General features: G+C 49.4%; 1 protein-coding gene across 1 annotated transcript; it reads right to left on the minus strand.

The window, feature by feature from the left end:
- Positions 1-43372: 43372 nt before the first annotated feature.
- Positions 43373-102299, minus strand: XDH (xanthine dehydrogenase). The gene is made up of 36 exons (XM_036262826.1): positions 102258-102299; positions 96203-96260; positions 93383-93479; positions 92319-92427; positions 88820-88946; positions 87899-87960; positions 82463-82531; positions 82059-82145; positions 80823-80964; positions 78778-78870; positions 78019-78170; positions 76666-76759; positions 75304-75413; positions 73122-73306; positions 71695-71869; positions 69958-70041; positions 68311-68480; positions 66508-66631; positions 64447-64566; positions 63877-63973; positions 62924-63048; positions 61967-62100; positions 61478-61565; positions 60221-60307; positions 56944-57135; positions 56610-56755; positions 55728-55809; positions 54938-55033; positions 53742-53870; positions 53018-53092; positions 51059-51111; positions 48726-48840; positions 47952-48017; positions 46405-46593; positions 45085-45261; positions 43373-43475 (listed from the first exon to the last, which is right to left on the minus strand). The coding sequence occupies exons 1-36, from the start codon at positions 102297-102299 to the stop codon at positions 43425-43427; spliced, it is 4002 nt and encodes a 1333-aa protein (XP_036118719.1). The 3' UTR covers positions 43373-43424.
- Positions 102300-129259: the final 26960 nt, after the last annotated feature.

Below are 129259 nucleotides of genomic sequence, written 5' to 3' on the forward strand. Positions count from 1 at the left end.
TGCAACCCCTGACCCGCCTACACTGAGCAGGTGGCATGCATAAGACGGAACCCCTATGTATAAAACATATATATGTTTTTATTGATTTTTTAGGAAGAGAGAGAGAGAAACATTGATTGAGAGAGAAACATCGATTGGCTGCCTCCTGCACGCCCCCTATTTGGGATCCAGCCCGCAACCCGGGCATGTGCCCTGACCAGGAATCAAACCGGGACCTCTCAGTCCGTAGGACGACACTCGATCTTCTGAGCCACACCTGCCGGGCCCCTCGTCATTTTAAGCCACTAAAGGCCATGGGCTCTGTGTCACCCCTATAACCTAGATATAATCGTGACCAAAAGATCTGGTAAAGTCTTTTCCAATCACAAGTGTGAAGGAGAGAAAGTCTACGAGACTGAGGTCCTGCCTTCTTAAAAATCAGCACCGCCCTGGCCTGTTTGGCTCAGCAGTTAGAGCATCGGCCATGGACCAGAGAGACCCGGGTTCGGTTCCCGCTAAGGGCATGTACCTCAGTTGCCGGCCCCAGTTGGGGTTGTGTGGGTGGCAGCCAGTCCATGTGTCTCTCTCACGTTGATGTTTCTCTCTCTTCCTCCCTCTCTCCTAAATGCAAAAATGTCCTTGGGTGAGGATTAAAATAAAATAAAATAAAAATAAAAATAAAAACCAGCACCACCTGAAGCTGAAGTCATGGTGATTTGCACAAACTCCTTTTGCATCTGAGCTACATTCTGGGATGCCCCAGACTCGGCCCTTCGACATCACTTTTTAAACTGAATAACTGCATTAATGGAATCAAACACTGCTGGGCCCTGTCTTCCTCCTGCAATAATATAGACACTGGGGATTGACTGAGCATGTATCTGCCTAGACCTGAAACAGAGGGCATTCGGGTCAAAAAGAGAAAAACTACAATTCCCGAACCCCCTTGCAGCCAGGTTCAGGGGGTGGTTTCAGTCCTGCCAATCAGACATGCACATGGGAGAGTTTGCTGAAGCAGAGCATGCCAGAGGTGGACCCCGCAGGAAACACAAAGCTTCCTGACTTCGCAGCTTTCTTTCTGTGCTCAAGAACCTGGAAGTCTTGTCTGTGAGGTGGACTGAAGCAGTGGCCCGCTCAGTGACGGCCCTGCAAGTGACCACACGCCACCTCGTGTTTGCCTGCCTGACGTGGTGCCCGAGCACTGCTGAGATGTGCAGAGGGAGCCCGCTGCAGCAGGGAGGGTTCGTGAAAGGGTGTGTGTGTGTGTGTGTGTGTGTGCGCGCGCAGGTGTATGTGTGTGCATGTGTGTGTGTGTGTGTGTGCACATCTGTGTGTATATGTGAGTGGGGGTGTGTGCGCATATGTGGGGGGGTGTGAATCTGTGTGCAGGTGTATGTGTGTGTGTGTGTGTGTGCATGTGTATGTGTGTGTGTGCACATCTGTGTGTATATGTGAGTGGGGGTGTGTGCGCATATGTGGGTGTGTGTGAGTCTGTATGTGTGTGTGTGTGCAGGTGTATGTGTGTGCATGTGTATGTGTGTGTGTGTTGGGCAGGATCCACTGAAGTGGCTCTTGCTGGATAAGTGAGGAGGAGAGGGCAGGGCAGGGCTTTCCAGGGGAAGGATGGCTGGGGGTTTCTAAGTACTGATCTCTCTCTGAGACTCCAGGGAGTATAAATGTGTGCACTTAGAACATAGGGACATGTTAAAATAGCAGTTTTATCTCCTCCCTTAGAGTTTCATGAGGGCAGTCCCACCCCACCCCAGGGAACGTCACTGGAGCATGACGGTGGCAACCACGGCCTGAGGGCGGCCCACGCGGAAACCCACTCACACACACCCCTACACAGAGGAGACTGGAAGGTCCTGCATCCCAGCATCCGGACAAGCCATGTGGCCCCTCTGTGCCCCCGTTCACTGTCCCCCTAAATAAAGATCATTTCAAGCTTTTGGAGACATTGTAAGGATACGGAGACAATAGATGGGAAACTTCACTGGTAACATAAACAGTCTGCCCAGGTAAGTTTTGTGGAAGGTGCTAGAAGAGTCACGTTTCAGGGAAGAGGTGAGAATCATACCTACAGGAAGGAAGGAAAGCGGAAGAGGGAGGTGGAGGGTCTGGGCAGAGCAGTGCTTACACTGCTTGAATACCCGAAAGGTGCTGAGGGCTGGGGACAACCTGCGGGTACCTGCAGGCTCGGCCACCGCGGCCCTGCCACCGGCGTACACGCAGCCCTGGGTCCCTGCCTGGCCTCCGGGCCAGCTGGTCTGGGGCTGACAGTGGGTGAGTACTCCAGGTGCGTCCATCGGGGTGCGTTTGGGGTGGGGAGTGGTGAATGATCACCTGGCTCCGATGCAGACCACCTACGAGTGTCGTAGATAATAGCAGCCCCTCCGATGTCCTGAACGCACACACAGACGGTAAATGTTTATCTTCATTTGCCAGGTTTCAGAATGACGCTATTGTGTACCGTGAAGCCCTTTTTCTGCCAGCCAGCGTCTTTGCCTACCACTTCTGTCCGGACCGCAGGCCGATGCTCTAACCGCTGAGCCAAACCAGCCAGGGCGCCTACCACTTCTGAATCCCTGTTTTTGTTCGTTTGTTTTTTCCATTTATCTTTAGATAGAGTGGAGGGGAGGGAGGGAGAGAGAAACATCGACAGGAGAGAGGCACATCGACTGGTCGCCTCCTGCATAACCCCAACCAGGGCCAGGGAAGAACTGCAACCGAGGTGCTTATGGTTGACTGGAATCGAACCCATAACTCTTTGGTTCACAGGCTGGTGCTCTAACCATCGAGCAAAACCAGCCAGAGCTCAATCCCTATTTTAAGACAGGAGCGAAGGAAGTAGCAAATACCTGACCAGTGTACAGAGGAAATAGCCCTCGACACATCTCAATCTTATCTGGGGTTGGAACTGGGGTTTGGTTCACTTCTGAGAGACCTCGGACTCAGCATAATGACGCTGGCGAAATCTGACCTCAGTCCAGGTTCACTGTTCGCAGGCCACTTCCTCTCCCTTCCCTCATTCTCCGGTCTTCTGTCCACCCCCACCCCCACTGCGGGGGTCACCCCTCCCCTGACTGGACATTCTGTCCCCTCCAGGCCACGATGTTCACACACACACACACACACACACACACACACACTCCAATTCCATCATCCACGTCTGTTCCACCCCACAGAGCTGAGTCTGCTATGGGGCTGCTGCCTGGTCTGAGGGACCGAGCCTGCATGTGTGCCCGTGGGGTCAGATGCTGTGGCCATGTCTCCGGTCACAGGCATGAGCCCAGCAGGAGGCCAGTGGGAGAGGTTCCTGTCATCCTGATAGCGAAGAAGGTGAGCGACTCAGGGGCAGGCAGGCGTCGGGTCATGCCCCCATGCAGCACCTGTTCTTCTCTGCTTCCACACCTCTCTCGGCCATGCAGGGCTATTTGCCTCGTTCCAGAAAATTCTACTCCTCGGGAGCAGCCATGGAATGAAAAGCGATAACTCCCTGCAGGGAAGTCAGATGGTGCTTCTCACCCGGAGCAGATGCAGCCTGTCCCCTTGATACCCTGGCACATCCAGCGGCCACAGGAAGTGAGGCCTGAGATAATGGTAGCCCTGAACTCTTCAGTGACATTTCCCGGAACGCCTTGAGATGAAGCGCAAACAAGCAAACCGACTCTGAGCAGCAGCACTTGGCCAGATGTCACTCCTCGGCCCCAGGGAGTGACTGAATAGACGTCTAGCTTAGAATCCGGGTCTAGTGATCCGTGTAAAACTAGCCCATGGTGTGCCCATCGATTTGTCGGGCTGCCTTGACTGGTAATGACAGAAATCCGCATGCCGGGATTTTCTAAGACCTAATTCAAATGCTCCCCCAAACACATGTGACACCTCTACCTCCACCCTCATCCCCTCCGTCTGCAAATGCCAAGTCTCCGATCTCCATCTGCCTGCTCCACTGCCATTCACATGCTTGTTTCATTTCACCGTCCAGAGGAAAAGCTCCTTAAAGACACAGAATGTGCTTAGCACACATGGCGAAGGCTGTGGCACGTAGATTGTCCTTGCATGCGAATGTCCCCAGCTCCAGGTCGTGCTGCCAGCTGTCCCCAGAAACTGCCCTCAGCCGCAAAGATCTGCCTCCCTAATGCCACACCCTGTCCCCAGGGCCGTTGCATCCAGTGAGCGGTCAGTGAGGGAATAGAAGGCCTGGCCCCACTGCCGGCCTGGAACAGCTCCGAAGGGCCGTCCCCGCCTCAGAGCTCCCCCTGGCGTCAGCAGAGCCCTCGTGACTGCGTCCAGCCTGCTGCTCCGTCCGCCCATGCCTCCTTCCCGTCCCCTCTCCAAGTGGTCAACACAACAGCACTGGCTCCTAAACTTCCCGTGTGCCAAACTCCACCTCGGAGCCTGTTCCCAGGGGCCCCACCTGCAACAGCGGTCTGGCAGAGAGGGGCCGCTCCATAAATGCTGATCGAACAGCCAAATGCTCAGCGATAAACCCAACCGTAGCACGGCTGCGTGGGGACTAGTTAGTTGACTGTGCAAACAGGAGCAGTGGACTTGCCAGAAAATAAGTGCCATGTGGCACCGGCCCCACCCTGCAGGCCAGTGTGAATGGCTGGGAGAAGCTGGAGCCACGGAACACACAGGAAAAGCCAAAAGATAGTTCCGTGGTTACACCTCAGGCAGCTCCAGCTATTTATTAGTGAGTAATGATAAGGACCATAGGATTCTTAGTCTGTGCAAAATGAGACCATTATTCAAATCACTCTCAATCTGTAATTTCTTCTTTTTCTTACCAAAAGCAAATTCTTTGCATTCTGGGACTTGCCACCCCTCCGAGAGAGACACAGAGAGCAATAGAGGAGGGAGAAAGCATCCTTTCCCGAGTTGCAGCTCCAGCCACAGTTTTTCAAAAGGTAAATACTAGAGGGAAGGACACTTCCTTAGGAACGAAACTGGTGACGCAAGTGCTGTCCTTACAGCAGCAGTCCAGAACCCCCGCCGTGGGGACCGAGGCTATCCTACGTCCGACAGAAAGCCCTGGTGATCAGAACGCGATCTGGGTGTAACTGCAGACTTGTAGGGGATGAAAGATCGGTGGATGACAAACAAATGGGCCACCAAAAGAATGTCTCACGGGGACTGGGATACTCACCGAGGACCCACTGTGCCTTCCGTGACCGGTCAGCAATGACTCTGCTAGCCCAGGAATGAGGAACTGCGACACATTCATCCAGCGTCACCAGTTCCTCAGTAAAGAGGAATCAAATTTAACACCACAGTCATATTATAGATTATAGGTGGTTCATTATATAAATAATGATATGTTATACATAGTCAATAGTTTAATAAACCATGTAGATCGTATACCGTATTTTCTATTGTTTTATCATCTTTGAAAAGTCTGGAGCTAGACAATCCTCTTCAGATACTATTCAGCAAACAGAAGCGTGGACACAGTGAATCCCAGCTGATCATTGGCAAGGACCCGTTGGCCCGAGTGAGCAGAATGGGTCAGCAGTCGGCCTTACAGAGATGCCTTCGCGAGGCCTGTTCCCGATGGTGTCTGGCTTGGTTACAGAACCACAAGTCTTAGAGGCGAATGGGACCTTGGAAAGCATCATGTCCACCTAGCCTCAGACACCCACCGATAGAGTTCTGTCTCTTTATGACTGTCCCTGGCCACCCACATGTCTGGGCCAGTTTTTTCTAGAGACAGTAGCTTCTGGCTGTCACTATCCAGCTACAACAATACTTCACTCCATAAACATGCACACGGAACTGCATCTGAAAAGCAAGTAGGATCAATATACATCTGTCAGAACCCGTGGAACATACACCCCCAAGAGTGAACCCCAATGTGAACCACGGGCTATGGGTGTTAACGCCGTGTCAGTGTAGGCTCACGGACTGTAACGAATGTACCCCTCTGGGGCAAGATGTCGATAGTGGGGAGTCTGTGCATGTGTGGGAGCAGGAAGTGTATGGGGACTCTCTGTACTTTCCACCCAGTTTTGCTATGAACCTAGAACTGCTCTAAAAATAAAGTTTATTCATTATAAACAAACAGATAAATAGACAGACAAGCCAGGGCCCTCTCTGTGTCTGGAGCTCAGTAGCTGTGCAGCAGGAAAGGAGCTGCATGAGCTCCGGGCTCAACAGGGTTGGGTCCTCTGACTCCTTCCCGCAGACAAATTAAATCAATGGCTGCTGTGTTTGTGAGGAAGTGTTTCAGCTTTAGGTTGGGGGGATTAGGGTCTAGAAAAAGATTTTAAAAGATGAGCATCTAATTAATTACCGGCAATGTCCTCATCGCTACAACCGCACCTCATCTTGAGCACACTGGGTTTCTGTCGTTCCCCCTAGCTGGCACCCCAACTCAGTTCTCTTCGTGGGGACCTGCCTTCCGCCATGGCCAACCTTTGAGATCATCTTGTCCCATTATTTCCCTTTGTTATTGGTCTCATTTGATTCATGCATGGAAAAAAATAGCCCAAGATGACTTATTGTTGAAAGAAAAGGAGATAAGTCATGAGAAGGGAAAGAATTTTTTTTTCTTTGCAGCTCAGGAAATGCAACTCTAGATAAGTTGAAAAAAAAAATGGACTCTTTAGTTTTCTTCCAATGCAATAAGAAAATTTCCCTTAAAAACCTAATGTATCCTTTATGTGTCCCAAACCACAGTCGTCAGCGTTATTGTTTTTAAAATAAAACACGCAGATTCGACATGGGGGGCGGGGGCGGGGATGATAACTTTCAGTCCACCCCCTTTCTCTGTGAGTGTTAATTAAACAAGGATGAAAAGTAAGACAGTCCAGTGCCCTTCCCCTGCCTCTTCCCACGGCCCACAGAGGTTTCACACACAGTTATTCCAGCTATTGTAGTTTCTGGCCCTCACCCAACATTTTTGGGGAAGCACGTATTAGGAGCACTGCAGAGTCTACAGGCTTCAGTATGTGTATGTACACGCATGTATTAGTTATTTGTACGTGTGTGCTTGTGTTTGTGCTGACCATGGTTTTTGTCCTGTTTCTCTAGTCGTACAATGGTTTTAGAGAGTCCCTGAGAACCACTTTGCACACCTTACCAGAACCTTGCCAACCTGTTTCTGTTAAGTAGCCCCAGCTCCAGAGGGAACGGAAAAGTTCTCCCAGCTGAGCAATTTGAAGAGTCAGGATAATGTTTACGTAGCATTAAACAGTCAGCTCTCAAGGCCTCCAAGTCCATTACTAGCGCCTTACAGCAGAGCACCTGGGCAGGTCACTGAACCCTTCTTTGGAGCACAGCTGTGTGATACACATGGTTAAGCCCGCTGTCCCAGGGTCCTTACGAAACGAAGGGTGTCAGTGTCTGCATGGACCTAGCCAGGAGAGGTGCACAGTCAGTAACGAGCGCCTTCCCCTCCCGCCCTTTCCCCGTGCCACCTGTCACCCTGCCCCTGCGGCAGGCCGCTAAGAAGGGAGCCCACTCTGATTTTCACCACTCCCCTCCTTTCAGTCCCGGTCGTAAGTCCACCGTGGCCTCTCCCTTCCCTGAACTGGATGGCACCCGCAGAGTCAGCACCTGCTAACACGGCGCTGAAGCTGCTTGCGAAGGGCTTCACACGTCGTCCGTCTGTCTGCTAACCGGACTGACAGCTACTGGGGACAGGCTTGGGCTTCCTCTCGCTCTGCTTCCTCTCGAGCTGCCGAGACGAGCCGGCGATCAGTGGGCATGTGGGGGGGACACACTGGCACAGTGCATGGAGCCTCCATCCAGCCTTTCGGGGATGGGCAAGTCACACTCCAGCACCTGGGGCCTGAGGTCCAGTCTGCTGTTAGAGGAGCGATCTCGAGGCCTCCCCTACCCAAAGCCTCTGCCCCTTCTGTCCTCTGAAATCAAGGCAGGCAAGTGGTGACAAGGAAACCTTGAAAGGCAAGTGTGTGCCTGCTGTTAACAGTCCACCTTCAAGCTTCTTTCCCCATCCGGGGTGCCCCGTCCCCAGCAGACAGCCAGAGACCTCACGTAACCTCGACTTCCATAACCGTCGCTTACCATCAGACCAGTTGCGAATTCCCAGCCCTGAATGCTGAAGCCTTCCAGTTTGCTCTTGCTACCAGTGGGACAACGTGACCCTGTGCAGGGGCGCTGGGGTCAGCCAGCAGGACCTGCTCTTCGAGGGCGTCAGCAGGCCCAAATTGGAAGCCAAAATCTACCACGTATTAACCTTTGGGTGGTAAAATATCGGTGTTCTCCACCTGTAAAATAAAGCTAAAAACGCCTCGATCAAAAGAACTTTTGTAAAAATTAAAGTTACTTATAATTGCTAACTTGTTAAGTACTTCCTATGTACCAGGTTAGGCTCCTCATATGCATTTTATTTGGACCCCAGAAGAGTCCTGTCAGGCAAGCACTATTATTACGACCCTTATTTGGCAAATGAGAAGTTACAGAGTGTGACCTAGATGAGACTAGGGAGATAGAATGACTTGCCCAGGATGGACATTCATGGTGAGGCAGCGGGATTGGCAACAGGAAGCCTTCGTGAGGGCTGTTGTCCTTATGCACATCTCGTCTTCCCATCTTCACCTGGAGACTTCGGTGCTAGAGATACACCTGCTCTTTGTTTATATCCAACCACAGCGCCTTAAAAACACCAACAAGGGAATGAAGGATTGTTTGTTTTTTTTAAGAGCAGAGGGTATAAACTCTTTAGGAAAATAAAAAGAATTTGGATGTAAGAAATTTAAGATTATTAATTACAGTCCCACTAGAGACCAGAAGAATAGACATTATTTTTCAAAGTCCTTTCTAGACTTGTAACACCAGATACTAAAAATAGCTTATATAGTCGAGCTGTTGACCTTGTTCATGTCTGAATTTCTTGTGACCTGTCTGCTTATTAGTTGCTGACGATCTTGCTCTCCCTGTGTGGCCACACTCTGCCCACAGATTTCACTGGAAAGACGAATGAGCCCGTGATGAGTGAAAAGACTTTATCAGCTGGGAGAATCTTTCCATATTAATAATGCTTCCAGGACTTGACTAGCTGATTCTCACTTGTCCCCATCAAGGTCCTGACTGTACTGTGAGAGCCTTGTGATCAGAACTTGTTGGTTACCTGCTTGTGAAGAGACAGGGCACAGAGTCAGGTGAGGAGAGAGCCTTATCATCCCAACACAAGGCTAAGAACTCTTCTCCCAAGTCAAGGATGAGATATTTCCAATAACCCTGGGAAGCGAATTCTTGCCTATGGTACCTCCAGATGAACTCTATGCTTTTAGGTGAAAATATTCCATTTACATGTTAAATCATGTAGCCTATTGTAAATTTACTGCGTGTAACAGCTGGATTCCAAAAGAGCATGTAGGCCAAGCTGCCCCACTCCTTTGAAAACATGCTGAAGCGAGAAACCTCTCTAGATGGAGCACTTACACTCTGGCTCTCTCCGTGCTTCCTAAGTCTGCCTGTTGGATCGTATCACCTGCCTGACTCTGGTAGCCATTTGTGCAGATGAGCGAGCGCACAGGACCAAGGCCTGAGCTTTGACGGGCGTCCCCAAGTTGGCACAGAGAGCAGGGGGAGCATGTCCTCCCTCCACCTCAGACAGAGAAGCAGCAACTCAGAGCTGGAAGGGACAACTCAGAGCTGCGAGCCCAGAACCCAGTGGCTATCAAGACGCAGGGCTGGGGAAGCTTAATAGAGGAAGGTTCAGGAGTCACCTGGAAGGTGGGGGACGTAGTGTGACGATGGACTACATGAGGAAGAAGCTGAGCAATCCACAGATGCAAAAGGATGGGACAGGAGCTCAAAGGGAAGCTGAACTGCTTAACAAGGAAGAGTCACGGGCATGTTCTCAGGTTAGGGAGGACTCGGTGGAGAGAAGGATCTTCAGGGTGACCTACCGTCCTGTTTGCCCATGAGCGAGAGGTTTCCTGGCATGTGGAACTTTTGGAACTAAAACTGATAAAGTCCCAGGCAAACCAGAGGAGTTAGTCATCCTACAAAAAGCAGAGAGGACCCTGTGGGGCTGGAGTGAGGTGATGATGGGGTCCTAGATGCATTCTAGACACCAGTTTTTATTCCTCTGAGAAGTATCTTGGTGCACAAAGAACATTTCAGTTTATGAATTACAGAAACACACTCTCAGTTGCTCCGTTGGCTTGGCACAGGGCTACGATCTTGGGGTCTCCTCATTCCATGCCCTTAGTTCGCTCACTCCAGGTATCTAGAGCCTTCTGGTCACTGACCTCCAGCTCTCGGCTCTCCAGTTCAAGGTCCAGCTTTCCCTTTCTTAGTCCTCAGCCCCTGACATATAAAGTCCCTAAAGCCAAGGCCCCAGACTGGGTCTCTGTTCTGGATCAACACGTTCTCCCAAATGCAGCCTGGGGAGGAAGTGCTCAGGCCTGCAGCACGTGTGCTCGCTAGCATGTCTCCAACCTTCTCGCTCCGTCTGGCCGCATCCCCGCCAAGCCCACGTCCTCAGATCCCTAACACTTCACCATCCCCAGCCTCCCTCATTCGGGGTCCACGTCATTTAACGGCGGTTTCACAGAATCAGTTAGACACAATTCCTTTTTAGTGCATCTCAGAGTTTAGGAAAGTCCCCAAAGCTGACAAATCTCTCCCATTTGTATCTGTCAGGAGTTAGTGTCTTGAAAAGATAGGACCAGAAGATCAGGGAATGGCTGTTGGCTCCGCTGCTATTCGCCACGTGACCCTGGGTAACGTAAGTTTTCCAAGCCTCCACCCCCTCATCTGTGAAATGGGTATATGATGCCTACCCCCCCATGTCAGCCTAGTTAAATTAGAAGGGTAAAGAAAAACAGTTTGGAAATCCTTAGACACGCTGTACATAAGCTAGCAGCGCCAGAGGTAACGAGTTAAAATGACATACTGGAAAGCCAGCAATAAATATTTGTAGATGAATGAATAAATGAATGGGTGACTATGGACTTGCTGAGGTGAGTGGGACCAGTGGAGGACCTAAAGCACCAACGCCATCCTAGGCATGAAAACAAGGGAGAGCAGGTACACGTTCGTGGAGGTGGAAGTTTGGAGTAAGTTGGAGGTGTGACTGCGAGCTGGCAGGACACCAGGTGCAAACCACCAGCCACAAGGGGGGCCCCACAGCGGAGGACACCGCCCTTGCTGGAGAAGCCTCATAAATCCAAGGCCAAGCACAGGGCAAGCCGCAGGCGGGAACCGTGCTAAAACCACACGCACGGAGGCTGTTGGAGCCCGAACAGGTTCAAACTTGAACGTAAACAGTGAAGCAGGCAGGTGTAAGACAATGGGCATGCTGGCTACTGCTGAACTAGAGAACACATGTTCTTGTAAATGGAGGCATTTAAAAATCAGTTAAAAACAAAACCTTTGCCAACCACAGAGACGCAGATGAAGAAACCCGCTCAGAGAGCAGAAGCGCCTGCAGCTTGTAACGGCCTGTCACTGGAGTCCACGTCCCCCGCCTGTGATCAGGACCCATCAAGACGGTAAGGGAGAGGAGAGGGTCTGTTCGAACCCAGATTTTCTGCTTAGGGTCCTCAGCTCAAGGTGAGCTCCTCCCCTGTGCACCCCGGCCTGTCACCATGCAAATCTAAAGACAAAAGTGCAGTAAAGAGTGTTCGAGGAGCCCGCATAAGGACGCCATTCTCAGTAGGTCACGCGGCACGGAGAGGGACTAGCTGTCTTAATTGGCTAGGGTTGCCATAATAAAGTGCCACAGAAATGTATGTCCTCACGGAGGTCAGAAGTCCAAGACCAAGGGGTCAGCAGGGTTAGTTTCTCCTGCGGCAACTCTCTTTGGCTTGTCTTCTCCATGTATCGTCACATGGTCTTCCCTTGGGGTGTGTCTGTGTCCTGATTGCATCTTCTGATAAGGATGCCAGTCACATTGAACAAGGCTCACCCTAATGACCTCCGTTAACCTTAATTACCTCTTTAAAACCACATCTCCAAATACAGTCACATTCTGAGAAACCAGTGGCTAAGACTTCAACATGTCAATCTTGGGGGTAGGAGACACAATTCGGCCCATAACACTAGGTCTTGTTAAAAGTCAACAATCCTTCAACATTTTTATGAGATTTATCCTCTTGGCCCTGTGTATACTAAAAATAACCAAAAAGCCTTGTTGGATCAGAACAAGGGGGGCTAGCCGTGTGAGACGGCAATAAACCTCAGATAATCAGCCTCCCATTTCCCCACACACCTTAATTCTTTCATTCAAGAATTATTTTTCAGATGGAACCAATTGTATGTTAGGCACTCTGTCCGATGCCGGGGGCACAGAGGGTGAGCAAAGCTGACCTGGCCTGGGCTCGCAGGTAACTCAGAGGCTATTGAAAACATTATTTCTTGTGGTTCCACCATTTATTACTTATGAGGTTACTTCACCTCAGTGAGCTGCAATTTTCAGCTCTGTGAGATGGAGAAAACGATGCCCACAATTAGAGAAGATGCCACAACACGTCCGGGTCTGTCAAAATATGTGGGGCTCGTGCATCCTCAATAAACATAAATCTTCTCCCCTAAGTCCTACTACCCAAGAGTCCACATAAAATAATACACAGTAGTCCTGGCCAGTTTGGCTCACTGGTTAGAGTGTCGGCCCATGGAGCAAAGGGTCATGGGTTCAATTCCCGGCCAAGGGCAAGTACCTGGGTTCATGCAGTAGGCAACCAATGGATGTGTCTCTCACACTGATGTTTCTCTCTCCCTCCTTCCCTTCCAATCTCTAAAAGACAATGAAAAAATACCCTCAGGTGAGGACTGACAAAATATAAGTAATAAATAATACATAATAAAAGAATTAAACTACTCAAACTCAAAATGGAACATCTTTATTTTGCCTAAATACGCTACTTCCCATTCCAGGGCAAGATAAAAACAGGACCATAACTTAGCGGAGACAATGAGCGCGTTATCAACAGAAATGCACATTCCAAGATAGTGCAGGTCCTGCTTCCCGGGCGGCGGCGGGCGGCCTCCTCTGAGCCAGCCGAGGGCCCACTGGCGCCATCTTGGACCATCAATCATTTCCAGACAGTTCCTGGAGGGCACAGACCCCAGGGCAGCACCTTCCACGCAGCTAAAGAATTTCCTGACCAAACGGATAAGAATTTCCTGTTTTGCTTTTCATTATTACTTTAAATAATCATATTCAGAGTCTTGGAGGATCATAAGCGGCAGGGGCTGGGAGGGTGTGTCAACATCTTTTCTAGATTAGCACGACTGCACAGGCTTTAAAAACGCCAGCTCAGATCTGGACAAAGCACACGTGGCCAGTCGGAAGTGGAGAGGGCACCATGACTTTGGACCAGGCAGGAGCATCCTCCCTGTCCCGGGGCCTGACACTCACCCTAGAGCTCGGGAGGGAGTCCCACAAGCCCTCGGTCAGCAGCTTTCTCTCCCAGGGAGGGCCCAGGTGACTTAGAAGCACCAGCCCCAGGGGCAGCTCCAACAACTCCCAAACAAATCCCCCAGGCCCTTTGGGGCATCCACGCCTGCTCCGAACACAGGCTCAACTGCCAGTGATCCTCTGGGAGTCCTGGGGACGCGGACGTGGAATCTCACCCCCGGGGGACCGCGTCGCTCACTGTGCACTCCACAGCCGCTCTCCCTCCACACGCGCCCTGTCCCAGAGACGGGAGCAGAGACGCCCCCTATCCCGGGAACTGAGCGCACCTCACTCCAGAAACTCCCCATCCTGATGCCACCCCTTCGTTCCAGTCACCTGAACTCCAAACGTCCTGCTTATCTTTGTTTCTCCTTCTTCCTCCTCATACCCATCGACGTCACCAAGGGTAAGCCAGCTGAGTAGGTGCCAAGGCCTGAGCTGGGTCCCTTCACTGGTCGTCTCACTTGCATGCGCCCTGTGCCTTCTGCTGTTCCACCCAGAATAAAGCCTCGGGGCCCTAAGGCCGCTTCACCTCCAGCCCCAAGGGTAGCAGAGGCTCCACTTTGTCTCCCCCTCCCCCAGGCTACTCTTCTCACTCCTCCCTAGAGCCGCACCCATACACTGCTTCACAAGTGTGCAAACCAGCGCAGAAAGGTCAGGGCCTGGCAGATAAGGTGCACGCCCCTCTCCTGGCACTCCAAGCCCTGCATGACTTGCTCTCAGATTCTCTTATTATTCCTCCCCTCCTGCACCCACACTTCAGCCAAACCAAGTCGCTCCCCACTGTTAGTATTATTTGTCCTTCGCCACACCCCTGGTTCTGCTCCTGCCACCCCTTCTAGATCCAGTGCTTTCTACCCTCTGCCTCTCGGACTACAGCCTTCTCCATGAAGCCTTCCCATCAAGTCCACTCGGGCAGGTGCTCCCAACCCCACTGCCCCACAGAGCCCTGTGCTGTTTGGTCGCCGTGTGAACGCCATAGGGGTGGAAGACCATTGTCAAATATTTTGGGTCGTCTCTCCTTGTGGCCATAGGATGGACTACATTGTAACTTGCTTTGGCCAGAAAAAAGTAAGTCAAAGTGACATGTCATTTGGTGCCAGAAGCTTTAAAAGCCGGTATATACTTTGCCACATTTTCTTCCCCACAAAACATGTGTTGAGCCTCCATCGCCGGAATCCTCGCTGACCTGCTCTGATCATACAGTGTGAGTGAGAAATGAGTCTTTGCTCCTTCAGCCATTGATTTGTAGGGGCTGTTTGTTATCGCAGCCAAGTCTAGCTTATCCTGACTACTCGAACATGAGACCTAACCGACCACCTAGTCCCAGCCCCTGCTTTACAGTGAGGAAATGAAGGCTTAGGGAAGGAAATGACTTGCCCAAGGCCACATCATTAGTAGTGACTCAAATAGAACCAAAACCCCCTAACATCAGGTCCAGACATCTTCCATGACACTCTCCCATAGGATCCTTGAGACAAGGGACTAACAATAGGAGTCTGAGCTCTTGGCCCCTGCCCTTCACTACCTACCTATGTAATCCTGGGTAGTCACTCCTGCCCCTAGATCTGTTTCCTCTCTTCCAGAATGAGACTATGGAACAAAAATCCCGTCTAGCCTGTCTTTCTACGCACCCCTCTGTGTGTGTTATCTTCCCCCACAGTGCTCATTACGGTGCTGGCAGGGAGGGTGCTCACGTACTGATGATCAACTAGCAGTCCCGTAGCTCGTCCCGTCTTCCCCGTGGGCATCATCCACACCGCCTTCTCCAGGTGGCAAAGGCCGGGCAGAGTGCACTGATCGGCTCTTGATTCACCCTTCGCATCTCCCAGTTCCTCATACGATTGCCCAACAGGTATGTGTTTATGCATGACGCGCATCTGCCAGGCTCTGCCTTTAACTGTTACTCATTGAATTGACATTCACGGTCCTTAACTGCCCCCACAAAAGCACCTGGCTTTCAGTGGTCTCCTGAACCCTTACAACAAGAGGTGTGTGCTTGCTTTTTGGTGTGTGTTTGTTTCTGTGGTCTTATCACACCCCGATTCTTGAGTATTCTAAAAGCTGTCAGCCTTTCCACCAGGTGGCTGGGTTTTTGTCCAGGACACGCCCCAATTCTTTTCCTTTGTCTATTCATTTCCTTTCCTTAGGCTACCTCTGCATGAAAAAACTACAGTTCTTTGGACGTTAGGATACTTACCAAGGTTGTGCAATGTGCCACACTATCTCTTACTCCAGGGCATAGTGTCAAAAGTTGAGGCTGCCCCCAGGCATTAGCCACATGCTTGGCATTCGTAAGGGGGTGATCAGCTGCAGAGCGAGAAGGACCTCAGAGTCTGGGTGACCTCGTCCTCGTACTGGTGGCAGAGAGGGCAGGCCATGGACTGCTGTCACACCTTTCAGAGGAAACACTTTGCCACACACACCGGTTCACAAGGTCGCTGTGGACTTCCCTCCCCCTGAGGCCGGCTCTGCCAGGGAGGTTCGGGGTGAAGGAGTTCCTGTGCTCCAGTCAAAGCCAAGCAAAGGCAGCCACCCTGCTAAACGGACAGATGGTCCCTCCCAGAGAAAGGCTGCCACTCATGCACTCGGCAGCGCCCACACTCATGGCCACGGGGGCCATTCGCGTGGCTCCTGACCTGCAGCGAGATGTGGAACGAAACAGTGGCGGTGAAGAGAAAAGAGCGTGAGTTCTGGAGTCAGGTCGCCTCAGACTCCACTCCCCACACGGCTGCCGGGAAGAGCCCGGTCCCGCTGGTCAGTACGTGGCGCGCAGGCAGGAGTCAGTAAGCCCAGGCGTTCCTTCCCTGCTGCTCCCGAGCCTGGTTTCTCCCAGCAAACCAGTGCCATTCTCCTCCTTCGGGAAAAGAGGTCCTCTGGCGGGAGGGTCACTCTCAGCCAGGGCCACTTAGTTAACCTGAGAGAACTGTGAACTGGCTCTCTCTGCGTTTTAATGAACGTCTCTGACACTGCTGTCGAGGCCCTGTGGCTTGCACGGAAGAGCGTCCTCCTACAGTCATGTGTGATCCTCAAGGCAACGCTGCTGCCTGGAGCTAGAGAACCGAGGGGGATGGCACAGGGCTTCGTCACAGTGAGCCCCCGGGGCCAGTCTCCGAGGGAGCCAACCTGAGACGGCCGTTTTGGAGGCGAATGCCTCAGAGGGGGATAAATTTAGTGCCCCGCTTGGATATGGGAGTTCCTCTCTGGTATTTTTAATTCTAACATCAAGTAAAAATAGAATTTCCTGTTGATCTGATAAGAAATTCCTGTTTTCCAGGGCGCGTGGCAGCTTCTGTTGGGGGCATGGACAGCGGGGTTGCCAACCACTTCCGAGATGAATGATTAGAGAAAGGAGGGCCCTGTGCTCCTTGGTCCACATGTATTTATTTTTAGAGTGTAAAGACAGCTCATACCCAGAAGCGTGTAATTAACCATTTCCCACCAACACTGACGACCTGGCTGGCTTCGGAAAGGCTCCTTCTGCTGGTGCCCTGGAGCCTGGATAGTTTTAGTTGTCAGCTGGGTCCAGACTCCTCAGGCTGGGCTGCTGCACCTCACACATGCAACATGACATTTCAGGGTGGCACCTTGCGGGGGGTGTGCAGGTGACAGGCCCAACCCTTGCCCCAAATTCCTAGTCATTCAATTTGTGAGTTTGTCTCTAGTCGACATTTGAGGCTTTGGGGCCTCCCAGCCTCCGCTTCCTCTTCCCTCTGTTAACAGCGCCCTCATTTCTATTTGAGGATCCCCTCTTCCCCTCAGTGTGCAGGCCTGATGGAACTGCCAATCATGCATTCTGGCCCTCTCCTCGGGGCACATCAATCAGACCCTCTCCTGGGATTTGGAACGCAGGGACCCCCTGCCCTTTTGAGCCTGATTATTTATTTCTCTGATTCTGTGGGCCACCCAGTAGCCTTCTGAAGATCTCCATTTCCTAATACGTGCGAATAGTGCAGTGACGAACACAAACCCATTCTGATGGTGAGTCAGCAACGTCACCTTGCATGTCTTCTAGCTGGGAAATGATGATCACAGCACAAATGTGTGGCGGTGATTACTTGAGAAGTCCTCCCACGTAAGCCATTGCCATGGTTCTTTTCACAGCTGTGAGAGAGGCAAGCAGTATCATAGCACCTTCTGAGAAACGAGGAGGCTGAGGTTCTGAGAACTGCCAGCTGCTACACAGCCCAGAGCAGCAGAGCCATCACTTCAACATGGGTCTGTCTTCTGACTCCAACCTAGGATGGGCTCCACCAGCCTCCAGCAACGGGAGCTGTTTCTCCAAGATGGGGGTCACCCAATTTTAGCCTCTTCTGCCATATCCTGGCTCTCCAGTAACTGAAATTGGGAACCTAACCTCTGAAATCCATTTCATGAAGTCTGTCTGACTTGCCACGGCATCAAAGCACAGGACACATACAGACACATCTTCAAAGTCATCTTTAAAATGTCATCAGGACAGCATATGCGTGTTTCTATTGACTATTTGTAAGAGCCCAATGTCCATTAACAAATGGATGAATAAAAAATGTTGGTTAGATCCACACAATGGAATATTCTTCAGCCATTGGAATAAATGAAGAATGGATGCTACGTGAAATACGATAATGTGGATGAATCTAGAAAACATGCCAAGTGAAAGAAGCCAGACAAAAAAGGTCACATATTGTGTAACTTTTGTGCAGTGTCCATAAGAGATAAATCCATAGAATCAGAGACAGATCAGTGATCATCAGGGGCTGGAGGGAGGGGGAGGGGGAGAAACTGCTTAATGGGTACAGGGTTTTACTTTGGAGTGATGGAAACGTTTCTAGTAACTAGATAAAGGTGGTGGTTGCGCAACATTATGAATGCACTAAATGTCACTGGATCATTTACTTTAAAACAGTTAATTTGATGCTAGGTGAATTTCACCTCAATAAAGTATATAAAAAATTTAAGTTGATAAATAATAATAAAACTAATTTATTTTTAAAGTATTTTTCCTTTATTGATTTTAGCGAGAGAGAGGAAGAGAGAGAGAGAGAGAAACATCAATGAGAGAGAACATCTATTGGCCGCCTCCTGCATGACCCCCACTGGGGATCGGGCCCACAACCTGGGCATGTGCCCTGACTGGGAATGGAACTGGTGACCTCTTGTGCATGGGTCATGCTCAACCAGTGAGCCACACCAGCTGGGCTTTTAAAAATATGTTTTTATTGATTTTTTAGAGAGTGAGGAGGGGAATTGAACCTGTGACCCTTTGGTCCTGGGACGATGTTCTAACCGCTGAGGGCTTAATAAAACTAATTTAAACAAAATAAAATAAAAATGCCATTGGGACCAATCCCTTTTTTTATTCCTATTAGTCTCCCTGACTCATTTTCCCTCCTTCATTTAAGATTCAGACTCACCTATCACTACTGGGCTCCCTCCACAGCATTTTTAATCACAGTGCCTGCTCTCCAACAATGGTCAGTGACTCCCCAGTGACGACAGATGAAGGCTCAACGGAGTGTCCAAAACCTGCCGGTCTCTACATCTAAACTGACAAGCATCCCCTCGGCTTTTGCTGTGCTCTTCCTGACCCCATCTCTCCTGACCTCACCGGAGAGATGATCTTCACGAGCCTTTATCTTCTGTAAAGGTGGGTGATGACGGTGATGACGACGGTGATGCTGGTGATGATAATGACAGTGGTGGTGACGGCGGCAGTGGCAGCAATGATGCTACCAAACCACTGCCACTAAAACGAGTTTCCACTTGTTCAAAACCTCATATGCCCCAGCTATCCTCGGCGTCTTAGCTTGGGGAGGGGATGCTCCCCATAAGAACTGAGACGGTTTTCTGAGCTCCCAGCGTGCGTGCAGGCTCTGGTATCAACTCTGTCCTGGTGACTCTTCCACCCCCTCCCCTCTGCACAGGACGTGGTACAGCCTTCTCCGACCCTGCACTTCTACCCTGATAACCTCTACTCCCTTTTGTTTCACATTTCCCCTCCCCCTCTCCCCTAGTTGATACATAGGATTTATGTGGTTTGGGTATTTGTGTGACCGGCTGAGGCTAGACAATGGCGTTGCAGCCAAGATATCAGGACGATTGCCCCTATCAGGAACCTTCCCGGGAGGAGGTGCCGCGTGCTAACAGGCCACGAGGTCTTGAGAAGAAGATACAGTGCGAGCTCCTGAGAAAAAACATCTGGCTGGAGGACAGAGGACCGCGGGCAGGCTGCCTTCCCTGTCCACTGCTGCGCGGAGGGTGTGCCTTAATTAGGGAGTTGCTTCGTAAATGTTTGGATGCGTGAAAAGGACGAGAGCCTTTTGGACATTTTGGACATTGCAGTGTCCGGCTCAGCTTCCCCTGTGGGGGTGTCGCTGCCTCCTCCCATCCCTGTCGCTGCAGGCTCCTGCTGGCCAGCACTGAGCTTGTCTGAGCACAATGCCCAGGCCTGAGGCAACACAGACAAGGGAGCCGGGCTGGAGGAGTCGCCCTGACTGCTGGCCTGACATAACTGTCAGCGGTGGCCCGTCAACCCCTATTTAAAGCTCACATGTCAGCTCTTGTTCTACAGACAGACCTGCCATTAGGAGCTTTCCAGACCCAAACCCGCCTGCTCTGTAAAGCAATAATTAAATCAGCAGACCGCAATGTATGCCCTCTGTTCTGTTCTGTTCACACCTGTCTGCCAACAGCAGAATGACCGGGTAGGAGAGGATCTTGGCTGTGCCTGGACTGGGGAGCAGCCTGCGGAAACATCCAGGAGGCCTGAGGCCAGCGTGGAGAGAGGTGGGGTCTGTCTTGTGCAGGCCAGAGTCTAAGACCCGCACTGCAACTCACTAGCATGTCTTTGGGGGCTGCCCTGAGGTCGGGGGAGCTGGAGGTGGGGCTGGAGTGAAAGGCACTCACATTCAGGGTCGGCAGTAGGCCGTTGTCATCAGCCAGGAATATCTGTTCATTTCCTGGGCGATCACTGGGGCTCCCGTGCGTCAGGACAGTGCCGGCACCTCTCTTGCTCCGTTCCCTCTGGAAGCTGGCCAGAGTTGAGCAATTTCTCCAGGCTGAAGGCAGCACAGCTCTGGAGATCCTTGCAGATTGGGCCGGGGCAGAGGTGGGTGAGGCCGAGGCAGGAAGCCTGGGCTGCGACAGGCTCGCTGCTGAGTTCCCCCCTCATCCTTGCACAGCTCAGTGACCACCCGGGACCGCGTCCTGGTTGGGGCAACGGGCTCAGAGGAGGGAAAAGGAGATGCCTCGGGCTCCCAGGGGCTCCTCAGAATGCAGGTCATCATGTCACTTTCCTCTCCCAAGACCCCCTGTGGTCTTCCGTAAACACACATAACCTGGAATTCCTGACAATCCCAGCTGACTGTACAGGAAAAAGAAGGACATAGCCACAGAGTCCCCAGTGAACCCTGTTCCATTCCAGATTCCATAAACACTCGACACTTAAAAATACCTAAAGCTCTTAAAGGGACACCTTACTCACCAGAGCCCGAAGATGGGGATACAAGCCCTGAACAGCAAGAGCAGCCCCTCCAGAGAAAGCCGAGCCTGGGTGCCTCTGCTCTGGGGGTTTGCTAACGAAAGCGGGGCGCGGAAGTGTCCTGGAGCCTGGAAGGCCCTAGAACAGCGGTTTTCAACTTGTGGGTCGCGACCCTTTTGGGGGTCGAACGACCCTTTCACAGGGGTCGCCTAAGACCATCAGAAAACACATATTTCCCATGGTCTTAGGAACCGAGACACCGTGCCTCTGGTCTCCAGGCGGGTCCGCCCACGTGCAGAGACGCCCACGTGCAACGTGAGGGGCTGTGTTAAAGGGTTGCAGCATTAGGAAGGTTGAGAACCACTGGTCTAGAAGAACAGTCTGCAAGAGGCCTGTTGATTCTTACTTAGAGAACCAGCTAAGGCTGTGTGTTTTCCTTGCAGCTGAAAAGACTAATGCAATGAAAAGCAGGAGATTCTGTTGCTATCACCACGTGGGAAAAGCTGTTGTGCTTTCTCCTCCAGTGGCCCCTCCAGGACTCCAAATGCCAGGGTCCTTGTCCTTTCAGCCCCAGAGGGAAGGTCTGGGTGTGTGCAAGGGGGCGACGCCCTCCACAGGGGCTGAGGCAAGGGAGGGTTTCCACCCTAGGGAGGGCCGAGCTCCAAGTCCACCCCACTGCGGCTGTGTGAGCGTGTGTGTGCTGTGAGTGTGTGTGTGTGCTGTGAGTGTGTGTGCTGTGAGTGTGTGTGTGTGCTGTGAGTGTGTGTGCTGTGAGTGTGTGTGCTGTGTGTCTGTGTGTGCTGTGTGTGTGCTGTGAGTGTGTGTGTGCTGTGTGTGTGCTGTGTATATGTGTGTGCTGTGTATATGTGTGTGCTGTGTGTCTGTGTGTCTGTGTGCTGTGTGTGTGTCTGTGTGTGCTGTGAGTGTGTGTGCTGTGAGTGTGTGTGTGCTGTGAGTGTGTGTGCTGTGAGTGTGTGTGTGCTGTGTGTATGTGTGCGCTGTGTGTCTGTGTGTCTGTGTGCTGTGTGTGTGTCTGTGTGTGTGCTGTGAGTATGTGTGCTGTGTGTGTGTGCTGTGAGTGTGTGTGTGCTGTGAGTGTGTGTGCTGTGAGTGTGTGTGTGCTGTGTGTGTGTGCTGTATGTGTGTATGTGTGCACTGTGTGTCTGTGTGCTGTGTGTGTGTCTGTGTGTGTGCTGTGAGTGTGTGTGCTGTGAGTGTGTGTGTGCTGTGTGTGCTGTGAGTGTGTGTGTGCTGTGTGTGTGTGCTGTATGTGTGTCTGTGTGCTGTGTGTGTGTCTGTGTGCTGTGTGTGTGTCTGTGTGTGTGCTGTGAGTGTGTGTGCTGTGCGTGTGTGTGTGCTGTGTGTGTGCTGTGAGTGTGTGTGTCTGTGAGTGTGTGTGTGCTGTGCGTGCTGTGAGTGTGTGTGCGTGCTGTGAGTGTGTGTGTGCTGTAAGTGTGTATGTGTATGTGTGCGCTGTGTGTCTATGTGTGTGTCTGTGTGTGTGCGGTGTGTCTGTGTGTGTCTGTGTGCTGTGTGTGTGTCTGTGTATGTGCTGTGTGTATGTGTGTGTGCTGTGAGTGTGTGTGTGTGTGCTGTGTGTGTGTCTGTGTATGTGCTGTGTGTATGTGTGTGTGCTGTGAGTGTGTGTGTGTGTGCTGTGTGTGTGTCTGTGTATGTGCTGTGTGTATGTGTGTGTGCTGTGAGTGTGTGTGTGTGTGCTGTGTGTGTGTCTGTATATGTGCTGTGTGTGCTGTGTGTGCTGTGAGTGGGTGTGGATGCGCGTGTCTGTAAGAGAGAAAACGAATGAGACTGTGGAGGTGGGTCACAGACACACAGAAGGCAGCCATGGAAGCAGGAAAGAGGTCCTAAGCCCTGGGCAGAGAGGACCCTGCGCCTTCGCCAGCGCGGGGTGCCGTGGGACCCCAATCAGAGACAGGCCGTCGTGCCGCGGAGGAGCTGCCCGAACAGCAGGCAGCACGCGGCGGCCTGGTGAGAGCACCGCTGCCCCGGCTCCGTGCGTGCAGAGCTGCCTGCACGCCCACCACCTGCTCGTCCCGGACCCGGGAAGGAGCCGCGCCCCGTGATAGCATACCTGGGCCTGGGGCGCAAGGGGCAGAGGCCATGCTCACCACCCTCTCAGAGGCTTCCTGGGAACTCTTCCTGCCCATCCTGCACCCTGGGCTCTGCGGGCTTGCGCCCTAGTTCTCCAAAGAGGAACTTCCGCCAGAGGTCAGGGAAAGTCCCTGCGAGCCATAAGCCATGGCTGCCAGCGGGGCACTCTGGCCTTCTCCTGCCCGGAGGCCAGAAGCCACGTGGACTGGCCCTCTGGCCGGGGTACCTGACCCTCGGAGCAGCAGGGGAGGCTTGGTCTCCAGGTACTGTTTGCCCCATGTTGGCAGTGAATGGAGAGGGAATCGTCATGGGCTCAGGAGAGCCTTGGAGAGCCTTCAAGGTCTCAGGGATGAGGGCCTGGGAGCCACGGAGACCAGCAGCCCTCTGGCTGAGGCGAGGGCAACAGGATGGAGGTGGAGGAGGGAGGCCTGGGTGTTGGATGGGGCCCTGAGCCCACAGTTCCTCCTGCAGGCCTTGCCCAGGGAGAGCCCACCGGAGTTCTGGAGGTGCTGCTTCCCGAACGTGTGACAGAGCGGGTCTGAGCGGCACAAAGGGTGGGCACTGTGGGCGCTTGAGGACCAGCCAGATGCCCGGCCAGCTAACAGCCCGTGTCAGGAGTGCCTGGTAGAAGGGTCGCCTCACCGAAAGTCACCCTCTTGCCAGGGTTACCTGCATCCAGCCACTGGTCAGCCTTGTCACAACTCAGGACAGCTCTAAAGGTCCTCCCCAACTTCCGGGCCCCCCACAGGTTTGGCCGAGGCCTTCCTTGCCACTGCACCCCACCCCAACTTTCGTCTCACTCCAACCCTGCGTCCTCCTGTCCTTCCTCCCACACACGTGGATCCCAAGAGCACCGCCCAGCACACCTGCACTGAGCCCACCCGAGCCTGGCCTACTGCGTGGAGCAAGCCTTTGGTCAAATAAGTATACCTTTGAAGTCTGTTCGCTGTGCCTGTATTCCAAACAAAATTAAATAATATTATTAGGGCAGATTAAAATAATCTCCCCTGCACCGCCCACCTCCCACATGCAGACTTTATGGAGAAGCCCTGGAGTCACCTCCGGGAAGCCCTCAGGGCCGACAGCCGTGAGGTTAGAGCATCACTGAAGGCAGACGGGGTCCGGGAAGGGCGCTGGTTCCCATTAGAACGCCCGAGTTTGAGCTGTGCTGCTCCCTTCAGCTGGGTGAGCTTCGACAAGTCAGCCCACTTGTGTGCACGACCCGCTCTCTGTAAAACAGCCAAACTGCCTACCTCCCCTGAGCTGTGGAGATCGAACGAGATCTTCAAACATTATATCTGGAAGTGCATTTTAAACTGTAAAGGGCTATGCAAAAATAAGTCAATATTATTTAGCGAATGGCCAATGAATTGTGTTCACTAACCATGTTCATGGCTGATTCTGCACACTCATCCCCCCGGTGTTCGATGAATAAGATATCGTGTGACCCACCCTAAAGACACCCACGGTCTTCCTCATCGGGTTCATTTTGAGACTCAAAGAAGACGAGTACGAGTGCGTGAAAACCATACCTGTGCGTGTAGGTATGACGAGCTGTGTGTGCGCATGGGGCTGGGGACGTGTGGCCTAGACCCCAAAGAAAAGACCAGGTTCCTTTCTTTCTCCCTCACTTCCCAGCTTGGTGGCCATGGTCAAATTGCTGAACTTTTCCCTTGTTAAATGGGAATGGAAACCCATGCTTTGCTTTTCTCACAGAGTTGGATGTTTTTGTTTTGTTTTGTGAAGGTCAATGAGAATTTGTGTTTGGTAGCATAGGGGGGGGGGGGGGTGTGAATAAATAGAGACCAAGAGACACTGACCTCTTGTAAATGGAGAAATTAGACTGAATCCAGGGCCTTGACCCCAAAGCTGCAGGTTTGATCCCTGTCCTGGTTGGGGTCATGCAGGAGGCAACCAATTGATGTGTCTCTCTCACAGTGGTGTTTCTCTCTCTCTCCCTCCCTTCCACTCTATCTGAGAACAATCAATGGAAAAATATCCTCAACAGAGAATTAACAAACAAACAAAAAAAACATAGCATGGTCTCTATTTCAGACCCCACCCACCTCCCGTGCCCCCTGCCTGGCACCCTCGGGCAGTGCACAACCTGCCCAACTCCGCGTTGGCAGCCCCCGTGGTTATCACTTTAAGTCTGGTTGTTTTTCTGCAGCAGGGTTGCTGTGTGCTCACCGTTTACTGACTCCCAGGTTGGTCCCTCATAGAACAGTAAAATCAATGAGCCAGAGGGTAGACTTTGGCCAAGAAAGAGAAGTGCCAACCTGGCAGACAGACGGGGCAGCACGCTCCGTCTCCTCCTTTCCTGGGAGACTGGGGTAGAGAGTGTGGCCTAAAAGCACAGGGAAGAAAAGGGGTCAGAAGGAGAGGGGGACACGCATGTGCCCAGGATCTCAGTCAGGCAAGTTGGCGTTGTCAAACTTGCCTTAGGGAGGGACCCAGAGAGAGGGAGGGACACACAGAGAGGGAGGGACACAGAGAGGGAGGGACACAGAGAGGGAGTTTTGACTCTTCCCAGCATCCCCAGAGGGTTTCTCCATCGCTGTTGCAAGCTTTCCCTGCACGGCCGGAGGTCTGGCCACCCATGCAGCAGCCCAGACTCCCGCAGTGGGAAGAAGAGCTGAGCCTTCCTGGGGGAGAGGTGAGGGGCTGGGCTTGCATCTCAGCGTCCCGGCCCACTAGCCCAGTTTCTTCCCTGGCCCGCCTCTCTCCGTGATCTCTCACACCCATTTATTCTGGGTATAAACTGATGGCAAAGCTGGTTTTCGTGCATCTTGCCTTGGTGGAGACATGACCCAAGTCCTGGGGTACACACAGGCCCCCCCCCCCCCCACTGCAAGCAGCTGAAGGAATAACTCAACATCTTGTGAAAGTCACATGGTCGCTGGTAGGTGAAGGCAGTGGGCCAGACAATGCTCTATGTGTGTTTGTAGGTCAGGTGACTTTCTGGGTCAGCGAAGTCAGTGGGTTACCTGATAAGAGCACAGTTCCAAGTCAACTGACCTGGTTCTGACTCAGTCGCTCACTCACCAGTTCACGACCTGAGTTAGCTAACCTCTCTGAGCCTGTTTCCTTAACAGAAAAATGGAATGAATGCCCACGTCATGTTATCACTGAATTAAAGCTGTAAGTTAAAAACAAAGGTATTGTGAATTATGCAAGACTGCGGTGAGAGAGGGTCGTGGAGAAGTGAAGAACGTGGTATTTGGAATTAAGAGCCCTGCATGTGGGTGGCAGTTCCGCTGTTCACTAGGGCCGGGACCTTGGACAGTTACTGAAACTTTTTTTAAAAAACATGGACTTTGTTTTTTAGATCAGTCTTAGGTTCACAACAATGTTGAGCAGAAATTACAGAAATTTCCATATACCCCATCCCACACACCCCCCCCCCCCGGCCTTCCCTATCATCTACACCCTGCGCAAAAGGGGCACATTTGTTATAACCGGTGGACATACATTGTCACCCAAAATCCTTATCACCCACAGTCTATAGCTGACATTAGGGTTCACTCTTGGTGCTGTACATTCTGCAGATTCGGACACATATATGGGGCACGTGTCCATCGTTACAGATTCCTGCGGAGTGGTTCCACTGCCCCAGGGTCCTCTGTGCTCCCCTTATTCATCCATCCCCCCAACCCCTGGCAACCACTGAACTTTTTACTGTCTTCACAGTTCTGTCTTCTTCAGAATGTCATGCACTTGGAATCATACAGTATGTATCCTTTTCAGATTGGCTTCTTTCACTCAAATAATAAGCATTTAAGTTTCCTCCTGTCTCCTAATGGCTTGATTAACTCATATCCTTTTAGCACTGAGTCATATTTTGTTGCATGGACGTACTAGAGATTATTATCTATGGACTTACTAAAGGACATCTTGGTTGCTTCCGGGTTTGGACAATCATAAATAAACCTGCTATAAACATCCACGTGCAGGTTTCTGTGCAGATATGTTTTCAGTTCATTTGAGTAAATACCAAACAGCAGGATTCTGGGTCCCATGGTGACCGAGTTTTCCGAGCCTCGTCGTCTTCACTGGTGAAATGGAGACGACGTAGCCCCCAGGGACTGTGTCTGACCGAGCTAAAGCCCACGATGCCGCAGCGCAGCGTCCGGCGCACAGGCAGTGGTAGCGTGCTTGTCACCCACTCAAACGCCGGTGACAGCACAAACGTGAAGGATGCGAGTCCAAGCACTGACGAGGGAGAGGACACATGGGCATGTCGTGGTCACGGGTCATCTGTCCACAGCCCACGAAGGCACAGGGCGGCAAGGCGCTCCGGAAGGCTGTCAGACCACCACTGCCTCCATGGAAGGGGACGCGGTGGTCTGCCGAGCCGCCTGAGCTGAGAGAGGGCAGCTGGGGATGAACCTGCCGTCCCATAGTCCAGTTTGCCCAGGTTGGCAAGCCAGGGTCCTGGGGACCGCGTGCCCGTAGACATTCGGGTCCACCGTGCCTCCCTCTCCTTCCCGAGCCCGCTCCTCCGCCAGCTCCCAGCCCTTTCCTCCACGTGACTCATCGAAGCTCAGCCCTGCCCATGACCAGAAGCTCGGAGGTGACAAAAACAAGACTTTTTCTGTTTTCACCTACTTCCTGTGAACTCACTTCATTGTTCCCAGAATTACCAGGTCACCAGGAAGTGTGGCTAGCTCAGGGTTTTTCTTGTTTGTTTTCTTTCTGTTTCTCTGGAATTCAAGACCTACTTGGGATCTAGACCTGTGTGCAAAGCGTGAGCTTGTGGTGTTGCTTCGGACGCACTTGTTTGGTGTGTCTGTGGAGAGGCCGATGAGGGCGCGGGGCCGAATGACGAGACGAGGCTCCCTGCGTGGCGCGTGGTTTTCAGAAGACACCGCATCCTTTCTTGCAGAAGCGCCTGAAGACACATCCTCTGAGCTTGCAGCGCTGGGCCATGTCGCTGGAAACGGTGACGAGGCTGTTTCATTGATATCCCACCCTTCCTTCTCCAGGCTGCGATGGGATTGTGAAGTGGTCTGAGTCAGAATCCGGCCGAGCCGGGTGTCAGATCAGATCATCACGCCATCCTGTGCCCTTCACCTCTGCCCCCACACCCTTCCTCACGGACAAACGCGTGGGGAGAAGCGAGAACAGCTCTGCCCTTTCCTTCTGCGAGCGAAGCCCTTGGAAAGCTGGTGTCTCTGCTAATGACTCTCACAAAGCATGTCCGTGAAGGAGGCTGCACACTGAGAGCCTGGCTTAGGTGCCCCTCCAGTGACCTCACCTGAGTGTCCTCCCGCACGCCACCTCTGAAGTGAGGGTGTGGGACTCATGACCTCTTTGATCTCTTCCATCCCCATTTTTCACTACTTTCCCCAGTGACTTAGCACCAGCCAGCGGACGTGTCTGTGGTGATGGAGATGTTCACTAAGCTGGGTTGTCAAAAACGGCAGCCAGGAGCCCCCGTGCCCATCGAGCCCTTGCCGTGTGCCCAGTGCGGGCAACATTTTCTAATCCATTTAAGTGTAAGTGGCCACAAGAGGCCAGTGGCTCCCGTAGTAGACAACTCCAGTCTGAGGAGCAGAATTCCGTCTTTAAAAACCTGTGTTCTCGCGATTCTACCTGAAAATGCTGTCACAAGTCCATCCACTTCTCATTTCCACAGCGTCCACCCTTGGGCAGAACCACCACCTCCTGGCTTCTCGTCTCACACTCGCACCCACGTCCTTTTCCCGCAGCGCAGGCAGTGAACCGCGATGTCCCTCTGAAAACCCTTCAGCACCGCCCCGTGGCAGTAACACGGAAAGCCGCCCACGAGGCCAGCACGTGCCAGCACCCGCTGAGCCCGGCCCGGGCCCTGCCCTGCTCCCGTGCCCCCCACCCCCAACACGGTAGGCTCCTGAAAGCCGCCAAAACCTTTTTCAGCTCAGGTCCTTGGCATAAACATGCCCTTTGTCCTAGAGCTGCACCATCCCATACAACGGCCGCACGTGGCTTTTTAAATGCATACACTTAAATTAAATTAAATCTAAAACATTCAGTTCCTCAGTCACACCAGACGCATTTCAGGTGCTCGGTCCCGAAGTCACAGGTGCCGTGCGGCTCCCATCACGGACAGCGCAGAAGTGGGGTATTTCCATCATCACAGACAGCTCCTTCCGACATCGCAATTCCGGCACCTTCGTCTCCATCCTCAACGTGGCTAATTCCAGCCCATCCTGCATGTCTCCGGTTACATATCACACTCCCACCGGGGCCTTTTCTGTTGCCCCAGTCTAAAGTACAGCCCCTACTTTCTCTCTTTAGAGCCTGAAGGGTTCGTACAGCCGTTTGTTAACATAGCTATGTGCGTGGTTGTCGAATGCCTGTGTCTTCTATTACAGTCTAGTGTCTTTTTTGTTTACCAGTCATCAATCAACCCCTGGCCCCCATCTCAGTGCCTGACACCTGGTGGGAGCTCATTCATGTCGGGTGAATGAATGAAAGAACGAAACATTGTTTACTCACTAGGCCAAGAGCAAGAGCTCAGGAACCGTTTGGTGCTGGAATACAATCCTGACGTCCATACTTATTTCAGCCAGCAGAACCTTTCTGAGCCGCCACCTCCCACCGGAAGAAGAAATGCCACAGAGTAGCTGGGAGCACTGTGGAGAGCGTAAACGGGAGGGGCCAAGCCACCCACACACAGTCGGGGCCTCGTGAGTGTGCGCTGCTTTTCCTCTGTCGCTTCCCCTGTGACGTCCTCCCAGCCTTCCCCGCGGCCCTCTCGTCCGCACACTGCGTCTCGGGCTTTGGCCTCTGAGTCTCTCGTCCCTCCACATGGCCTTGAGTGCCCTTTAAGCTGTCAGGACTCAAGGATCAAACTAAAAATATTCTCCAACACAGACAGACCACCTTGCGCAGGTCCCTCCTCACTGCCCTCCCTGCCTGCCGGTCAAACTGGCGTGACCCACGTCCCCACCCATTTTCGCGAAGACACACTCTGATCCTGGGAAGGCACTCAGAACAGCAGGCGTGCACCGCACCTGGCTGGAGTGGGCCCTCTCCTCTTCCAGGGCATTCCTGATCAACTGTCTCTGGACCACCTGCACCAGCACCCCCTCCCGGCTTATTTAAAAGGCATATTCCTGAGCCACAGTCCTGACTCAATCTCTGTAACGGGGGCCCTGGAAGCTACATTTTCAATAACCAGCCCAGGTGGTTCTGTTGTCCTAGCTCCAGGCTTCTCAGTGTATAATATTTAGTCCACGGAGCACTGCGGGGGTTCTGATGCCACTCACTGATCCCACCATTCATTTGTATAAAAATTTATTTTTACATTAAAAGATTACCTACCAAATACCTATGCTAGAAAGTTAAGTGAACTATTACTTGGGACTCATACTCACATTCAAAATGTCCTGAGGTTTACGGTAGACACCAACTCACAGTTCTCCCCAGGAGGAAGGTATTCGTATTCATATGTGTCAAGCCATCCTGCGGACTTCCAGGGGCGCACGCCCCAATCATCGTGGGAGTGCCCACAGACACTCAGAAGGTCTCGCTGTAATCAGAGGACCATCATTGTTATCTTGAGTCGGTCGTGATTTTAAAGTGCTGCCCTTTTTGGCCTTTAATGAAAAGCTATGGTTGGTTCATTATTGTCAATTTAGTTTATTATAGGCTGCACCGCTATGGTACATGACCTTGCAGGCTGGTATTAATTAATACCAGTGGAACCCATATGTTCTCAATAACTAGACTTTATGACGTGCACCTTGCTATTTAAATAACTGAAAGATGAGGAGATATATGTATAGATAATAGCTCCAAAGTTTGCTTTAGAGTGACATTTTACTGCAATCAAGCCAGCTTTGTACCTGCAGGCAGTCACGTGACCAGCCCGTGGTTGTTACTCTTCTGTGTTATTGCCGAGGGAAGAAGCCACCAATCTCCCCTTTGTACCCAGGCTCGCCTCCCTCTGTCAGAACCGCCACATCCTCGGGCACCTGCCTTGCCCCCGTGCCCACCCTGGAAAGGCACAGCCCAGCAGCCCAGGGTTGGGGTTTCTCTGGCCCTCAGAAGGAGTAGTTAGAAGCATCCCCAGCCCCTGTCTTCTTTCCTCTCTTTCCAGGAGCCCCTGGGCTCTTCAGCGCCTCACAGGGAATTCGCAGAGTGGAGCCGCAGTCCGGAGCTGGCTGCAGGGTGCCCTGGAAAAGGTCCTCTCGGTTCAGGAAGGTGTCGGGCACGGTGCTGGACTGTTTGTCATACACGGGGTCTTAAACCCTTTCCATGGCACCAGTCCGCAAGGTCAGGCTAACGTCTGTCTCTTCTGAGCAGAGGAGAGAACTGGGGACCTGAGCTGAGCCTCCCACCAGGGACCCCACCCTTACGATCCCTCACGGGAGATCAGCACCTGGACAGCCCCTCTGGGCCTTTCTCCCTGTTTTTACCCCGCCTTATCCCGCGTATGTTAACGTGCTCAAAAACAGCAAGAGTCTGCGGGTCTGCAAATGTAGAACACGGTACATTGTTTTAGAACCGTGAGCACTGTTTATCTATAGTGAACACGTAGTTCTCAAGTGCACGTCGTTCCCTGAGTGAGTTGGCATAGATGCTGAACCCACACCCCGTTTGACAGACAGAATGCTTCCATCGCCCCAGAGAGATCCTCCTGTTCTTTGCCAGTCACCCCACCCTCCAGAGGAAGCCGTGGCGGGGCTGTTTGGTTCTGGGTCTGCCAGTTTGCTCAAGCAGCTGGAAGCAGCGGAGGGAGCACTAGGGATGAAGCAGAGAAGCAGGAGTCGGATAAAAGAGAAAGATGCATAAGCAGTGTCACTGTCCCAGCTGCAGCCTGTAGCAACGGACTGTGCATTCCCCCTTCATCCCCTTGAAGAGTGTGTCTTTTGCTGTTTTCTTCCCTTTTCTTCCAAAGGAAACAACTTCCCAGAGCAGATCCCAGGAAGCTCAGGCATGTCTGCCTGGTGGCTGCCCTCTCCAGGACCCGGAGCCCGCCCAGCCCCTCCCTGAGACGGAGACCCCCTGAGCTCCCACTGTCCTCCGCCGCCCCCTCCGCACGCTGCGCCTTCAGGGTCCCAAAGATCAAGTTAACAACAAAGTAACACACCCGGCTGCAGCCCGGAGGCCCAGATGAAGAAACTGGGCAAGGGGCCGTTCACGCTAACAGCTGGGACTGCACCCAGGCCCCCCCTGCATTCCTTCTGAGAGTCTGATGACATCCTGTTCGACATGTCTGTAAAAACAACCCTTGTTATGTTCATCTCAGCGTTGTTTATGATAGTAAAACAGCTTGGGAACGAGCCAGATGTCAACATTGGCAGATTCGTTAAATAAAGCCTGGTGCCATCCATACAATAGAAAACTACGTATCCATTAAAAATAACATCGAGGAAGAATATTAATAGACACGGAAAGCTGGGTGGATATATTGGTGAGTTTTAAAGGCATCTCACAAAACAGTAAAGGCTTAACCGTTGTTCTGAGTGTCAGGTCAATGGGTGATTATTACGTTCCTCTGATTGGCCAGTACTTTGTGCAACAAATATGCGCTATTAAAGAACAGTTATTTATTAAAGGTTCTCGGAATGACACTGTTCAATTCTGAGGAACAAAGCATACACAGGAAGCGTAGTAATGTTACCACAACAATTTCACTTGCAAAACCAAGGCAGGTGGCGCCATGCTTCCCACACCCTTCGCGACCAGAGCCTGTGGCTGCCTTGCTCTCATCAGAAGGACGCACTCTGCCCGAGAGCTTGCACATGTATCTCGTCGCATCTCGTCTGGAAGAAACTCGTCCATTTACACCCTGAGAAGGGCTGGCTCTTCTCACTCTCCTTGCATGGGGTCTCCTGCTTTCTGGTTTGCGCTTCCCATTCTTTCTCCCTAAAGAGCTCCGGCCTGGCTCCGCATATGTAAATTCTACCCTAGGTGGTCGGCAGGATAATGGCTCTCCAAAGAAACCCAATGCCCTGACCCCTGGATCCTGTCCATTTTCATTAGCTTGCGTGGCAAACAGAACTTTGCGGATGTCATTTAGGTGACAGACATGAAAAGAAGGAGATGCGCCTGGATTATCCAAGGGAGCCCATCTAAACACATGAGCCCTTAAAAACAGAACTTTCTCCAGCTGGGGTCAGACGCGATGTGGCAGAAAGAGAAGTCAGAGATTCAGAGCGAGAGAGACTGCACTCCCAATGCTGCAGGGCAACATGGGAAACAGGAGGAGGAAGGGGGGTAAGACAGGCCCCCAGCTGACAGTCACAAGGAACAGGACCTCAGTCCCACCACCGCAAGGAACCGAGTCCAGCTGACAACCCGAATAAGCGCAGAAGCCTGCAGGAAGGAACACAGCTCTGCTGACACCTTGATTTTGACCTTGTGAAACTAAGCAGAGGACCCAGCAGGGCCACACGGACCTACAGAACTGTGGGATAGTATCTCTCTTAACAATTTTCAAATATGCAAAACAGGATTACTAACTGTAGGCACCATGGTGTACATTACAAGGTGTTGTTTTCATGCGCTGACCTGCGGTGACTTGTTACGGCAGCAGGAGGGGACCAGCACACCATCCTCCAGCATCAGCACAAATGCCACTTCCATGAAGCCTTCCTCGCTTCTTCCACCTGCAGGGGAGTGTCCCCTCTGAATCCCCACTGCGTCTGCCCCTGAGTCTCAGGCTTTCCCATAGGCCCATGGTGTTGGGATATTTCTATATCCAGCCCACCACTGCCACTAGACTGTGCTGCTCAGGCCAATGTCTGAGGCTTATTCATCCTTATTTTTCGTCCAGGGCATACACAACACACACCTCATACGTAGTCAGTGCTCAACTTGTGTTGGAAAAATGCCTCGTGGCCTGTATGGATGGCTATTATTGAATGAAATGAATTACTGTGGCCCTAGAAATATTTGCAAGTAGAGAATGGAGTAGCCGATCGCTGATGGATGCGGACAGCGTGAGGAAGACTAGACCGTGCAGACGCAGGATACACTAACTTGGGGATGTTGGACCTGGGTGCCCCGGCAGCTGAGACGTGAATTCATACACAGAATAAATAGGATTGAAATGTGGGACCAAAATGTTTTAGAATATAACCTCTTAAAAGGTTCAACTTCTGGCAACATGAACTTTTAATTCAATGAATGTTCTCCTGCTTCATATGAAAATAAACGTCGTGGGAAATGTAACACAATTTTTTAACACTCAGTTGAGCTGGAAAAAGAAAAAGGAAATCCCCAATTTTCAGAGAAAAGGAGAGAACGCGACGTTAGAAGGTTGAGAGTGAGCCCTGGCCGGTTTGGCTCAGTGGTTAGAGTGTCGACCTGTGGTCCAGAGAGACCCGGGTTCAGTTCCCGCTGAGAGCATGTACCTCGATTGCAGTTTGTCCCTGGCCGTGGTTGGGTCATGCAGGAGGCAGCCACTCGATATGTCCCTTTCACATCGATGTTTCTCTCTCCTCTCTCCCTCCCACTCAATCTGAACAAAAAATGGAAAAAAGTCCTCGGGTGAGGATTAAAAAGAAGGTTGAGAGCGAGAGCTCCAGACAACTTCACATTGCAGTGGGTACACCTGCCAATGACGGAGCCTCTGTTGTCCTGATCTCTGAGGGACTGCGCAGAGGGACCCCCAGCCTCCTTCGATGTTGACATAGCAACAAAGAATCAGAGTGAATCCCCAGCACAATGAAGAAAAAGTTCATCTATACCTGGATAATGGAATCACCTTTGCAGAAAAAAAAAAGCAGCCAGTGAGAGAGGATGGATATATTACCTGCAAAAGAGCGACACTTAGGCTACCATCAGAAAAATATAGTCTGAGAGCTGGGAGAAATAGCAGCTACCCAGAATTCAACACTCAACTCAATCATCATTTGAGGAAGAGACTTTACAAAAAGATGGGGTTTACCACTCACGAACTCTTGACTGAAACACTAGTAAAGGGTGTGTTTCTAAAAGAAAGAAATTGAACCCAGAAGGAAGGAGAGGAATGTAAAGCAATGATGAGAACACAAAGGTAAGCAAATGAGCAGGACGGGGGTGCGATTGTAGCAGAACAGCCGCGGTGACTGACGGGAGCGCTGGACCACAGCCGGAGCACGTGGAGCAAGACAGACGATGAGCAGAGCCAACACCTTCTGAGGCTCCTACACTGTGTGGTAGCAGCAAAGAAATATTAATTCATCATAGCCTTTGCTAAATCCAGTGGGCATGTGAAAATTTAAAGATTACCTCTAAATAAGTAAAATAGAATCTAGAACTTCCAAGTAAGTGGAGAGAACAGGGTGGGGAAGGAAAGAAAAGGCTTGATTGAACCAATGGAAGACAACGAGAATAATAGAAATAAAGAATATAGTTCGTAGGAAAACACCAAATGAGATGATAGAAATAAATCAAAATATATTATCAGTCACGATGGCTGCAAATACATTATTTTGCCAGTTAAAAGAGAAGTATTCCCAAATTGTATTGAACACACGTGCATGTATACGCACGCATGTGCGCACACAAACATACTATTAATGAGAGACCCAAATGAAACGTGACACGAACAGTTGGAAATAAAGGAGCAGAGAAGACATGCCCAGATGTGCCAGTTTAGAGGTGTGGCCCCTACACAAAGTCCTCAGACATTACGGAAGCAGCGGTGTTCAAGGATATGATTACAATAATGAAAGATTGGAAACAGCATAAACATTCATTAGTATGGGGATGGAAAAAATAAATTTTGGCATATACATATAATAAAATGATATAACAGATAAATGAACCACATCGTACGGGCCAAGGTGGATACATAGGAAAAGCATCATGTTGAATAGAAAAGCAAGTTACAGAGGGATATCACTATATGATATCATGGATGTAGGCTTTTTCCAAAGGAAACTTTCTATTGCAGAATAATGTACATACATAAACATGTACAAATCATTAAGGACCTTTCAATACATTTTCACAGAGTGACACGTCCTTGGAACTTGCCCCTGATTAGGAAATCAGCCCTTACCAAGCACCCCTTGCTCTCTTCCAGGAGCTGCCTCCCTCCAGAGGTACCTATTCCTGTACCCTCTAGCCCTGTAGATTGGTTTTGCCTATTTCTTGAAATGTATGCACATGGGATAAAATGTGTGCTCACTTTGCGTCTGTCTTCCTTGATTCCACGTTATGTTTTTGAGATACATCCCACTGAAGCATGTGGCTGCGTTTATTCATCCCCTTTGCTCTGCGAGGGTCCCATTGTACAAATACACCACGACTCATCGATGCACTCTATTGGTCGTCTACACCTGGGATTTTTTTCAGTTTGGGGCTATCCCAAGTAGCGCTGCAATGATCTACCTTGAACTTTTCTTTTGGAGTGTGTGTGCATGCATTTCTCTTGGATATACACTCAGCAATTGCTGGGCGGGGGTATGCACACTTTCAGTAGAGTCTCCCAAATAGTTGTGCAAATTGGTTTTACCAATTTACTTCCCTAGCAGCATAGGAGAGTTCCAGTTACTTTGTATCTTATTAACAACTTGTTTTGTTTTCAGTCTTTCTGATTTCACTCATTCTGGTGGTTGATGGGTGTGAATTTTAAAACACACTCACACGTCAATAGTGTACATTACTTGTGGATATATACACAGTAAAAATATAAAATCACGTATAGAGAGGAGAGACACCAGCCTCGGATTGTTGATTACCTCAAGGCCAAGAGGCAAGGCTGAGGGTGGGGATTAAATGGAAGGCAGCGACCGTATTTTAACATTAATTTTTAAACATGGGAAATAAATATGGGCACGTAAATGTTTTCAGAACTGGGTGGGACGCATATACTGCTCTTTTGTTGTTCTCCAAATTACTATGTTTGATACCTAGTGTAATTAATACGTTTTATTTAAGAAAAAGTTCTTAAAAGATAAAATATACCCTCCACAGAGAAGCAGACAAATTCATGCTACATCTGGTTATAAACACAATAGTCAAAACATAACTAAGAGACCAACATTCCACTTCTCAACACATAGAAATGTTTTAAGAAACTACTCTACAAAATAAATAATTATGTGTGACTGATAAAGGATTCAAAGCAAGTATCAAGGTTGAATACTACCACTTATGAATTGTGTGCAGAGGGCTAAGTCACTGCGCCGGGGCGGCTACCTCAGCAGGTCCATTTGGAGATAGACCGTGAGGTATACTCCTACACTGGGAGATTTCTGTGCTAGAGTCTCACACACTCGCTGCACAGGCCTGGCCCTGGGTTGACACCGTGAGGCAGCAAGGCCAGGCCAGTGGAATGAGCCAGACGGGTTTTATTCGGCCACCGCCACCTGCAGAGTCTTCAGCCACCGCCCTGATGTCCAGATGGTAGGCTCGACCAGGGTTTCTCAGCCTCGGCACTAGTGACGCTTGGGCTAATTCTTTGCCTCATAGCTTCTTTCATTTGACATTACAACACTGACTTTCCTCTTTTTCTAAATGAGGAAACCGAGGCTCGGAGGGCCAGTGGTTTGCCCAGAGGAAGAGAGCTCAGGACTGCGGAGAGGGTGCAGCCGGGCAGCAAGGAGACCACCTGACGGTGGCATGGCAGGAACTGAGGACTGACAACTGCAGAGCCAGTGTCCTCAGCTGAGGCGCACAAAGTGGCAGCCACAGCTCCCAGAGAGGTGGCACTTCTGGCCCCAGGGACAGGATAGAGGTCAGGTGTGGGGGAGGGGCTGTTGCCAGATTAGAGTAGCTCATGGGAAAGCCTAGACCCACTCCAGAGCGCCCAGCTGCCGTGGGACCGATGCCACCAACCCCCACGAGCCTGTGAACTACACCGGGTTCTTGCAAGAAGCCCTTAGCCCACCTCCAGGAGGATAGAACACACTTCCATTCTACTTTTCCTGGGACCCCTAGCTGTCCAGGAGGAGGAAGAAATGGGGCAAGACCCCACACATACGTCCTGTCGTACATACCACCTCATAGGGCCTCTCCCCTAAGATTCAGTGACAATCAGAGCCCCCAGCAGGGTGGGGAAGTGGCCCTGGGGCGGTTTTCAGGGACACTTTCCTCTCCCTCCTGACCACTCTGACATGCCTCTCACCCTGACAAGACTGTTGTGGGTTTGGTAAGAGAGGAAGAGTCTTCCTTCTGCGACAGGTACTTTCCTTCGGGGATGAGCCAGGTCCCCCTCTTTGCCTTGGATTCAGAGACTGGTATAGAGGGCAGTAGAAGAGGGGTGTGTGCGTGTGCGTGTGTGTGCGTGTGTGTGCGCGTGTGTGTGTGCGCATTTTCTGATGCCTGTCATCCTCCCCACGACCCTACGGAAGAACCATCGTTATCCCCATCTCACAGTTGAGAAACTACAAATATTTAAGCAATTTGCCCGAGATCACCCAACAGGTAAGCAAGAGACCCAAGACTGGAACACACGAGTTGGTTTCACGGTTAGTGCTCTTGACTGCACCACCATCTTCTCCCCTGGAGCCTCTGTTTGCTCCTCCGTAAGAGGGGTGTGATTGCAAAGCGCACCTCAGGGTTGTTGTAAGAGTTACATGCAAGAAGGGGAACTTGCATGAGTATGTCCCTGGTCATTCCCAGACAAGATTAAACGTCATGGGTAACAAAAGGGAGGGACCATCTCCCTCCAGCCTTTTGATAAAGGGCTGGGGAGACAGCGGGGTGAGCCTGTTGGCTCGGCCCCCCAACCTCATCTGTGCCACTCAGCGTGGGGAGCTGAGACCAGCCCTCCTCCCCAGCCAGTGTGCTGAGAAAATCACATGTGTGAGAAGCTGAGACATGCTCATCAATCATCTTCGTCATGTGTGCTCAAATAGAACAACATGAGCTGGTCTTACCTGGTTTAAGACCCGGCTCTGTGCTGCCAGCTCCCCATCACCCCACATCTCATTACAGCCCGTGGGGAGCTGGCCGCGTCCTGGCGTCCTCCCTCCCGCCTGTGGTGATCGAGCCCTGAAAATAATGGCTGTGGGCGCCTTCGAGCCCGGCTCTCACCCCTCCCGCGGCCCCGCAGGTAGGCATGCTTCTCCGGGCCTGTTTTACAGATGAAAAGACTGAGGTTCAGAGGAGCTGTGTGGTTTGCCCAAGGGAGCAGAGGGGGAAAGAGGAGCAGAGGGCTTGGCCAGCCCCTCGCTGTGACGCTCAGCTCCTAGTAGCAGGCGGGTGCCTGCGGCCACCCCGAGCAGCACAGCCCGCCTCAGGGGCAAGGCAAGGCAGCAAGGAGCACCCCGAGAAACACCCCGCCGCGTGGGAAGAGGAACACAGGGCAAATGCATGGGCCAGCTCAGTGTTTGTCAAAGCGCAAAGGTTAGGACTAGTAGCACAAAGGGGTGCGGCCTGGTCTGCACCCCCGCTGGCGCATGTTGAAGATGGGGACGTGAGGCGGGAGAGGGCGACCACCTTCTGCCTACTCTCAGATGTGCTCCGTGCTCCCGGGCTGGTGCGGGGCACTATGGAACAATGGGGAGAGCCTGGGCACCCCGTCCTCAGACCCTCAACAGTCGGGGCTCAGTCTCGGGACAGGGGTCCTGGGCTCAGTGCCAGGCTGTGACAGGGGCACAGCAGAGAGCGCTGCTGCCTACTTCCTGCTAAAGGGGGGGGGGGGTGCTTCCAGGCTGGGCCAGAGGAAGGGGCAGGGATGTGCGTGTATTTCTCCTGGGCCGCGCCGAGAAAGCTGACCTACAGCCATTCTGATCCCTGGGCACAAGATGGAACCTCCCTCTGTTGGGTTCATGCTCCACCTCCAGGCAGTCCTCCTGGGCAGCTCCTCTCCTGTGGCCACACTGGGGTCCTGGCCTCGACACCGGGACAGTGCTGCTCCCTCTGGCTGCCCTGGCTCCCTCCTGTCCGGCTGCCTCAGGGTGATCCAGCCACAGCTTCTCAAGCAGCTTTCATGGCTGGGGCTTCTGAGTGGTCCACTCGACCCTCCCCCTCCAACGGCCTGGTTCGGGGCAACCAGTCTCCCCGCCCCCCCCCCTTGGTAGGGGGGATGCACAGCCTGCTCTCTTCAAAGACACCCTCTCTCTCCAATCTCGCAAACTCTGTGTTTTAATCCCTCTTTCCCTTAAGGTAGGTGATGAGCTAAAGGTGGCACAAGCCGCCCCCCGCCCAAGCCCTGCATAGATGACTTGGAGCTCCCTTCGGAATGGCTGAGTCTGTTTTGCACTTGCTGTTTTGTGCCCACCTGCGGGGCTTAAGAGAGAATCCCACTTTCTCGTCCTGTTCTAGGAGCTTAGGCAGCAGTAAGGCCTGTCCCCCTCCGTGACATCGTGTTCATCTTGGGCCCCAAGCTCTCCATATCTTCTTCCCAGCCAGTGTAACCAGATTTCTATCATGTCCCCCAGAAATCTGACCTAAATGCATAACAAAAGTCTCCTCTGATGAGTAGATGTATGATTTAGCTTAAAGAATCTGGACCAGGAGTCAGGCAGCCTTGTTATAAGTCTGTCTCTCTCACTAAAGGGCTGTGCAACTCTGAACCAGTCACTTACCCTCTCTGGGCTTTCGTCTCTCAGCTCTAAAACAAAGAGCTTGAACTTGATTGTCCCTCTCGGATGCCGAGTTGGTCTGGGGGATTGTGCAAGGCCAGGGCCAGGCCAGTTCAAGGGCAGAGATGACGCCAACAACCCTTTGGGTGGTGCCTGATACTCCCACTCTCATCAGTGGGCTTTGTTTCAGGTGACAAGATTGTCACAGGATTTGTCTCCTGCCTGAGGGAACAAGTACTCCCCCACTTCAGGATAGAGACAAAACAAAGGGCAGGCCCCTGAGCCTGGGGGCCGCAGGATGATGTCAAACCTCAGCAGGTCCAGGAAGCTGCAGGCTCCAAATAGCCTTATCCTGGGATCTAAAATAGACAGCAGAAGGAGTAGTTCCAGGCTCCCCCTCACCAAAGATAAAAATGTCATAGGCTTGGGGATGTCCTCGGTCATAAATCAATCAGCTAGGGCTATTTCTGTCCTCATCCCTTGCCTAGGGTCCCTCCTACGACCTCCATCCATTTTGTCCTCTCCATCCTGGTCTCCCAGCCACCTTAGCTCTGAAGTAGGAGGAGGTTTATCCTCTGCCAGGAGTTCAGCAGCTTGGCCACACCCGTGTGAGAATCTTACCCCTGCCTACAGGTGATCAGACAGGCATCCTGGTGCCTCCACCAGCCTGTGAGCCTGCTGCAGGAGTCCCCCCTGACAGGCTGACCCAGTCCTGGTGCACACCGGGTTTCCTGGCCTGCATGGCCAAGTGGCAGACCACGGGCTGTGGTGCTATTTCAGAAGTAAACGTCTCTGAGTGAGCCCGCTGCCTGAGTCTCTGAGTGAGAAGCCGTAGACAGGGTTTCTTCTCCTTCGTGTCATTACAGAGATTAAAGTCCCACCTCTTAAAGGCACTGGGAGGATTTAATGAGACCCTGTAAGTAAAACACTAAACTTAGCACCTGGCAAGTTGCACATCCAGGAAATAAGACTTGCACATCTGGTCTGCTAGCCATTGTGAGGAGCTCAGACTTCCCTGGCTGACCCATGTCTTCAGAAAGCTCCTTTGAGATTTGTCCACCTGAAACCCTAAGTCGGCTTCAAATCCAGCTCTTGGGGAGACCTTTCAAGACGTTTGGTGTACTTGGAGAACCTAAATCAGTTCCCCGCACCTAATCATTCTTGTGATGTGCTGGGCCCGCAGAGACTATGGTCTCATAGCCTGTCTTCCTCCGCCCCCTGCAGGTTGCAGGGTGGTACTGCAGGCAGTGTTGGCTGCATTCTTGTGACCAACGATCCTTACCTTGTGGACTTGAGGTAGTTTACAGATCAAGACAGCAGGCAAGGCCAGGTGTCTCAGCAAGACAGCACCTCAGTTCACAGATCACTCGTCCATTTGATTGTCATGGCCACTTTGCCTTGCGTCTGTTCCTAAGCTCCAAGGGGAGTTCACAGTCCTTGTTTAGCCCTTACAGGCTCCCTAGTAACAGCTGACACGTCTGTCTCAGGATATGCCTTAAATCATTCCAGAAAATCATCTGAAACAGACACGTGTGGACATCCTTGTAAATACTAGTTCCATCTCTCAAGCTCTTTAGTTTTAATTGTACTATCTAAAATACTGTGAGGAATGGAATTTTGACAGAAAAGTGTGTGTGTGTGTGTGTGTGTGTGTGTGTGTGTGTGCATTCTCCAGTACTGAAGTCTGGCTAATATATGGCAGATACTAGCATTTGCGTGGTTATTATGGTTAATAAGCATTTCTCACGTGCCAGCCAGCTAACAGGTTCACTTATTAGTGACATCAAGCTCCAGGCTCACTGCATGGCTTTCACTACCCTTACAAGGCCAGAACCATGCACCCTGTCTGGCAGAAGGTGGGTATGTACACAGCAAAGGCACGTGACAATGTCACGTCATCTACCTAGCACCACGTAGTGATGAAATCACCTGTCAGAGCAGCTACAGAGGATGTCTGTCTTTCTCTTGTTCTCTTTACCAACCCCAGGGACCTGGGGGAATCTTAAAAATTTAATTAGGCCCAGGTATTACATCATAGCAAGAGGGCCAAACTGTTGATAACTGCGGATTCCTTATATAAATGGAGTTTTCAGGTCATATATTTATAGACTTTTAGAGCCAGAGACCTTAGAGATTCTTCCGGTCCAATCCTTTCATTTCACAGTAAAATGAAGTAGAGAAAAGGAAAGTGACAGTCCAAGGTCACCCAGAGAGAGACACAGCTGGGGTGAGGACCCAGGCTCCTTGACTGTTTTCCTTCTAGATGATCTTTATTTTTGGTAGCATCATTTCTAAATGGAATTTACTCTGGCTTCAGGGAAGATTTCAAACCTGATGTTTTAAATACACCACACACGAAGAGGAAGAGCAGAAACTTAACTCATTGAAGGCGCTCAGTAACTGGGTTTGTTGGGTTGGTGTTATAGAGTTATCTTGCTTTATGCAGCTGAACAAAATTAGATCCAATTAACTTTGAATTTGTTTCGTTCTTTATTCTGTCCAATGACACAAAGGTGGTTAGAGGTTTGAATCTGACCCCTAGTCCCATTGCAAATCTGAGGCCGGATCTGAGGTTATAATACGACATTGATTGCTTTGAAGGAAAGGCTTTCTGAGGAAGGCACGTGGATTTAAAGTAACTGTGGTTTAAGCTTCTGGAGGTTTGGGGGATTCCTCTCTGAAGGACAGACACTGTTAGACCTTGAGGTTATACAGTCTGTCCAGTGAGCCGGGACACAGCACAAATACTTCCTAAATCGATTTAATCATGTACATGGTTAAAACAGATATGAAATGACCCTTAATTGCACATTAGCCACTGGGTCTGGGCCTAATAGTTCTGAATTTGCTTATCATTATGTTTGAAAATCACACTTTTGATCAAAATCTTCCAATGCATTCAGTGCCCTTCCAAACAACGTTCTGATGATCACAGCGTTGTCATTCGGGCACTTTCATAAATTCCTGTTCTTCAGGGCACGTCCCATGCTCCACAGAAGCCCTCGTGTAGCGAGAGGAGAGTCTGCTGGGGGCTTTCTCTTCAGACCCTCAGAGACCAGGGTTTGCAGTTTTCTGGTACACCAGTGATACACTAGAAAGGAACACAGAGGACTCACTGCCAGGGCCTTCCAATAGCACATGTCCCCTCCCACTCTCCCGCACAGGTGGCACCTCCCACCACTGCCCACCACCATTCCGAGTCCAAACGCCACTCTGCAATCCCAGCTGTTGGGAATGCCCCCAGGGCAGGACCTCTTGATTTCCTAGTCATTCATTTATTTTTATTGAGCACTTTTCATGTGGCAGACACTCTAAGGCTCTGGAAATTCAGGGATGACCAAATTCAGAAGAGGTCCCTTCTGCGGGGCACTCACAGTTCTTCAAAAGCATAGAACCAGCTGCTCGGTCAAATCCACTGCAGGGATTTGAAATCACTGGTGTGTTTTAACATAGCAAAGGGGCTTAGATTAGAATCTGCTTTCGGTCCGAGGCCTTGGAGGGGCTCATTAAATCACGGAGCTGTGTATTCAATGGTTTGCAAGGAGCTAACTTTGCAACCTGAGCAAGCTCATAGGGCCATTCGGCACCTCTCCTCTCGAGGAATGGGTTTGGGGAACTGCCAGCACCGGGGCCAGGTGCTGGTCTGGGCTGAGGGGGGGCTGCTGCACAGCTGTGGGTTGCCTGGTAGCCCCACGCGTTGTCCGTGTGGCTCCCGCCCCATCGCTAACGCTATGGGCTGACCTGAAGGATGACCTGACCAGGAACCATCTGCCCCCCTCACTCTCAGTGCTGAGGTCTGGGATGGCAGATTTGCCTGCCCTGGGGGCTCGCCTCTACCCTCCCCATCCCCGGAACACTTTGGGTCCACAAGTACTCACTTCACCTCTAAACCCAAAGGGCCTATCAAATTTCCCACCAAATAACCCAGGAATCCAACTTGGGGATCAGGAAGGGCCTAACTCTGCTGCCCAGCAGAGGCTGCCGTCGCAAAGGCAGCTGGCGGGCCCTGTGTGTGCAGGGACCACGTCAGCACAGCTCAGGGCCTGCCTAGTTCTGCGGGTCCAACACCGGGAGAACGGCCCTCGCCTGGTCTCCTTTGCCAAGCATTGTCCGCTACCAGTATCACGTAGGGCCTTCCCAAAATGATCCCCGTGCCCATGGAGTTCCTGTTATGTTCTGCTACAAACATCATAACCAGTCACCGTATGATGAGATCATCTGGTTTCCTAACAGGCTGCAGTCTTCAAGGGCACCTGCGTGTCCCCGCATCAGTATGGCACATGCTAATCGCAGGACAAATGGGGTCAACTAATTGATTCACTTGTTCTTCTTTCCCTCCCATCTCCACAGTACCACACATAGTGTCTTTCACAAAGAAGGGTCTCAGAAAGCATGCTAGTTCGTGGTGGACACTAACCACCGGGCTCCTCTGGAGAATTACCCATCGCCCTCCTCTTCATGGACAATAATAAAATCTGTGGATGAGCGCTGTGCACAAACAGCACTCCTTCCTCCACGGACACCCAGCTACCAGCCCAGCTCTAAGGGTGCTTCCTGTCATTGTCCTGCAGTTCAGAGTGGATGTGGCGTTGACCGGAGGCCGCCCCGACGAGAGAGCCTGACCCTCTGTCCCCTCTGCAGTTCGCAGACCTGTGCCCCGGCCTCCCCCAGACTGAGTGGGAGCTCGAGAGGCGTCATACCAGGGTGGTGAACTTGTCCACGCAGGCATTGCGGATCTTCTCCGGGGTGGCCGGGCTGTCTAGCCGGAAGAGCTCCTTCGCGCTATTGTCTGCGTGCTCGGCTCGAGCCGCACGGATAGCATCCTTGATGGCAAAGAAGATGGAAGCGGCCAGGAAGAGGGGCGGCTCCCCGACAGCCTGAGGGGACAGAGTGGAGGACAGGAAATCAAGGGGAGAGGCCCCAGCCTCCACAGCAGCAGGTCCCGAGATGCCGGAACCCCAGCCGCTGACACTGACCCCCCTCAATCAATCAGGGGCCGAGAACAATCAATCTAGTAAATGACTTGACTTTATTGGTATTTTTCTTTAAACTCTGAATCCTGATGACATCATGCATCTATAATGTACCATCAAAAGTAATAGTGAGTAGTTATCATTTGTAAACAAAAAACTAAACCCTTTCTTCCCAGGTATAAGCCCAGGGAAATCATCTACCTGCAACTCTGACACCAACAGTTACAGGCACCATAGTTTAACGTACGGCATCGCCGGGAATACAGGCACCATGACACACAAGAATTGAAACATTTTCTAGCAGAGATGGTTTTGTCCCCGGAGCATAGATCAGAGACTACCTGCATCAGAATCACTAGGGACACTTGTAAAAATGTGTGTCCCAGGGCCCTACCTCAGACCTACCGAGAGAATTTCTAGGCGTGGCCCCCCAGAACTGCCTTGTGAACATGAGCAATGACGGATTGCACAGTGTCCCAGATGCTCCCAGGGTAACGTAGCCCATGAGATGAGCAAATGGGCGAGTTCCGTTGCTTATAAGGGATTGGTTATCTGTCTTTCTTAGACTTAGTTAGGACTATAGATTGTTTTTTCACATTTATTGGAGACAGGGAAGAAACAGAGGATAGTTATTAGCCATCAGGCATGCTGATCAAGTCTGAAGGTCAGGGGCAGCACTGAAGGAGGTGACAGGGTGCACAAGGCATTGCCCCATCTTCGGTGAAGGTGCTGTACCTGTGAGGTCACGTCAGGACCAAACATCAAGACTATACACCTGAGAAATGGGTGTAGGTCAGGATTTGACCCATAGGATTGGACTAAGAAATTCCTCACTGTACCTGAAGGAGCTAGCTGCAGCCACATGGAGGTGGTGTCCCGTTCAACCCAGGTCCCTGGCTCAGGCCGGACCGCCTGCCCCTCCTCCACCACCAAAGCCAGGTCTCGATTCCAGTGGGCCCCGTGCAGACCCACAGGGCCGGGGCCCGTCACCACCCGTGGGTCCCCACAGTGCAGACAGGAGGGCAGCCAGACCCAGGGCGGCAGTACCTTAGATGCATAGATGGCCTTCTTGTTGGGACAGTCACGGAGCAGGGACACCCTGAAATCAGTGGGGATGCTGCCAAATGCAGGGATCTTGTAGGTGCTGGGGCCGCGGGTATGCAGGCTGCCCTCGGGGGAGTAGTGCAGCTCCTCCATGGTGAAGAGGCCCACGCCCTGGACAAACGCCCCTTCCACCTGCAGGGCACACAGGAACTGTGCACACTGCCTCCCCACTCCCAGCAGGTACTGCTTCCCACAGCGGGCACCACGCCCCCCGGAATGGGCCTGGAAGGAAGCTGAAAACAGCCCTCCACTGCTTACCTGCCTCCCCCCACCTGGGGTAACCTCTCTGGGCCTTCTCCAGGCCTTGACGTGGGCAGGGCACAGGCATTAGTGCTGAAGGTTCCTTTCAGACCTTGTCAGCGATTCCAGGAGGCCCATGCAGTGGTACGCATGATTTCCCGTTAAAATCTACCACAGGGCAGGTGACGATGTTCCTCCCATGTCACCACTGGGGAAACGGCGACTCCCGCTAAGACAGGAGCTCGCAGGCTAAGGGCTGCTGTGCTGAGTGGGTCCGCGTATTTCTTAGCAGCCCCGGGAGCGAGCAGGACTTTTCTGGAGAGTAGATTCCAGGCTTTTTGAACTCCCCGCCCTGCTGGCTCTCTGGGAGAAAGTGTGTCTGCCCTAGCTTCCAGGTCTGTTTGGGGACACCTGGCACACTCCACCGGCCCACTCGTCTGCTCGCCCGGCCTCACTCCTTAGAATCAGGTAGGTGGTGCCACGTAGCCAACAAGAGTGTTTGGGGGAGACAGGTGCTAACCATCTTTCTGTCCACCGTGCCCAGCTCACTGTCTGCCCATGGCAGGGGCTCCCCTAGTGGTTGTTCAATGAATGAATGAACTCATGACTAACGCTGAGGTTTCTATCCACTCAGTAATTGTCTATTTTTGAGAAATATAATTTACATTTCTACCGGATGCTCAGTACTTCAGGTCCTGATTCCTTCCCCCTGTTCCACCTGCTCTGTCCACCCCTCTCATATTTTCCAAAAGTGCTTTTCTTTGGGCCACTCCTTTATTGCTCTTGCTTGAACTCATGCTGGGGTACATTGCTATCCTGGGTGGAAGAGAGGAGGAGGGGAAAGCCCCCTGATCTCAGACCTCGCTGCCTGCACGTTGATCCCAAGCTCAATCTCTATTCGACTGTGCTCCCTCTCAAACTATGCATGTGCATGCATGTGTGTGCATGTGTGTGTGTGCAAGTGCGTGCCTGCGTGTGTGCACGTGCACACCAATGTCTTCCCCCATTCATCTTGTTCTTCGAGGTGCAAGTGTTCTTTCCAGGTCAACCCACATTAATTTGCCTTCTGCTTCAGAAGGTGTGTGGCTCTCATTCATCTAAGTCCCACTGTGAGGAAGACACTCTTGGTACCTAGTTCAGACCCACACAGAAATGACACTGGACAGAGTGCTGTGGCTGGTGACCCTGGGAAAGGGATGGGGCACATCAGTAGCCAAGTCCTCACCACCCAGGTTCCCCACGAGCCTTACCTGTCCGATATCGATGGCAGGGTTCAGACTGGAGCCAACATCCATGACGATGTCTGTGCGAAGGTTCTACCACAGACAAGGAAGAGCAGTGTGAGAAGGGACGTGTGGCACGATGGGTCTTGATGACCCTTTGACTGTGAAGTGCCAACCCAGATAGCACTTCCGCGAGCAGAGCGCTGCAGGCACGCTGGCGGGAGTTCGCCCCCTCTGCAGTGTCCACTGCATGTCACTGCTGAAGTCTGAGTCCTTAGCAGCAGCTGGGGAAGGGTGGGAGGAACCTGAGATGACTGCGCTCCCCCCTGTGAGAGTGGGAGGGGCAGGTTCACAGGCTCCTGGGGCTTTGGGCCTGAGTCTGGGTAGATCATGCGCGTTCCCTGGGCTGAATCCAGCCGCCCCCGTCTTTGCACAGCCTGTGAGCTACTCATGGTTGTTACATTATTAAATAACCAACAAGAAGATGTGGTGTCACGTGAGACCCATGTGAAATTCACATGGTGTCACATGAGACCCATGTGAAATTCACATTCGGCGTGCCTCGTGGGAACACAGCCCTGTTCGTGTTTGCGCGACCACGGCTGTTTTCATGCTGCAAGAACAGAGCTGAGGCGTGTGTCTGTGGCCCAGAAAGCCTCCAGGTTTTAGCCTTTCCAGGAAGCTTGCCAAGACGTGATGTTAGGCATTGTCTTCCCAGCCGCCGTGTTTGCCTCTTGGTATCACAACTCAGTTGTTTCTCTTCTTTTCCCCCTTAGGAGCGAAGTTCTGCCCCCTTCTTACCTTATGGTCCCCTGTCAAGCAGTCGATCTCCACTTCAGAGCACGCCACCCCATAGGTGAAGTAGTGGAAGCAGTTCCCTGAGTTGGTCTCAAAGCTGTAGTTAAGGTTGGGTGTTCTGGGGGAGAAAAGAGAGAACACTGCACATGTGTTAAGATGACTATGTCCCCCTGTACTCAAACAGCTTGTCCCATGAAATCTCAAAACCCCACCGGTTTTATTTTTTCATTCAACTGTTCTTCCAAAAAGTCCGTGTGTTCTGAATAGTTTTGCCCTGTGGATGAAACCCAGGATTTGCAGAGCAGTGTGGCTCTTGGCCCTGCTCTGTGTGCCAGTGGCCTCCCACGAGGGTTCTGTACAGCCGAGCGGCACGTGGTACCGGCACGCTGGCTTCTGCGTGCTGGAAACAGAGGTGACAGAGCGCCCTGGAGTCACGAAGGACAGAGTCACACTCCAAAGGATCTCCGAGCTAGAATTCAAGATCTCAGGAGCACGGGCTCCTGCGTTGGCCCTGGGCTGTTCACCAGGCTCCCCTGCTCACAGGGCCGCTCCCCTTCCTCCAGGTGAACGTCACCGAGACCAGCGCTCATGCAGCCCGGTCACCTTCCAGCCACCACCTGCCCGCACTACTCCTCATCTACGGGTCCCTTCTGAATGGCGACAAACGCTGTGAGGGAGATGGTAATAAAAGCAGATGCTCTCTTACAATTTTTCTTTTCTTTTTCAATCCTGAGTATCTCATAGAATTCTAATTACGCATAAGTCATATATGTGTGTGTGTGCATGTGTGTGGGTTCGCACACCAGAACTTACAGCACTCTGTATCTACATGATTCTATACACTGCACAGAAGTAATGTGAGCTGATCGTATCAGGACCTGCGTGGGAAGGAGACCACACGGGCCGAGGAGAGGCTTCTCCCAGAGGCAACGACCGCTGTCTTTGTCCTCTGGCTTCGCCCCCTTCCTCGGGGCATGCCGGTACGTTACCCCAGTTTTCTCAACTCCAAAAGTAAAATGGGAATTTATGAGAAAATCTGCACGTGTTTGTGTTTGTGTAGGTCAAATAGTACATAACACAGGGAGCATTGGCAAAACATTCCTTTGCCTGAAAAATAAAAATTATGTATATTTACAAAATAAGCTTTTGAAGCCAACACTGAACTGTTTGCCAAATCCACTGATCCGCGAAAGAAAAGGTCCCAGTTCAACTTCCCCGAGAACGCTAACAGTATGGCCGATGGTCCCTGTGACCATCTCTTCCTACAGCTTCTAAATCCGATGGGCAGGGTCTCTAACCTACGTGTAGCTACTGGATTTAAAGTTGCAAAGGCTACGTGAGCTTTCTAAACCTCACTAAGTTCTGCTGCATTCCTGTTCCGCACTTTGTGACAGGGCCACGTGCTCTCTCCTCATTCTTTTCTTTATCCTCACCCAAGGACATTTTTTTGCATTTATCTTCAGATGGAGTGGGAGGGAGAGAGGAAGAGAGAGAGAGAAACATCAATGTGAGAGAGACACATCGAGTGGCTGCCACCCACACGACCCCAACCAGGGCCGGGGACAAACTGCAACCGAGGTACGTGCCCTTAGCGTGAACCGAACCGGGGACTCCCTGGTCCAAGGCCGACGCTCTAACCAGGGCTCTTCATTCTTTCGAAGGAAAGCCTCCGTAAAGAAATCTGATGCACAGCCCTGGCCGGTTTGGCTCAGCGGTTGGAGCGTCGGCCTGCGGTACAGAGAGACCCGGGTTCGGTTCCCACTAAGGGCACGTACCTCGGTTGCAGTTTGTCCCCGGCCCTGGTTGGTCGTGTGGGTGGCAGCCACTCGATGTGTCCTTTCACATCGATGTTTCTCTCTCTCTCTCTTCCTCTCTCTCCCTCCCGCTCTATCTGAACAAAAAATGGAAAAATGTCCTCGGGTGAGGATAAAAAAAAAAAAAGAAATCTGATGCACAGTACAAAGTAACACACATGGGTAACTCCGAACATGGGGCACCCCCGGTTCTCACAGGGGAGCACTGACGGAGGAGTGGTTGGTACTTGTCCCATTCCATCATAAACGAGGAGACAGGGTCGGAGGGAATCACTGCCTTCCCCAAGGGAATAGTCCACAAGCCCAGAACTAGAAGGGGGTCTTCGGCTATGGCAGCCCCTGCCTCCTTGGTGCACAGCTTGGTATTCTGTGTATTTCAGAGCAGCTTCAGGTTGGAATTAGTGGAAGTCCACTGAAGAGATAAGTTTTGGTGGAACTGCTCTCTGCTGACCATGGGCTGGAAGGGTCCCGGGTGGCCAGGGTGACAGCACACTGAGATGGCGGAGACACCACCATACGTACTTGTAAAACCCAGTAGCGGACAAGCTCACGGCGTCATGGTAGGCAGCTGTGACCTGAGGAGAAGAAATGGCCATCAGAAGGGGTCAGCATGGTTTCCAGCAACCCTGACCCGGCACTAAGCTTCTGGAAGCTCGTCCTCCTCTTCTAGAAGCCGATCAACACTCTCCTGGCGGTCGCACTGCCGCCCAGCATGAGCTCCTGCTCCGCGAAGCCTGGAGCTACAGCAGTCTCCTACCTGGTCTTCCGGCCTCCAGCTGCCTCCCCGCTGCTGGGTAACCCAGCCCGGCCAGCAGCCATCCTAACACACCGCACTGCCCACGTCTCTCCTGCTCGACAGCTCTCGATGACACCCCAGTGCCGACAGAGCACACGGACGTGAAGGGCCCCAGCCGTCTCTGCAGCTCATACCATTGCCTCCTCGGCGGCTGCTCCCCCGACCAGCCGTGACAACAGCAACTCTCCACCTTGCTCATTTGGTATCTATGTTCTTATCGATACTTTCCTGTGAATGAAGCTATCCATCTATCGACCCATCCATCCTATCTCCCCAACTACATACGTTTTCTAGGGTATCCCCAGCACTGGCATACACTAAGATTTAATTTATTGATATCATTTGCATCATGACTGTTATCAATAACCAAGCTCTTTACACTGTTGAGTAATTTGCACATATTATCTCACTTAATATTCAGCACAACGCCATAAGATCAGCACTGTTATTATCTTCATTTTACAGATGAGATACTAAGATTCAGAAAGTTTCTCCGGGATCCTTACCATGTGTATACGGTATCAAATACCTACGTATTGCTAGTGGTGATGGTAGTAATGGCTCGTTTTCAGGACCGTATAGACGCTGAAGAGAGTTGATGCCTGTCATCTCCTGACCACACCTTTTTGATCACGGCCTTTTTTGAAGTTATCGCCTTAATATGGAACCCTGGACTACATGGCTAATGGTTGCCCAAGCTCAGGTCAACAGATTGTAAAGGCTGTTGTTGAAAAATTAGCATCACCTTCCAAACCTACACTAAAATCTAAACCACCGAAGCCAACCTACTTCCCGCGGCGCTCGTGTGTGGCCTCAGGAGCGTGGGAGGGAGGCAGAGGTCACGGGAGGCAGAGTAGAGGAGCGGCTATGACGGAAACAGCGGTTCCTCTGGGTTCCTCTGACGCCACTGCTCTGTCTGAGCTGGCCATGCGGGCACAGTCCCGTGTCACTGCCCTGCCCCTCCGCCCCATCCCAGCCCCGAGGAGCCCCATCCCAGCGCGGGAGAGGCGCGCAGCAGGGACCCGCCCCATCCCAGCCCCGAGGCACGGGCAGCAGGGACGCCCTAGCATCTCTGCTTCTGGGAGCAGCAGAAGGAGGTCCCCCGCCTGGGAGACACTTCCTCGAGCTCCCCTCGGAGGGGTCTGCCCTGCGGGCCGCCCAGCCCGGAATCAGAGCGGGGCTCATCCTGATCAGGAGTGCTTGCCGTTGTCACGCCTAAAATCACAGGCAGATGTGACTCCTGCACAAGGTCTCTCCTCCCTCCTCGCGGAGGGAGCCTCAGCCCACCGGCCTCCGGGCTGGGTGAGGGGAAGGCGACGGGCAGCCCTGTGAGAGACGCAGGTGGGAAGAAGCCCGCTCATCAGGCCTGCGGGCGAATGGGGTGTGGGGCCAGGCCTGAGTGAAGAAGTCACAGTGAGGCGTGTTCACTGAGCCCGTCTCCTCGGGCTCAGGGCAGCCACACCCCCAACTTCCACGGAGCTGTCAAAATCCTGGTTCAGAGATTTCCTCCCGTGACCTCCCTGAGCTGTGAAACCCCTGACCACGGCTGAGCACTCCCTGTGTGAAAGCTCGGACCCCTTAGCTCCCTGCTGTGTGGCTGAGCCCACGGTGGTCCTGCCGGGTGGGGGCAGGGGCCCCTTGGTCTCACTCTCATTGACAACAGTGACCTGCGTCCGCAGACTTACCCAGTCTTCCCAGGAGCCACTGGGGTTCTTTCTCTTGAAGGGTTCCAGCCTTTTGAGGATGGTCTGACAAGCCTCCTAAAGAAGAATCCACCGCACACCAGACGCATCAGCCCTCCGCACACCCGCACAGGGAAAACCTGGGGGCTCCACAAAGTCACCTGCCAGCGATGCTGTGCCCAGGTACCCCTCAAACAGTCTCCTCACCCTCTAAGAGATCACTGTGGCCTGCAGTGAAAACCACGCCCCTTCCATAGGAGCCCCACTGGCCTTTGCTTGGGAGCTTTCCTGACCCAGTTCTTCCGCTGACAGAGGGGAAAATGTCTGAGGGAGCCCCAAAGGGGTGCCTTCTCCCATCGAACTTCTTTGTTAGATCATATCCTCCATGCGGAAGAGAAAGCAAGTCGGTTTGACCTGGCCAACCCCACAATCAATTTTCAATTTCACCCATTGTCTGGTGACCAGTTCTCACACCAAGAGTGTATCTTCCCAGAACCCCTTGTGTTTTCTTCGATTCTCCTCCCCTCCTACACTCAACCTTCCTGACTTTTATGGAGGTGACTGTGGTTCTCGGGCCCCTCTTTTAGCTCAGCCTTTGGAGGAGCAGCGTACTCCTGGATAAGAGAGCCAAAGAGCCCGCGAGGACCATTCCAGTTCCCACTTCGGGGACTGTCCAGGCCCAGAGCCCTGGGCTGGCCCGCGGCTCTGCTGGGTGCGGGCTCCTTACGTAGACGGCCTGTCCGTTGAGGTCGGCGCTGGCGGAGGCGGCCGTGGGGGAGGCGTTGGGCACCGTGCTGGTGCTGGTCTCGCTGATGTAGATCTTAGAGGTGGGGATCTTCAGCGCTCGGCTGGCCACCTGTGAGGAGAAACGACATCGCCTTCAGGGAGGCGGTGGGCACGCGGCTCGGTTGCCTTTTCCCCGAGACAGGATTCAGGGTCACGGGTGCAGGCAAGAAAACGGTCCTGTAAACTATAATTCTCCTGAGACCGGAACGTTCTCACGTCTGCCTGACCTCGAAGCAGCACTTCATAGAATGGTCTGGTTGGAGAAAAGCTTTTTAAACCTCATGGTGATTAAAAGTGCCTTTTGACAAATCGATAGTTGCAAATAGTCACCAGGATGTGAGGCACAGCATAGGGAACACAGTCGATAATATTGTAATAACTATGTATGGTGCCAGGTGGGTACTGGAAATATCACAGGAAACACTTTGTAAAGTATATGATTGTCTGACCACTATGCTATATACCTAAAATTAACGCAAAATAATATTGAATATAAACTGTAATTGAAAAATAGAAATTCTTTAAATTTTTTTTTCTTTTTCCTTTATTGATTTTACAGAGAGAGAAAGTGAGAGGGAGAGAGAGAAAAACACCGATGAGAGAGAACATTAACTGGCTGCCTCCTCCATGCCGCCCACTGGGGATCAGGCCCACAACCTGGGCATGTGTCCTGACCAGAAATTGATCCGGTGACATCGTGGTGCATGGGTCAGTGCTCAACCACTGAGCCACACTGGCCAGACTAGAAATATTTTTTTAAAGTGCCATTTAAAGCTAACCCTGATTTTAAAAAATCCAATTTGGCCAGTCCCCAGGAGCCAAGCAGGTGTGCCACTCTAATCCAGTCCCACCGCCCAAATCCTCTGAGGAGTTTCACATGTCTGCAGAACTCGCTAGCTTTATAGACACCCCCTTTACACAGTCTCAGAGCCCTCGGTGTTGGTAATGGAAGTGACCTCAGAGATCACCTGGTCAACCCCTTGCACAAGTGAGGAAACCGTCACTCAAGGTCACATTTAAATGAGAAGCAGAGCCAGGGCCAAAGCCTAGGCCAGATTCTGCTTCCAGTACATCTCACCCCTTAGTTTCTACCAGCATCTTCCCTCACACAGACACCACGGTGCCAGCGCTGCCCACCTGGACCATCTTGGTGTGAAGGCCTTGGCCCATCTCAGTGCCCCCATGGGTCAGCAGCACAGAGCCATCTGTGTACACGTGAATCAGGGCTCCTCCCTAAGGAAAGAGAATAATGCCAGACACAAAATTTAGTCAATTCTGGAAGGGGGGTAATTAACCAAGGAAGGTATATGCATATATGCATTGCCCATGGACACAGACAATAGATGGTGAAGGCCTGGGGTGGGGCAGGAACCGGGTGGAGGGGGGCAATGAGGGAAAAGGAAGGGGACATCTGTAATACTCTCAACAATAAAGTTTTGTTTTGTTTTTTTTAAAGAGACTTGAGACAAAAGGTACTGCAGCCCAGGGAAAAGAGAACCAGCAGCAACATTTTGGATATGAACCCCAAATTAAAGCAGTAACAATTTCATGATTCAATTAGATAGCCCTTCAGCACTTTGCAAAATTTTTTCATCTCTCTCTCTGCCTCCCATCCTCAGAGGGGGGCAGGCCAAATACCTTTGTCTTTACTCTGTCCATGAAGCAATAGGATCAGAAAGTCAGAGTAACTGTCCATGGTCCTGCCATCAGGCAGGGTAAGAACTAGAATTTGATCCCAGGTCTCTGAGTCTCATGCTGCCCTCACTGTCGCATGATATTGGACAAATAAGAATGTGCAAATTCATTTAAATGGCAACGAGCTCCTCTAGTCAGCTCTGTTGCCAGGGGCAGTGGGCTTTCCCTGGTAAAGAGGAGAAAACGGGGCTCCAGCCCCATGGAGATGGACAGAATTATGTAAAGCAATTACCTGATTCAGAAAAGGGACAGTGAAGGATATTCCAAACTTAGTAGGAATTATGCACAATCCTCGCTTTTTCCAACAATTCTCCCTGGAGAAAAGGAACATTCTCATAGAATCTTCTCGATCACATTTATGTCAGGTTGAACAAATATTCAGTCAACAACTTTGTAAAACTGAAAGAAGGCACCCTCAGAGCTGTCCACGGAGTCACCGTGATAACTGCGTCGCACAGACAGAGTGAGAAAGGGAGGAAGTGGGGTCTCGGGTTCTTCAGTGCCGCTGGGGCAGGGCCCACCTCTGAGCACCTGGCTTTAAAGTAGCATCACTCTCCTCCCCCAGGTGGAATTCAGATGGGGTCAGAGTGTCCTGGCGACCTTGGACTGTGATCATCCAGGGAGGAGCTGTGGCTCCCTGATGATACCAATAACACCTCCTCTGTGCTTTATATTTGCTTTTCCAAATAACTCAGTGAAGAAGACAGAACCAGCATCATTATCCCCACTTTGCAGATAATTAAACAGAGGCCCAAGGAGGTCAGGTGACAGCCAAGGTCACATTTATAGTGTTAGCGGCAGGTGCATCCGTGCAGCATGCGTAGTGTTGGGCTGGTGCCTCTAAAATGTGGTATGCCCAGGGGGCAGACAAACACCTAACGACGACCCACACTGAGGGGCTATGATGCCTCGTGCAGACTGTGAGCCCACCTGACCCTGGCTGAGATCATTTCAGTCTTAAAGAGATGGCTATGAACAAGTTGGCAAACTCAGCAGCCTCATCACTTATTCATTTAGTCATTAGCATTGTATTCTGAGTTCAACAAAAAGGGCTGTAGAATATGAAACCCCAGAGGGCACCAGAGTGCAGGACTCTTGCCCTCCCTGCACTTACTTGTTGAACTTGTCGACCTCGTTCTTCCGAGCGTGATACTGAGAGCTCGCTAGACATTCGTCCCAGCACCTGGGCAAGGTGAACCCCTCAAGCTTCTGGTTGAAGTGTGTCAGGTCCCCTTCTTTGTACAGGTTCTTCCTCCGCACCTTCCCAAGGAGAGAGACACAGGCTTTGTTGTCAGCAACAGTGAGGGGGGAACCTGGAGTTAAGCTCCAGACCTTCTCATCAGCACCTGCCCGTCCTCTGCCCTGTGGGAGTCAGCCACGACACACAGGCCCTGTCCCCTCAGAGCAGGCAACCCACTCTGACTTGTACCACCAAGTTCCCGGCTCACCTCCTCAGCAGGCAGCCCACAGGTCACCGCGACTTCACTCATCCAGTGCTCGGCGATGAACATCCCCTGGGGGCCCCCGAAGCCCCGGAAGGCCGTGTTGGAGGGCAGGTTGGTCTTGCACAGCCGCCCAGTGCCCCGGATGTTGGGGATTTTGTAGCAGTTGTCCATATGAAATAGAGCTCGTTCCATTACCTGAAGCAGAGGAAACCGAAACGGGAGAGAACAGGGTGTGAATGTCAGCGGATCCCTGCCTTTCCCGGGCCCGCCGTCCACTGCTCTTCCTCTGACCCCGATGGGCTCTTCCTGGGATAGTGCAGCGGCTCCTCGCGCACTCCCCGCGCCTGTGTGTCCGCCCTTGTCTGTGCCTTGTTCTGAAATGTGAGGTCACATCAGGCCAGGCGTGTGCTTAAAACCTGCACTTATTATCTCCAAAGTCTGTGTATCTTCCAGCATGGAGGTCAAGACGCTTCAGGGCCTTTATCCAACATATTATTTGATCCTCTTTTCTGATTACACGTTCCTCTCACCTGTCATGCCCCTCCTCACCTGATCCACCTGCTAAAACCCCCAATCCTCTATGGGCAAGCCCTTCCAAGACCCTCTAGTTAGAACTGATCCCTCGCCTCTTTAACAAAAAATTGGTGATTTTATTAATTGACTTTAAGTGGATTTTTATTCTCATTAAAGTTGGACTACAAGTAGATTAAAGAGTCAAATAAATTGTGTTATGCAAAAAAGTGGCCCCTCCCCTTTCCTTCCTTCCACCCCCAGAAACAACCACTTACAATTCTCACAGCTTCTTCTTTCTCGGCTATTTAGTTCCCACCCACATTTCCAAGTAACATGCTTCTGACTTTTTCCGTTTTAGACTCAGGATAGTTTCCACCAAACCTCCTTCCCCTGAATACACACCTGCTTCCTATCCCCCATCCTTCCCATATAGTTACATTTTGATCTGATCAAGAGTCGATTGAATGTTATTATTCAGTAAACATGACTCACAGCTGGCCCATGTAATACTGTGATTACTTCTCTTGCTTGATCACATGTTTCCTTGGAGTTAATACATTTTGTCTTTATTTTTCCCTTTGCTTAGTTTTCTGTTCACTCATTACTAAGTCAATGTAAAAATGTATGCTCGTCGGTTTGGGGGAAATTGCTTAAATTACTTCTGTTGTTGTTGTTGTTAATCCTCACCCAAGGATATTTTTCCGTTGATTTTTAGAGAGAGTGGAAGGGAGAATGAAAGGGAGAAAGAGAGGGAGAAAAACATTGATGTGAGAGGCACATCGATTGGTTGCCTCCCACACAACCAGAGCTGGGGATCGAACCTGCAGTCTAGATACATGCCCCTGACAGAATCGAATGCACACCCTTCAGTGCACAGGCTGATGCTCCAACCACTTAGCAACACTGGCCAGGGCTTCAATTACTTCTTGATAGTTTCCTCCTTCTCTCTTTTTTCCATTCTTTCTTTTCGAAAGTTCTATTATATGAACCTTCTGGACTGGTTCTCAAATTTTTTTGTATTTTCTCTCCTACTTTTCTACATTATTTTCTCTTTTGGGGGAGATCTCCTCATGGTTCTTTCAAACCTTCTGCTTCCAAAGTTTTAATTCACAAGAGGTCATTTTTATTCTCTGTTCCATTTTATAGCATACTGTTCTTTCTTTAAGGTGTAATAATTCATCTCTCTGAAGCCATAAATCGTAGCTTTTACTGTTTCCCTTTGGTTTTAGCATACTTCCTCACGAAGAATTTCTCCTTGCCACAGGTTGCCTTTTGTGTCTAATTATTTCAGTCCTTGTCATCCTAAACAATTTTTGTATGTCTCAATTAATTCCCATTTTACTTTTTCTTGGTACTCCATCAACTTGCACTTTTATTTCCTTGTGTCTGCTATTATCTGTCTCCCCCGCCACGCTGCGAACACCCTGCGGGCAGAAACAATGCCATATGCTTCTTCACATTGCCACCCTAGGCACACAATAAATATTTGCCGGATTGAATTTAAAAGCTTGTAAGGTCTTTGGGGACAAGTACTATATCTTTTCAACCTGATTTTTCCTACAGCACCAAGATGCCAATGTTATAACGGTAAGAACACTGCAAAGGTTCCCTTTTTTGAATTGTTTCTACATCAGATCTGGAGTGTGAAGTTTCCTAACTGAGCCGATTACAGAGCCCCCAGCGGGGGGGGGGGGGCAAGGAGCACCCGCTTTTTCCAAAATGTTTGACTTCTTTTCTACAACAAGAATCTATGCTCATGTACCTAGTATGGTTATAAAATTAAGACTAAAAATAAAACTTGAAAAGGAGTTACCACCAAGGTAACTTAGTCAATTTTCAAAATTGACAAGAATATGTCTATGTAAGATTCATATGAGATGTTCAAAGCAGCATTACCCATAAAAGCTAAAAGTTGGAAATAACCCAAATGTCCATCAAGTGGTGAATAGAAAACAAAATATGGTCTATCCATATCAGGAAATATTATTTATCAATAAAAATATGAAGGAATGATGCATGCTATAACATGGATGGACCTCAAAAACATTATTCTGAGTGGGAAAAGCCAGGCACAGAGGTTACCCGGGGAACGACTCCAGCCCTGTGAAAAGGAAAATCTATAAGGACTGAAAGTGCGTGGGTGTCTGGGCCTGGGCATGGGAACCGGAGTGACTGCAAATGGCGTCAGAGGTCACTGGGAGGTGACACAAATGTTCAAAAGCTGGACTGCGATAATGGTGCATGACTTTAAATTTACTGAAAACCATGAAATTACATCATTCAAATGGGTGAACTTCATGGTATGCAAACTACATTGCAGCAAATTGTTTTTAAAAAGTAGCTCAATTCATTATTTAAAATTCAAACATCACAATTCATGTAGAAAATGACGGGTATGTCCCCCTCAACCCATCCCAAAACTGTGTGGTGTACCTGCTCTCGGACTTCCTGTGTATATCATTATACATACGTGAGCACACACACAATGCCCCATTATACTATATCTAAAGTCTGTAACTAGTTTTGCTTGCTTGTTCAAGTATCTTGCACAAGAAGGATGAGTTTCCAATCAGAGAAGTAAGATGGTGATATCTGTGATTTAGAGATTAACCAAGAATGGAGAACCTGAAGGCAGCACCGATTGAGAAACTATTGCAACAGTAACAGGCAAGAACAGAGGAGGCTTGTACCTGGCTGTGTGAACAGGCTGTGGGGCATGCCCTTGACCTCCCCGTCACCCCGAAATGCAGTAGGAGGTCCTACTTACACTCTGGGACAGATCTATGGTGTTCCCGGCATTGCTGTAATGCTCCACCTCCAGGGCCACAATCCTTCCCGTCTTCATGAAGCCAACCTGATGAGAAGAAATGATGTCTCCACAGTCCCCTTCCTCTGTCTATCTCTACCTCTCCCCTCCCACCTATGCTACCTGGAGGAAACAGAAAGGGTAACACATCACACCGTGAACAAGGGGAACATAAGACATCACCAGAACAAGTAGACAGGAACCAACATCTCCCCAGTGAGGTAGCCTTGCCTTGACCCTGGAACACCTTCTCCCCACACTCCTCCTTTCTACCCCCTCCCGGCCTCCAGTTCTACCAGAGGGGGTGGAGAGGCAGAGAGGATGTTGGTCCCGATAGGGCCGGCAGGGGGCGCTGGGAAGAGAAGCTGGCAGAGACGGAACTTTTGGCCAGCGAACAATGAAAGCTACACTTCACAAGAGCCTCAGTGGCTTTGACATTTCTAACCTTACGCAATCGACAACACAAACCCGAGGGCCCTTTCACAATGAGGAAACTAAGGCTCCCAAAGGGCAAGTCACTCTCTTTTGAGCCCACAGAAATTGGAAATAAGAGAAATAGAACCCAGTGAGGGCAGTTCAGTCATAAAACAGTCAGAAGAGGTGAAATGGGGGATGTTCAAAGCCTGTGCGTGGAGAGAGGGGACCCCAGGTTCACGGAGCTGGCCTGGAACCCGGAAGGTTGTCCTGGTGGATAAGGCAGCAGGATGCCGGGTCAGAACAGGAACTGGTCACCCACGGGAGCCCAGAAAAGGGCCTTTCTTACAGGGAAATTGGGCAGTGCCCAGCCACTGGTCTGAAAGAGCAGGTGCCCACCCTAACGACGTGTGTCTGCCCAGGCTCTGCGAAGTTTTATTCTCATTGTGAATTCCTAAGCAGTCCTTCTGATTTTCACATCAAGCTGTGAACATGTTAACATTAGGCCATCCTGCAGGAAGGATTTTCCCCAGGTCTGCTGACAGATCGTGTTTCCCAACCTGAGTGGACAGAAACCAAATCTGGAGCACGGCAAATTCACCCTGTGACATCACCCTGTGACATCACTTGGGGGCGGCCTGCCAGCCTCCCACAGCATCACCCCTGTGTGTTGCTGCTGCCTGATGTGAATATCTCCTGTGCCTATTTTTTCTTTGACCTTCTACAGATAATCATAAGAAAAGTGAGGGTCCCTCCTAATGAGATGGCACTACCCGCCCTGGCACAGCGCCCACCATCTGGCACCTTGTATCGGGCCAAGAAGGGATGTCTGCCGCCGGTGATCAGCATGTCCTCGTCACGGTCCAGCATGCAGCGTACGGGGCAGCCGGTCCTGAGGGAGACACCAGAGGGTAAGAAAGCTGGGGTCTCTGCAACAGCCCAGCCCTGGGAGCCTCGGGGAGAAAGCAGCAGGAAGTCGTCTTTTTCTGTCTGAGCTGGGCTGCTTCGCTGTCTAGGCATGTGGCTGGAAAAGGTGAGGAATACAGGGTCTGAACTGAGGCCTCGCCCTGGGGTTCCTCACAGCCAGGCAGGAGAGAGAAGATAGGGACACGTGCACCAGAACACAAAGAGCCAGCTGGTGTTATCTTCACCCCTGTGCCCCAAAGTCCTGGCAACAGAAGGCTGTGAGACCGCAAAGCAAGGAGAACCTACTGCCCAAAGGGGGAAATCCGGAAAGCCTTCCTGGCAGAGGCAGCCTCATTCTTCTTTCCAGAGGCCACTGAAAGGACTCACTTGTATGCAGCCAGGGCCACTGCTGTGGACACCACAGTGCTCCGAGTTTCCTTCCCTCCAAAGCCTCCTCCCATTCTCTTCACTCGGACCGTAATCCGGTTTGCTGGAACCCCCAACATGTTTGCAACAAAGCTCTGTGGGCAAAAGGAAAAGCGCTTAATCTGAACACATCAGCTGGACTTTCTTCAGGCGTCTGCCTGATATGCACAGAGAAAGAATCAACAGATGTGATTGAAAAGCCAAAAGTACCTTTCAGAACTGAAGCTATCTGGCCAGTGGCACCCAGAGCCTGCCTGATATGCACAGGCCTAATTACTGCTGTGAATCCTGAAATTCCCCGATTCAAGAATCGCTCGCCCTTCCCAGTGCCGACCCTCAGGGAGCGGTGCTGGGGTCCAAGACTCACTGGTCACGCAGACTGAACTCAGACACTTGTTTTTAACCGGAGAGGCAAGCAGCTAGTCACAGCATGTTCTCAGAGCAAAACGCATTCCGTGAGGCCAGCAACTGGTAGGCCACGAGGGTAGAGCCACCTGCCAAAAATGCTGGTACCCTCTGTCACATTGCAGGCAGCAGAAAACTGAGGACGAGTGGAGCTGCTGCGGATGATGTAGTGGTCCCTGTGGCTATCACTTACCCAACCCCTTCACTCTGCAGAGGAGGAGACTGAGGCCAGCCATGCTGCGACACTGGAATCATAATAACTAACACCTACTAGGCTCTATCCAAGTATTAAAACCCATCTGATCATTACAACAACCCCGCCAGTCCCTGTGTTGTGAAAGAGAAAGATTACCTAACAAGCTCAGTGACGCCTGCTTGGTGATGACAGGGTCTGGTCCAGGACCTGTACCCTGCAGTTCCCTCCTGGACCGGCCCAGGTCTCCCTCTTCCCACAATGCCGGGAGCTCCCTGCTGCCCTCCCCAGGCCCCTGAGCTGACCCGCAGGACTCCTACCTGGGTCTTCATGGTGTTCTGTGTGGACACGAAGAGCTCCATCTCCCCTGCTTCGCCTTTGGGGACAGCAATGGTGCAGTGAGTCTCCAGGTAGAAGTGCTCTTGGCCACCGATGTACAGCTCACCTGGGAAGAAATAAGACACCCTGAGCTGCTGCCGCAGACGGAACACTGTGCTTAAGGGGTGTACTTGCCAAGTACCCAAGGCAAAAACCAACTGCTCACAGGTAACCTCTAGGTTCCCCAGCTGGTGTGAAAAGGGGTCTCAGTTTTACTAGTCCGGAAGCTGAGCCCTCCACCCCAATGGAGAACCCAGGATAAGACTGAAATGTATCAAGCATGAAGCTCTCCTCTTACTCCAGCTAGTGGAAATCAGAGTTTCAAACTGTTACTGTAACATTTTGGAAAAGATAGAGAAAGATCAACAGATGTGATTGAAAAGCCAAAAGTACCTTCCAGAACTGTAGCTATCTGGCCAGTTGCACAACAGACAAGGTAGAAAACAATTCCAAAAAGGGTCTCATCAGCAGCTGTGCCCTGGGGTGAGAGTTCTGGGCCTCATTTCACAATGCTGACTGTGGAGGGGGCGGGGAGCTGGAGATGGGTGACGATTGCCTGCAGGGGGACCCGCAGGGCCAGCAGTCCACGGGGTTAAAGGCCTGGCAGATCCTGGCCATTAACTTCCCTAGACAGTCTTCCAAACCCAACACACTGCGATCTCTCTAGGATCATTTAGGTGTGTCCAGCCTAGAGTCCGGAGAGTGGAGACGATGACTGAAGTTCTTCCCCAGCCAACTGTCTACTATTTTTTTTTTTCCACAGATATCAGAGGAACTCTTTAGTTCAGAAATGACAGGAAATCACTTCCCTACCCCAGCACTCAAGGTAGAGCTCTTGAATTTCATTCGTAAGCCAGAGCCGGGCCATCCCCACCGCTGTGCGGTGCAGCTGTACCTGAAACCACGTTGTCTGCTTCCGAAAACCCCTTCTTCAGGTTCCCTTTCTCGATCTTCACCTCGGGTCCATAGAAGGAGTTGTTTTTTATCGCATCCTGAGGATCGGAAAGAAGCTTCAGCAACTTGACTGTCAGAGGGAGGGAGGAGGTTTCCGAGTGGGGGCGAGGGGCTCCCAGAACTGTTCCCTCTCTTCTCACACAGCGGTCTCTACAAACTTCTCAGGCAAATTTAAAGCAAGCTCACGTGTAGCCCAGGAAGATTTATTCCTCAATTCCCTTAAGTAGAGGTGGACAACCTTACATCTTGAGGAAAAGCAAAGAATCCCTCAAAGACCCAAATGGAGCTGAAATTGGGTAGGAGGGACTCAGTGTGGCCTTCAGTGGACTGAGTCTAGGATCACGACAGGGAAGGTTTCACAGGACCACACACAATCCCAGGGCTGCACGATATTTAAAAACCTATCTGGTCAAATCCCACCTGCTGCTCGAATCTCCTCTAGAGGACCCTGCACAGTGTGCTTCTAGAGGCGGAGAACTCGCCCCTCCTCGGGCAGCCCATTCTCGGTTACCTCAATGCTGATAATGGCTGGGAGTTCTTCATAAGTGATTTTCACTCCTTGAGCTGCTCTCTGTGCGTGCTCTGGGGTGTCGGTGACCACAGCACCAATGATGTGTCCAACACAAGTCACCTAGGAGTAGAGCCAGACTACTGAAGACCATCACCAAGCTCCTCATAAAGCCAATTATTTTTCATTGTTCAAAAGGGCAAAAAGGAAGTCCCCTGCCCCCACAATGTCCTATTAAGGCACATCTTAGGAATGCTCTGGGGCCTTTTCATGTCCTTATCCTGTTATTTGGGCTGTGTGCTCCTTCCTACGTGTCTCGAGTCTGTACAAGTAGAATGGAACTTGGAAATGACTAGTATCAGGATGGCAAACTCTCTTCATCTCAAGGGCCATTCAGATGATTTCGTACTGCCCGCCTGTGGAGAAGCTGCCCGGGAAGAACAGGGCGATGGAGGCGTGATGTCTGCCCGAACAGCAGAATGGGAGGGGTGGCAGCACGGGCTGTATCTGTCAGCTCGGGCCCACCACCCCCTTGTTCTTCACACAGAGATGGAGACCCAGACGACAAGGTCACAATTGTCTGGTTACCAGACTGTGATTAAATCTGAGGCCCTGACTCCCATTTTCATTGTCTTTTCACCACCCCACTCCCTTATCTTGTTCCCCCGATCTCCACCAGCAGCTCCTCAAAGGCAGCAGCCATGTCTTCTATTCATCTAGATGCAGGAGCAGCAGTCTCCAAATGCTGGTTCTTAGACTTGATGACTCACAAACTAGTGTTTGTGTTAGATTTATAGAATAATAATTATTGTTTTCTTTGCATTTAATAATTTAGTTCCTATAAAAGCTTAATGAATTTCCTTTAGAGATCATTTGCTTTCAACCTACCCCAAAAAATAAACAACAAAAACGTGTCCAATGCATCACTTTGGAATACGAGTTTTCTGACAATAGGAACCAATACTTGGCATGCCTTTCTCTGACAACTACTTCTTGAGGACCCTGTTAAGTTATTGTCTTAATTTATTGCTGAATTGAATGATTTGCACTAACCATAATGTGAGCAGTGCTCCTGGGGGCTCTTGAAGTTTCTAAATCAATTTGTTTTTCTATCAAATGCTCTCCCTCCGGAGTCCTTGTGTCCTGGGTCTATAGTTTTTCATTTGCTTCTTCACTTTCACAGCAATAACAAGGTGTGTTTGCCCTTCAGCAATACCGACCCACTTCTAATTTGCAACATTTGATCTGTATTGGAATTATAAAGTGACTGAGAACTACTCTATAAGTGTATGGATTGTTGTAGCAGCTGTCTTGAATGTTTGGAAACATGGATTTTGGCAGAACTCCATATATAGTTGAAATCAATAGGTGGACTTTCATGTAAGTGAATTATCAATACACACATAGTGGTGGTATTGTGCTTTCTATCTGGTTAGTTTAGTTAATGTATTTTTATTTTCTTTTAGTAAAGGAACTTAATATTGTACCCTTAAGAACCTGATTGTTGCCCTGGCTGGTTTGGTTCAGCGGTTAGAGCGTCAGCCTGCGGTCCCAAGAGACCTGGGTTCAGTTCCCGCTAAGAGCATGTACCTCAGTTGCAGTTTGTCCCCGGCCCTAGTTGGGTTGTGCAGGTGGCAGCCACTCGATGTGTCCCTTTCACGTCAATCTCTCTCTCTCTCTCTCTCTCTCCTCTCTCCCTCCCACTCTATCTGAACAAAATATGGAAAAATGTCCTTGGGTGAGGATAAAAAAAAAACAAAAAACCTGATTGTTTGTTCAAATATAATCACCAGCTTTTTCTTAATGCCACTTAGATTCATACCTTTATGTACAAACAGCAGCCATCAATTAAATAAACATATGTAGACATTAAGCTAAAATTAAAAGTGCTACCAAACATATTCTATCTCTTTACTGGTTGTCCTGAATACGGGCCAATTGAGTGATGGCAGCAACATGTGCAAACGTATAAACTTTTTAATATGAGGGATTTGGAGGAATGCACACAAATTAAAACTTAATACTCATTCCACTGACTTCATATTTTAAAAATCCAAGCCATACCTTATCCTTCGCAAAGACTGTTTCATCATTACCGATTCCAGTTTCGTTACTCCCGGGAATATCATCAGCAGAGATGAAGCAAACAAAGCCTGGTACCTTCTGGGCTTCTGAAATATCTATACACCTGCAAGAATGAACAGTGTGTGGGAATGCTTACCACGTGAAAGTCCATGCTGGGTCCTGCTGGGAAGATAAGATGAAAAGGACAGGCCTGCCTTCGTGGGCCTAGCACTATGCCCTGTTCCGGGGTCCAAGCACAAGGGAACTAAGTCATAGTGAACAGCCATCTAAATGCTGGCTAACCCACCTCGCAGCTGGAACCCATCGAGAACGAGCACGTCGGGGCCCTCACTGTGCCACTCACCCAATGGACCAACATCGGCACAGACACCTTCTCTCCCCACCTGCACAGAGCTATCCCAGAATGGCAGGCACCTCAACCTGAATCCAACAACTCAGACCTCAAAGGGAGAATGCCCAGAGAGCTCATCAGTTACCACAGTCTGAACTCTGTCCTGCTCTCGCTGGCCCAGGTCCCCGTGAGGAAACAGCAGTCACCTCAGAGAAATGTATGGGAGCCCAGGTCGCTGCAGTGACTACCAAGTAGCACCCACTCCCCACCCCCACGTCCACTCAGACATCCCTCAGATGGAGCAAAGTGTCTGCGTGTGGATAGTGTGGGTCCTGGCACTGCCAATGTGGGCTCCAGGCAAACACAAAGGCAAATGACTTGACCCCAGCACTGGAAACCTTATCATTGTAAACAAACTTTTTTTTTCAGGGACCTGGAAGAGTCTCATCGTTTCTGGAGCCTTTCTCCAGGCGAGGAGTATGAGCAGAGGAAAGACCAACGACAAGGAGACCCGATCCCAAATCCAAGCAGTGGTAAAACTCAAGGAGGGTCGTTCCTAGCCATTCTACTCAGCAGGGTGGTGACTAGCGCCCACCACCCGGAGACAGCACAGCCCAGCTGCGCATGCTGCCTGGCTTCGAGCTGGCTCTGCCGCTTCCCAACCATGTGACCTGGGGCAAGTAACTTACCCTGCCGGAGCCTCAGTTTCCTCAGCTGAAACATGGACATAATAATAGGACCTGCCTATAGGTTTATTGTGAGGAATGAATGCACCAATATATGTAAAATGCTTTAAACCAAAATGTGGCAAATATTAAGTTCCATGTAAATGATAGGTGTTATTATTGTTGTTACTATTATTACTATTATTATTGAGGTGTCATTCCTGCTGTTCAGGTTCCCAAAGTTCCACAAGCAGCTACAAGTGACTATTTTCTGCTAGGTCTTTTGTGGACAGTATCACCAACCCTCATGAAAACATCCTATTACACAGCTATGGGGAAACTTAGAGAGATTAAGCATGCAGGCCAAGGTCACAGTCGCTAAGCCCTGGAGCAGGGATTCAATCCCAGGTCCATCACGCTAAGGCCATGCTCTTTCCTTTAGTGATGACTCAGATTCTTCTGAAATTTTACATGGAAGTTTAGCCCAATATCCAAAGTGCAGACCTAAGCTGGTCCTTTAAGGGTCTCTCAGCAGCTCCTCCCTGCTTTTAGGGTCAAGTGGATCTCCCTGTGCAGCCCTCCGAGGCTTTGCTGATCTGCCCCACTTACCTCTGCACAGCCTCCCTCATCCCCCCAGGCACCCCGACCCCTAACCTCTCCTACTCCTCTTCAGGCTATAGTTTTAAGATGATCGCCATCTTCCTCTAGACCGAAAGGGGTGCATTCTCCAGTGTCTGGCAGGGTGTTCCCAGCGCCCTCCTCTTCGGGTGCATTTACTACACTCACTTGATTTTGGCGTGGGCCCGGGTGCTGGTGACCAGCCGGAGGGACAGCTCGTTCTCATAGCGAGGGATGTCATCACAGTACACGGCCTCCCCGGAGGCCTGCATGGCCGCGGCCAGGTGGGGCAGGGGACAGCCCACTGTGTCCTCCTCGGCCTGACTCTTGGGTACCTCCTGGAACAACATAGTTACCCATCAGGCTGAGCTGTGGAGGACGCTGTGCTCCTACAGGCCCGGGGAAACCGTTTCAGGCCAGGTGGCAAAGCAAACCTGAAGAGTACGAGTGGAGAGTGGGGGGGGGGGCAGGTGGGGGACAGAAAGGCGGCACATGAGCAGTGGGGAAGGTGGCCACAGGACCACCGCAGACAGGAACAGAAAAAACGGAAGAGGAACCTAAATGTCCATTCACTGGGGATTGGGTAAGTAAATTATGTTACTTTCATACAATGGAATAGTATGCAACTGTGAAAACATACATACTTCTGAAGAATTTTAATTAAAAGGAAGGAAGCTCATGTTAAGTGTGACAACAGGCCATAAAACATTATGTGTATGTAATAATAATTTGAATTTCATAGTAAAAGAGAGCATGTGTTACAAATATAGTCTATACATGTCCGTATGTGCAAAAAAATGTAAAGTAAACAAAAATGTAATAATGCTTTTTCTCTTGGAGGTGAGATTTTGGATGATTCTTATTTTCTTCTTTATACTTTTCTGTATTTTTCAAAATGTTCTAACATGTATTTATTTCATAATAAAATTCTGTTTTATGTGTTTTTCAAAGTAATAATAATAATAATGGCTAATAGTTATTGAATGTTTGTGCTATTCCAGGAACTACCTAAGCTATTTACTTTTACTAACCATTTACTAACCATCCTCAAAACCGTCCTCTGAAACAGGTGCCATCATTATCCACATTGGGGTGCAATTAACTTGCCCAAGAGGCACAGAAGATTGAGGAACTTGTCCACGCTTACATGGTTATGAAAACGCAGAGGTTGGATCTAAGTCCAGGCTGTCCAGCCCCCACGTTCATGCACTGAACTACACTCTGGAACAGGGGTTAACTACCTGCAGCCTGTGAGCCAAATCTGATCCACTGCCTGTTTTTATCATTAAAGTTTTATTGGAACACAGCATATTCATTATGTGTTGCCTCTGGCTGCTTTTGTGCTACAATGGCAGAGTTGAGGTGCTGCAACAGAGATCATATGGCCCACAAAATCCAAAATGTTTCCAGGAAAAGTTGACCCTTTACCTAGTGCCTCTCAAAAAGCTTCTGTTGACGGAACATTGTTTTTTCTTTGTTGTTCTTCTGTTTTGTTTGTTTACATGCTCCAGAGAACTCTTGACTCTGCACATTAGTCCCACAGAGGGGCCAGAAAAGATAAAATGGGGAAAATCTCTTTCTTTAAGGAGCAGGTGAAGATGAGAGTAATCCCAAGAGAAAAATTTAGGTGAGTAGGAGGAAAATAGTTCCACTGACATGAATGTAATTCCCATTTTCTTTACTGGGCACCTACGCACCACAGCAAGGAACTTCAGCACCTCCATGCAGTTGAAGAGAGTCATTTGCCAATGGTCAGCATCATCTGACGTGGTCTGCAAGGATCCCTAATATTAGCCATACACCATCCCTACTCACCTGGAAGAGCTGGACGTTGGCTGGTGAGTCTTTCTGAAACAGTAAGGTGGCACTGGCAAAGGTGGGCTCCAGTTTGCCACACTTCTGTGGAGGCAAGATAACAGAGGTGACCTTGACTAGTTCCATCATTGCCCTGACCTTGGTTGTCCCCAACTGTTTCCCTCATCTCCTCAACTGACACTCCTTCTAGTACTGGCTGGATCTATCTCAATATCTGAACGTGGGCTCTGAGAGCTCACTTTTTAATCACAGTTTCAACCTCTCTGCCCCTACCATGCCCCCTGTATAATGAGTGGTTCCCACTCCCTCCAGCACACCTAATGGCTTCCCTCCTCCCTGCATTTATTTTTTTTATCCTCACCCGAGGACATTTTTGCATTTATCTTGAGATAGAGCAGGAGGGAGCTAGGGAGGAAGAGAGAGAAAGAAACATCAACGTGAGAGAGACACATCAAGTGGTTGCCACCCACACGACCCCAACTAGGGGTGGGGACAAACTGCAACCAAGGTACAACCCCTAGTGGGAACCAAACCCGGGCCTTTCTGGTCCGCGGGCCAATGCTCCAACCCCTGAGCCAAACTGGCCAGGGCTCCTCCCTGCATTTATACATGCTGCTCTCTCTGTTGGCATATCCTTCTCCCCCAGCCTTCCTGGAAAAGTCTTCCTTTTCCTCCTCAATTCTGTGGAAATAGTTAATGATATGGCAAATGTTCACAATATAATCTCAGTGGAATCAAGGGGGAAATATAACTCTATAAGCAGCATGACCCCAAATTTATTTAGAAACAATATGTACAGATCAAAAACTAGTAAGATATATGGAAGGATGGAGGAAGGTCAAATAGAAAAAGAGAGAGATGGAGCAAACAGAATGAGACAGATGGACAGATAAATGTAGGAGAAAGGTCAGAGGAATAAGCAAAAATATTAGCAGTGGTTTTCTCTAGGATCTGAAAGTAATTTTTTCTTTATACAATTCTGTATTTTTTTAAGTTTTCCACAATAAGTCTTTGTTACTTTTATATTCTGAAAACAGGAAGTATCACGAGAACTTTTAAAAGAGGAGTTTCGCTCTGGTGTCCCCACACCTGCGAAGCATTCTCCCCTTCTGCTTCCCCAGGCTCCGGCTCCGCAGTTGTCACCCTAGACTGGCCTTCATTGACCATGTTCTCTCCCACGCTCGGCTGCCCACTGTGCCTGATGTCTTAACTGTATAAAAGGTGGACTGATCTGAGGAACTGGGCCCACGTCAGCCAGCACCCTGTCCTGAGTGCACATTCTTGCAGTGGCTGTAGAGGCCTCACCTTCCGTTCTCACTCCATGCTCTATGTTCTCATCACACTCTGGTCCCCATTCCAACTACAAAACCACGGCTGTATCAGCGCTACTGCTGAAGGATCATCTGGTCTACCCGCCCCCTTTTGCAGATTTTATAACTGAGACTTGGAGAAAGTTGTGACATATTCAAGTTCTTACATGAGATTATGACACAGCTGGGACAAGACCCCATGTCCCCACCTCCAGCCCAGTGCTCTGCCTCTCAGCCACCCAGTTGGCTCCCATCTCTGTGTGGCTCCCTGGGCTGTGCCCCCAGTCCTTGCTCCTCTGCCTCTTATTGCAGAGGAAAGAAGCAAGCTCACCACCTGGTTCACAGCACTCTCACCCGGACCAGCTTCCCAAGTCCCCGAACAAAAGTGCTGCGGAGAGTCTGCGCTCGGCCCAGGCCCCCCACTCACATCTTCCGGGTGCTCCTGGCCCAGCTTCTGAAGCACCGTCAGGTAGAACTTGAAGAAGAAGCTGAGGGTGAGCGTGCGCCGGAACTCCACCATGCCGCCGGGGGCGTCGGGGGCCAGCTGCAGCTCCTCTGCCAGGCCTGCACACACCTCCTGCAGCAGCTTCTCGTTCCAGAAACTGCCGGAGAGCAGGGGAGAGCGCTCCTACCCGCCCTCAGCACAGGGCCTCAGAGTCCTCTGAGCCTCAGTTCAAAATGTGGCTCAGAGGCTTATAGTCATGTAACTCAGCAACTCACTTAACCTCCTTGAGCCTCAGTTTCCTCATCTTTAAAAACAGACACAGCCCTGGCCGGTTTGGCTCAGCAGTTGGAGCATTGGCCTGAGGACCAGAGAGTCCCGGGTTCAGTTTCTGCTAGGGGCACGTACCAAATAAATAGATAAGTAAATAAAATAAAAACAGATACAATTTTAGCCTGGCCGGTGTTTGAGCATTGATCCATGCACCAAGAGGTCACCAGTTCGATTCCCAGACAGGGCACATGCCCAGGCCATGAGCCAAGTTCCCAGTGGGGGGCAGGATGGAGGCAACCAATGGATGTTCTCTCTCATCTATCTCTCTCTCTCTCTCTCTCTCTCTCTCTCTGTTCCTCTCTCTCTAAAAATCAATTAAGAAAATAATAATAATAATAATAACAGACACAATTTTAAAAGACCACAAAGATAATAAATCTATGAAGTCCTTATAATGTCTTAAGTGCTTTTTATGAAACACCATTTTTAATTTAAATTAAAAAGTGTAGTTGGAAAACAGTATACTCATTTTACCAATGAGCAAACTGAGGCATGGTTGACTTACTCTATTACCCACCTAGTGAGTGTTGAAGCCAAGAACTGGAACCAAGGAGCCAAACTCCATAGTTAAGCTTCACCTTCCATTCAGTTATGGTAAGGATGACACAGGCTAGTGCCAGTGCTCGGGACAATTACTGCCTTAGAGTAGCCAGGGTAATCGGAACAGCCGTAAGGACAGTGCAGCCGGGGCCATCGCAATGACAGCAATACCAGCAGCAGCAGCAGCAGCCGCAATACCGGGAGTGGTGATTCTGCACCGGCAGCTGCAGTGCTGATGGAAGCAACAGTAACATAGCAGTAGAAGCGGCAGTAGTGGTAGCAATAGTGATGGTAGCTGTAGCTGTGTAGTAATAGCAATGGCAGTAGCTGCAGGAGTAGCGATGGTAAGTACAGCAGCAGCAGTACTATTAGTCAGAATGCTACTAGTACTTGCGGTATTCGCAGCAGCAGTAGTAACCATGGCAATAGCAGTAGCAGTCGTAGTAGTAGCAAGAGTAATGCTACAGTAGTCACAGTAGTAGCAGCAGCAGCAGCGGTAACATGGTCACAGTGGTTTTTATCTTGCTGTCAGCTCTTACTTTGACAGCTGCTTCCGAGTGGTCTTGAGGGCTGAGATGGTTCTGTAGGACATTCCGCCATAGCAAAGGGCCAGCTCCTTTACCTGTGTGGTTCCTGGCTGGAATAGGACTCTCATGCCGCAGGTCACCTTGGCTATGTCGTCTTCTCTCCGGGAGGCCTGCTTAAATGCTGAGAAAAACTCGCCCTGAAAAGAACAGAAAGGCACCTGTTTCCCACCCTGTTTTGCAAGGACTACAGGCGGTGAGCCTGAACCCGGGGCTGGGGAGAGGTGAGGAGACGGGACAATGCAGTCAGCAAGGGGCCGTGGTGGGCATCATAGATCGAGGCATAACTATCACATTTGCAGAAGTTCCGCGTGACATACCCAGAATCTGGGAGGGTCAGGATTTCTCCCTATTAGTCAGGAAAACTCAAGTCAGGGACAAAGAAGAATGGGGTGCTTTCAGCCAACCAGGAGGGAGGAGGAAGGTGTTTTCACAGTCTCCTCAGAAACCCCGAGGCCCACACATCTTCGCCATCCTGGTGCCCAGTATCAGAGCACAAGGCGGGAGGGGCTGTCCCGTGACATGCCGCTGTGTGAAACCACCTTCAGCCGGCCGCCCCCTCGCCCATGCTGCCTCTCTGGCCTCTGGGGGTGGTTAGAAATCTGCTCCGGGCAGAAAGGATCGCACACTGAGACACTGACTGCCTCTGTGCTTTGATCATCTACGTCCTGGCTCTAAGCGGGCTCTGTCTTTGGGGATAGGAGCAAAGCAGGAGTTACTTTCCAGGTAAGAACTGGCTGCCCTCGAGCCCTTTCTGTCAGGTTCACTTGAGGTCTGACCTTACCCTGGCACCACAAATACTGATTCACGTCCAAGGTGGCAGATTTAAGGAAAGGTTCGTTGGAGAAAGCAGGAGACACACTGCTGAGATCCAAAATGACCCCAGCTTGTTTGAAGAAGCCATAGAGACCCATCCTGAGGCTACTGCCAGTTCCCAAGCCTGGTGTGGACATGCGCTGAGGCAATGAGCCCAGACTCTGAGCTTGGTTCCAGCTGCCCCCGTCGGGACGGCGCCCGTCCCAGAGGCCTTTCCAGTGGGGTGCCCTGAGGTCAGAGTCAGCTCAACGGTCCTTTCTTAGAAATCCCTCCCAATTCTAGGTATCGGCAGCGCCTTTCTTTCATGAAACACTTCTTAGGTCCCTTACCTTGCAGAATAAAAACTGGGCAGTACTAGGCCTATTTTTGCCTCCTTTCCCAACCTCATAACTTTTTTTTTTTTTACTGATCTGTGAAATACAAAACTCGGGGAATCACCGCTCAACATGGTCTATAAGAACAAGCTGGAGAACCATTAAGAAACCACCTCAGGGATGTAATTGCTCTAATTTAATTAGCATTTTCATTAAGGAGGTTAAAATTAGAAAGACGAAACATGCCTTGTAACATTCGTTCAAGCGCTAGCTGCGGTGGAATGAACACGCTCCTTTATCGCTGGTTCCCCAGCTGCTCCCAGATCACTTTTCAAAAAGGCCCATCGTGGGACGTGCAGCCGCTAGGAGAGGTGAGCGTCACTACAGGTGAAGGCACCCAGGCCCAACAGGAGCCGGCAGCCAGAGGCATCCTCACCTGCTTGAACGAGCTGGAAACCTCGTGAACAGAGATCCTCATCCACGCGAACCCAGAGCAAGGTCAAGGAATAAACACCTCGTTAAGCTCAAGGTCAGCATGTGAGGATCTGACTAACAGGCAGCTTCTCCCCTTAGCACACGAAGCCCACACTTCACTGAATGAAGTCGAGTGTTCACTGGGATGTGTCCTTGAAGCCGTGTTGCTGGCTACCAGCTAGTGATCTCCGCTGGCTCCCAGGCATCTGCCAGGAACCTTCTGAATTACTTTTTAGTCCTCACAATAACCTGCTCAGTAAGTAACATTGTGCCCATTTTACAGATGAGAAATTGGGGCTCAGAAAGATAAAATGACTCACTCAGGAGCACACATCTTGATCTGTCCATGCTCTGTGCCCCCTACCCTAAAACTTCTCATTGTCCAGAGCGACATGTCGTTAGTAAAGGCAAAGTTCAGAGACAAGAGCCTCGGTGTTCAAGTTGAGAGATGCTAAGGTTGGTCCCAAGGCTGCCTCTGGTCCCCTTGTCTGGAGCCCAGCAGGTGCGGGGGTGATTCAGACACAGCATCTCACCTCCTGGCTATAGGGAATCTCAATGGAGAGTAGGACCTCTTCCGGACTTAGCAGGGTCTTTCTGTAGGCAGGGAAGAAGGTGTGGTCCATTGGAATCGTCCTCCTGGTGCCTGTACAGAGGCAAGATGAAGAGGGACCGATGTGAGAAAGCAAAGGGCAACCCACCAGTGGGCTTCTGCATCCTGGTCTCTGGCGCACAGTCTACGGGACTGGATGGCACAACTGGGGTCAAGGTCCTCCATCTGAAATCCCTCGGCAATGGTGTGCTGGTGAATATTTAACAACCAGCTCTTGGGTAGGGCTCGATTTGCTAGTTTCTGTGGTATAAATAGCCCCACCATAGCCAACTTCAAGCTACCAGAATGACGTAGCTGCTTGTGAGTTAGAAAGAGGCTAACAGAGTTGACTCCGCAGGCCTGCTATCCTCTGAAAGGTTGGCCATGGGCTGTCCTCTGGGAACTTGGCTCTCAGGAGGGTTCCTACCAGTCCCTGATAAGAATGGCTCATGGTTTGCAAAAACAACATGGTTTATGCTGAACACCTGCTTTCCTTCTGGGCATCTGGACTTCGGAAGGGGCCAGCCGAGCTGTGTGGCCAGCCCTCCATCAGAGCCCCCGTGGGAGCCTCTAACGAGCTCCCCCCAGCAGCTGCACTGCTCATGTGTTGTTGGGTCAACGTGCTGCTGAGGGAGTTAAGCACGTCCTGTGACCACTGGGAGAAGATTCTGGAAGCGTGTGCCTGATTTCCACTGGACTTTGCTCCCTCTGCCTTTGCCCTTTACTGATTTCACCGTGTGTCCTTCTGTGATAAGTCATAGCCATGAGTACGACTATACGCTGAGTCTGTGAGTCCTCCTGGGGAGTCATCAAACCAGAGGTGGGGGTTGGGGAAGGTGCACAGTACACACCACTATATAATCTTTTCTCTGCAGGCACAAGAGATGAGCGTAACCCCTACAGCGTAGATGATAGTAAAACCAAGTAAAATAATTAGAAAGTGGTCGGTTTTGAGTATGCATTACCTTTGTTATTAATATAATGTATCTCATTGGAAGTGTATATAATATACTTTTTAATAATGGCCATGTTTGACAACTGCTGAAAACCCAGAAGTCAGCTGTGGGGAGCTGGTGCACTCTGGCCACAGCACACCGCTGGGCAAGGCACCTGGGGACAGAGCCTGGTGACTTCTCAATGAAGAAATGGCCCAGCTCTCCTGGCCCCCAGCATGAGTGATCCCTTGTAGCTTCCAGGAATCCAAACCATAGAATAGCTGGGTCAATGAACTTTGGACTCTGTTTCTCCAGAAGGTAACCTATTTAGTGAGACTTTCCCCCCCAGGACCCTCTGTGAGGCAGCTCACCAGTGGACACGATGGTCAGCTTGGCCCCACAGGCCATGAACACCGGGTTGAGGTCGGAGATGGGGCTGGCGGTGATGATGTTGCCTCCGATGGACTAGGACAAGCAGAGTGTGCGTGAGAGCCCGCCCAGGAAGCCCCTGCTCACCCCGCTGGCTCCCAACACGGGGCAGAGGGACAGCACTGCCGGAAGGAGACCTGACCTCTAGCCCTGGAGTCACGCCGCACAGCGAGAGCTCCCGCACTCAGAGACCGTGCAAAACTCGGGATCCAGACGCTTGGGATTGGGCCCAGGTCTGAAATCTACCGGGCGGTGAACCTCAGTGAGCCGGAGTCAGCACCTTGGAATGTGTTTGTCTGTCACCGACCTTTTTTCTGAAAGGGTTAAGGTGATTTATCACAGAGGCCATATCGAGTTGGAATGGCAGAATCAGAAGATAAAGATCAAGGAAAAAGAGGAGGAAGATTTAAGGATGAACAATTGGCTCTAACTGGATCTGAGCTTCCTGGCATCTTGGCATCTTGGCAAGGAGGTAGGGAGAACCGGACCCAGGGTTCTCGTTATTGCAAAAGAGGAAGCAAAGCAGCTGCACAGTGAAAACAACTCTTCCCGGAGTAGATTCCAGCGCAGCTGGGAACTCAGTCCAGACTTCTGAGTTTGTATCTCCTCATCTACAACCAGAACTGGCAGGTGGTGGGGGCAAGGTGTGGCAAGTGGGAGCAGGCTGTTCTGCTTTAGTTTGTTTTTTGTTTTAATTTAAAAACCAGGAGAGAGAGAGAGAGAGACAGAGAGAGACAGAGAGAGAGAGAGAATAGGAGGGCTAGCTTTCCTCCCAACACCATCAACAGTTATAAGCCTCAAATGGCACCAGGTGTGTGAACACCACCTGTAAACTGGGAATTTGGGGGCTAGTCTGAAGGCTGACTGTGACAGTCAACAGGTGGACCCCGCCCTCCTCTCAGAGGAGGTCTACCTCTGGTTCTACCCCCAAATCTGAAAGGCAGTGCCCCTCCCTGGTTTGGCTTCTCCCTAACTTATCTCTCATGCACCTGCTGAGAGCCTCGGCCAAGTTGAGAAAGAGGGGACAGGAGGCTCTGTCTCTCCAACCTCAGGGAGAAGCCGGAGTCACAGTGTCAGCTGGGGTGGCCCACAGAACACCTTCCTGAGCATCTGCAGGGCTCCACCCCAGCCCTCCTGAGGGTGAGGCCCAGGAACCTGCGTCGTTAACAAACACCCGGCAGTTCGAAGCACATAGTGTGAGGCCCACGGGGTCTGCAGCAAAGGCCAGACTAGCCTCCCTGCCTTGTGGTGAGGGCCCTGTGCCCTGGGCCTCGAGGCCCCTGACCAGGACTCACCGCCACGGACTTGACCTGCTTCCCGGCAAACCAGCGCAGTTGCTCCAGGACACCTCTGAACACCTCTGTTTTGTGGACAGGAAGCTCAGCGACAGCGTCTTGCAGGGTCTTTTCCACAGTGCTCAGGGGGCAAGCAGCTCCAAAGGAGATTCCTGGGAACACATGCTCAGTATCACAGCGATCCCCTTCCCAGCTGAAAACACCCTCACACAGAATCTCTGACGCTTTACAGCAACCTGAGTGAGGCTGCGCCAGGACTCACATCCTTATATGGATGAGGAAAGCAAGGCCCAGAGAGGTTAAGTGACTTGCCCAATACCACACAGCTAATAAAAGATTCAAGATTCAACCCCAGGCCTCTTGTCCTACAACCAGAGCGCTCTTACCTCTAAACCAGAGGTTCTCAACTCAATAAAATCAGATCTCTGAGGGTGAAGTCCTGGCTTTTTTTTTAAAGCACTCAAGCACTCCCCGCCACAGACACACACACCTGATCCCTGGCCCACCAGCAATTCTAATGTGTAGCCAGTATTGAGAACAACTATTGGGAATCTCATGGCCCTTGCCCACTGGCACCCTACCATGGATGCTCCGTGGAGGAAGGCAGTGAAGGGTGCCCTTTCCCCTGAGCAGGGTGGCTTCAGGACAAGCAGGCTACAGCAAGAGCCCAAGAGGAGGCTATCCTAGCACCCATCACCTCTGTGGAACCCATCCCCAGCATCCCAGCCCCTCTGGAGGCTCAGGTGAACCTCTCCTCACCCTCTGGTCCGTGCTCCACTAAATTCAGCTCCGGAATCCAGGCTGGGCTGACGATCACAGGAAACAGCCTGTTCTTAAACTTCATCTCAACGCCTTGGGAGAAACGGGAAGCCTGAAGTTAGGGGCCTGGTGTGTGTGTGTGTGTGTGTGTGTGTGTGCGCGCGCGCGCGCGCGCGTGTGTGCGCACGTGTGTGCATACATGTATGCATGCATGTGTGAATGTGTGTTTAGTAACAATGTTAGAAAACACAAGACATTAAAATATGTCAATAACCCTCCTAAGCTCTACATAGTTTAACCCATTTTACCCTCACAATAGCCCTGGGAGACACTCTGATTTTCTGTTTTAGATGAAGAAACTGGAACCCAGAGAGGTTAAGTTTCTTGCCCAAATTGCACAGCTAAGAATGGGCACATTTCAGTACTTGGACTATTATTAGAGTTGGGGTATAACAGTAATAATAACATGAAAGCCTAACATTCAGACAAAAGGGAAAATTGAGAGAAAAAACTTCAAATCTGCTCATCAAGGTAGACAGTCTGTGAACACACACGCCCTGTTCCTCAGGCGGTTACACAACACCCCGCCCAGCCCCGCCCACAGGGCGAAGGCAGGAAAGGTTAACAGAGAAGTGACTGCATCAGCCCACAGCCTCCCTCTCATGTGCTGTTAGGGTTTCTGAAGGGAGGCCCCGGCTTTGGGGAGTCTGGCCTGTCTGCGTATCTGCTTCCGGGACAAAGAACGCAGATGGAGACAGTGAGTCTTGATAAGCTTCTCTCTGCACCCAGCTTGCCCAGCGCCTGCCCCAGTCGTGGGGGTTACCCTGTTGAGTGTGTATAAGGGAGGAGGAGGTAGAACAGATGGAGTGATCTTAAGAAATATTTCTAATCTGAAGCTTATAAAATCTGGGGGAATTCCTTTCTCTTGGAATCCAACGGTCCAGGATGCTGTATGACTCGTGACCAGCAGCGTGTCTATGTCAGGGACCTCGAGCAGTCTTCCCGACAGCCACTCTCCACGTCCACTCATCCACCTGGACCACGGCTCTACAGGCCATAGGATCACATCACTTGAGGGGGTCTCACAGGCCCCCTGCCATCCCAGTGTGTCACAAAACTGTGGCTGGGGACTCTGTACCACACTTGTGCTCACAAGGGCATGGCCAGCTCTGTGCTCTGTCAGCTGGAACTGAGCCGAGCCCTCTTCTCTGGGACTGGAGATCCAATCAGAACCCAGGTCCTTCCAGAACCAGAGCCAAAAATCTCTCACAGGCTGGACGTGGCTGCTTAACACATGTCAAGTTCCCCCCAAACCACAGGTCCTCTAGGGTAGACCTCAGCTGTGCCAAGATCCTCAGTCCTCACTGGGCTGGCCCAGCCAGGGTCCGAACTGGACGGAGATGCGCAGGGACCTGGACACCTCTACTCCTGTCTCTTCAAGCACCAGGACCAAGAGCTGCACAGCTCGAGTCTCCCTGACCTGTTGGCAAACCGTGGGCCTCGTGCCCCAGGCGGAGACACCAGCAGAGCAGGTAGCCATGGTCGTCAGTGACACAAACAGCCACACTGGGACAGCTCCTCTCCTGTGCCTTACCTTGGCGGCTCCAGAACAGGGTGGAGAAGAGAGCGACACGTATGGAACCCCCCACATCCATCAGGCGCCAGCCTGGACATTTTACCTACATCGCTCCCTCCTGCCTCAGACTGGGAGACACATGAGGGAAGAAACTGTCCGATTGATCCTGGCACCCAGTCCCCCCAGAGTACTGAGCACAGAGCTGGCCTCTGGAAATGTTTATAGAGAACCGTCCTCAAGATCTCAGGTAATGCTCAGAACAGCCCTGGAGGGAGGTATTATTCACCCACATGAAATGGGAAATGAGAGCAGAGGAGAGGTCATTTTCCTGAGGACACACAGCCAGCAAGGGGTTGAAGCAGGTTCGTGTGGCTCCAAAGCCAGGGATTTTGCAGAAGTTCAAGTGCCCAGGGTTCCTCAGTGGGTCCCTTGCCCCCCGGCAGGCCCCAGGGCCGCCCCAAGCCCTTACCAATCTCCGTGTTCCCTACCACCAGCTTGGCCTCGGGGTGCTGCACTTTGAGGTCCAGCAGCTCCTTCAGGGTGGAGACCTGGATCCAGGTCACACGCTCCCCTTCGAATCGCAGCTGCTTCTGAGGAGTGTCCTTCAGCCTCTGGAAAAGGTCGTTTCCCAGTGAGCTGTCCCCTTCCCAATACCACTCCCAGGGCCCTGGCTTTAAGTCCACAGGGGATCAACTCTTCTACTGACTCGCTTAGTACTGAATTCAGAATGAAAATACGTGTCCAGGAGAAGTGGGGACCACCATGGGCTGAGGCAGGGACTAGGTCGCAGCTCTTAGATACATTATCGTACTGGGTCGTTGGTGGACTGGGCGGAGGAGGCACTGTGAGCCCATCTTTTACAGGTAAGGGAGGAACCTGAGGATCAGGGAAGGTATGTAACCTGCCTAAGGTCACTAGCCACAAGGCAACCTGAACTGTCCCCCCTGCCTCCGGGAGGAGCAGTGGACAAGGTGTGGGAGGAAATGGGGTGCAAAGGAAGGGGTGTCTGAGGGAATGCAATGCAGCTGGTCCTAGTGCGTGAGGGGTGACGCTAGGAAAGAAAACCCAGACTGACAGTTTTTCAAGATCGCACGATCTAGAGAAGGATATCCGGGCGGCCCGATGCCAGCACCCTTCTCTCTGGCCCTTGAACTCGGGAGTCCCGTGTGCGCGACAGCCCCTGAGAAATCTGCTCGAGAAGCTCTGAGGGTGGCTTGATTCTTTCCTCACCATCAGTGTCGAGGTGAAGGATCAGATCATCAAGGTAAGAAAGTGGGGTGAAAGGAGAAACACAGAGCTGCAGGCCGGGCCATGCCCTTTGTTTGTTTGCTTGTTTGTTGGTTGGTTTGTTTGATGAATGGACTGCTTACCGAGAGAAGATGGGTTGCATGAGGGCTTATGCATTAGATTTAGCCAGGAGGTCAACAGACACTTCTGCAGCACCTGTTATTATACACAGGGTGTCTGAGAGATCCACCTCCTGTCCCCAGAGTGACACGTGTGAAAAGGAGAGAAGTGTGGGTCCCTGTGGGAGTACGTGACAAAGGGACTTGACCACTAGGTGTCAGAGAAAGGAAGGCAAATTCAGGCGGAAACCTGAAGGACAAGGAAAACATGAAGTTCCCCCGTGGGTATGAAATAAAGCAGGGCTCCCGGGGCTCATGGCACAGAGCCTCCGTGGGCCTTTCCCTGGGGCATCACCTACCAGCAGCTCTGGGGGGAAGATGGGCTCCTGAGTAGGATCCAAGGGCATGAACTCCTCTGGATTGAATAAAGATGGCGAGAGAGTGACCTGCTGGGGAAGGAAACAAATGTGTAGTGCAATAGCTCCCCCTTTAAAATGCCCTGTAGGACCAACCCACACCTTGTCCAAATGAGCTCATTCACAGCCCCCAGCAGGCTGGTGGACGGGCAGATAGCTCCTGGAATACAGGAACAAGGAGGTCTTGCCTGAGGACCTGGGGCTAATGTGTACATTCACCACCCCTTTGGTCTGGGCATAACTGTATCCCCTTCCAGCTACCCTTGCCAAGAGTGTGGAGACCGCCTGCTGGCTTCTTTGATCTGAGATTGGCCCCCAGACTTCCAGGGAGAGAAGGGCCCACTTACCATGTGGTCTTTCTTCTGGTTCATGCAGCAGTTTGGGTTTTCCCCATTTCCTCCACAGCATCCACCATCCTGTAGAGATGACCAACATTCACACGAAAATATTTGCCAAGAGTTTTTGCAGAAACTAAAGAACCTACATTATTAATGTCCAGTGAAACCCAGCTCTGACGCCTGTGCCAGCATCAATAGTATCAGTAGACACCCCGTCCCAGTCCTCGAGCCTGTGCATGGAGGGAAGGCCTCTGCTTTAACTACTTCCTCTTGCTTGGTTAATGTAGACTAACTTGTGAATAAACAAGATCTCTCCTGGAAGCAGCAGGGAAACCTAATGTTAAGAACATTTCTCGGGGACTTCCGGTCAAGACGGCGGCCTTGGTAAACGTGGTATCGCGTCCTCCCACAAACACATCAAAGTTACAACTAAACTACAGAACAACCATCATCCAAAACCGCCTGAAATCGAGCTGAATGGAAGTCCTACAACTACGGAATTAAAGCAGCAGCCACATCCAGACTGGTAGGAGGGGCGGCAGCGGACGGGCTGGTCCCACACCCACGTGTGGCGGATAAAAATCAGGAGGACACCTCGGCTGGGAAGGTCCTTCCTGAGGACTGAGGGGTCCCCGTCCCACACCAGGTGCCCCGCTCATGGTTCCAGTGCCAGGAAGAGAGTCCCCATAACTTCTGGCTGGAAAAACCAGCGGGAACTGAGGCTCAGGGAGGCTGAAGCAGCTGGAGCCCCAGGCAGCTCCTTAAAGGGCCCGCGCACGGACTTATCGGACTCTCTCCCTCTAAGCTCGGAGGGGAGGCAGCTCGAGGGGCGCCAGAGACATCCAGGGAAGAACTGAGCACTTTGGCACTGGAGCGAGGGCTGGAGAGGGGGCTTTCTCCGGGACAAACGTGCTGTCAGAGGCCTTTGTTCCTTCGGTGAGCCCTTCCCTGGGGCGGCAGACAGAGCCAGATCTGGGACTCCAGCAACCTGGCTCACACTGGTAGCCCCACCCTGGTGATTCCCTGAGGCCCTGCCCCACCCCACCCAACTTTCAGGCCCATCCAAGCTGTTGCCAGTTGCTGAACCATGGGATTGGCTTGTCTTGGATCCTGCTTCAGGTTTTTCCCAAATTCTTTCAAACAAGCAGCATCTGGTCTCAGCTAGCCCCATACCTCTCGTTAAGTAATACACTGAAACAAACACAGGGAGGCACCCAAAATGAGGAGACAAAGAAACAGGTCCCAAATGAAAGAACAGAACAAAACCCCAAGAAAAGAACTAAGCGAAATGGAGATAAGCAACCTAATAGATGCTGAGTTCAAAATACTGCTTATAAGGATGCTCAATGAACTTAGTGAGAACCTCAGGGAACTTAGTGAGGGCCTCAAGAGGAATAAAAAGGACAAGTCAGAAATCATAGATGCACAGTTTGAATTGAAGGAGGCATTAACTGAAATAAAGAATAATTTACACAGCCTCAATAATAGAGTATGTAAATCCAAGGAGCAAACCATCGATTTGGAATATAAGGAAGCAAAAAATGCCCGATCAGAACAGCAAAAAGAAAAAAGAATCCAAAAAAATGAGGAGAGTGTAAGGAGCCTCTGGGACAACTTCAAGCGTGCCAACATTCGCATCTTGGGGGTGCCGGAAGGAGAAGAGCAAGAACACGAAATCGAAAACCTGTTTGAAACAATAATGGCAGAAAACTTTCCTAACTTGGTGAAGGAAACAGACATACAAGTCCAGGAAGCACAGAGATGAACCCCAAGAGGCCCACACCAAGACACATCATCATCAAAATGCAAAAGGTTCAAGACAAAGAGAGAATCTTAAAAGCAGCAAGAGAAAGGCAGCTAGTTACCTACAAGGGAGTTCCCATAAGGCTGTCAGCTGATTTCTCAAAAGAAACTTTGCAGGCCTGAAGGGAGTGGCAAGAAATATTCACAGTGATGAAAACCAAGAACCTACAACCAAGATTACTCTATCCTGCAAAGCTGTCAATTAGAATTGATGGCCATATAAAGACTTTCCCAGACAAGAAAAAGTTAAAGGAGTTCATCACCACCAAACCGTTATTATATGAAATGATGAAGGGTCTTTTTGAAGAAAAAGATAAAATATATGAACAAACAAAATGGCAATGAATACATATCTATCAACAATGGAATCTACAAAAAAATGAACAGAAACATTCTCATAGATACAGAGAACATTTTGTTGGTTGCCAGATGGGAGGGGGGTTGGGGGAATGGGTGAAAAAGGTGAAGGGATTAAGAAGTACAAATTCATTGCTAGACTGACAAACCTCAAAGGGAAAGGGGTTGGGGGGTGGGAAGAAATAAACCAAAGAACTTATATGCATAACCAATGGACACAGACAAGAGTGTGGGAAAAGGCGGGAGGGGGGGCGGGAGGAGGGAGAAGGGGGTCAATGGGGGACAAATGTGGAATATCTGTAATACATTTTACATTCAACAATAATGATTAACAAAAAAAGAACATTTCTCCATAAAGATGGGTCCTACTTTATCAAAACATATCTTTATGCTCATTTTCCCTTTCCAGCGCTGCTTCCTTAGGAAGCCACCTGTGGCAGAAATCGCCTTGGTTCTCTCAGCACTTACGAGCCCCCTCTTCTAGAGCACTCAAGTTCTTGTCTGGGCACCTCCCAAGTGGGAGTCTTTGTGGGGCTCCTGACAAGAATGCCCAAGACTGCTCGCTGGGTCCAGAGATGTGTCCAGCAAGTGTGTCTGATGGCCTCCCCACTGCTTGTCAGCCACCTCTTACCAGAAAGCTACGCGCGCTGTCTTCCTCGCTGCGGGCCTGCTCTGGCGGAAGTGTGCAGACCTGATGACCCATTACCTCTCGGGGTCCCCACAGCAGAGCACGGAGCCCAGATTGCCGCCTCCCACCTGACCGATCTGCCCCCAGGAAAGCAGAAATCTCAACTCAGGACCTCGAGAGACACTCCAGAACCACGGAGTTGTGCTGAGAGGCCAAGTGGGGAAAACTGCCAGGCACGGCCCGGCCACATTTCCAGGGCAGCCGATTCCTGGAGGAGCAGAGCGGGGGCAGTCCTACTGCATATGAGTCCCAGGAGACACCATTCTATCCCGAAGTTTCCCAAAGGATGAGTCACAACCCAGGACCGTTCCCAAGAAGGCTCTCAGAGGGCCATGGGGGCCAAGGTGTGGCCTCCGTGAACTTGAAAGCAGTCAGATGTGGCACTGGGAGAGAAGCCCGCTCTTGCCTCGACCCCCTGAAAATGCTGCCCTAAGTGCAGACCCTCCTGCACCCGCAGCTTTGCTAGCAGATCCCAGAGCTGCTGTTGTGACCTCCTCCCCTCCACCACCACCGCCTCGCCCTTCCTGTTTAGACAGAAAGAAAGAGAGGTTTCTCTAGTGCCTGTTCTCCACCTTCTTCTTGGGGAAGGAGTAATGCAGGGGAATCACCATGTCCGAGTGAAGTGAGGGGCACAGCCCCGCTCACCCCGTACTGTGGGAAGGCTGCATTTCACAGAAGTACATTTTCTAGCTCATTGAAATGCCAGCACATTCTTACTTAAATCATTGTTCTTGATCATTCGTTGACATGTTCATGGCACAAACTATGGTGATGGACAATGTGTCACTGTCCTCAAAGTCCACTGAGGTTGGAGAGGGCTGATTTTCCCCCTGGAGAGATTTCCACTTTTCTCAGTGAGCTGAGACTGCTGAGCTGGTGGTTATTTTTAGGGTTCCTTCATTTCCTTCCTTGCTGCTGGATGGACAGAGTCAGTTCTTGCCGTGAATAGTGTGCCCCCCTCTGGAAGACTCCCCTCACCCTTCTCTAGTATGTGCTATGGGCATGAAAACGAGATGACCAGGTCTGTCAGAGCTGCGTTGGAATGAGTGCAAAGGCTCTGGATAACGCTTCAGGGGTCTCCAATGAGTGATGTGCACGGGCTTCTGAGGACGCTCCGTGTGCAGGTCAAGTTGGCTGCTCAGCGTGCTCAGCCACTGCCAGGCAGCTGGGTGGAGGGGGTGGAGGGAAGCACCCGGGACGATGGGATCGGGAACCACCATTTCAACACTTTGGGGAGGAGCTTAACTGTCAGTGACACTCAAAAGCCCTTCTCTTTTGAGAAACTAGGAGGGCTGGTTAAATTGTTTCTCTTTGAGAAGCCACCTATGGAATAAACTCATGGACAACATGAGTTCCTGGTTCTTGGGGAAGCCTGAACAATGCACGAAGATTAAATATTGAGGCATGGAAGAAATGCGCCAGCATCGTGATTTATACTTAGCATGTACTGAATACTTAAGATATACTCAGCATTGTTCTGAGGGCTTTACAAGTACTTGCAACAAAAGTTATAAGGTAGGTATTATTATTATAATCCCCACTTTAGAAACAAGAAAATTTGCCCAAGATCATACATCATGTAAGTGATTAAATGGGATTTGAAGCTAGGTCTGTCTGCACATCCTGAATCGCAGCTTTCATTTTCATTTCAATCCACGGCCTTGCAGTTCCTCACCAGGCTGCGGTGTTTCCCCATCATTAAACGCTCCATTTCCATCTCCACCCCTTTTGAAGTATTTGGATGAAACGCTCCTTTTTGTAAGGCACCAACCCTACAGGTTAGCAAAATGCACGGAGTCTGTAACTCTACCATCGACCCGGAATCACACCGAGAGGAGACGGTTTGACTGGAGTCAGGATCAACCTGACCCAGCTGGAGAAGCAGGTACATTCTGAGGGGATGAAGCTAAGAAAGGAGAGGCCAGCTGTCTGTCCTCCTCGCCAGAGGGCAGGTGTGTGTGTGTTTCTACGCGATGCCCACAGACGCCAGCTGCGGCTTCTCATGCAGAGTTCTGAACACTGCAGGGTTCGCGGACTGTCTGGAGATCTGATTCGCAGTCTCATAAGCCCAGCAGAGCGCCAACAGCAGAAGGCAGCCGGGAGAGGAGAGGAGGGGGAGGCTGGGTGGTGAGCTGGCTGCGTTGCTGCATGCCACAGCTAGCACCTATGTCACAGCAAGGAAGCCTGCCAAGCCTCGATGCCCTGGAAGAAGTCAGTTCTTGGGTATCATGCCCTTCCAGGAACCAGTGGCCCAGGTTCTTCCTGGAAGGAAGTCCCAGTGCTGCTGATGAGAACCTCTCTCTGAATAAGCATGGCAGAGTCCACGGCCCACACTAGGTATCCACTGTGGGGCGGCCTGCCACCTGGCCATGTTGTCTCTCTTCTCTCTCATCCAGAGGCCCTTGGCAACCCTCCCAGCTGTGATTCCTGAGTGTTGCTGCTTTAAGAGCAGGGACCCTGAGCCCTGGCTGGTTTGGTTCAGCGGTTGGAGCGTTGGCCTGCGGACCAGAGTCCCGGGTTCGGTTCCCACTAGGGGCACATACAAAAAAAATTTTTAAAAAGAGCAGGGCCCCTGATGTCCTAGGGCCCCCACTTACCCTGGCAAAGGTGCGGAAGCCCTGGAGGATGGGTCTGTAGCCTGTGCAGCGGCACAGGTTTCCTGTGGGACAAGGGGACAGGTGCAATGTCAGTGCAGGCTCCACAGCAGGTGAGGGGCTATGGCTGAGCTCCGGGCTCATTTAGATGCCTTGGGACGCCTCTGCTCCTTGTACTGCTGACTTCAAAATATCTCACTTCTTCCAGGAAGACTTCCTAGGATGCCCTAAGTGCTTCCATGGTGCCTAGTCACAGTTTTATGAGTGACATTATCAACTTCATTAGAAGCTCTCTTCCCCTTCAGAGTATGAAGTCCCTGGAGTAGAGATTGTGTCTTTTATACCTGTCCCTCGTTCCTTGTATATGCCGGATATATGATAGGCCTTGATATAACTTATTGAATAAATGATGGACTGAAATGGTGAATGGATGAGGAGCCTTCTCTATTCCATTCAGAGAAACAGATACCTGGCCCCAAATCCTAGGCCCATTCATAGAGAGACAGCGGGAAGCCATTCCTGCCCAAGGCTCCGAATCACAGCTGCCTTCCTCCATGTGGCCTTTGCCCTGCGGAAGCCTGTTCTGGAAGGACGCACTATCTCTGGCCTCTGTGGGTTTCCAGTGACCCCGGGAGCCAGCCGCGCACTGCCGCTCCACCCCAGTGCAGAGGGAGGGAAGGAAGACACCTCGGGAAGAAGAACACTAAGAAAGGATGTCTCCAACCCAGCCGAGCATTTTTCAAACTAAGAGAGGGCCAACCCTCCAGCAGAGCTTAGCCACCACGTTGGGGTGGCCTGAGTTTTTCTCCAAAGAGCAGTGCCTTGGACCCCTAGCCCATTCCCGGCTTCCACTCGGGCCCTGCCCTGATGCCCACAGGGCCCCAACTGCCACCCCACCTCGTGGGCTGTGCCCGAGGCCCGTACCTTGGAAGGCATCCTCGATCTGCTCAATGGTGGGCTCGGGCTGGTTCCGGAGCAGCGTGTACATGCTCATGACGATGCCCGGGGTGCAGAACCCGCACTGGGAACCATGGCTTTTGGCAATTCTCTCCTAAAAGGGACAGATGACATGGACACCTGTGTTGGCAGAACTCCTCCCAGACTCCCTACCTGACTCAGCTGCAGCCGACAGGCCGTGTGGGCAGCAGTGCCTGCAGTCAAACCCTAATGCCACCACTTACCGGCTGTGACCCCAGGCAATCACCAAGCCTCTCTGACCATGGGGCCCTTGTCCGAGTACTCACCTCTAGAGCTGTGGCTCTAGAATTCATGTGAAACTCTTAACATCGTACCTGGCATCTAGTGGGATTCAACCTTCGTTAGTTATTTGGAGGAAAAGGCCCTTCAAAGAATAATGACTATTTGAGCCAGGAGCAACTCCTCACCTTCAGTCCCTGCACTGAACAGAGGAGGAAGCAGGTCCAGAGGTTCATAAGATTCACCCAAAGACACACAGGATGAATGGAAGGGCAGTGTCACATTGTTAACTCCACTACCCCGCCGTCCAACTCCAGCAGCGTTTGTTCAGAACCGACTGAATTCATCTTACTCCCGACTAGACCACTGTGTCCTTACGTGAAGGGAACCATCAACATCAGCAGGGACATAAGAGTTGAGAAATGGGTCATATAGGACTTGTTATATGCACTGAATGTCACAGAATTTTCATTCAAACCTGCAAGGTTTTCATTACAAAGAGATTTTCTACATTTATTATTATTACTATTATTATTGTCGTTATTACTTTGTCTTTTGAGAGTCTCTCATGGTACTTACATTAAGTTAAAGTATCAGCACATTGTCTCCCCAGTGCTGGCTTATGTAGTCATTCATTTTATAAACATTTACTGAGAACCTATTATGTGCCAGGTATAGTTGGGGACGGGGCAGTGAAGAAGAGAGATGAGGTCTCTGGCCTCATGAAGCTCATGTCCTAGTAGGGAAAATATTGACAAAAAAAAAAAAAAAACACCAAGAAAGCTGCGGGTGGAGATCAGTCCACGTGGAGAATTAGTGCAGGACGGCAGGACCCCGGGCCTCTAGTGGCCTCGAAGCGGTCAGAAGTGGTGGCTCTGGAAGGTGACCTTTAAGTTGAATTTAATAACAGAATTTGGATCAGGGAAGAGTTTGCTCCAGACGGAAGGAACAGCAAGTACAAAGCCCGGTATGCAAGGTCACTAAAGGTCAGCGTGGTGGAACCCGCCGGGACAAAAGGAATCCTGGGGGAGCTCACGCAGTACCTCCTAGGTCAGGCTGGGTCCAGCTTTTCTTCTGGGTGCGATGGGAAGCCACACGTGATAAGATCTAAGTCACATTTTTAAAGAATCTCTCTGGTCCTGGCCGGTTTGGCTCAGCGGTTAGAGCGTCGGCCTGCGGTCCAGAGAGACCCGGGTTCGGTTCCCGCTAAGGGCACGTACGTCGGTTGCAGTTTGTCCCCGGCCCTGGTCGGTCGTGCAGGTGGCAGCCACTCGATGTGTCCCTTCACATCGATGTTTCTCTCTCTCTCTCTCTCTCTCTCTCTCTTTTCTCTCTCTCTCTCTGTTCCTCTCTCTCCCTCCCACTCTACCTAAATAAAAAATGGAAAAATGTCCTCGGGTGAGGATAAAAAAAAAAAGAATCTCTCTGGCTGTTGGATGGGGATAGGTTGTAGGGGACAACAACAGAAGCAGGGGACCAGGACACTGTAGTGGTCCAGGCAACAGGGGATGGGGCTCAGACCAAGCAGTCCAGGAAACTGAGAGAGGGGAGGTCTTGCTGTAGGATTTGGAGGTGGGCACTGCTTCTGGAGGATGGGGTGGCGCACAGAGAAGGAAGCACAGGACTCCGGGGTGTGTGTGAGCAGTTGGATGGATGCTTTTGCCACTGACTCAGACGGAGGCAGACTGGGGAAGAAAGAAGTCGGGAAAGAACAGGGCTGTGTTAAGTCTGGGACTAGACGTCCATGCAGTGGTGGCAGGTAAGCAGTTGGAAATATGAGTCTAGCCACTGAGGAGAGGTCAAAGCTGAAGAGAAACGTGAGCAGCATTCGCGTGCGGATGGCAGGAAACTCATCTGGGGAGGACTTGAAAATGGAGACGGGCCCGGGGCGCTGCAGCCACAGGGACCGAGCAGACTGGGAGCCAGCGCCTGGTGCGCTGGAGCTGGGGGGAGCGAGGGAGCGAGGGGTCATAGGAACCAAGAGAAAAAACTAGGTGGACAAGGAGAAGTGGAATCTGGCTCTGCAGCTTATTTGGGAGCCAAAATAAGAGCGTGGGGAATAAGGCTCCACGTCACTGGAAGACAGGGCTTCAGCCTAGTTACGTGGATGGGATCCCAGTGTGCAGACTATTTATGCTTCCTTTCATCTGCTTGTCTCAAAGACAATTACAAGCCCTAAGGAACCTTCTCACATTTCCTGCAGGTTAAACAAGTTTAGTAATTTTCCCTTTTCATGCCTAAGCTAAGAATGAAACCAGAGAGGTGAAGCAATGCCACCCCCACCCTGCTCTGGCCTCACCTGACCTGTCCCAGATGCTCCTCCCAAGGCATATGACCCGCTTACTCAACCAGAGGCCCTGGCTCCAGATCCGCAAGGAAGCCATCTGAGCAACAGGGCTCCCCAGGCGGCCCAGGCAGGGCTGAGACCTGGGCCTGGCTCTGGCCCCTCTGTGACTGTAATCTCCCAAGACCGTTGCCTCAGCTTCTCCAAACAGAAGCACTGGGGACGATGGCCTTCCCTTCCCACAGGGCTCTGCTCCCATGTGCGCTCCATTCCCCTTTGCCTGAGAGCATCCTGATTCTCGCCACGAACCTCCCAGACTCCCGCCCACTCGACCCAAAAGTGTTCCCAATTTCAGTGTGTTCCCAGGTGGCCTGACACCATCACAAACGGAGGCCTAGCAGGCCTTACATCACAAAGTAAGCCTCAGTCCGACACGCGCTCGCCTCACTCTCTCATCCAGGCCGTGCTCACCTCCGTGGAATGAGAACGGAGGCCTAGCAGCCCGCACTTGAGGGATCTGTGGGGGGGGGTACAGGGGCATGGAACTGCCATCGGAGAAGGCAGGGAGTAGGGGCCTTCACCAGGGGCAGAGGCATTTGGAATCTTGACTCTGGGAAGGCAGGGGGTTTCCTGCGCAAACCTGAGCTCAAGGTGAGGAAGTTCCTCCCTCCAGTTCTGGCGAAGCTGGACTGTCCAGCCACCAGATCCAGTCGACCTCTCGGTCCCTTGGAGTCATGTAATGTCACATTCCCCCCACCAAAGGAGGGAGCTGCAGCTTGGGCGCCTCTTTCTCCTGCTGCCTCCCAGCCTCCCAGCCCCCCACACACCCTAAGGAAATGGAGCAGTGGCCAGGCCACAATGCCTCCTTTGCCCAGGGGTGACATGGCCCAACCACCCAAAGCAAGTCTGCGCCTCGTCGTGAGCTCCCTTTGCTCCAGTTACCTGCACAGGATGCAGCCTCGACTTGGTGCTTCCTATCCCTTCCACGGTCGTCACGGCAACATGGTGCAAGGAGCAGATGGGGGCCAGGCAGGCATTGACAGAAAAGTGGCTGCAACCCCAGATTAAGGTCATTCCATTGTCCACTCAGGTCATCAGAATAGACCTGAGTGCAGGGCCTGGGAGACTCCGTGTCATTCACTCTACATGTGTTCTTTTCTCTTCTACAGGTGTCCTTGCCTCTCCACCCAAGACTCTGAGCGAGGGACAAAGGATGCTCTCCCCTCTGGTGGGCCCTCAGCCCCTCCAGCATCTTGGGGGTCAGGCATCAAGACACCTTAGGCCTCCCAGCTGGAGCAAGGTAGCCAGGGTCACTTTCAGATGCCTCGTAGTCAGCCTGACCCTGGAGGCTGAATTAAGGGGCAGCTTCTGGCAAGTTCCAGGCCCAACACGTGCTCCTCTCTCTGTAGGGCCCTTCCTTAACCTTTTCAGTTTCAGAACCTCCAGGCACTTGGTTCCCCGTCTTCACCCCCCTCTACTGCTCCCATTCCTCAGGCAACATGAGACACCAACGCCCCAGAGCTCGCTTGCATCCGATCATTTACTCGTCACTCATTCACTTACGCAACCAACCTCAGCTCTCGAGTGCCCGCCGCACGCCTGCCAGGAAGGCTGTGCTGGAAGAAAGGATTTTCGGGAAGAACTGGAGAACAGCTCATGCAAAGATCAGGAAGTTGGTGGGTACGGAGTGTTAGTTGTTCACAATGGTCTCTGCATGAGGGACTGGGGTACACTGGCGGAGGGAGAGCTGGGCCCATGGAGAGAGAGAGAACTGGAGAGGAAGGATAGAGTATGTTGTGAAGGGCTCTGTGTGCTACACAAGGAGACTGGACTTTATCTGGGGGCAATCGAGACCTACTGAAGGATCCATGGGATGTGAAATGAGTCTGGATTTTAGAAAGGTCACATGTACACACACACACACACACACATGCTCACACACACTCACAAGCTGACTGCTGCGTCATAGCCCCCCTGAGGGCAATCGGCCAGCAAGCAAAGGATACACGATCTTGTTCTGGAGCCGGTCGTACTTGGAGAGCATGACGGTGCAAGCTCCGCAGCCCCCTTCTCCACAGCCCAGCTTGGTCCCGCTCAGCCCCACTGGACGGCCAAGCGTTAAGGAACTGAATTCAGAGAAAGCGTGTCTTTGCTCTGCTGCTGGCACATACCTGGGCGAAGCTGTCACACCCAGGCTCAGGCCCTTCCCCCAGAGAGGCAGCCGTGTCCACTGCCCCGAAGGGAAAGGCCTCGGAATCCCTCAGGAAAGCACTCGAGGATCACCCCGTGGGGCTTGAGTTCTAGGACTTAACCTTGACCGGGACTCAGTCCTGGAGAATTTGCTTGGTGTCAGGGTCTTCCAGGCATGGTCTTATAGGCCCCAACCCTGTGATCTCCCCAGCGAGTGAACTGGGCACCCCAAAGTCTGAGCATGGGGGACAGCTGTCACATCTGCCTGGCTGGGGCCACAGTGAAGCCCCTCGGACCAGTGAGATGTTATCTGTCCTGGGATTTACTGAGTCCCAGCTTTTATCCTGAACCTTTGAGGATGATGAAGCTCAGGAACCCGAGTCAGGGCTGGGCCAGCGCTTTTGAATATCCAGTCCACAGGATATGTTAAGGAAAATTAAAATGAAGATATGTTTGAGGTCGGGGACCAATATTGGAGCTATGTCTTACACATGCTGCGGAAATCAATAGTCTGATCCTTTGCATTTGTAAAAGCGCCCAAGTGATAGGCTCTTCTAGAGAACAGCGATCATAGGGGCCACTTTCCCTGGACACACAGGCTCCGTTGCTACTTTTCCTTCAGACCTGCAGGCTTCTAACCATCCAGCTACCTAATGAGGACGGAGAGCTGAGGTTATCATCTCCTTGTAATTCCCTCATTTTCAAGCTGAAATTAGTAACTAAGAATGATATAGCATCTTATACCTGGGAAGCACTTAGCTGGTTAGCAGGTAGGGCAGGAACTGCTGTTTCCCCGCAGATTAAAACAAACACAGCCTGAGACCCAAGAGGTAACGGGAGTCCTGCAGGTTAACACAGTCACTGTGTCACCTGGAGAGTCAGGACTCAAACACTGTCATCTGACTCCAGATGTGGGGGGTCCTCCTTCACCAAACCGCTGCCTCTCTCAAAACACATCAGGGGAGGGCTTGCAATGGCCTCCTAGTCAGGATCGATCAGACAACTCTGGGGACACGTGAATATCAACGGGAGCAAGAGTCTAGCAAGATTTTCTTCTAGACTGGGGATCTTTCTGGAAGCCAGGGTGAGGTCTTCTCTTTTGCCTGGAACCCCCACACATTAGCTCTCAACACAGGCAGTAATAAGCCACAGGGATTTCATATTTATGTGCCAACTTTCAGTCCTGGGTTTCATTTGTGAGTTGCCCAGCCAATGTCTCTGCTCAGTACTTTCTGAGGCTTTCAGACGTTTATTCGAAAACTAAAGCTGATGTCAACAATCTAAAAAAGTCACCAGGCCCGTGTGCTGTGAACTTCCAGATCCGCCCCCTAGAGCCAGCAACTGTCTGATGGGAGTGCGTGGACCAGGCTGAGGCCACAGATTCCAGACTCACTTGCGTGGGTGTCGAAGCAATCCTTTGTTGTCCCCAAATATGCCACTGGAATCAGCCACTGCATAGTCCTGCCTCTGGGAGCAAGAGGGGTTTGTTGACAGATGCTGGTCCTGACAACAGACCCCGGAGAGTGACCGGGACAGGGAGAAAGTGAAGAGCGGGGCTCCAAGCTGCAGCCTAGGCTCCGCCAATGTTCGCCCAAAACGCACGCGCGAGCAGCAGGTCCCTCCACATGAGCAGGCCCCGCTCCCTCCTCTGTCGGAGGGATTGCTGTATGGATCAGCGAGAAAGCCCACCGAAACCACCTTGAACTCCACCTGTACACCACCGATGACAACAACAGTTCCCAGTAAATGTTAGCTCCTATTGTATTTTCACTACTGTTTTTGTTCCAGGGTCTCAGAATATTTTTCTACCGTGAAAGAACAAACGAGTTGGGGCCTTGTTACAAAACAGTCACAGGGATGTGAAGTGCAGCACAGGGAATATAGTCAATAACATTGTAGCAACTACGTACGGGGCCAGGTGGGTACTGGAAACAGCGGGGGGCACTTTGTCAAGTACGTGATTGGCTCACCGCTGTGCTGTGCACCTGGAACCAATACAAAATAATATTGAAAGCAAACTGCAATTGAAAAATAAATAAAAATAAAAATTTTAAAGGCATGGGGGTTCTTACGGGCACCCTCCCCACGCGGAGAGAAGAGCAGAATCCGAAGTCCCCGTCGGGCCCCCTGCCCAAGCCTTCCAGCGCTGCCATTTCCACAGTGGATGGCACCTCTGTGTAGCCCCCTCCCTCGGGCACCCCTTTCCCTACAGACACCACTTCTCCTAACTTTCTCCCCACCTTCTCCGAGCTAGCACCTTTCCCCAGCAAGCCCATTAATGTGCTAGGCAGAGATGGGCTGCGGAAGGCCCAGCTCCTCCTGAGCGGGAATGACCGGGAAGCTGGCCAGGGCTGAGGGGCGCCTATCGGAGCTGTCTGCTTTCAGGTCCAGGGCCGACCCTTGTCTGTACTAGCGCCTTAGCTGGAAGAGCTTAAAGAATGATCTTCTTATTCAGTGGCTGAAAACTGCAGACCCAGAGCTCAGATGACTTCCTAGGGACACACAGCTGCCAAGGGACAACGCCGCAGCTAGAACGCAGCCGAGCAGACCCCCAGTCCAGTGCGTCCTCACACTGCGCAGCCTCCCCAGCCTGGGTGCCAGCGCCCTCTCCCTCTCCCACTGCCAAGTCAGGATACGCTTTCTTCTCAGGTAGGCCAAAAGGGTCGTTTCTGGATCTGCATTTTTCTCCACCACCTATAAAAACAGCAGAAAACAGGTATCAGAGGTGTACTTAGCCACTGTCTTACTGAAGAATTTGTAAAGTGAATGGGGATGTGAAATACCTTACGAAAACTAAAGTGCTTTTTTTCCTGAGAATTTCATAAGAATGAACATATCAACTACAAGCCAAACTATGTATGTGCCGACATCCTTCAATTCTAAGATTCTACATTAGGACCCACCAGAGTGCTTAGGTGTTGCACCTGCCATACTGGGCTGACCAAGGCCAAGCTCTCTGTAAGCTGATGTGTCACCTCATTCCCAGCTGCTGGATCACACCTGTGACTGCCAGGGACAGCTGAGAGTGGCAGCGAGCAGACCTCTGGCTTTGCGCCCTGGAGCGGACACGCTTAGACAGCAGAGAGCCCGTCTGTGACCTGCACGGTGGAGTATTATACACATAGGCTGTCACAGTGAACGACATTAACACATGTCAAAAATGGAGGAGACATCGCAAACCAAAGGACCACAGCTAGAATTTTCAATAAGATGGAGAAGGTTGTCTACAAAGCAAAGTGCTAGTTCCCAATACACATTGTCAGAGGGAATCTATGGAAAACCATTTCACTACTCTTCACCCATTGTCAAGGGTAAAGGGTTTGGGTGATTGGGGTGGTCGAGGGGAGAGAATTGGTAAGGATTTCTTTAGCGGGCACTGTAGTTTGAGTCCCACATCTTCGCAATGTCAGGAGAGGAGCATCTGCTCACACCTGACTTCAGGAGGGGACTTCCGTAGCACCCCATGTGAGGCTAACGTGGCCTCAGCAGTGCAGGGGGTGTGGTGGGCTGGCCCATCGGAACAGCTGGAGGTAGGCTTTCCAGACCAGCCGAGGAAGAAGTGTTAGTGCTGGGATTGGGGTGCACTCCCAGAGTTCAAGAGAACAAGAGATGTGAGATGTTGCTCATGGACCTAGTGTAGGCCATGCGTGTGTGTGCGTGTGTGTGTGTGTGAGAGAGAGAGAGAGAGAGAGAGAGAGAGAGAGAGAGAGATGTTAAGGAGGTCATTCTCAAAAAACTGACTGCAGGTGATGGGCCCTCCCACAGTCTGTGTGGCGTGGACCTCTCATGCTGGAGGCCCCGGCTGAGCCAGCGCGTCCCCCCTTCACGAAGTGCACGGAATGCCCCAGCAGTGGGAAGCATCTCATACCAGCACCAATGCAATGAAAATCCTCCTGCTGCCCTCGCCTCTCTGTGCCGAATGGAGACTGTATTTGGCACCTTGGAAATGACCATGGGATTTTTTATTGACCAAAAGTAATCAAAAAGGTAATAAAACTGCCAGAATTCACCTCTTAAATAAAGTTTAAAGGAAAGGTTAAATGTATTTTCATTTTTTTATTACACCCCACAGGTCCAGCTTATTCAAAGTCCTAGTTACAGAGTTTACCCAAGAAGCTGTCTTTGCTCTCAGAGAAGAAATCATAAATGCACAAAATGAAGACCCCCATCACCTCCCTGCAGATGGCAGCCAGAGCCTTCCTTACTGTCTTCACCCCCCCACCCGCCCACCCCCACCCTCACCCCACCCCCGCTGGCCCTTCCTCCTGTCCTCCAGCTCTGCTTCTGCCACCTGGCCTCAGTTCCCTGCTCTTCCTTCAGGGACCTCCCACATGTTCTAGGTTAACACCCAAGTTCCTTAGGCTGTCTTCCAAGGCCCTTTCCAGATGCCCCCAATCTTCCTTCTCAGCCTTCCCCCGCCGGTGTTCCCTGCCAAGCTCGTCTCCGTACTCCAGTGAAAACACATCACGCACCTTCTGACTCCTAGTTTTCCACAGCGCCACCCCTCTTCCGTCTGCACCTTGACGTTTCAGAAGACCCTGAACCCTTCTCTAGCGAAGGCTTTCCATATCACCCAGGCTGCAAGTGTCCGCCTCCCCCGAATTCCCACAGGGAACGGCTGCGCCACCCTCACGGCAGGCCCCAGGGCTGCCCGGCACCCTCCCTGCAACCCCTCCCAACAGGTGCCAGGGGGTATCCCACAGGAGAAGCACTTTGTGGGGAGGTGAGCTCAGGAAACAATGGGTTAAGCAGAGTGTTGTGGATAACCTCAATCACCAAAACAAATAATGGCCAAAATGAGCTTATAATCCATTAAATAAAATTAAAACTCGTGAGTCTGAACTGCTCATTAGTAAACAAACAAATGGGAGAGAAGGGAGTTGCCCTGGCAGAAGAATACCAGCTATTAAATATGGTTGGCCATCTTGTAATCCGCCCCATAATCGTATCCTTCCGAGAATCATTAGCATTAATGGATACTAAAACTAGTGGGTGAAAATGTGATCATCGGGATATTTACATACTCTCAAAGTACTTTCTCACAGATCACTTACTAATTATAAAGGAAAAAAAGAGTAACCTTACAATGGAGAACCCTGGTGAACACCACCTTCACCAAAGGACCGAAGTTCTCATCCCAACCAAGGGGGAAGCTGACGTTTCGTCCTCCTGAGAAGGACACACCACTTCACTGGTATTCCCGCCCAAAATGCAGACCCTGAATCTAGTCATAAGAAAGCATGACACAGACTCAAAATGATGGACATTCTAAAACAATAACTGACTCGTTCCCTTATGGACATCAATGTCTCAAAAGACAAGGAAAGCTAAGGAGCTGCTGCAGACTAAGAGACTAAAGAGGCAGGACAGTTAGTTGACTGCAAGACACTGTCCTGGGCTGGGGCAGGTTATGAAGGAAGTTATTGGGAAAATTGAAATTATGTTGCATTAAATCTATAGAGCAGATAATAGTATTATATCAACACTAAACTTTCTGACTTTTAAAAATAGACTATAGTTCTGCCATAATATTCTTATTTTTAGTTTAAGGGGTAAAGGGGTATGATATCTGAAATTCACCCTCAGATGATTCAGAAGTAAAATGTTACACTTTATATATTTATTCCTATTATTTACATACATAAATAAATATATAAAATGTTTGTGTACTTATAATACATACATCTATATATCTATGTATGTACCTATAAATGCATCCATATATACATGTGTAGAGAGAGAGAAAATAAAATGCAAATATGGCAAATGTTAACAGGTGGGTAAAGTCTGTTTAATATTTCTTTGTATTCTTCTTGCAACATTTTTGTAAACTTAAAATACAAAGTTTAAAAAAATAATTTCTTTGCCAGAGGATTTCTTAGGGCTTTTAATATTTATCTATTCAGTCCATTCACATCAGTTAGGCACTACTCTGTGCCAATGCTAGGCTGAGGGGTTTCAGGATATCTAAGAGTATCTCATGGGGATAGTTTTCTGTGACATACATTTTAGAATGTATTACTTTGCCTAATCATAATCCACCTCTGCAACAAGTTCATAAGTCCCTGAACAGCAAACGCCTCCAGCCTATACATATCCTACAGGCTCAGGGCTGGGAGGAGCTTGCTAAATGTCAATGCCGAAAGGAAGAAGGGGGGAGGGAGGTTTGACACTACCTTCTTGCAGGGATCATTGTCGGACATCTTCAGCTGCACCCTACATGCTAAATCTTCCCAGCCTCCCCCAGATGCTACAATCTCCACTAAACAGAGAGGGATCGCTCAGAAAAGCAAGGATCCTGTCCTCCAAAAGGACTAGCACTACAATAATAACAAAATCCTGGACAGCTCCTTCCTTCCATTCTAACTCTAGATGGCAGAAGCTGTGAAAACAATAGTCATCAAGGCCCATGACCACCAAAGAAGGCCCTCGGGGTATGTGATGGTTGGTCTCTCACGTCCTCTCCAGGACCCCAGCTCCTGAAGTTCTAGACCGGAGTCTTAAACAGGGTGACGCATGCTACAGTGAATCACCGAGTTCTGACCCTTGTTTGGTAACTTCTTTGTGTAACATCCTGTAACGAAAGGTCTAGGTCATCTGGGAACCCACGTAGGAACACACTAACTCACAGCGGCCTTAGGGTGTATGGAGATTCCTCTGTGTGGTCTTGTTTTTATAGCTGTGCGTTAACCTCGCCACTCTTCCAGCTGCCTGTCCTCCTTCCCAGGACTTTCTCAAGAGGCCACACATTTACAGGTTCCAAGCATGGGCATTCAGCATGGAAACCGGCCGTAATAGAAAGGAGGGTTTGAGGGGATAACACCATCTACCTTTACATTGCTTTCCGGAAGTGAAAATAAAATGCACGGGAAAAGTTTTTGCCAAGCAAGACTTCCCTCCCAATGCTCCAGCTCATTAGAACACACCATCTGTGGGGAACAAAGCTCGTACTGTCGCACAGAATGGAGGGCTTGATAAACAATCAAACTCCAGAGTGAGACCAGCCTTGGAAGTCATTGAGCCCAGCTGCTCGACCAAAGTAAAATTGCTTGGAAAAAGCCCGCAGAAGGCGCCCTCCTAGAAAGCCAGTGCGACAACTGTCTTAGATCTCTACAGCATAATTGCTCAATGCAACAGCATTGTTTGAAATGGGTGCAGAAGTCTCACTGCCAACAATGTGGAAGCTTTGCCCTATCTCTTGGTTCAATGCCAGATGCCAATCCTGAAAAGAAAACGGCACAGAGAGACGGCGTTGACCCGGAAGGACATGCTGACCCCATTCCCCAGTGCCTCCCAGTGACACCATTCAAACTGAATCCACAGCCTTCAGAGCACTGATGTTACGATGGCTCATGGAATTTTCTTGCTAGTCATTCAAATGCACCCTAACAACTTAGGCACTGGACATCCTACAAAGCCCATTGTAGTTCTTGAAAATTACTTTTAAAGTCACCCTGTTTCTCATCTCAAAACTGCCAATACAGCAAAACAAATAAAATTGCTTTGGGGGTAGGGCCCGCTGGGCACATTATTCAGTCACATGGTCCACATGGCCATTTACAATAAGCAACCATCCCTCTTACTGGCCCTTCCATTCCCACTGGGAGCTAAGGCAGAGGCGAGCACGTGGGAGGGCAAGTGGAGGATGGAGACAGTGCAACGTGCTTGCCCCCCTCTCCGCACCTGCATTGCGATTTGCAGAGATCCTCACTCTTCCCGAGCTGCAAGGACTGGCTTCCGTGTCCCAGGTCGGTCCTCCCCTGCCCCCTCCCACCCTCGCCTTCCCTAAGTCCCTGTGCACCAGTGAAGTTGATCCAAGTGGTCAATTTTTTTTTATCCTCACCGGAGGACATTTTTCCATTTTTTGTTCAGATAGAGTGGGAGGGAGGGAGGGAGGGAGGGAGAGAGAGAGAGAGAGAGAGAGAGAAACATCGACATGAAAGGGACACATAGAGTGGCTACCACCTGCACGACAAACCAGGGCCGGGGACAAACTGCAACCGAGGTACATGCCTTTAGCGGAAACCGAACCCAGGTCTCTCCGGACCGTAGGCGGACACTCTAACCACTGAGCCAAACCGCCCAGGGCCAAGTGGTCAATTTTTATCAAAGTAAGAGATTTGCAGTATGTACACATGGAACGAAGGCGGAGGCGAGCATGCCCTTTGAAAATAAATGTGGCCGCCACAAGATGTCAGTATATGTCCTCCCACAAGGTAGCTGTTATATTTTCATACATGAAACATCAGAGGCAAAGGCTGCGTACCTCTTCTATCCTGATATTAGCATGAAAACACGGTCCTGTCCCTGCCCTCAGTAAAGAGAACAACAGACGCGTTAGGACATGTCTGATTAAACACAGAAATAGAAGTGTGGTGGGTGACCCCCAGTCTCCCCTGGAACCCTGTCCCCCCTTCTGGGCTTTGTGCTGGCGTCTCTACCAGCGCAGAGTGAGCAGGGGGGAGGAGGCTCAGACACCCATCTCCTCGCTTCCCTCCCCCTCGCTCCTTTGCCCCTTCAGTGTCCTGACTGTGTTCTAGCCCTGAGAAGGTCTTCCTTCCCCAATGTCACCCCAAAGGCAGCCACACCTTTAAAGGGACAGAGAGAAAGATCGCAAAAGAGAAAGAACAAACAGCCTCTTCCACAGGACACACATCCCTTCCCAGGGAGCAAAGGGCAGCTCCTGCTTACCTTTTTGCCATTCACAAAGAAAACCAGCTCGTCCGCCGTCATTGTCAACAGATGGGAACCCTGAATCCAGGTACCTCACTGGCAGTGAGACACAGGCAGTTATCACTGCTCAGCAACTTGAAAACTACTCCTCCCCAAAAAAATGAAACCATGTGAGCCAGTGGGAGGGAATGAGCTTAGGGCCTCGGGGCATAAAGAGTTCCTGGCAAAAGCCACTGATTTGCACAATCAAGGAAGGAGGAAAGCAATCATTCACAGCCAGCCACACCCCCCACACCTGTGTCAAAGAGCACAGTGGAAGGCACAGGCTCAGCAAGGTCAGCCTTGGTACCTGTGACCATGGGTCTTAGGCACTGCCCTGGTGGAATCTGCTTCATCCTCCCACTTGCTGAAGACAGAGAAGAGGGAAGGGCCATGGTTACATGCATGGCACCGGGGCTGATTCATGCCCTCCCAAGTCTACACTTGTCATTTCACCAGTTATGGCAACGCAGACTCGGCACACATACAGGGCCCATTCTGCTGGAGGAATGTGCAGGCCACAAGATGAGGTGCCCGGTGACTGAGATGCAAAACCTGGCATGGGACCTCAGCCAGTTACTTATCGCCTTCAGAACTCGGGTATGTTCACCCTATATTTGGGCACACCAATGACACCAAGCAGAAGGCTGAGGACATAGGACATATTCTGGAAGTGCTTTGTAAATTTGCAAAGGACCAAAATATTTATTACTACTGCTAATGTAATCTCAACAACACAACAAAAATAATCCTAATAACAAACCCTTTTTGAGGCTTTTCTTTTATTCTTGTCTCTCAGGACTCATGCCCTTGAGAAGTCATCAGAGTAAGTCATACAAATATCTCATAATACCAAATAAATTAAAATGCACACACAACCTAGGCCTAGGCATGTTAGCTCGGAGCTGAAATCCTTCCCCCATCCAGCATTCATTAACTCCTAAGCCAACACACATGCACATTGCCCACCCAGGTAGCACCAATGAGCTCTCTGCAGTCCCGCACCCATGCCCCTACCAGCTCCCCCCCCCACACACACACACACACACCCTCTGGTCTCCTTCAGTCCTAAAAAGACCCACACCATTACTCAAACAGCCCCTCTGACGTGGCCTACACTGCTGGCAGGCCACATGGGGGCATGAGGGGTGGGGGTGGGGTGGACAGAAAGGAGCATTAAGCAGATGAGCCTGGCAGAGCAGCAGCTTAGAGAAACTGAAGGCTGCTGGGACAACCACATTATCAACAACGCCCCTCTCCGGTCACAGCCTTTATTCAAGCAGGAGATGAAATTCCATCTGTAAGGGGCCAGTCATCCCAGGTTGTCCCCAACGATCCTGGTTTTAGCACCGAGTCCCTTCAGTCCAGAGCAAAGTGCATTGGTTGGTCACCATAAAAAAAATGATTCTCCACTGGAGCAGGAAGGATGGCTGGCCCCATACGCCATTTGGCAATGTCTGAGGATATGTTTCATTGTTATGACTGGAAAGGGTTACTACTGGTAGTAGTAGAGAGAGAGCAAGGATGCTGCTAAACACCCTACAATGTACAGGACAGCCCCAACAACAAACAATTATCTGGTCTTAAATGCCAATAGAGCGACGATTGAGAAACCCTACCCTAAAAGGAAAAGGGAAAGAGGTAGAGAGAGGGAGATGGAGAGAAGCCTGGGGCAGTGCTTTATAATAGGAGAATTCTCCCCCACCCAGGGCCTCTGTGATGGAGAAGCTTTTCCTCTATTCCCTGATCCACCCAGCTATCCTAATGATAGCTCTGACACCTGAATAGCATAATATGATTTCATTGGATCCTTACAAAATCCCAAGAAACTCTCAAGGTAAAGGGGGAGGGCTGAGGAAGAACCTCAGATCTGATGTTAGGTAGACTGGCTTAGATATTAGCGCCACCACTTTTGTGTGAATTACGGCAAAAATCACCCTCTTGGCCTCAGTATACGTATCTATGAAATGGGGATGACTATACCTACTTTGTAAAAATCCACTGTGGGGAGAATGAAACGAGACTCAGGTTGACTGTAGGGCCCATAGTAGACGCTCAGGACCTACGTGAAGATTTACTTCTCCCCACACAGCCAGCCTTCAGCCTCCTGGGCTAAATTCCTCTCTCTTACTGTGGAGACTGACAAATGAGAGTGAAATACATTTTCCATAAGGGCTTGTGTTGTCGGTCAGATTTTACTTCTGTAATAGCTATAATAACTAAGTTATTTCTATAATACTGAGATTTGACCTGAAAAAACTTGAACTTAGTATTACTTTTTATTCAGCAAAATATTTGTGACCATTTCTTTCTCTGTGGTTTTTCCAGATGGCAGAAATTAGGGGAAAACGGTCTAAAATAGGCATTTTTTTCCTGAAGCTGATGACTTCCAATATATGCTTTCAATGTTGAATGAATTCTCAAATTTGGGCTGATTAATGGGATTTCGTGGTCTTGGAATAGGCCCACTGTAACTTACATTACGTTAATGTACCCCATTTTTCAAAAGAATGTCTTGCGCCCTTGCCGATTTGGCTCAGCGGTTAGAGCGTCGGCCTGCGGTCCACGCAGACCTGGGTTCGGTTCCCGCTAAAGGCACGTACGTCTGTTGCAGTTTGTCCCTGGTCTGGTTGGGTCGTGCAGGTGGCGACCACTTGATGTGTCCCCTTCATGTCAATGTTTCTCTCTCTCTCTCTCTTCCTCTCTCTCCGTCCCACTCTATATGAACAAGAAATTAAAAAAATGTCCTCAGATGAGGATTTAAAAAAAAAAAGAATGTCTTGCTTTATCAATTTTTTGCACTGCATTGGCAGGTGAGATCCCAAAGTCCATGGAAAAGTCAGGTGAGTGCTGAGGGCCCCTGGACACAAGTCTTCCTCTTAGAACAACACTTTCAGGAAACCACAAGAGATAAGAGGGTAAAAATGCTGCCAAGAGCCAAGTCGTTAATTCTGGAATATTGAGCTTTCGGGCCAAGTGTTTTCCGGAAGAAGTGACTTAGGAGAGCATTCGGGTGTCCTCTGAAGGCCTGGTCCAGGCAGGTGCCCCCGCCGTCCGGCTCCCTGCAGGGGCCTCAGCACCAGCCCTCACCTGCCTCTGCAGCAGCACCTCTGGGCAGCTCCCGCCCTCTCTTTGTATCCAAATGTGCACCTTTGTCTGTGCCCAACAGCTGTCCCTGTTCATGTTCTTCCCTTACAGCAAACTTTACTTGAATAGACGAATAATCACTGTTCTTTTGAAATATTCCATCGTTCATACTTTTCTTATTAATTTTCTTCTCGAAGGCCTGATTTTCTTCCTACATATGCCCCTTCTGGGTGAAAGATTTTGCCACATTCTCAGAGCATCACTGCCCAGAACCCAAGGCCCCCCTTGTTCTCCAAACATCTGGATTATTAACCAGTCCTAATGATAGCTCTTGACACCTGAATAGTATAATATGATTTCATTTGATCCTTACAAAAGCCTTGTGGGATGGGCAGGGAAGTTATTATCTTCCCTCTCCAGACAGAAAAAATGAGAGTCAGACAGGTTGGATTGCTATCTCACAATGAGTGAGTGCCAGCTTCTGCATCTGTCACCTACTCCCAGCAGAGAAGTCATCCCCTGGTGGTTCCGCACTAACTACAGAGCATAAACCCCAGGAATGTGAGCCTGACACTCATAGCCCGTCTCAGTCCGGCTGAATACCCAGCCTTCTGGCTGGTGAAGTCCCTGAGACCGGGAGCAGAACTGTGTTTACTGCTATATTGCTGGTGCCTAGCAGAGGGCCCAGTCTATGAGAAGGATCAGAAATGCTTGTTGAATTGAGCTCACAAGGCAAGGAACGAGTGGAGTTTTCAAAAATATCTAACCCTCTGCCTTTTATCAAATATGGAACTTTCTTCCGTCATTCCGTTTATTAACACCATTCAACTTTTCTCACCAGCAACTTTCCAACTAACCTTTTATCATGATAGTAGGTAACCAGCCACTATTCCTCAACACAAAGATCACATTACCCTATTACTAAAGAGGAAGTCAACCCTTGATTTTCATGCATCTAGGAAGTACATCCCTTTAGAATCAAGAAGGGCTTACCCAAAAGTAGACACAGAGTCAAAACAAAAAGGATGTGAATTTCTGCCTGAGGTAGCTCTGCAGGCACATGAAAGCTAGAGGAATGGAAAAGGCCCAGGAGCAAATTCAGCCTCATTTTATCAGTCTTCTTCTGTTGTGTTTTTTGATAATGTCTTTGGCATTCAATAAGCTCTGTAACTCCAGGGTCATTTGTGGTGATGAGATGTGGGCTTGTCTGGACACAAATTAAGGTCTCTCTTTCCAGTCTGAGCTGCCCCAGCACAAGTCAGGAAGAAGAGCCTTTACTTCTTTACTCAGGATCAACTCGCATGTGCTCTGTAGACAATATGGCCCAATGAGTAACCACTGGGGAAAATATTTTCATAATTATTTGCAACCCCTATTCCCCTCCTCTGACTTTTTTTTTTTTATTAATCATCTGAAATACTACACGATCTACTCACTAACATGGTTATTGTCTGTCTCCCTGTACCCAGTAGACTATGAGCGTGCAAGACCTCCCTACCTACCCCCCACACCCTTCTTCTCTATTGAAGATTTTCTGCTGGGAAGTCACCACCCAGCCAGGACTGACTTTTCCAGTCCCATTCTCTGTGTAGAAAGTCATATGATTGAGTTCAGGTTAATGTAATATGGGTGGAAGTGATGTTCACAATGTCCCTTCTCCCATTCTCTCTCTCCCACACAATAAGACATTAGACCTTCCAGAGAGCCAAAATATTATTTTTCTTTATTGATTTTTAAAGAGAGAGGAAGGGAGAGGGGGAGAGAGATAGAAACATTGATGAGAGAGAACATCGGTTGGCCACCTACTGCATGTCCCCCACTGGGGACCTGGCTCACAACCTGGGCATGTGCCCTGACCAGGAATTGAACCAACGACCTCTTGGTGCATGGGTCGACACTCAACCATTGAGCCACACCAGCCAGGCGAGCCAAAATATTTAAATAAATACAATCATCTGAGCACTGTACCCTTGTCATGTATTGGACTTTATAGGAGCAAGACATAAACTTGCATTGTGTTTGCCCACTGAGATTTCTGGGTTTGCCTGTTACATTCACTAATACATTATGTTCCCCAAGGGCAGGTATGTTTATCTGTTTTCTGCAGTGCAAAACATTGCGTGGACATGGTAGACACAGTACTTACGCAAGAAGTACTTATTAAATAACAAATAAATTAATGAATGAACAAATGAATAAGTGATAGCTGTGACAGAACCTGGCTTCAGTTAAGGGCAAGGGAGCATGAGTCAGATGTCTGGCTTGACCCACACAGAAGCTGCATCTGCAAATGATATCACCCAGAAGCATGGGATCCGAAGCAGGAGACAGCCTTGACCTCATCCCTAAGTCTTTGGTCTTAAGTGTCCTCATCCCCACACTCTGCTTGAAGGATGGGCTTTAGAGCAATGTCTACACTAGGCAATAGTCACACATCCATTCATTCGCCAATTTTATGAGACTCCACATGTCTCAGGCACTGTGCTGGGCATTGATTAACTATAGGATCAAAGAGGCTTAAAGAGCCCCTTCATTGTACCTTGTAGATAATTCATGATCCCTGAGCCAACATTGTGGAAACTGAACCCAGAGCCTTACCTTCCTTCCTAAATATCACCTCTCCCCTGAGCAAAGACGCAGATGCCAGGCTTATATAGTGGCATCTTTAAAATAGTTCCATGAGAACCTGAGAGCTTCGTTCACACCTCCCCAGCTGCCTCCACAGTCTTAGGACGGGCCTCTGAGAGCTCAGCTCGGATGCAGAAGTCCACAGGAAGACCACCTGCTCTTCCCGTTCGAAATTGGTTCTTGAGCTAGAACACTCTCCACAGGAACTTAGTGTTACTAATACTGTTATTTGCTTTATTTTTCTTTTTAAAAAGAAACTCCTTCTCTCCTTTAAAAAAAAAAAAAAAAAGTCCATTAAACCACTGTTCACAATCTGAGGCATACAACCAAAAAAGGAAGCAGTCCCCAAAGCAATCAGGGACAGACAGCAAACTGGACACCTCCGGCCTGCTCTGTCATGTGTTCGGTTTTCCCGGCCCTCGAGGAGAGCCAAAGGTAAGGAGTGGCCGTCTGCAGAGAGGCCTCCCTGCTGCTCGAGGCCGCCTGGTGGTCTTGTCCATGCCTGGCCGATGCTGTCCTCTACTGTCCTCTACTGATGGGACCTTCCCTTCCATCCCTGGCTGCACTTCTAGAGCAGGTCAACCCTCTCTCCAAGATCTTGAAGGCCAGTTGATCTTCGGCACATGTGGATGAGTATTTGAGATTTTAGCTCCTCATGAGTAACCCCGAAGTTTCATGACACGACATTCGCCATTTTTCGGAAGTGTGAATTGTAGACTCACGAGCCACAGTGCTGCAGCCATGTCGTAGCACAACGAGCAATTCTCGGCGGGTGACTTGAGGGATTACCTACACCACGAGCTTTATGTTTGTGCCTTTTGTGACAACTGGATAAATTAAGACATTCACGTTCTCTTACTAATCTTAGGAGAGGATATAGTTCTATAAATCCAGTGCCGAGGCTAGTCTACTGGCCAAGGCTAAATCACCTCCCAGTGCAGACATTTGGAAGAGGACATGTGCATGATGCCTGGGCTGGGCGTTCTCCAGGGAGCACCTCTATTTCCATGATGTCCCCGTGAGACAGATAGAACTTCTTGTTTTTATCTATGTGGAAGCCGGCTGGGCTCAGAGAGGTTAAGCCACTCACTCGGCTGGTAAGGGGGAATCAGTACTTGATTCTCAAATCTTCTAGCAGCAATAGAGAGCAGAGAATAGCTTTCCCTAGCTAGCTGCCACCCAGAACGGTCCTTTACCCATGACAGAGGTCAGGAGAGGAGAGACCACGTCACTGACAAGGTCTCACTTAATTCTGAAGAGGTACCAGCAGGGCGGAACTCTGGCCTCCAGACAGGCAGAGTGCAGTGGGGTGGGGGTGAGGCAGGAAGGAGCTGGGTGTGTAGCATGACAGGAGCCAGCCTGTCTTCTCAGGTGATTTGTCTCTGTTTTGACTCTTACAGTGCCCGTAAAGAGCTTTGAGGACAGAGATCATCCGGTGAACGGAAAGTGGGTATCTGACTACAAGAATCTTGGGAAATGCTGTGATTTCAAATGGAATATAGAGTGTAAAAAATTATAGGGAGAGAGAAGAACCAGATGGTGGGAAGAGAATACAATGCTAGCTGTCACCCATCGGACAATCTGGCAATTTGGGGACCTAGAAAAGGGCACAGGTCCCAGCCTCACTCTGTGAGGATAAGCGAATGACATGGAAGTGGTGCCTGTCGCCAGCTCTGTCCCCCGCCCCGGAAGTGCAGAGAAGGGACAAGGAAAGAGTGTTCCTGCAGGCGGCCCGGCCCTCAAACTTGCCCTTTTCCTCTCAGGAGAATCAGGAGGCTTCAGGAGGGCAGTCCCCTTGGTGGCTCGGTAACTTCCTGGAACTCTGAGGGAACATGAACCTGAACGAGGATGGTTTTAACCTACATCGTGACACCTGTGCACCTGAGCAGAGGTTTTCGTAGACTTAGACATAAGCAGGCAAGAAGGCAGGCAGAAGACCCAAAGGAAGGAATCATAGGAGGGGATCCCCAGGATAATGAATGCAGAATGACAACCAGAGTTACCTGAGGGACTCTGCCATGGCCTCTCAGTCAAGTCCCCTTCCCTATCATTCTTGACTGTGTTCTAGCTCCAGGTGAGTAGCCAGACTAGACGAGTTAATAGTCCTTGGTGACCTGGCAACTATAATTTTTCAGTCTTGATCACTATCAGTGTTTCCCCTCTATTACATGTCCCCTATTCATTGTCTCTATCTTAGCATCACCATTATTCTGAGAATCTCATATGGAAGTAGGAACTGGGATACCAAGAATCTTGTAAACAAAGCACACAGCTCCAGTAGCCACATCTGGGTGCCAGTGACGCAGCAGCCAGAGGCTCCTGGCAAATGCATGAAGCACCTTGCCTGGAGCGGAGATTGTGAATTTGTTCAAAAAAAAAAACTTTTTTCTAGGCAAAGTCTCACCAGCTAGGCCTTAGTTAAGAGCACACAGAGGTCCCATTTGACTAGTCTAGAGAATTTTGGCCACAAAACATTTGGTTGAGGTGAAGCCACGGAAGGTGTCCCAGTCCAGGAGACAAGAGACTCGAGTGATAGCCAGGGATCTGCCCCTCTCTCTGACCCTTTCAGTAAGACCCTTTCCCATCTGTAAAAGGCCACAGGCCCTTCCAGATTTGACATTCTAGGGTACTATGGTGTGGAAAAATACTTGGACTTTTTTTCTATCCTTCTTTCCAAAGGCAAAGCCTCCCCCAAGTGTGTATTTCTATCCATTAAGCCTCACCCACCTCTGAACATGCTGTCCCTTGTCACAGGACAGTCCCACTTCTAATCCAGCACTTGTGTAGCCAGGGTATTAAGAAAAAGAAAATAATATCAGATGACGAAAGTGTGTCGTTAATTTTATGCTTCTCCTTTTCATGTAACTGCTTGGACCAGTATTTCCTAATCTAGAATAATTGGAGTAATCCTCTCCTCAGTAAGCCTCAGTGTTCATGATGTTTCATGATATTCCAAAATATGTTGCCTGCCTGAGACGCTTCTCCACCCTATGCATAGAGTGGACGCCCTTAGAAGATCCACTGGGGAGTAGGGTGACAAGAAGTCTTCCTGCTGGCAAGCCGGTGCTCCTACAGGGTCAGCCCAGGAATCCTGAAAGTAAGACCCACCAAGGACAAGGGATGGCTGATCACAGCCCCCTGAGGCCCAGACAAGGTGGCCCTGCTCTGGGCCAGCGCTTCATAGGTTATCTGATGAATGCATGGCCAGCCCGGGACTAGACAGAGCCAGATGCCACCCCCGCCCCGCCCCCCGCTGAGGTTCTTTTGTTTTAGGTCTTGGTTGATTTCAATAACTGACCATTTAGTCTACTTGGGTTTTCTTTTTTCCTCTTTCCATGCTTTAAATTTCAGCTCTTATGTTTTAATTCACCAATAAAGAATGAGTCTATAAAACCCAATCCCCCCTCTCCCCCCCCCGCACCCCCCCCACCCCCGCATCTTCAGCCCCAATAAAAACAGACCCTCAGGCTCACAGGTTTGCGCGCACTCTCTCTCTCTCCCTCTCCCAACCCAAAACCTCACTGTGTGGCCCCAGATGTGTCATGTAATTTCCCGGTCCTCTACGTATCAACCTTTTTTTTCCCCAAAGTTTCCTGGTAGTTATTGCTGAAGAGTGTTTTGCATTCATAATAAAAACCACAAGGCTGGTCCAACCACAAGCTTGGTTATTGACAGTCTGAGACCCACACACAATACATACCCAGGAAAATTTATAGCTCCCTATTTCCATCGAATTTTAGGCCCACCTCTATCCTGGCATATAACACGGAGACCAGATCTCACTTGCTTTGTACTCCCCGTAGTGCACGCTAGTGAACAGCACGTATTTGTTCAGTGACCTCTGCTCGGTGTGGAGGGCCGAAGGACAGGCACTGGCCCCTCGCAGGATTTGCCTGTCTGCTTTCCTCATCTTACTCTCATGCTTATTCTCATCATCACTCTTCTTCTCTCTTCCTCTTCACCATCATTGTCATGGTGCACTATGGTTTGTACAATATTACAGTTCTTTTGTGTATATTAGTTCATGGTATCCTCAGAAATACATGATGCCATTAGTCCATCTTCATCTGAAGAAACGGGTTCTGAGAGAGAGTGAGGAGCAGAGCTTGAACTTGAGCCCCAGGTGGCTGTTCCCCTAGCGGAACTGAGTGCTCCTTCCCCCTACTAGATCCTCAGGAGTGTTCCTCGGGCGCCCTCACTGCCCTCGTGGCTGAGAAGCCGGCCCCGACCCTGGGAGCTGACCAGGGCACAGCTCTGCTCGACACTGGATGACAAATAAGCAGGGAGGAAACCCTCAGCGTTTATAAAACAAAACAGCCGAAACCAACCACGAATATCCAGGGATCAAGGAGTTCCACTTGAATAAACCTTGTGACCAGAATGCTGGCCTCGGTGGAACCTCCCGGAAAACAGCGGATCAGATGGGAGTTTCTCACGGTTTGGACTGTCATGGGCCAGGACTACAGGTGCTCCTCACAGGAGCACTTCAGAAAGGGATTCGCCAAGGAGATGGCATTAGTCCCTAAATGGGCAAGAAGAGACTATAAGGATGGGAGAAAGGAACGGGTGGGAAACTGGTGTGGGCAGAGGATGAGGAAGGAAGCCAGGAAGTAGCTCACAGAAAGCTACTAACCCCAGGCAGAGGGAGGGTGCGCCGGGCACAGCTGACACCTCTGAGGCCTCATGGTTTCTAGTGGCTGGATGCCAAGCTAACTCCAGTGCATCAGGTGAGTCAGCTCTGAAAGGAAGGGGTTGGACCATGAGGTCGTCTGCATGTCCCCCATGAAAAGCCAGGTAACCTCCGGCTCACCTCCCTCCTGGAAAGGAGCAGCTGCCCTGCTGGGCTGCTAGGGCAGGTGTCCTCTTGCTCCAGAAGGTCCCACAGGTCCCCCCTCAGAAAGCCAAAGTTCCCACACTCAAGTCCCTTTCTGCTTGGACATGAGGGAGGGCAGCTGTTGTCCACTCTTACGTTGTGAACAACAGCCTGGTACTGATCTGGCCTCTGTGGAGAGAGATAAGAAATGAGCTAACGCCCTGCCCCTATCAGTCAAGGCCCATTTTCCAGAACATAAGGATAGGGTACGAGAAGCAGATATCAGCTCCAAGAAGCAGTAATTGGCATGGCCTGAATTAAAGAGCCCAAATATGCTCCCATTTTCACACGCCTGGCACCTGCCTACTGCCTAGAGATCCAGCCCTTTCTACCAGCACCCACCGAAAAGAAGGAAAATGTGGAGGAGGAGGGCAGAAAGATGCTGCTTCTTGACAAAACTTCACATAACACAGACATGCCATTCAGATGCCCACCAAGAGCTTCCTTAAGGCCCAAATGACCATAGGCCCTCAAGTCTGGCAGAGCCACCAACTAATGATTAGTCACCTGCAAGAGCAGGTAGATCAGCTTGAGGACAGGCATGGCAGCAGCAGGTGGGAACAATGAGTGTGACCCTCTGAGATGTGGGTGCTGTGGCTGCCCCAGCATGTTTCCCTAATTATATACTGTGCTCTCTGACTTGGGGAGCTCACAATGACTTCTGGGAGACAATCTGGGGAGAGGGACCCTGCAGCTGGCCTTCTCCTCGGGAGCATTTCACTACACTCAGACGGACACGAGGTGGTGCCTTGGGTGTCTGAGCACCCCCGAGGGGACTGTCCCCGCCGTGGCTCCAACTGGGAGCTCTGGTAATCCCTGGCCTCGCACAGCTTCTGCTGGAGTTACCGACAGGATTCGGGAAAGAGGTTTTGCTATTTTTGTTCTCCAAGTTTGCCCCTCTGGGCTTTTTCAACATACACCTAAGAACGAGCTTTTGTTACAAAAGCTTCCAGGAAGCTGGAAAATGTCCTTTAATACCAGGCCAGAAAGAGCTTTGGAGGAGAAGTTTGTAGGGATGAGATTTAGAGAAGGGAATATTAAGAGATTAGTAGCGCTGTGTGCAATGTCAATAACATACGGGGACGGGGGAGAGGAGGAAGAGGAGGAGGAGGAGGAGGAAGAGGTGGAGGAGGAAAAAGAGAAGAGGAGGAAGAGGCGGGGTGATGGGAGGGGAAGGGGAGGATTTAAATATTTGTGTTCTAAGTCCTGGATCTCCGCTCAACAGCTCTGCACCCATGAACAAGGTCCCTATGCTCTCTGAACCAGTGTCCCCATCTGTCTAATATGATAATATTTTCTATCTGGCGGTTGTAAGGAGATGAAGTTTGTTAGCTGCGAGGAATTAACAGGTATACAGGAAATATTTCTTGCAGCAGAAGTTGAAGCTTGGCACTATTTTGTACTGTATTGTAGCCATTCTCTCGAGAACCTCCTGACCATGTGCATCTGTCGATAAACCAATGACACCAGTTAGGCACTTTATAGGAGAAAGGTTCTGAATCCACCAGCAGGCTGGGAGGCGCATGGCCTCCTCCTGGGAGTTTGCCTTGGCCATATGGCTGCAGTGAGCACACCAGGTCCCTTCACTGCACTGGGGGGAGCCAGGGAGAGAGGGACTACGTGATCCCTGATATCCAGGTCTTCAGGACCCTCACTGGTCAGGCCCTACCCGAGGAAATGCTGAATGGCCCAAAGCCAGCAGTAAGGACATGGATGAGGAAGTCAAGGCCTCTGGGTTCGGTGAAAAGGGTCTTCTTCCCGGCAATCGCATTCCTCTCTCTACCAAGTCATAAATATCAAATCTTCTCGACGTTTTGTTCCTGCTTCTTTCCTGCTCCACTGCATTCGCACCCAGAGGCATGACCTCCGAGGCCCGGAGAGATGGCCAAACTAAACCCACTCACAGGTGACACATGCGACTTGTGCTCACATTCTGTTGGCAGAACTAGTCACATCGGCCACTTTCAGCTTCAGGGAAATGAGTCTCTCAGTCAGCTTAGGTCAGGTTACCTGTGACAACGGTTTATTTCTCACTCATGTGACATGCTTCCTGCAGGGTATCAAGGTTCTGGGATCCAGGCTGAAGGCGCAGCCCCTATGTGGGACATGGCCATTCTCATGATCAATGGAAATGAGAGTCTGTGGATTAATGCAATGGCTCTGATGTTTCTGCTCAGAAGTGGCAAACCTCACTTCCACTCTTAGGCCAAAATGAGTCACCTAACCTATATCTGATATCAGAGACATATAACCCTTCTACATGAAGAGGTACCACAGGTCATGTGAGCATGCCTGATGGCAAAGGGTCAGGAGGTATACTGATCTTATCACAGGAAGGGGTAACAAACATTGGAAACAATAATGTGACACAGCAGGGGAACATACTCTTACCCTTAACTCGAAGTGGAAGGGAATGGGATATTAGTGAGTATCAGTAATATCTAACATTCGTAGCCTTGTAAATATAAATACAGAGGGCTATAAAATAGAACCTTGTAGAAAGAAATGATACATCCTGCCTGTGGAATTAGGGGATCCAGGACAGTTACACAGAAAAATAAACAACTGATCCCACCTTGGGTTTGGAGAACTTATCATTGCCTACATTATATTCAACAATAAATTCATTCAACCAGTATTTATTAAGTATCTCCCAGGAGCCAGAAGTTATAATCACTGACATACAGTAGCAAAAAGAACAGGCCTGGTTTCTACCCTCATGGGGAGTAAACATCTTTAGAGAAAACTGACATCAAACCAATAGACACACAAATAAATATATATTTATAAATCGGACTGGTACAGTGGAAAATACTGGGCTGTCAAGAGACAGGAAAACAGAGAAAGCCACACTGAGGAAATGATTTGGAAATCAGGGCTGACTCAGTCGGCCAGGCAAAGAATGTTCTGGGCAGAGCGAACAGGTTGTACAAACTCCCTGAGATGGAAAAGACTTTGGTATACTTGATGTACTAATGGGAGGAGGGAAATCAGTGTAGTGATTGAGTGGTAAAGCAATTCAAGGATAAGTTGGTGAGAAAAGTTACATCATGCAGGGCCTTCAGACCGCGTGAAGGGCTCTAGATCGTGTTTTAAGTAAAATAAACCCTTGATAGTTTTCAATGGTGAGGGGGCAGTTTATTTGTGAGTGTAAGACATGATCCTATCCTCGTTTATTTAATCATCTGGCTGCTACATGAAGAGTGGATTGAAGTGGGGCAAGAGTTGAAATAGAAAGACCGATTGGAGGTCAGGCAGGGGTCACACAAGGCATGATGGTGGCCCGGGTTAGATCTGTGGAAGTGGATATGGACATGCGTGCAATCATTTCAAGGCACATTTTAGAGAGAGAATCGACAGCAATTTGTGATGAATTAGACGGTGTGTTGGGGGAAGGGGAACCGGGAACGAGAAGAAGGTAGCAGAAAAGATGGAGCTGGTTCTGCCCGAGCGCAACTTTCCCCGAAGAGGAAGGATGATGGAGTGAGAATGGGGAAATCAAATGCGTATTTCGAGACATTGCAATTTTGAGATTTCTGTGAGCCATCCAGTTAAAAATATTTTTTAAAAAGTCATTGACTATGAGTTTGTGGACCAAAAAAAAGTCTAGGCTACAGATATTCATTTAAGGGTACATAAAGTAATATTACAAGTCATGGGAATGGATGGATGAGGGTTTAAAGGGAGAAGAAGGGGGTCGTGAGCTGCTCCCTGAGGAACTCAAATATTAGAGTTCAGCGGAGGGCTTGGTATGCGGGGGAGGGAGGCAATGTTGGGAGATGCTGCCTAAGGAGTCTGAGAAGTCCAGGGAGTTGGGAGACACTCGGGGAGTATGGTATGGAAACCAAGAGAAGCAGCACAATATTCTAAGAAAGAAGAAGTGGTTGAAAGCCTACAATGCTCCCAAAGTTCCAGTAAAAGGAGGACAGAGAAATCAATCATTGCTTTGGCAGCATGAAGTGACCTAGCAAGATTGTTTTCTATGGAGTGGGGGGGTGGGCAGAAGGCAAAACTGAATACACTGAAGGATAAGTAAGAGGTGAGGGTGTGGCGCAGACAGTTCTTGGAAGAAGTGCAGGTAAGTAAGGAAGCAAAATATCTGATCAGTAGCTGGAGGTGATTAGAATAATATTAAAAGGTGGTATGTAAATGTTTGAATATTTATTGGATGAATCCAATAGAGAGCTAAGGGTTAAAGAGAATGAAAGCAGAAACCCTAACAAAAGGACAAACTTCCTGTTAAGATAAAAGAGAGTGAGACCCAGAACACAAACCGGAAGCCTGGCTTTGCAGAGGAGAAAGGACACCTCTTCTCAGGCAAAGGAGAGGAGGAAGATTGGGCGGGAATGCCGCCAGATGTTTGGTGTAAGTTAGGGTTTCTATATTACCTACTGCCTGAAGTTTTTTAAAAATTAATGGGAAGCAAGGTGAAAGGAACATAGAATGGGATGCGTAAGACTAGAAAACTGGAGAATGAACAAATATTCTTTGAAAAGAGTAAAAGAATGATCTTATCTCAGCAGAGAGGTTGGACATCATGAGCTTAGAGTGAGATTGGTCGGCACAGGACTGGAAAGTCGTATCGATCGACCCAGTTGTGGAATTTTTGCCCTGAAACACTCAGATGCATGCAGGCTTGGTTTATGCAAGGCCGAGTTGTAACAGGCAAATGGAATAGAAGGAATAGAGGCAAAAAGTTGAAAATAGGTTCAAGAAATTATTACTAGACTGAAAGGATCCGTTTACCTGTACACATCAAAGCCCGATCGAATATGAACAGGAGTTTGCAGCCAAGAAAGTAAGGGTTTATTTGAGGAAATAGGCCAAGCCCAGGGTCATAGGTAATTAGTGTCGAAGACCTGGTCCCTGATGACTTCTAGGGAATGGGTTATATAGAGGACTAAGGGAGTTAGGGTGGTAATCTCTACTGATCGGTTGGTGCTAGGGTAGTGGGTAGTTGATCAGTGTATCCGGTTCTGACGTCAACCATGGCATCACTTCACCTGGTTTCGAAAGTGTGTGATTGGTGGGGTTGTTCCACTTTTCTGGGTCTGGAACTAAAACACAACTGAGGCCTAGATGTTGTCTTTAGTTTTATTGAAACTCTGTCTCTGTGATCAATAAACCCAAGCTTTGTTCCTAAGATTGTTTAATGATAACCAGGGCCTCATTGTCCTGAGAGCTTAATGATTGAGGCAGTGGACATGCAAGGAAGGAGGCAGGTGAGGCATGGTGCTGGATGAGGCCAGTTTGAATCAAAAGGAAAGGAAGGAGCCCAGCCGGTGTAGCTCAGTGGTTGAGCATTGATCCATGCACCAAAGTCTTCCCAGTTCGATTCCCAGTCAGGACACATGCCCAGGTTATGGGCCCAATCCCCAGTGGGGGGCATGCTGGAGGCGGCCAATAGATGTTCTCTCTCATCGATATTTCTGTCTCTCTCTCTCCCTCTCCCTTCCTCTCTCTCTAAAAATTAATAAAGGGAAAAAATATTTTTTTAAAAAAGGAAAGAAAGGAGAAAGGGTCATATTAAAGATATAAGGTTTCTGCACAGTTACAAAAGAAATAATAATGAGCCATGGACTTTATTCTGAATATGAAGAAATTGAAGAAACAAGTGCTGGTGTATACAGAAAAAAAAATGGCGGGGTCATCAATGTGGACCTCAGAGCTTCATGAGGTCAAGAAGAATGTGAAGTCCAAGAGAAAGATGTTTGAATTTGTGATTTAGGAATTAGTACAATTTCTGGTGATTACCTTATAATAGAGTTCTTTCTTTTTAATTCATATATCATGAGATAAACAGAGCTTAAATTTACAGGTTAATGAGTTTTGAAATATGAATATACTTATATTACACTCTTTTTATCATTCTTGAAAGTTCTTAAATGCTTCTTTTCAGCCAATCCCCACCTTCTAACCTCCAACAGTGGCAATCACAGTTCTGATTTCTATTACTATAGTTTACTTCTGTCTGTTTTAGAATTTCATATGAATGGAATTATACAGCATATGTTCTTTTGTATATGATTTCTTTCACTGAGATTACTGTTTTTGTGATTCATCCATGCTATTCTGTTATCTAGTTGTTCATTCGTTTCTATTGCTGAAGAATATTGCATTGTAAGAATATAGTACAATTTATTTACCCATTCTTCTATTGATAATATTTGTTTTTTCCAGGTTTTGGCTATGACGAATAAAACTCTGAACATTTATGTAAAAATCTTTATTGTGGACCTTTTTCATTCTTCTTGAGTAAAGAGCCAGTAGTGGAAATTCTGGGTAGAATTCTAGAATTGGTGCATGTATAACTTCATAATATATTACTTACTAGGTAGTTTTTCAAGGTGGGTGTATTTTACAGTCCCACTGGCAATATATAAGAATTGTAGCTAATCTACCACTAGTTCAATATTTGATTTGTCAGTCTCTTTAATTTTAACCATTTGAATAGATGTAAAATGTTTTCTCATTGTGATTCTAATTTTCACTTCCCTGATGACTAATGACGGTGAGCATCTTTTCATGTGCTAATTGGCCATTTACATGTCATCTTTTGTGGCATGTCTTTTAAATTGAGGTTATTGTCTTTGTATGATTGAGCTGTGAAAATTCTGTATCCTGAGTTTAAGTATCCACTTGAGCTACAGTATCTCAAATATATTTTTCCAGTCTGTGGTTTGTCTATTTATTTTCTTAATGATATCTTCTTTTTTATTGCTTTTCTAGAGAGAGAGAGGAAGGAAGAGGGAGAGAGAGAGAAACACTGATGAGAAAGAATATCGATCGATCAGTTGCCTCCTGCACACCCCCACTGGGAGCTGGGCCCACAACCTGGGCATGTGCCCTGACCAGGAATCGAACCAGCAACCTCTTGGTGCATGGGTCGATGCTCAACCACTGAGCCACAACAGCTGAGCTTAATGGTATCTTTTGATTAAAAGTTTTAAATTTTGTTTCTGTTTAACTTATTGGTTATTTTATGATTAATGAATTTTGTTCTATTTATTTATTTATTTATTTTTAAACATTTTATTTTATTTTTATACTTTTTTAAAATTTTATTTTAGAGAGAGAGGAACTGAGAGGGAGAGAGAGATAGAAACATCGATGAGAGAGGACATCAATTGGCCGCCTCCTGCATGCCCCCTACTGGGGATTGGGTCCACAACCTGGGCATATGTCCTAACCAGGAATCAAACCAGCAACCTCTTGGTGCATAGGTCGACGCTCAACCACTGAGCCACACTGGCCGGATGATGAATTTTGTTCTATTTAAAATTTTTTGCCTACTTCAAGTAACAGAAGTATTCTATGTTCTCTTATAGAAGCTTTATGCTTTTAGCTTTTATGTTTCTGTATATGATCTATATAAAATTAATTTTTGTGTATAGTATGAGGTAAGGTTGAGGTTCATTTTTTTTTTCCATACAGTGATTTGCTTGTTTCAGCATCATTTGTAAAATAACTTTCATGTCCTATTAAATTCCTTTGGCAACTTGTTAAAAATCAATTGACCCTACACATGTGAATCTGTTTCTAGACTCTCTCCTCTATTCTATTTGTCTGTTTGTCTATTCTTTGTTTGTTTGTTTTATCCTCACCTGAGGATATTTTTCCATTTTTTGTACAGATAGAGTGGGAGGGAGAGAGAGAGAGACATCGACGTGAAAGGGACACATCGAGTGGCTGCCACCTGCACAACCAACCAGGGCCAGGGACAAACTGCAACTGAGGTACGCGCCCTTAGCGGGAACCAAACGCGGGTCTCTCTGGACCGCAGGCTGACTCTCTAACTGCTGAGCCAAACCGGCCAGGGCTGTTTGTCTATTCTTATACCCCTGCCACATTATCTTAATTAGTGTAGTTTTATAAGTCTTGAAGTTAGGAAGCAAAAACCATTCTTTTTCAAGATTATTTTGGCTACTCTAGATGTTTTCTATCTTTATGTGTTAAAATCAGCTTGTTAATTTCTAAAAATGTCTGCTGGGATTTTGTTTGGGACTATATTTTTATAGAACCATTTGAGGAGAATTAACATCTTAACAATATTGAGCCTTATAATCCATGACCATGGTTTATCTCCCTATTCATTTGGATCTTCAATTTCTCTCCACAGTGCTTGTAATTTTCTGTTTAGAGAACTAGAACATCTTTAGTTAAATTTATTCCTAAGTATTTTCTATTTTTGATGTTATTGTAAGTGGTACTGCTTTTAAATGTTGATTTTCTAATGTTTCGTTGGTAATATATAGAAATGCATATTTTAATTTTTACTTCATTACATTGGTAATTATCTCTAAAACAATGTTGAGTAGAGGTGGTGAGAGTGGACATCCTCGCCCTGTTCCTGTTTTCAGAGAGATTAGTGTTATTTTTATATTTGTCTTATTTCTCCCACTAAACAATAAGACCTCCAGAGTAGGAATCATGACTTATTCATAATTGTATTCTCCCTCATGCCTGACATAGAAACAATTATTACATTTAAGAAGAATTTAGTAAATATTTGTTGATGTATTAAACAAATGACAGAGGGTAGAAATATCCTGCTAACCTCTGTTTTGAATCCAGGACACATTTGATGCTTATATCTTAAAATGAAGCAACAGCTCATAAGCAGGCAGTCACTGATAAAATAATCATTTTTTTATCCTCACCCGAGGACATTTTTCCATTTTTTGTTCAGATAGAGTGGGAGGGAAAGAGAGGAAGAGAGAAAGAGAGAGAAACATCAAACGTGAAAGGGACACATTGAGTGGCTGCCACCTGCATGACCAACCAGGGCCGGGGACAACCCGCAACCAAGGTATGTGCCCTTAGCGGGAACCGAACCCGGGTCTCTCTGGATCACAGGCTGATGCTCTAACCGCAGAGCCAAACCGGCCCAGGTGATAAAATAATTATTTTAAAGAAAGGGTTAATCATTTCAGATTCTGAGTTTTATACAAATGTCTTGTTAAAATGTCTAGACATGTCCAGCGGGAAGTGATCATTTTGACCAGAATGCTAAGTAAGACCTATTACATTACACTGCTGCTGAAGTTCTAAACACACAATGAACTACTAAAAGTAGCCTTAGTATTCAGGTTCACCAACCATGAGCCCCAAATATGCAAAACTATGAAGATGTTTAAAAAGAATTTAAGCCCTGGCCAGTTTGGCTCAGCAGTTTAGAGCATCGGCCCGCAGACCAGAGTCCCGAATTCGGTTCCCACTAAGGGTATGTACCTTGGTGGCAGTTTGTCCCAGCCCAGGTTGGGGTTGTGTGGGTGGCAACCTGTTGATGTGTCTCTCTCACATCAATGTTTCTCTCTCTCTCTTCCCCCCTCTCTCCCTCCCGCTCTATCTGAAGATAAATGCAAAAAATGTCCTTGGGTGGGGATAAAATAAATTAATTAATTAAGAAAAGAATTTAAAAACTAGGACATTAGGATTTATGGAAAAGTAAATTCATCTATCTGATAGTCATCCACAAAGTACCATTATTTATCAAATTGTTATTAAAAATGTATCCTCAGGTTCTGCAGCAATAGTTTTATGAATCAGGGAACCCTCTGTATACAAAGTACATTAAATACAGAAAAGTCACAGAAAAACCTGCATTGAAAATTATTAAGCTTTGTTTAGTCCAGCATTTCTCATGTGTATTTGACCCTAGAATACCTTTTTCCAGAGATCCCTTAAACATGTTTAGAACTAGTATTCTGTAAAATATCAGTTTGATTAGTACTATTTAAATTATCCTTCAATCTGTATAGAATATGTGTCCAGGAAATAATGGGTGGTTTTCTTCATGGACTTTGGAAACTCAATTCTTTATAGATATACTTAGTGAACTTTGTAATTAGCAATTGGAGATTAATTAACTAGTAATGCTTTGTTAGTTTAATAAAGAAACCTTATATAAGAAGCTCTCAATGTGTACATAGGTCCTCTGACCTACCCACTTGAAAATTAGTTGTTTGAATTTTGCCAATAATGGAAACAAGCACTGTCACTGGGGGAAAGCTACCTGGATTGCAGGTATGTGACTTACAAATAAAAATTAGTCCAGTGACAGTAACAGTTTTACAACTGGCTTTTTTTGTCTGCCACTGACTGATGTAAGTGGTGTATTAGTCCAGCTTGAATGTAGAAGCTAATGTAATAAATGGTTTTGCTTTTGTAGTTTTTACTTCATGCCTGGAGTTTTTTCTGAATGTCCATCTGGGAATAGATGCAGAAAAATAAATTATCTCACAGTGTATCTCATTTGCTTTGAACACAAAGTGCAAACAGTTCTAAGAGGGAAATTCAGAGTATTACAGACATATCTCAAGAAACAAAAATGAAAACACAATCTCAAATAAACAAGTTAACCTTACACTTAAAGAACTAGAAAAAGAACAACAAACAATGCCCATAGTGAATAGAAGAACGGATATAATAAACAGCAGAGGAGAAATAAACAAAATAGAGTCTTAAAAAACAATAAAAATACCAATGAAACAAAGAACTGGTTCTTGGAAATGATAAACATTTAAGCAGACGCATCGAGAACAAAAGAAAGAGGACCCACATAAACAAAATCAGAAATGAAAGAGGAGACATAACAATGGACACTACAGAAATACAAAGAATCAAAAGGAAATATTACAAGCAATTATACAGAGTGGGGCAAAAGTAGGTTCACATTTGTGAGTACACAAAATACAGAGTTTATTCTTGTATATTAGTGATTAATTATTGTATTATTTTTCATACAAATAACTGTAAACCGATTTTTCTCCACCCCGTATGCCAACAAATTGAATAATCTGGAAGAAACAGATAAATTTCTAAAAAGATGCAATCTCCCAAAACTGAATCAAGAAAAAAATAGAAAATCTGAACAGATCAATTACAACTAACAAAATTAAAGCAGGAATCAAAATACTTCCAACAAACAAAAGTTCTGAACTGATGGCTTCACAAGTGAAATTTACCAAACATTCAAAAAAGAACTAACACAAATTCTACTCAAACTATTCCAAAAAATTCAAGAGGAAGGAAGCCTCCCAAGGTCATTTTATGAGGCCAGCATTATCTTAATTCCAAAACCAGATAAAGACACTACAAAGAAAAAACTTATAGGCCAATTTTCCTGTTAAACATAAATGCAAAAATCCTCAACAAAATATTGCCAAACCAAAATCAGCAATACAGTAAAGAGATCAACATAATAAAGGCCATATATGGCAAACCCACAGCTAACATGATACTCAATGGGAAAAAATAAAATAAAAACATTTCTTTTAAGATCAGGAACAAGACAGAGATGTTCACTTTCACTACTCCTATTCACATAGTGCTGGAAATCCTGGCTGTAGCAATCAGACAAGAAGAAATAAAAGGCAACCAAATTGGAAAAGAAAAAGTAAAACTATCATTTTTGCAGATGATATAATAGTGTATATAGAGAATTGTAAAGATTCCACCAAAAAACAACTGGGACTGATAAACAAATTCAATAAAGTAGCAGATTACAAAATAAATCTCCATATATCAGTTGCATTTTTATACACCAATAATAAACTATCAGAAAGGGAAACTAAGAAAATAATCCTATTTACAATTGCATCAGAAAATGAAATACCTAGAAATCAATTTAGTCAAGGAGGTAAAAGACTGGCAGTTAGAAAATTAGAAGACAATGAAGAAAGAAATCAAAGAAGAAACAAATAAATGGAAGTATATACTGTGCTCATAGATAGGAAGAATTAATATAATTAAAAGTTCATGCAACCCAAACCAATCCATACTTCAACACAATTCCTATCAAGATTCCAAAGGCATATTTCTCAGACTAGAACAAATAATCTAAAAAATTTATATAGAACCACAAAAGACCTCAAATAGCCACAGTAATCTTGAGAAAGAAGGACAGAGTTGGAGGAATCACGCTATCTGATATTAAACTATACTACAAGGCCATAATAATCAAAACAGCATGGTGCTGGCATAAAAACAGACATATAGATCAACAAAACAGAATAGAGAGGCCACAAATAAACCCATGTGTATGGTCTATTAATATTTGACAAAGGAGGCAAGAAAATACAATGGGGTAAAGAGAATCTATTTAAATAAATTGTTGGGAAAATTGGGAAGATAAGTGCAAAGAAATGAAACTAGACCACTACCTTCTTACACCATATACAAGAATAAACTCAAAATAGGTTAAAGACTTAAATGTAAGACTAAATACCATAAAAATCCTAGAAGAAAACATAGGCAGTAGAATTTTAGACATCTCTCTTAATAATACACACACACACACACACACACACACACACACATCCTGGGCAAGGAAAACAAAAGAAAAAATAAACAAATAGAAGTATATCAAACTAAAAGTTTTAGCACAGCAAAGGAAACCGTCAACAAAATGAAAAGACAACCCACTGAATGAGAGAACATATTCGCCAATGATACATCTGATAAGGGGTTAATATCCAAAATTTACGAAAAGGACCTAAATAAACAATTTTTCAAAGGAGACATCCTAGATAGCCAATAGACATATAAAAGTATGCTCAATATTACTTATCATCAGAGAAATGCAAACTAAAACCACAATGAGTTATCACCTCACACCTGCCAGAATGGCTATCATCAATAAGTAAACAAAAAGCACGTGTTGGTGAGGGTGTGGAGAAAAGGGAATCCTTGTGCACTGTTGGTGGAAATGCAGATTGGTGTAGCCACTGTGGAAAACAATATGGATGTTCCTCAAAAAATTAAAAATGGAACTGCTTTTTGGCCCAGCATCTGGATATATATTTGAAAAAATCCAAAACACTAATTCAAAAGAATATATGCACCCCTATGCTCATTGCAATGTTATTTACAATAGCCAAGAATTGGAAGCAATCCAAGTGCCCATCAATAGATGAGAGGATAAAAAAGCAGTGATACATATATAAAATAGAATATTACTTGGCCATAAAAAAGAATTAAATCTTACCATTTGCAATAGCATGGATGGACCTAGAGAGTATTATACTAAGTGAAATAAGTCCAACAGAGAAAGACAAATACCACATGATTTACTATATGTGGAATCTAAAGAGCAAAATAAATGGACAAAGAAAAGAAATAAAGAGGCTCCAAGTCAGTGAACTGGCTTGCGTCTAGGATTAGAGTGAGAGGACACAATTACACTGTGGTGATACAAGTCCAGTGCCTACTGTCCAGATCACAAGTGTTTCTGATTATATTCATTGCTTTAGCTGGCTGCCTGTCTATCAGTTCTAAGTATACTGATCAAATAGCCACAATGGGTCACCACATTGGATTGCTGTTCTACCCCTAATGACCATTTCAGTAACTGGTTCCATGTTGCCTCAGCCACTCTGCGGATGTACTGCAAAGTGGCATCTATCTCTTTCATCCCTAGCTAACAAGAGACAGACAGTGCAGAACTTTACAGAATTATGGTGTTTTCTTCATCAATGCATTTCTCAGTGCTTTGGGTCTAGGACATAGTGGAATGTGGGAGGGTCACACCTGAAATATGCATGTCAACCTTCTTCTCTCTAAACCTTTGGATTCCATTCTTTCCATTACACCAAAGAAGTTATGGCACCTCAACCTCATTAAAATGGTCCACTGCCGAGTCAGGTTTCAGTCAACTAAATAAGCAAACTGACAGTAGCCACTCCAGCTGCTCAAGATAGCAGAGATATTTCAAAATATCTAGCAATTGTGCCTATATCAATCAGTGCAATTTAACCCACCGTGAGGTACCCTCATCCTTGGTAGCAAATACTGCATCAGTCAGGATTTTGTCAGAAAAATGAAAATCATCTCAAATATTTTCAGCACAAAGGGGTTTAATACAGGAGATTTTTCTTTTTAAGTGTTGAAAGGACTAGAGGAACAAAGTGGGGAGAGAGGTACTAAGAACCAGAGCTCCGGCACGGCAAGAAGTCATTACCATCTGTATTAGTCTCTCGCACTGCCATAATAAAGTTATAAAACTACTGGAACCATCAAAGGGCATGATCCTGGCTCTGGGATTGAGGTGATAGCAGTGGAAATGGTTAGAAGAGGGGTTTGTTGATTATGTAAATGTGGGGTGTTAAGAGAGAAACTGTGGATGGCTCCAAGATGGCTCAGTGTGATTCTTGATGCAAAAGTCAGAGTGGCCCTTGATCCATGCACCTCTTCTCTTCCCTCTGGACACTCACTCCCATAGTGATCTGACCCAATCTCATGGATTGAATGTCATGCATTTCTGTATATGCCTCTGGCCATGATATCCAACTCATGTATAGTGTCTTCGGACTTGTATATCCAATTGTCTTCCCAAAAATTTCATCTGAATGACTAATAGATATATCAAAGTTATTATAACCCAAATTGGACTTAATTCCTCTTCTATCTTTTCAAAAATGATTCTGCTCTGATATTCCCCCATTGCAGTGTCAATCAATTGCTCAGGCCAAATAAAAAAATCTTGGCACTATCTTTAACTTCTCTCTTTGTCTCACACATTAGCTCCAATCCATCATCTATGACATTAGCTCTACTTTCTAAATATAACATAAATGCAATCACTTGTCACTCTCTCCATCACTACCACTCTGGTTCTTGCCACCACCCACCTTATCTCACCTAGACCAGTGCCCAGCCGCCTGGCAGCTTCGCTTAGTTCTGTATTTGAGGGCTTACTGTCTAGTCCCCACAAGGCGGGCAGAGTCATTCTTTTAACACCTAAGTCAGATCATGTCTGGCATCTGTCCGCTTCCTGCTCCTTAATGGATACAACATACTTCGCCACTCACCATTCACACCAGGCTAAATCAAGGAGCCACAGAATCCTTCCAAATACTCCAAAAATGTGATGCTCCGCCTTTTAAAACGATACCTCTTAGCCTGCCATCCTCACCTTCGCCCCGCACTTCCCTTGCGTGAGTTTCTCAAAAAAACCCCGAAGTGAGTGGGTCATAATCCTTTAACCTGTCTCTTCTCACTTTTCCTCATTCTCCAGGGAGTAACAGAAAGAATATGGGTCTGGGAGTTAGCCAGTCAGTCTCTCAAATCTTGTCTCTTTCCTTCATCAACTGTATGGATACGATACCTACGTATCAGGGTTTTATGACATTAAATGGGATAAAATATACAAGATGCCTGGCTCTAGTCAACAAACGTTTCCTTTTCTACTCCCTTCTCCCAACATCTACGTACTTCCCCTTTCTTCACTGTTTATTCTGATTTCTTCTTGGATCCAGAGTCAACTTTGTGCACACTCAGCCAAGAGAGACCTGCCAAGGTAAAATGGAAGTTAAAGCAGGAGGCCAAGGTGTGACACTCTCCAACCTGACTTCTAATAACCAGAAGTACGACTCTCGGGTTAAAGTCACAGCTTAAAGCAGCAAATCATGCCATTTGAGACTTACTTCATTCTTTGGCTTTGCCCAAGTTGAGGAGACCAGGTTTTCCCTCCCTACCTGTCCAGGCTGAATTACTGTTTAAAGAGTGACACGTTTTCTTTCTGTTGCCAAAAGTAATAAGATCTCAGGGACATGGTGGTTCAGGGAGGGGAATTCCGTATGGAGCTGATTTCCTGTGATAGGATACTTAAATCTCAGTGTCTGCAGCAAAACTCTATTTGTTGAAATATGAGTGCATTTGGTTCTCACCATATTTTTATTTATGCCATAGAGCTTAATACAGTGGGAAAAAATTATAGGCTGACCTTTAAAACAACCCATCCCTCCGTTTTATGAGAGGAAATTGAGAGCAGTGCGTAAACTGTGGTAAGAGAATGAAGACCCCTGAACTAATTAGGTTCCTGGAGCTCTTTCTATGTAGGAAAAGATGCTTGTGCACCCGGCCAGCAGTCTGCTGGCAGACAAGGCCACCGTCGCCTGGGTTAGCAGAAGCCGATTGCACCTGCAAAATGTTATCAGGGAACTGAAACAGACTGAACAGACCATCTATAACTTAGTAGCCATTTTCTTTGTTTATAACCTGTTCCCATGTGCTATTTAGCCTGATTTAATAGTTTTGTTTGGATTTTTTTTTTTTTATCCTCGCCCGAGGATATTTTTTTCCATTTTTGTTCAGTGGGAGGGAGGGAGGGAGAGAGGGAGGGAGAGAGGGAGGGAGAGAGAGAGAGAAAGAGAGAGAGAGAAACATCGACGTAAAAGGGACACATCGAGTGGTTGCTACAACCAGGGCCGGGGACAACCTGCTACCGAGGTATGCGCACTTAGCGGGAACTGAACCCAGGTCTCTCCGGACTGCAGGCCGACGCACTAACTGCTGAGCCAAACCGGCCAGGGCTGGATTTTTTTAAAACAATTTTTTATTTTTCTGTTACAGTTGATATATGATATTAGTTTCAGGTATATGTTTGGAGTTT

The sequence above is a fragment of the Molossus molossus genome, unplaced genomic scaffold (assembly GCF_014108415.1).
Source record: "Molossus molossus isolate mMolMol1 unplaced genomic scaffold, mMolMol1.p scaffold_m16_p_15, whole genome shotgun sequence".
Lineage (NCBI taxonomy): Eukaryota > Metazoa > Chordata > Mammalia > Chiroptera > Molossidae > Molossus > Molossus molossus.

What these genes read in the sequence shown, in the direction of transcription:
- XDH (XM_036262826.1), bottom strand. Translation starts at nt 102,299, where the DNA reads ATGACGGCGGACGAGCTGGTTTTCTTTGTGAATGGCAAAAAG. An exon ending in GCCAGGAGCACCCGGAAGAT is followed by an intron (nt 70,042 to 71,694) that starts GTGAGTGGGGGG and finishes TTGCCTCCACAG; the next exon opens with AAGTGTGGCAAACTGGAGCC. An exon ending in TCAACGGACAGGCCGTCTAC is followed by an intron (nt 53,093 to 53,741) that starts GTAAGGAGCCCG and finishes ATTCTTCTTTAG; the next exon opens with GAGGCTTGTCAGACCATCCT.